At 40.6% G+C, this 144,179-nt stretch overlaps 3 protein-coding genes and 1 long non-coding RNA gene across 4 annotated transcripts in view; 2 read left to right on the top strand and 2 right to left on the bottom strand.

The window, feature by feature from the left end:
• Positions 1-47,776: 47,776 nt before the first annotated feature.
• LOC127534529 (uncharacterized) lies at positions 47,777-49,604 on the top strand. The gene is made up of 2 exons (XR_007942684.1): positions 47,777-47,880; positions 48,120-49,604. It is a non-coding gene; the product is annotated as an uncharacterized LOC127534529 (long non-coding RNA).
• Positions 49,605-71,713: 22,109 nt separating this feature from the next.
• Positions 71,714-95,148, bottom strand: slc9a8 (solute carrier family 9 member 8). The gene is made up of 16 exons (XM_022192083.2): positions 94,792-95,148; positions 93,931-94,115; positions 92,567-92,647; positions 91,348-91,406; positions 84,775-84,858; positions 82,421-82,522; positions 82,170-82,204; positions 81,170-81,313; positions 77,193-77,334; positions 76,989-77,094; positions 76,779-76,895; positions 76,607-76,689; positions 76,380-76,491; positions 75,105-75,325; positions 74,350-74,496; positions 71,714-73,006 (listed from the first exon to the last, which is right to left on the bottom strand). Exons 1-16 carry the CDS (start codon positions 95,028-95,030, stop codon positions 72,893-72,895), a joined length of 1,971 nt encoding a protein of 656 aa, XP_022047775.1. The 5' UTR covers positions 95,031-95,148; the 3' UTR covers positions 71,714-72,892.
• A 1,319-nt stretch (positions 95,149-96,467) lies between these two features.
• On the top strand, positions 96,468-125,352 carry b4galt5 (UDP-Gal:betaGlcNAc beta 1,4- galactosyltransferase, polypeptide 5). Its single transcript, XM_022192082.2, has 9 exons — positions 96,468-97,255; positions 116,814-116,933; positions 117,628-117,741; positions 118,159-118,286; positions 119,769-119,885; positions 120,064-120,251; positions 120,336-120,458; positions 120,946-121,047; positions 121,605-125,352. Exons 1-9 carry the CDS (start codon positions 97,150-97,152, stop codon positions 121,750-121,752), a joined length of 1,146 nt encoding a protein of 381 aa, XP_022047774.1. The 5' UTR covers positions 96,468-97,149; the 3' UTR covers positions 121,753-125,352.
• A 4,960-nt stretch (positions 125,353-130,312) lies between these two features.
• LOC110949796 (EMILIN-3) overlaps positions 130,313-144,179 on the bottom strand; it is a 16,123-nt gene continuing 2,256 nt past the window's right edge. Inside the window, exons 2-6 of the mRNA XM_022192039.2 lie at positions 134,784-134,906; positions 133,533-133,855; positions 133,047-133,393; positions 132,610-132,960; positions 130,313-132,173 (exon numbers count right to left, since the gene is read on the bottom strand). Of these exons, the coding sequence (XP_022047731.2) occupies positions 131,028-132,173; positions 132,610-132,960; positions 133,047-133,393; positions 133,533-133,855; positions 134,784-134,906 (2,290 nt within the window). The 3' untranslated portion in view covers positions 130,313-131,027. The remainder of the gene's footprint in view (positions 132,174-132,609; positions 132,961-133,046; positions 133,394-133,532; positions 133,856-134,783; positions 134,907-144,179) is intronic.

Here is a 144,179-nt window from a genome sequence, read left to right as displayed (position 1 = left end):
CAGGTCATGCAGGAAGTTACTGCTCTCATGTTATTGTAAGTCATAAGTAAACACCAAATTAAGACCTTTTTTAATATTATTGCACTTAAAATTGACACATTGTAATGAATAATGACTAATGGTGCAGGCACGTTATAAAGAGGCATCTCGTACAGAAATAATACAAAGGAATTGCTGTGGGATCGTAATGATTTGGACCACACACAACAAACAAATCTTCCTTTTAAAGCAGTTTCAGCACGTTTACATTAAACAATGCTTAAACACACCTCCCATGAATGGACAAACGTCAATGTGGGATTAAAGTAAAATAGTCCGGGTGCTGGAATATATCCATGAGCCTGAAATATCATCAACAATCAAACCACTGCACCGTGACTGAGTAGCTACTCTGGTGAGTTATCACGCCAGCAGTCTTTTTACCCTTCGTCACCACAAATGTAATTTTAAAAGTAGGACCACAGAAATGTGAGCTTGCATGTATAGGATTGGCCATTGTTGAAAATTTTTGCCTCGCAGCAAGAATGCTGTCACATCAGAAGCCTTGCTGTGCCAACACAGTGATGTCACTGACATTAATGAGAAGGCTGTGTTTTGTGATGCTCTGTTGCTGGCTGCCTGCACAAGGGCAGAGGCAGAAAAAAGAGACTGTGAGAGATAATCAAGCCACAACTTGTCCTTTGAGTGAAGCTGAGATTTCAGGCCCCCACAGCAGAGACAAAAAGACACAGTAATTTACATCTTAAACAAAAAAATACGAGTGACGTCATCATTCGTAGGTTATTTCTCAGCTTCTTCTCTCTCTCGTCTTCAGCATTGTTGTCTTGCAGATGAACTCACTGACAAATTGTTTCTTGGCTTCTAATTCTGATGGGCTTGGCTGTGTTACAGCATTTTGTGGGTTTTTAACTGAGAGTGCGATCATTTATGTGTGAGAGAGGAAAGTATAAAAGTGAAGCACTAAACAATGTACTGAGCCAGCTGACATCATGGTTAGATAATGAATGTGCTTCTCAAACTTTCTGGCCAACTCAGTCAATGGAAAGGTCACAGAACCAGCCTAACCTCCTCTGGGGAGTCACTGGCTACATACTACTGGTGACCAAGCTGCTCTGTCAAACTGGTTGCAAGAATCATTTATTGATCAGTGTTCCCTCATACCAGTGGAATATATTATGCATTGTGTGGTTTCTTCAATAAAATGAGAAACTGCTTAGAATTTGTTTTGTGTGCAGAAAAAGCTTGTTTTACGACAAAAACTGAAAAGACAATGTGATTTCAGCACAATGCAGAGGCTGAGGAGCCACATACTGCTCCCAAACCATAACGAACAAACAAAATTATTTTACTTGTGCTCTTCTACTGCTTACCGCTGCGATTGATTACCTAATTGTCAGCGCTGCTGGGAACCTGTGAAGCCAAATCACACACTATATACTATAAACAACATTTACAAAGCACTCTTTGGTTGACAGTTGTAATTTTCCAGATCCTGGCCATGAGATGACAACAAAGACGCTTAAACTTGAATATCTGCTATCATGTCCTCTTCTTATTTTATAAACTCGTGAAAGTCCAAGTTGACTCGATTATCATATGAGAATACAGCACTCCTATCGGTAACAGAATCATTGCGTTCTGATGGACAGTCTTCAGCTCTGTTGCTATTAGATCTACAAGCTGTTGACACGGTTAACCACCAAGTCCTCCTCTCCACACTCACTGAGCTTGACATCTCATGATCAGTCCTCCACTGGTTTATGTCCTACCTCTCAGGAAGATGCTTCAGATGTCTGAACTACACAGACTATCCACAGGGGTTCCTCAAGGCTCAGTGTTTGATCCCCTCCTTTTCTCAATATGCACAACTTCACTTGGTGCAATAATCCACTCCCATGATTTCTCATACCACTGCTATGCTGATGATACCCAGCTCTTCCTGTCTTTCCCCCCAGTCTCTGTCCGAACCTCATCATGTCTTGTTGATATCTCAGCATGGATGGAAAAAATGCCACCTTCAACTCAACCTCTCTGTTGTGGCATTTTAAAATTGAACAAATGATAAAATTAGATGAATAGGATGTGTGAATCAAATTCGAGCTAACAATGATAAGATAGGAAGACCTAACGCGCCAGCTGAAATTATGAGTACACTAAATAATCCTGTGCAAAGCAGCAACCCTACGGAAGCCTATGGAGCCAATATAAGACATAAGACAGGAAGTTCATGCTCTCTTTTTGTCTACACTCGTGAGCTGAAACCAAGGTCACGCTGAACCAAGCAGAAATAATGCCAACCTAGCAGAAATAAAAAAGAGGAGGTGGCGTAACTTTTGGCAAGATTACATCATTTACATTCTGATTGGGTCTTAAGACGATGGGTTATGGCCTTCCAGAATGGAAGAAGAGTGTTTACGAGAAGGTGTATGAGACGATGTAACACTTTGTGTAGTTAGTTAAAATCTCGAGATTTTGGTCACGTTTGTTCTTACAGCCTCTGTATTGAATAAACATTATTCGCATCAGACTCTGAAGACTGCTTAAAGACTACAACTTTTGATCCAGAATTGATTTTTGACTATATGTTTGACAAAGCTGCCTGATCATCACTGGCCTTTAGCAGGCGGACTGAATGATAACATCTCCAAGACTGAGCTCCTTGTCATACCAGCCAGTCCCTCTATACAACAAGAAATCAGCATCCAGCTTGAATCAACCCAACTCAAACCCACAAAGTCTGCCAGAAACTTGGGTGTCATGATCAGTGACCAAACTAACCTTCAAAGCTCATGTGGCCTCTGTAGCTCAGTCGTGTTTTTGTATTGTTCATGTGGGGAAAATACTTGCCAATTTGGAATTGATACAATTATCGAGAAGTAATTTAATTTTTAATCATTTGACATCTAAGTGATATTTCAAAGACGTGCACTCACTTCAGTTGTTAACTGTCTTTTTCCAGTGTACAAAGTACGAATTGGTCATAGCATACTTTGTCGGCATTTCCAGGATTTAAGATAATAAAGTTGTATTTTATTTTCTGAAATGTTCCTAGAGTATTGATCTGAAAAGAACAAGAATGCCTGCACTAATAAAAAACTAAATATATGATGTTTTTATTCTAGTAACAGGCATGATGTAAGTGTCAAAGCATCACAAAATTAGGATAAGATGACATTTTAATATTCAAGGAGAATATCTGTCATTCAATTAAAGGTCTACCTTTGAGACCAAAGGCTTGCTAGTACTGATTTTGCAAATCAAAACCAAACAATGCAGCTTTAAATAGCTTTAAACACTTTTAGCTTTTTATTGTTCTTTTTCTTCTTTTAGTCTGGTGTAACCAGCAGCTAATTTAACTGTTGCCAAATTCTTTGTCAAAATTACTGGGCTTTTTGAGTAAATAAAATAAGTGAGGTGCAAAAATGAAATGATCCCCTGTAAAACCCCACTGGCTCCAAAATTCAGCTACAATTGTTTTCTCCAGTTCACTGCACTGCTTGCAACTCACTCATGCCACAGGAAGCACTTTTTATGGTCTGTGCATGAGTGAACACCATCCTAACAGCTGTCATTGTGAAGAATAATCAGTCGACACAATTATCCACCATCACTTTGATTATGTTATTTGTCAGTCACCCAGACACTGAAAAAGACCACAGAGTCCTGCCTCATGCTGTTTGTCATCTTCTATTTAATGCCGTCATTATCGTGATCCTTGTGGCAGTGACACATATCAACCTAAATCATGTGATCTGAGCCAACAGGTTCTACGATGCACATGGTCTGTGCTAACGCAGTCACAGCTGATGTATAGTCAGCTGTATGAAAAAAACGTGCAGGGCTGAGATTGAAGGCATCATTATCTCACGGTTAATGTGGCAGATGCAGTGATCCATCCTTCTGTTCTTAAATAAATGATGTAACTTTCATAATCACCGACTAGCGAGACAAAGACTTTTGGCATGAATTAAACAACCAGATTAATCTCAGAGGATTTTTATGGATTCATCTGATGAGGAGATGGAGAGGATTCTGTATTGTATAGCTGGTAAGGATAATTTCCCATATCACTGACTCAGAGTTTATCATTGTGGCAATGTCACTGAGCGGTTAGTCAAGTAGAATGAAGTCATTTTAACAGGTCTTGTGTGTAAAGACTTCAGTTTATGCTGCATAAAATCTAATAAACTGCTGAATTTACTATAATAGGGCAGAAGACTGTGAGTTAGAAAAAAAATCTACAGGAGGACTAAGGTTACCAGATCTCTGTACAGTCCTTGTTTCTGCTTAATGCTCGATGCTGCACTGGTCTACAACCAACATACACCCACATCTACCACACTATTTATTTATTTTTAAATAAATGAATAAATAAATACCACTGACATATACATATAGCCTCATTGGTTACTGTTGTTTATTGCAGCAATGTGTCAACATGGTGGCCATATTGCTCCAATGAAGCTGCGTGTCTTAGTGTGTGTTGGTCTTGGTCTTTTACTAGAACATTTAAAGCACGACTGTCCGGCGTTTTGGACTATTTCAAATGGCCAGAGCTCCTTTGCAATTTGGCAGTGACAGAGACACATCTCACAAGCATTGCACTGTCCATTGTAAATCTGACACTGTGGTAGAAGTGCAATGCTAAAGTGGATAACAATAGGTATTGGTTTAGTATTATGTAAGGGTTAGCATTGTGTCAGTATACTACTGTGTTTTTGTTTTGTTCAGTAGCTATCGACTAACAGATAGCATCTCATGAGAAATTCACAACATCACTTTCTATTCTTATCCATTTTATTCTCAGCCTCAGTGCGGATCACAATGTGACCTGAATTAATGCAATTCAATCAAAGACAGAAACTCCCCTTTCACTCTCTGTCACACTACGATGAACTCTTTGTTGTGGTGGAGTGTATAAGTGAGGTAGTGGACTGGAAGAAGAAAACTGAATGCATAAAGAATGAGCTGTCCAATGCAAAGAAGAATAGCCAGGCAGTAATTACAAGTGTGTGAGTGTATGCAATCGAGCCTAAGGTTGTGACTCTGGCCACTTTAATGGAATATGGTAATTTGATTAAAGTAAACACAACCACATTACTTTTAACCTTAACTCCTAACCTATCCTGAGGTCATTCACCGCTACTCTGTATTCCTTAGGTGTAATGAGCTGCAGATTTAATTACACAAGTGAAGGTGAAACGGCATCTGTAGTCAGTGTGCTGGGACTGGGCCAAGAAGGTGTGATGCAGTTTTTGAAGGGTCTTTACAGAAAGGAGAAACCGAATCAGTCATGCCACCATATAGGTGTCGGTTGGTTACATATTTCATAAGCTTTCTCCTTCTCCATCCCTATTACTTCTTCACACTCAAAACATGCCTACAATACAAAGCATGCATGCTTATCGCACAAATCTCCAAATGAATTCTGTCAGGCAGACGCTGCTTGGTGGCTAATCGCTGTAAGATGCCAGCTGAAAGAGAAATATATAACAAAGCATGCTTGAATTGCACCACAGCCCCCTTGCAGCTGGCAGAATCTTTTCACACAGAACTCGAATTCATTATGGAACATTTTCCAATATAATCCAATCAGCAGCATAATAAAGAAGCCTCTAATAGCATTGCACCAACTCTGTATGTAAGCAGCAGGGGAATACCTGCAAGTGTGTGTCCACGTACTGCTGTATGTAAATATAAATATATAGGTTCTCCTGTGTGTTTATCGCTGATTGAAGTGGCTGATGCAGTGACGATTCAGTGACTCTGAGGATGTGATGACCTTAAATGCCAGAGCAGCCTCGCTATAACCAACAGATGGATTGCGGGACTTTAATCAACATGTAATAGGTTTAAACTGCTCTGGAGAATAAGGTGAAATAAGTGTTGTTTCAGCTGCGCTAATCGCTTACCTGCCACTACACTGAGCTGCTGTTGTAACTGCCCCATTGTCAAATAGTTTAAGACATAGAGGTTAAGTGTTTGTACTCGTGTGTGAAAGAGTGTGCGCTCGTGTTCGTGCCTGCATTTGATTCACTCGTAGATCAGTTTCAGTTGCATCACACAGTACAGTGCAGTGTGTCAATGAGGTCAGTTTTTGTAACAGTTACTTGAATGAATGTGATATAAATAGAAGTGACGGCTGCCTGAGATGGCTTGTGTCTATGCCAGCTTGTAAATTGCTTCTGTTGCTTCTGAAAGAATCCTGCAGCCCTCTTCACATCAACAGTGGAAACATGTAGGTCTGTGAGTGTTTGAGATAGAGAGGTTCTTTGGTTGCGGCCATTAAAATAGACATTTCATTTCGCAGTTAATAAAAAATTGCCCACACCAATCATGATGTAAATGGCCAGGGGTATCACGTTCACGTAGGTGGGTCGACAATCACACGAAGCTCAAACAGAATCCTATTATGCTGGAGATCGAAATCAATTTTTCAGTCAGCGCACATCTATGCATGCTGAACATACAAGCAAAATATGATGTGATCCCATAAGTCTCTTTTTTTGTTTGCTGTTGGCTTTTTTTTTTTAATTTATGATCATGTCATATGGGAGCAAAAGTGGACTAGAACATGAGCATGGTCTCTCTAAAGTTTGTTATTGATTTTAAAGGATCTTGGGTTATGCAGCATACAATTTACAAGGCCGTCCCTCTTTAGTTTACCACTCTCACCCATTCTCGAAGATGCGGGTAATCATGAGGACTCAGTATTAACTCTAGGGGTCAGCACCTCACAGAAGAAAACATGACACCATGATGACAACAAGGGATGCAAAAATCAGATGAGAATCTTTTCACACCAGCATAGACGTGTCATTCTATGGTGAAGTAGGTGTGTCATACAGTACAGTGGGTGTGCTGTGTAGTCAGACAGATTGGAAGTCCCAAATTTGGACCTGTAGAAGATTCACACTAGTGTTCTTAATCAAAATCGCTGCATGACTTTTTCAGGGGGGGTTGACCTCAAGGCTACATTAGTCACTCCTGGAATGACACAAACTACTAACCTAATGAAGCAAAGTGGTTAGGAGCATTGTAAGTAATAAAAACATGATATCTCTAGTTCTGCAGCATCAGTTTATCTCCATTACTGTGAAAACAAATGAGGAGTGCAAGGCTAACCTGATAGAGAATATTTTATCCCCTGACAAAACCTATGTAGTTTTTGCAGTTATAACATTAAGGAAATAACATGACAACTGCATCATGTCAGAATTGAAGTACAAATACAGCAGAAAGCAATTTATGTCTCTAATCATGTAATTTCTCAAAGAGAGGAAATAACTGATGAGTGCTTCGTTTGTGATTGACAGTAATGTGTTTGTAACCTAATCACTTAAATGTGCAAATGACTGTTGAGGCTTTTGAGTCATGCACATAATCTTGTGTTTGATCTTGCTGTCTGCATACACATTCATCATCACCACTCAATGACGGGTGTATTATGCTGGGTGCTTATTTGTGTGTTTGGTCGTGTGTATAAAGTGTGTTTTCTGTGTTACCTTACGACACCCGCTGACCCCCACAGACATCAAACCATCTCATTCTGCCAAGATTTTTGAACTTTATAAGCTTTCTAAACATCACTTTTACCTCTCTGGGTGGGAAACAGATTGAAATATGAAACATGTGGTTAAATATCTATCCTGGAGGCTGCGTGTATGGCTCGGCCCCTGACTGATAACTTAAATCAATAAAGCAACTTAGCAAAAATCCGCATTGACAAACTGTCACCTCTGAAATAAATGTTGACCTATCTGTCTGTCTGAGCCAGCCACAGCTATCCTCTGTCAATGCAGAGGGCACCACTTGTCCAAAGTTGTGCCAAATCAGGACAGTCATAAGTAGTCTGACATGGCACGCCCATAACTTTTTATCAATAGATCCAACACACAACTGTAAACAGAATGACCATTTGTGATGATGTCCAGACTAAAATTTATGGAGAAATGGACTGATCTATAAGCACACTACGCAAGCATGCTGATACCCTGCAGCTCAAAATCCAATGCACTCATTCCATGTGCCTGACAAGCTTATCAAAGTCACTTCTCCAAGATTTCACTCTATGCAGATTACAGTGTAAAGATTTAAAGCACATTGAGGACAAGGGACACAAATGGCAATTCAATACATGGTACAAATACAAAAATCTACATTTTGACCCTTGAGTTTCATTATGTCCTTTAACTGCCCTTGAAACTTGTGACGCTCAGTGAGTCAAAATGCCACAATTGTCGTGACTACTTGAAGAAAGACAGAAAAATCAAAAAATGAAATGCACAAGGTTCAGGAACATAAGGTCAACGTATAGATATAAAAACACGTACTTTTCCATACGTATACACTGATCAGCCACAACACAATGACCAGTGTTCTGCTGGGAAACCTTGAGTCCAATTCATGTGGATGTTCCACCCATCTAAACAGTCCAGGTCAATCAACCTCCCAATCCTCCATGGCAACAGCAGTCCTTGCAGGGCTAATATGTTCACCTGGGTTCCCCACTCCCCAGATCCAAATCTTTTTGAGCATCTGTGAATGTGCCAGGATAAGCCTGATCTAGGTAGGTCCCACCCTGCAACCCACAGGACCCACAGAATTCACTGCCACCATCCCGGTGCCACAGGACATCCCCAGAGATGCTGAGTCCATGCCCAACTGGGTCAGAGGAGTTTTAGCAGCATAAAGGGGACCAAGTCAATATTAGAAAGGTGGTCATAATGTTATGCTTGATCGGTGTATGTAAAAGGTACCCACTCTCACAGATTTACACTCAACTAAACCAAGAATTTAGCAAGGTAAAATGCTTCTCTTTTTTAAAAATGTCACCAACAATTTTCTGTTGTAACAAATGTATGGATGCCACTTGGATTTTGAATGTATCTGTGTGTGAGCATGCACACACACTTCTTTATGTACACATGCAGGGTACAATAGTACATTTTTGCCATATCTGCAGTATATTTTCTGATGTATGCAATGCTGCGCTTATCTCCACAAGATATCCGTGGAATTCTTTAGAAATTAAACAGTTTTTCTTGCAGTAAAAATAAAATGCATATGTATTCCTCACATCAATGGTAACTGCCAAACACTATGTTCTTGCATATAGAATCCTGCATGCCTGTATGTGAGGGTATGTTCGTGTCCTCAGCAGGATGTCTGCACACACCCTGCAGGAGGTCTAAAGTTGAGCTGTGGGTGTGAAAGATCATAAGAGCCAAGATGACTTTTTCACCCTGAAGAGATGAAAAAGATTCAAATAAAGACTTCACAAAGCGCCTGGGTAGTCTTCTGAACGAGTTCATCAACAACAAACATTGATGTCTCATTTAATGTGAGCTTGCCAGCAAGTTGCAAAGAATTTTACACTGTGGTATTTTTAATTTTATTTGATATACTGAAAGATAAGAGAGGAAGTGAGTGGCTGAGAAAATGAGCACGGCTTTCTTTGAAACACTGTATGGAATGAGAGCCCTTCTTGTCTATTTGCCTGTATTTCCTGGCAATAGCACCGTAAATGAAAAATATGAATGAGATTCCATGTGGATAATATGATGTATGCTAGAAATAAGTGCTCATCATGTACAGAATAAATAATTAAAGTTAAATATTTTTTTGATGCGGTCATTCATTGCAATAATAACACAAGAGATCAAGTGCATAAAAAACATCAAGGTCGTAAAAAAAGTCAATTCTCTGTTAATGAAAAGGAGAAGTAGACCTTAGGATTGTAAAGGCAGATATTTGAGGGAACAGAGTGAGTTCAGAACTAAGAAAAAAAGCTTGACGTATAGTCTGGGGAATACTGATACCAGGTAGGTTATGAAATCCACCGTGTTTATATGTGTGGACTTAGAGTGAAGAAAGAAGTGGTAAAGAACACTGTTGGGCAAGTTGCTTTGGTAGTGTGATGTAACTTGTCATAAATAAGTAACATATTGCTCTTTTAAAAAGCAACACCACTCCTTTAAAAAGCAATATTACTTCACCTTTTGCTTGGTGTAAGTAATTAGTTATCATTTAATCACTTCATGTTCTGCTTACCTCTGTTCTGAAAAAGGGACACTCATCCTTTTCAAACTCTAGTGGATCACAGGAAGAGTCGACAGGAAGTCTAACTACAAAGCAGCAAACACGGCCGCCTTTCAATGACCAGATGAGTTTCCAAACAGATAAGATGTCTAGGAATACAGGCATACTTTGACAATGGCATCTGTAAGACCAGTTGTCATTCTTTTCTTATCTTTTCAGATAAGCATCTTTGACAACAACATTTCAAGGGTTGTTAAGGTCGTCCCACAACAACAGTTCAGTAAGGACCACTTTAGTCTAAAAGGATTATTATTACATGTGCAGTAATATGTTTTTTGGCAGTGTGGCTCTCTTCTGGGAATTTGCTGTCCTTCCACCATATTCACGTAGAAAGCCAAGGCGTGGAGAGCGCACCTCTGTGCCCTTCCATGTTCGTACACAGAAAGCCTGAGGCGGGTTGAGCAGCTGCAAAGACCCTCCAGGATACGGAACAGAGGAGGCATCAGTGACAACAGACATGACATTGATTAAGTCAGACACAGTATTAATGGCGGAGCTGAGGTGGTGGCAGGTTGAAGTGGCTTGTAGAGAAAACAGCAAGAGTTGGTAGGATTAAGCAGCTTAGATAGGACCTCCTATAAGGTTTATTGCCAGTTGGATGCATAGATGTCATTGAGTGTAGATGGCAATGAGATCAGCAGTTTTCAGCTAATGTAGCAGGAGTTTACACCAGGTTTGACTTTGTGATTTACCTGAACTAACGCTACGCTCGATTTATCCTCTTGTAAGATGCCCATGTTGATGGATTCATGAGGCCTCAAACAAACTGTACTCCCTGGTGTTGAGGCACTTGATTCCCAGCTTGAAGCATTTCCTATTCAACTCTTTGGCGGGAATTTCTGTGAACAGCTTCTGAAAAGAGCTGTTCTTTTGTGGATGAAGGCACCATAAATATTCTGTGGCTTACCCTCTCCACATGCTCCGATGAAACTATAGACCGACCTCGCTTTGTCCAAAAAGTTGTGTGTTTTGTGATACTATACGCAGCCTTGACGTCTAGACTGGAGGTTAGACCTGTTGTTTTCTAGTTGAATTGGACTGATTCACTTGTTTCTCTCTGAAAAATGTAGTTGACTTAATCTGACTGTTACAAGGTTGTGGGACTTTGTCCACAAGAACATCTGAACACGCAAATTAAATATAGATCATTTTCATTTGATTAATTTCATTGTCTTATCTCACTTTTGTACTCCTGCAATGTTCCGGTTTAAGAATGATTCATCATTAGAAATAAATGGGTGAGACCACAGTTACTGTATAAATCTGAGCTGAGGCAACGCTCATTCATTAGATGATCAATATCTTTTTGCACACCCCAATATGCATGTGTGTTTGAGCACACACGCTTCCACGGCAACTTCCTTGGGAACCTTTGCTCAGTATTATCTTTCCCTGACAGAAACAAAGATCCTACTTCGAATTATTCCCTAAACAATTTGGATGGAAGACACATTTACCAAGAGAATAAGATGGAGGGAGACTGGACAACCTACATGTAAAGAAAACCTTGTAAGGATAGAAGGGAGTTATGTACAGCACGTGATGCCAGGACGACTTAAGCCTGGAATCTGCAGGTTTGCACCAGAATGCTTGCTGACTGACCCATACGGAACCAGGGAAGGCAGGAAAACTTAATGTGACAGTTTCTTCACCTTAACTGCTCCTTGGTCAGGAGTTTCTCCAGAAAATATAAAAATACCATGGAGTGGACTTTCAGAGGAACAAACTTGAGTTGCCTCTTGTTTTACTCACTACCAATGACAGGGATCGTTTTTCATCTAAATTATTCTTCACTGATACTCTGTCGTGCCCTATGGCCTGACAGACAAAGAAGAATGTGCTCCTGATGACAAATTAGACTGTTGTACCTGCACTATAAAAATAAGATGATGTTCTTTGGGGACAAGTTCATTTAATTGTGAACAATTGGGAGTAAATTCTAATCATTTGAACATGGAAATATGTAATAAATTAATATATAAGTAATATATTAATCAAAACAATGCCATGATCCAATTTTCATATTACTATGCAAGACATGAAATATGCTTGCTTGTACTTATTATTTTATTTACTGATTGTTGCAGTTTTGCAGGTTACTAACATGTGCTCTAGGAAGAGGATAATGAGGGCAATAATCTGAGAAGAGCTGTGAAAGCCATGGTGGCTCCTCCTCATTGTGCATAAGAAAACTAAAATGCAACCATGATTGACTGTTTTTTTGTTGTTTTTGTCCCTGTCCTTCTTTTAAGTGTTCAGCCATTAATTCTGAAATGTCGTAAAATGTTCTTGTGTAGTTTTTGATCTATGTCCCTGTTTCATTAATTGAATCATATTAGTGGTTTGAGCAGGAGCATAACAGTATTTTGGGCTACTATTTATAAATATGAAATACTCTGACATGAAGTAGTCTGTGACGAATAGCATCTGAGGATCTGACACAGAAAAAAACAAACACCTCAAAACTCAAACTCCAAAACAAGTTGTTTAAGCTCAGGTTAATAAAGCCTACAGGCCATAAATAGCAAGTTAAAACATTGCAATGTTCTTAAAAACAAGCAAACAAACAAACAAATAAATATATGCACACCTGTAATGTGGGTGAAGAGTAAACCGACCATCATTCTCAGTGGAGACGACCTCTGTGAGATCTGTAGTGACATTTTCATCACAATTTTCTTCAACCTCTAAATCAGATTTCAAATTAACAAGCTGATATGTTTTAAATGCCCTGCTTAAATTAGATACATTGTCTATCACAGTGGCTGCAACTTTCCCAAGTGGTCTACACGATGGATGAATTTGTTCTATTTCTGCACCAGTAACATCTAATGTGTCCCTGCGTCCGATTCCTTTACATGCTATGGCGGCCTTGTTCCACTTCAAAATGGTGCTGCTGACTCAGTTCTGTTACACCCAGAAAAGCTTTTCTTGTTAGCTGTCTAGATGTTGGCTGCAGTGGAAACAGAGTCTACTTCTCCGTGTGTGGCCTTCAGATTAGATTCCATCACTGCATATTCTCTCCCGAGGTAGCCAGCAATCTGGAGCAGCTTGACTTGCTCTTCATAGGTATTTTCTCTATAATGCATCCAGATGAGGGCGAGTCTTTGTCATATTTTGCCCACTTAATGTCTCTGCACCACCGTGTCCTCCTCTGAAATCCTGTTTCTGTTATTTAGGTGGAGTGAAACATCACTGCCCACGTTTGTGTTTTTTATTTAACAGGTTTCACATTGGTACTGTGCTGCTGCATTGAGTGCTTCAGTAAATTAGATGTGTTTTATGCTGTATAAATATTTTCCCACCAGTACACAGTTAACAACAGACGACAACGGACCTAATTCGCCAGCTATTCTAAAGAAAAAAAAACTCCTTACAATCCATTTATGAAGTTGTCAGAAAGATTTTGGCACCTACCACTGCTGTCTCATTTGGGATTTATTCTAAGGTAAAAACAGAATTTACACACACTAAAGAGCACAAAAAAGATTATTTTTGAAATTTTTACTCAGTATTATGGTATTTTAACATAAATAAACACTACACTAACATTTCATTTCGAAGCAAAAAGATGGCACTTTGAGAGAAAACATCAGGACAAGCTGAAAAACCTGCTTGCAGACCAGAAGCTACAGAAAGTAGAAGAGTTAAAGAAGAATCTGACATTTCAGCAGACGTTTTTCACCAGAGCGAAAACACAAAGTGAAGCTGCTATGAAAGCAAGCTTTATTGTGGCAGAAGAGAGAGCCAAATCAGGCCATTTACCGAGGGAGAGTTTCTGAAGAACTGTATGCTGAAGGTGTCCACACAAAAAGCAGATGTTGGCAAATGTAAGCCTGAGTAGAAATACAGCTGCTGATTGGGTTCGTCAGATGGCCACTGATTTAAGAACACGGTTGACTGAAAGAAGCAAAGAGTTTATTGCATACGCTCTGGCTGTTGATGAAAGTACGGACATGACGGACACTGCACAGCTAGCTGTCTTCATCCGTGGAGTGGACTCCGATTTGAGCGTTACAGAGGAAATACTGGACATTAAATCGATGCATGGGACAACGACAGGAAAAGACATTTTTGAAAACGTGTGTCCAAGTGTAACCGACATGAAACTGCCCTGGGACAAACTTGTTGGACTTACAACAGATGGTAAAGATGTTAAAAATGGAACACTTAATGAACACTGTAATGCAAACCGTAAACTTTATCCGAGCTAAAGGTTTGAACCACCGGCAATTTCAGTCTTTTTTTGTGAGAAATAGCCTCAGAATTTGCCCACATTCCTTATCGTACAGAGGTGTGTTGGCTGAGTCGAGGAAAGATTCTCAATAGAGTTCTTGAGCTACACAAGGAATTTTGTGAGTTCGTGCACTGTAAAAAAGATAACTACTGGCTGTTCAGCAGAGTTGGTATTTTGATTTGTTTGATCATGAAAATTAAAATAGCTGTACTACTTGACATGAAAATACACATCAGGCCAATCGTGTGTACCTAAATATGTCTAAATTTGTAATTGTGAATAAGCTGAGAATGTAATTTGTTGTTGGTGCAACAAAGTTTGAAAAAACACAAGGTTTCCCAGAATACACAACAGCGGCAAGTCCTCATGCTTACTTTCCCTTGACCTACAACAGTTACCATCCCCTGAAGCTCAGCAGTTTAAACGGACAACTTATAAACAGGAGCAATATGTAGTGGTTAGAGGTTCAAATCCAGCTCATGGCCTTTTGCTGAAGGTCCTTAAATAAATATTTAAAGTTTAAGTTAATTTTTATAAAATGGCCCAAGAGCAAAGAAAACTGAATGTTTTGATTTGTTTTTTTTACTTTTGTGGACAAGCATCATCTTTATTTCATTTTTTCATGTTTTTTTGCAGCATGTTTATAGTTGTAACTTTTAGAATTTTGACAAGAGACATTTTGATAGAGAACAAAGTATTTCAAGTTATATAAAGTTTAAGTTTATTTATTGTGGAATAATATTCCTGTCTGTTTTATTCCTATTTTTGTTCCAAAAACATTTACTTTTAGTGTGTTCAATAAATGTTTATCCTGTTTGGCCCACGACCTGAAGTGTGCTTTGAGTTTTGACCCCCGGTGCAATTGAGTTTGACACCTCTGCCTTACAATTTCTGCAGCCTTCAGCGTGCAAGTTTTAACGAACTCCCCCTCAGAGTACGGCTTTGATGCTAATGCTGTTTTGCTAGCAATTAGGTAGCTGGCTTTCACTGCAGCATCGCTGACCTCACGGCTCCGGGTGAAAACAGATTGCCGTTTCCTCGAACCCGCCAACAATTCATTTATGTTCTGTCTTCTCAGTTCTCCTTGCAAGCTGTTGTATTTTTTTTGTCATGCCAAGTCTCATAGTGGCGCCGAAGATTAAATTCCTTGATGGCATACACACCAAGCACACAGGTTTGTCATTCACCTCAGTGAACGGAGGCGTTCTAGAGGCGTTCCGGAGCAGGACCAGAAAGACCACGACCAAACAGCCTTGAGATCTTAGGCAGGTGGGTTTCAGCGGTGTTCACGGTCAGGTCTGTGGTAATCCCGTCAAAAAAACAAAACAGAAAAAAATCGAGATTATAAATCAACATGTAACCAAAGCACTCTGTGTATAACGCCATAGTATAAGATGTAGTTCAGAAAATGTCAAAGTATAGTACACTTTTCAAGAATAACAAAGTACGGCCTGTAGTTCATAGTATAGCATGTCGGCAAAAAAAAAAAAAAACAACCCATAGATTATTATGTGGTTCAAAAAGTGCAAAATGATAGGATGTTGCCCAAAATTGTCATGTATGATATGTGGTTCAAAAAATGTCATAGTGCAGTATGTTGTCAAAATAGTATGTCATTCAAGAAAACAGAGTATAATACGTGGTCTAAAAATGTCATCAAATAATAGTTCACTGCACGAGTAAAAGTATAGTAACTTTTAAAACTGTTCAAATTCTTATATGTTGCTAATAAACTAAAACAAACCAAAAAAAACATCATAGTAATATGTCAGTGCATAGCATGTGACTCTAGAAATGTCAGAGTTTAGTCTTTGGTCCACAAAATGTTGTTATGTCCCGGCTGTCTGAAGTAGGTGAGGAGCAACACATAAACAGTCCAAACGCTGGTTTCCAGAGGGTTAGACGAGTCTTTATTTGAAAGAATAAGTTAAAATCAACACAACATGTGAGGGGGTTAAAAACAAATGAGTGATAGTAAAATACAAATAAATAAACAGAACTAAAAGTGAACTTCACGTTGACATTGATGAGCATTCCAACCAGGAACAAAGTAAAAGATCATCAATACAAAAAAAATACTCTTCCTGTTCACCTCTTAAAACCCCAAAACATACCGCAGTAGTACCGTATACTAAAACTATCAATGGTTCCCTGTTTTCCTTTCTGAACAATTCAAAGGTCCCTCTCTATCTCCCCACACAGGCACCAACCACTGGAACACATCTCCAAAGTTCTGCTGAAGCTCAGCTCCCCCTCAGAAGAAGTGCCACCAGATGAAGGAGCCTTTTGAGAGGCAGCTGGCATCGTGACTGGACTGTACTTTGATCTGTTCCAGTCCAGCTTCAGCTCCAGAGACGGCAGGTGGGACGAGTCAGTGGAGGAAGGGTGGATGAAGGCATGCAGCTGAGTACAATCCAGAAAACAACAGAGGAGGAGTGCAGCGGCCCCGGGCCAGAACAAACAGAGTAGCATAATATGTCTCTGAGAAAACATCATAGTATAGCCTTTGGGATGAAAAAACGCCATCATATACATCGTATATTGTAGAAATAACAAGTCAAAGAAAAGAGACAAATTGTAGTAATTGTGGGCTGACTGATTTTACAGCCTGAGGGCTGAAATCTTTAAAGCTTCTCAGTGAACTTTGTGGTTAACAGAAGCCTTAAAACTTGTGACCATGAGTCTTGATTTCACATTTAGACCATCTGAGTTCTTCTCAGACCTTCACCTTTGGGTTCTTTAGAAATCCTTAACAAACTTTGATTCTCTTCACTGAACAGTAAAGTTTGTGGAGATCAGAAGGTAACATTAGTCTGATCGATGCCTTCAACTACTAGTAGACTTTATCTGGAAAGCAGTTTTCTGAAATGAGCTCTTAGTAAATCTGTCCACAGTCAAACCAAGAACACAGAAAGAGGAAATGTTTGAAGAAACAACTTGATGTTTTCATTTCAGACTAGAAAGCACTGTAAGACCTTTATCTGTTTTTGCTCTTTTTGATCGTTTTATTGTCTCTTCTGTTTCATTTGATCTTCCAAAGTCAAACTGGTGTCTTTTCAAATGTTTTGTCTTTATTTTGATTATTTTTAAATGTTTTACTCTTTGCTCACCTTTTATTCTGTTCTGTCTGATTTGATTTTGAAATGTTCTGTCTTTTTAATGTTTAATTGTTGTTCTTATAAATGTTTTATCAGATTTTCTAAGTATTATAAGTTTGAAAAAAATCCTTTTCTTTCTCAATGTTTAATTTTTTGATTAAATCTTTTGTCTTTGAGATTTTTCTTTTTAAATGTTTTATCTTCTTTTAATGTTTAATTTTATTTTTAAATCCTTCATTGTGTTTTTATTGTTTCATTTCCTATTTAATGTTTTTTCTTTTCTCATATTTAATTTATAATGAAATGTTTAATGATCTAATTAAATATTTTTTTCTAATGTTCATCCAATTAAATGTTTTGTCTTTTTTAATTGTTAAATTGTATTTTTCTGTTTAATTTTCTATTTAAATGCTTTATATTTTTAATGTTTAATTATCCAAACGTTTTGTCTTTAATGTTTAATATTCTTTTTCATTGTTTGATTTTACTTTTTTAGTTAAATGTTTTAAATGTTTAATTTTGTAATTAAATGTTTTGTCCTTTTATGGGTTTAATAATCTAATTAAATGTTTTGTATTTTTTTTAATGTTTAATATTCTTCTTGTTTAGTTGTATTTTTTAATATTTAATTCTCTAAAATATTTAATCTTTAATGTTTAATATTTGTTTTAAAAAATGTTTAATTTCACAATTTCATTTTTTGTATCTTCTGTTTAATTATCTAATTCAATATTTTGTCTGTTTATTATAATTTAATTGTATTTAATGTTTAATTTTCTTTTTAAAAGCTTTATTGTATTAAACATTTTTTCCTTTGATTTAATTGATTTTTTTAAATGTAGTTTATTTCTTTAATCTTTTTTTCTGCCATGATTTTAACCATACCCTTAAATCACAATAAAAATGCTTCTGTTGTCACAGGGGGTTAGGCAGCCATTTATTTGAAAGAGTAAGTTTACAACAACACAACATGTGAGCAGAAACATCACAGTCTGTCTTTAGTTCAGCTGAAAATAAAAGTTTTTGTCTTTTTTATTGACCAAACTTTTCAGGAAGTAGATGAAGAATAATTAAAGCTGTCATGTAGAAGTCCAACTTATTTTGGATCCTTGTGGAGAGTTTAGTCTTAGAGTTTGTAAAACTGTTGAGTTTTTAAGAGTCACATGGGTTGTTTTGACATTTAATAGAGAGTTTAGTGTCTGATTGTAATTCTGTTCAGTGAATGGATAATTTATGAAGATATGTTTTGTTTTTGCTTCAGCACTTTTTATTGTTTAGCTGGCTGATGTGGTGAACCTGAAGCTGTTGAGTGTGTGCATTAAAATCCTCCAAGACAAATGTTACAAAGTGGTTGCTGGAGTTATTTCAATTATGCAGGTATTTATGGAAAATACTGAAATGGGGGGACATTCATTTCTTGTGCTGTATTGCACAAGAAATCAAGCAGCAGCAAACCTATGCTGGATCCAAGACCATCAGGTTTGTCAGAGAGGCCACAGAAAAGACCCAAGAACTGCTCTGCTGCTTATCTCACCCAAGACTGGCGACCACGGACCTGGAGATGCATCTGAAAATACACTCAGAAAAACCACAGGACAACCGTTCCTTGGCGGAGCTAACTGTGCGTTAAGAGGAGAAGATGGAAGAAGTACATAAGAATAGGAGGACAAAATACCAAGAGCTGATGGAGGACTGCTGTAGTAACAGGTAGAGTCTGGGGTTTGTAAATCTCTCCCTTAGCAAGGCCTTTGGAACGCTGAGTATAGCTGGAGAAGGCAGGAGAAGAGCCATCAGCAAGAACATGGAGGCAGCAAGGAAAGCATCAACAGAACTCTGGTTAAAAGGGAGGGGGGGGGAGGGGGGGGGCAGCAGACTGCCGCTTGGACATAACCTGCATCAGTTGTATCAGAAGATGTTTGCAAACTGGGTCTTTCTTGGTGTGTTTTGTCTTGTTTATCTCCGTTTTGTTCCTTCCAATAGCCTGAAGGGTTACTACACCGTACAACAAACTGGAATGTGAACAAGCATAAATGCATACTTCAGATTTTGTAAAGTCTGCTGCAGTGTTTTGCAATTTGTTATCAGGTGCGATTATTCGTCGGATGATCAGCCTGTACACGCTGACACAATTAGTACCTGATGAATTCAAGTGTGAAAACTCCCAGTCTTAGCAGTTTCAGTGAAAATTAGTTTGTCTGTGTGTGTCGTGCGCCTGTTGCAGGGACGTTAATAAAAATCTGTTTACACGGTCACTTTGTGGGAAACAAATAGTATGTCAGTGAAAATCATTACAATTCCTAAGAGTTTGGTTTAAGATAAGGGGTAGGTCTCCAAAAAATGAATGTAATGTCCTGTGAAGTGATACAAACACATGCACATGACCATGTATTTGTGTGCGTGTGCTTGCTTGTTTATGTGTGTATGTCAGTTTAAGTCGCATCTATGGCTGTGTGTTCCCATGAACAGAGTTACATAACCAAAACCCCAACAGAGAGAAAGAAAAATAGGGGAAAACGTTCCAGAAGTCGTTATGAGATGATGCTCATTCTCCTCCTGGCTCAGACCCCTAACAAGACTTACTTAAAATAGCCCCCTGTGTTGTTTAGGATCCCACTGTGGATTGAAGACAAAGAGAGGCAGAAACATAAATCAGGAGCCTGATTTGGGAAATTCAGATAAGTTGTAGGCAAAATACCAGACTGTGGAACTGTATACGTGCTTAGATCTGTGTGTGAAAAAAGCTTTATATCACATCTTGAGGCTTTTTGGTATCAGTTTAAACATATCTGCAGCACCACGTACCAAAAACTATCAGTTACTAACATTGGGTAGTAAGTGTCTGTCAGATTTAAACCTAAACTGATTTGTTTTTGATGGTTGGTTTCGGATTTAGATCAACATTTTACAGTATTTTTTTTTTCCTATTTGGAAAAAATAACATTCTTGTATAGCAGCATGTGTTTAAAGAGCATTTAAATCTAAATGAATAGTTCACCATTTACACACGTGGACAAAATTGTTGGTACCCCTCAGTTAAAGAAGGAAAAACCCACAATTCTCACTGAAATCACTTGAAACTCACAAAAGTAACAATAAATAAAAATTTATTGAAAATTAAATAATCAAAATCAGCCATCACTTTTGAATTGTTGATTAACATAATTATTTAAAAAAAACAAACTAATGAAATAGGGCTGGACAAAAATGATGGTACTCATAACTTAATATTTTGTTGCACAACCTTTTGAGGCAATCACTGCAATTAAACGATTTCTGTATTTGTCAATGAGCGTTCTGCAGCTGTCAACAGGTATTTTGGCCCACTCCTCATGAGCAAACAGCTCCAGTTGTCTCAGGTTTGATGGGTGTCTTCTCCAAATGGCATGTTTCAGCTCCTTCCACATATGTTCAATGGGATTCAGATCTGGGCTCATAGAAGGCCACTTTAGAATAGTCCAACGCTTTTCTCTCAGCCATTCTTGGGTGTTTTTGGCTGTGTGTTTTGGATCGTTGTCCTGTTGGAAGACCCATGACCTGCGACTGAGACCAAGCTTTCTGACACTAGGCAGCACATTTCTCTCCAGAATGCCTTGATAGTCTTCAGATTTCATCGTACCTTGCACACTTTCAAGACACCCTGTGCCAGATGCAGCAAAGCAGCCCCAAAACATTACTGAGCCTCCTCCATGTTTCACCGTAGGGACAGTGTTCTTTTCTTCGTATGCTTGGTTTTTGAGTCTATGAACATAGAGTTGATGTGCCTTACCAAAAAGCTCCAGTTTGGTCTCATCTGTCCAAAGGACATTCTCCCAGAAGCTTTGTGGCTTGTCAACATGCATTTTTGCAAATTCCAGTCTGGCTTTTTTATGAGTTTTTTTCAGCAGTGGTGTCCTCCTTGGTCGTCTCCCATGAAGTCCACTTTGGCTCAAACAATGACGAATGGTGCGATCTGACACTGATGTACCTTGGCCTTGGAGTTCACCTTTAATTTCTTTGGAGGTTGCTCTGGGCTCTTTGGATACAATTCCAACGATCCGTCTCTTCAATTTGTCATCAATTTTCCTCTTGCGGCCACGTCCAGGGAGGTTGGCTACTGTCCCGTGGGTCTTGAACTTCTGAATAATATGAGCCACTGTTGTCACAGGAACTTCAAGCTGTTTAGAGATGGTCTTATAGCCTTTACCTTTAAGATGTTTGTCTATAATTTTTTTCCGGATGTCCTGGGACAATTCTCTCCTTCGCTTTCTGTTGTCCATGTTCAGTGTGGTACACACCTTTTCACCAAACAGCAGGGTGACTACTTGTCTCCCTTTAAATAGGCAGACTGACTGATTATGAGTTTGGAAACACCTGTGATGTCAATTAAATGACACACCTGAGTTAATCATGTCACTCTGGTCAAATAGTTTTCAATCTTTTATAGAGGTACCATAATTTTTGTCCAGGCCTGTTTCATTAGTTTGTTTTTTTAAATAATTATGTTAATCAACAATTCAAAAGTAATGGCTGTTTTTGATTATTTAATTTTCAATAAATTTTTATTTATTGTTACTTTTGTGAGTTTCAAGTGATTTCAGTGAGAATTGTGGGTTTTTCCTTCTTTAACTGAGGGGTACCAATAATTTTGTCCACGTGTGTATAGTTCACCTCTAAAAAAACACTGTTTATCAATTTTTCAATTTTTATTTTACAGATATAGTATGTATTTTTAAATACACAAAAGTATCAATAAAATTACAAATAAATAAACAAATGTAACTGTAAATGACTGAAAAAATTACCCCTTTTCAAGAAATGTTCAAATACATTTTTAAATTTATGGTGATTCCACAAGTTTTTCTTTTTTATTCAATTGATCAAACTGTTCAGTTCAATCTTAATACTGTGAATGTATTTCCAAAATTAGATATAAGTAGTGACAATATCCATAAATCTGTTTGTAGCACATACTGTGTATCTCGATATTAGTGAGAGGCTCAGACCCAACAGACGTTTCCCTTTAAAATCGAAATGTAAAAAATAAATTTCCATGCCTGTAAGGAGACCAAAACTTGTGCCCATCGACTGCATATAGCAACCCACACTGGAGCAGAAGATGCTGCTGGGGGAATCGATTTATTTAGATTGTACATGTTTTCTCACAAAGTTACAAATTGTTGTTTTTAAATTTCAGTCCAACAAATGACACATATACATGTACTTCATGTACAGTAATAAAGGCTAGCTTTAGAGCTGTTGGCACTCATATTTCATTATTACTCCGTCAAGGAATATGATGGAGTTATGTGACAATCGGTGTATGTGAATCTGTCTGTCCGTGCACAACATTATTGAAAAACAGAAATTGTCAGGAAAGGTCAGAAATTACAAAAGGACCACCTTCTTAGATTTTGGCAGTGATGCCTCTTATAGTCCGGATCAACAGATTTGTTCAGGATTTCGATATCAGTGCAAGATAGTGGCACGTTGTCATTGTAGCTATGGCAAGTAAACACCAAATCAGCTGCCTGCTAACGATCACATGATTGCCTACTACAAATCCACTGCTGCGAACTTACTGGAAATGATGCAATGAACAAGTGATTCAATTGTGGTGGTGTTTCTGAATCACATTATTTCCGTTACATATTTAGGTCGCACGATTTGGTATCCGTACAAAACGTACACATGCATAGCACATGCCTGGGTTTAGCACAATGTCATTTTGTTTGCAGTTACATCTACAGTCATGGAAAAGGTTATTAGACCGCACTTGTTTTGTTGTTAATTTTGTTCATTTTAATGCCTGTACAACTAAAGGTACATCTGTTTGGACAAATACGATGACAACAACAAAAAATCACATCATCATCAATCATATCGTCTAATTTAAGAGCTGATATCGAGCCATTTCCCACGTTTTCTTGATAATAGCCAAAATCACTTGAGTTCTTACATCAATAGCTATATCATCTTGCTTCCAAAAGCAGTGCTTTTAGGCATTTCATGTTTTCTTTTCTGTCTGTTTGAGTCACATGATACACACAGGAGTTAGCATTGTTTTTGATGACAAGGGTGGTCTAATAATTTTTCCATGACTACATATTAAATGGCCACATTCTATGTTGCCGTGATTTATTAAAAAATGCTGCCTTACTACAAAAATATGCTGCATTTATGACAATGCCATATGGAGAAATGAATGGCCTTGGCAGAGTACTGCACTTTCTGAGTGTTTTTCTTGTATTATTATTGTTTTTACCTTTGTTGTTATTATTTCTATTATTGTTGCTGTTATTTCATTTCCTCACATTCTCTGTATCACTTGTATTAGTGGATCAGTGAGATTCTTCATGTCGTCACAGCAACAATGCTTTTTTACTGCTTTTTAGTCAATAAAAGACATTATTTTATAGATATTTGCTGCATTTTTAAAAAAAAAAGTGTGTTAAATGTATTTTAAATGTTATTGTACAGCTTTATTTCATTACAAAAAAATGTAAGTGTATTAATTTACATGACGACTATAAATATGTAACAACAGTTAAAAAGAATGATTTTATCCACATCAGAAAACTGCAGTTTCACCGACAGTAATTTGTTCTTTTACAGTGTGTGGCCTTAAAATGATGCTGTTCTGCTCTGGTTAAATCAGCTAAAATATACATATATTATAGATAAATAATTGTATCCCCAAAATATTGGATCAGCATTGGTGTGAAATCATTTCAGAAATTTGTTCAGCCTTAAAGATGAATGGATTTAAACATGAATGAAAAATAGCGTGTCAAGTCAGTGGAGTGAATGCTTGCCAGTTCTGGGGCATTGGACTGAAGAGGAGTGGGAAGGGGAAACCACAGAGAGGACAGGAGTCACAGAGCAGAGCAGCCCTTGTTCTGCCTGATATCCTCCTCGGTGACACCTTCTTCCTCAGGGTATTGTGACATCCAGAGGACACGTCCAAGCAACTCTTATCAGCCATTGCAACACACACACACACACACACACACACACACACACACACACACACACACACACACACACACACACACACACACACACACACACACACACACACACACACTCAGAGCGATCCTCACTCAGGTCCCAGCTTAAAGAGAGTGTGCACTGTGTAGGTGTCTGATGACAAAACTGCTCTGGAAGATTTATTTGACGTCTCACCCTTTCAGTACTGATCCATTGCTACTCTGGTCTTTGAAACAAGCTCACTGTCCCTCTTCAATTCCGATAGACAATTAAGTAAGAGCGATAATGACTTTAATGTAAGCTTTATTCAATCTGCGCAGACATGCATATGTGCACTGCATCATTAGGAGGCCTCTCTATCTTCAGACCTCCACTAAGCCAGGCATTGTTCATGGTTCATTTAAAGGCAACCCTGCATTTAAAGCTTGCAGTGTTCATTGGAATTCTTCTTCTTGTTTTCTCTGCAACGTAATGCAAAGTAAAATAGTTTGCCACGAATGAAAATTCAGTGTTGTTTTGCTTTGATTCATTTGGTTCGAATTGCATTCAACCACAGTCTGCTCTCAGATGCAGGCGCACAGCTGTGTTTCGGTCTCCAACACAGCATGTGGACTGTGTGCGCGCTGGTGCAACAGCTGGAGGGAGCAGATGTTACATGGTGTCCCAGGGGTAGCAGAAGGCCACGAACCATCTTACGTTTTCCAGCGCTTACACAGACAGGCTGGTTGAAGGTGAGGGCTAGACAGGCTGAGTGCTGCAGGGGGCCATGTCAGAGAAACCTGCTTATCACTGACGGTAATTAATGCTGAAAGAAGTATTGCTGCATACTGTAACTCCAGCTTAGCTTATTAAAAAATGGCAACTCCCATGTCCCCTCCTGCTCCTTTTATACTTGGTCTCTTTAACATTTTCTCTCCTCTATTATTATTAACTTTTTTCTTTTATCCACTAAATTATATTCAGTGGTGTCCTGCTTCTTTTCTGTATCATAATCAAAGTATTTCAGGAAATGATTCTTCATAGCTGCACGTGTCCCTGTGGCCTGTCAGTTCCAGGAATCTGCTCCAAAGAATATCTTTTGAACATAAGTCTGCTAGTTATTGTGATGTTACTGTGAGATTATCAAGTAATTAAATGCATGTACAGCATGAACAATGAAGCCTTTACCCATTTTGGGTTTAATGGTTCTAGAATTAGACACAGCCTTAAGATTAATATTAAAAGACAAAGATATACTGTGTATTCTGCTGCTGCCGTGACGTTTTCTCTGAATGGATTTCTCAGAACTCTTGGTACTCACTGCCTCTCAAGCTTCAAGAGTCTCTCGCCACTTTTCTCTGCTATCTTCTGCATGATTTTTTAATTCAAAGCCCAGCAGATGAATGAAAAATGTCTCTCTGTGGAAGCAACTGCATGTTTTTAATCACCATTTTTGGGGGGCATTTATTAAGCATATACAGTGGAGAGAGTCAGGAAATGTGGAGACAGAGAGAAGGGGAATGCCATGCAGTAAAAGTGCAGTCAGCCAGGAACTGAACCAGAGACTCACCGCTGAAAGCATTTGTGCTCATGTGTGATGCACATGAGCACAAATGCTATTGGGTCGCCTTGGAAGCAACTGCATGTATCTGTCTTTGTGTCCGTTCTGTGTCCTGCCCACCCATCTGTCCAGACACTGCTGGGCTGGTCCATATGGAACCCAAGAGGAGCATTTTCAACGGACAATTGATTTCCTTCATCCATGTGCTTTATAACAGGTACTTCATGGGCCCAGCAGGACAGGATCTGTGAACACACCACGTGCCTGATCCAACACACGCACAAAAACTAGAGACGGTTTGGCAATTGAATCACGGCTGATGTTCTTGCAACCCAGAATTCATGAGTCTGACAACACCGATCTTTGAACTTTGCCTTTTTTTAAAAAAATTTCAGCTACACATGTACATTTTTGTGAGTAAATCTTGCACAGTTTTGATGAAGTCATGTTGACAATCTGTCACCAGTACTGATGTTATTCCTTTGTTGTTCAATTACTCAAATGGTGTGTGCATGGGGATATTTATTATTGTTTAATAAACTGAAACATTGCATTTCTTTTTTTTGGAAGAACTAACTGACTGAATCCATTGTTATGGGATTGGGAGTCCAGATTACGTGACTACTTGTTACTCGTAGGATAAACCACACCCATCTTTGAACTGAGCCTTCGTTTTGATCTAACACACCTGTAAAGCAAATCTCTGAGTAGATTTACTGAAGTAGCATACCTCCAGTACAATTTCGAAATACTTCTACTTTCACTGCGTATTTCCATTTAATGTGTCTTTATACTTCCCCTCCAAACACATTTCAGATATTGTACTTTCTACTCCAATACATATATTTGACAATTTTAATTACTTTTAACAATATTAGTTCACACAGTGATTAGTATAATAAGCTTTTAAAAGACAACAATTTGTTCAAGATTAAGCTGATGGTTTCCAGCTTTATTTGCTTCGGATGTGTTACAAGGACCTGCTTGTATTCAAGGTCATTTTTAATATGTCTGTGAGTTATGATCTGCTCCAAGAAATATCACCAGTTTCCCCTAAGTTTTTCTCGTGCTTCAATAATTGTACAAATGATCCAATATCATAACAAAAAACCCCAAACAACTCTGAAAACAGACTTGTGTTTCAGAACTTTGTTTTTTGAACTTTTGCCTCTTCCATTAATCATCTTGCAACCCCTTAGTTTTATCTGCTGTCCCTGTAAATAAAACTGTATATAAAAAGTAGACACCCTCCAGCGACAGTGACATGCTGCTGACACACTGATGCCTCGTGATCTAACAATGTCACATACATCACTCTCATCACTCAAACCAGCTTTTACTTTAAGGTCCATCTCTGATTGTTGATTTGTCGTGGTTTCTCTTAGATGTGCCGAGGTTTAGTAACACATCCGGTGACACTCAAAACAGATTCCATTCTACTAACTTATTAAGTAATACATATCTCAGATCAGATGCCACAGATTCAACCCCTAAAAACGCATTTCTGTGTGTCAAACTTACATATTTTTGTGATCAAAAGAATCTCTTCCTGCATTAAAATGGCTGGATGTAACTCATTGCTTCCTCTAGAATGATGAGGCTCTACGTAGCCCCTTCCTCTCTCTCTACTCACTCACAGCAGCTCACTAGCTAACCTATGGCTGTGCTTAAACACTGTAAAATTACAAAATGACAAATTGCCCTCCTGTAGTAATTCAGCCGTACACACAGTGGAAATGCTCAGCTGTGGTATTGACTGCCTATTTCACTCATTATATCATAAAACCACATGGGCATGAAAACAACATAAACATTTGACTGTCACCAGGAGAGGCTTTTTATACCTTTACTACAGTTTGCTGCAAATACTTTTTACACAAGTTGAACTTTTCATAGATTTTATTTTATTTTTTTCCAGCATCTACATCCACAATCAAGTTCCTATGTCTAACATTGAACATAAAATATTCCATATCTATTTACAAAAGTACTAGAAACATATTTTAAACAAAGGTATTTTTAGCGTGCATTGTAATACATTATTTAGCTCAATACATGAAGGATTTGTAAAGCAGTGTTTTGGCATTTTTTAAAGTACAGGATCTGAGTATTTCTACTGCTCGGAAATGTTGTCACTGCATATTGCATGATGCTGTCATGTCAACAAAATCCCTCCACAGACAGACATATAAACACCTCAAACCCGCTTCAGTAGTAGTTCCCACTAACGTCGGTTTCTCCAGAGCCTCATTTTAACACACACACTCTGACACTATGAAAACAACAGCAGTCACCCTTTTGCAACAGGTAAAATATATAATCTTTTGCAATCCATCAGGCAGAAATTATCAGTACCTGACGCTTAAGCAGCCTTACTTAAATTAGCAAGTCCAAACACATAGCAGTAGTGAATCTCAGCAGCCAACTCATTAATACAGGGTAACGTAGAGTGACATGTTGATGCACACAAAATGGGCATTCCATACATTTTCATTATACTAAGTGATTCACACACAAGCTAATGTTGTGATGTGTGAGCAACAGCTCATTTCACACCAGTTGTCCCCAGAGGGTGTATTTCAATTCATGATGGACAAGTGCGTTGTTGGCAAAATGTTTTTTCAAGTTCGTGCATAACACACAACCTTAAAGTATGGAGGTGTAATGCAACCATCTCTGTGCACCTGACTTGGAGCTCATTGTAAGTCACATCACTCCTCATACTGCTTTAGCCAGCCAGCACCCTGCACTCATGGTCCGTTCTGATTCCTCAACTGCTTTATAGGCTCCTGTTTGGTACGAATGCAAGAGGTTTTTTTCTTCTTCTACATTCAAGGGCAAGTCCCTGTAGAGTAAATGCCACCTCCCCTCCTCCCCACTCCACTTGTCCTCCCCTCTTCCCTCATCGTTAATCCACAGCGGAGCCAATAAACAGCCCTACTGAGTTTACTGTGTGAAGTAACAGCTTTCAAATATAATAAATCCTGTGGAAGATAATCTGACTTCGCATTCAAAGGTGAAGCTTTATACTTCATTACCTTGTTACGGAAAACATACCAGCCACAGACTCTTGTATACACTCCTGCTGTGTCAACTGCAACATGTGCTGACAAGAAATTTCAAGATGAAAGAGGCCATGATGGACGTATTATTGTCGCTTTAGTAAAGTGGTGACAAAAGCACAAAGCACTTCACGAGCGCCGCACAAAAGCTGTGATAAATGTTGTTGGTACGCCAACAAATCTGCCCAAATATGAAACATATGCTGGTGTTTTAAGCAATGCTCTATATGCATGAATGCTTTCAGGATACTTCACGTATCATTTGTGTTAATTTTAGCTTGGATTTCTGCAGTGCAGTCTGCAATGACAAACACAGTTATCTCCTTGCTTTAATTCCTGCCAAGACATGAGATCACAACACTTAAATGCTACAGTCCAAATCACAGACATTTATATCACTTTGAGCAAAAAGCTGGTCTTGCTAAACAGAAGAGATTTAACCTCATGCCATCGCCTACCATGTGTTCTGTCAGAGCATCCTTCAACACTCTGTGTCCTTTCCTGCTCAATTACTGGAAGTATGACCATCAATTACATGCCTTCTGATTCAATTTGAATTGATTAACTCGAGAGCCCCTCTCACTTTGATGGACAGGTTTCTATTTACTCTTCCTTGTAAATCAAACACAATGGACAATTTCACAACTGTAACTACAAATACAAAATATATTTTCCTCTCAATTTAACACAGGTCAGTGCTTACACCGTAGAACAATCGATTTCCATTGCTCTGGGGATGCAAGATAAAGAAAAGCAACCCAAGCGTGTAACTGTACAGTACAGTAAGAGCTGTTTGCCGTTACATGCACTCTCAGTTTCATTTAATAGAACATTTTCTGCATTACACTTTTTCTGTTCAGTTAAAGAGAAAATCAGGTTGTCATACAGATGAAGATATTGATTTGTAAAAGAAGTTAACACGTGTTTGAGAGAGCATTTACAGGTCTGGACAGAAGTGAGGAACTATTTATTCCAGCTCTATAATCACTTTGAACTCTGGGTGATGCTGAATAGCTCATTCAGAGAAAATATAACATTGATCCAATTATTGGACACTGTTCAGTTTCAGCATTTAATGGCATGACTTAAGTCTGCGCATCTTTCTCACCTTCACACTGCCTCTTATCCAGGGAAACTTAGTGAGACCTTCAGATATGGGGCAGTTTCAATAAGATTGAGGCAGTGAATTTTGCAAGGTGACAAATCTCTAACCGTGATTATGGCTGGAGCAATATTTCAGGTACCAGTGTACAGCTAATTACACATCAAACAATAGCTAGTGTCTGTCCAGTAACGGTTCCCTGAAGGCAGACAAATAGGTAGCACATATGTCAGATTGGGTCATGATAAAAATCAAACAAAGCCAGAGTGAATTTCTATAATTAAAATCACTGGGGTGAAAAGTCCTTCACGTGACCCACATCCCTCCCCCAAGGGCATGTATGCCACATAATCATGTCTATTGTTGCTGTAACCTGCACATTTTGTGATGGGCATGTATGTGACACAAAATCATGTTTGTAATTCACTGGTATGGCACTAAAGTTGTGGTTTATAATAAAGTCATCTTCTAGTATGGAAACGAGCTGAAGCGAGCTTAAGTGAAGTCACATTTATAGGTTTAAACTTTTGTTGTGTTTACACAAATGTGTATCAATAATCTGTCCTCTCTGCAGTTAAACTATAAATTGCTAAACTCTTATGAGGCCTATAAATGAAGCAATGACAGAATACTTTCCCAAAATACTGATCAAGGCTTGTGGTCAAAAATAAATAAATAAATAAATGAAAGATTGAGCATCTGAGGCAGAGGGAAACCTGTGTTTTCCTCACCTGCTCCTGTTTAGTATTTTTACCACATCACATAGCTCAGACCTTAAGTGGAGAGAGTGGATAAGGATGGAATGTCCTTCTAAAAGGAAAACCCACAAACTCTCATAAAATCTAAACTTGATAGGCAGATAGTGTTTTCATTTGTATTGTTTTCTTCTTGAATTTGTGCTCCCTATTTGTGTGTGTTTTTATGTAAGAAATATTTCTAGATTCTGAGATTATTGCCCTTAATATTTTTGCAGCAGTCACACACGCAAAGTATTCGATTACTACAAACGCTCAAAGTTAAATTGTACTGACTTATGTTGACTTATTGTCTCTTGTGTGCCCAATAAACTAACAAGAACAGTCTGTGATTCACTAAGCAGATAAATGATCACATATGCTCAATGTCCTGCTGTGGGATAAGCAGGATTTGAAAAGTCTCTGCGAACATGGCCTTGGACGCAAAGTCAGATCAGCACCCTGGACAGCAGCCAGCCGAGCCCCTTGGCATAGAGTAGACACATGAGTGTGGGTGCCAGAAAAAGTTTGTTGTCACATCTGTGCACCGAAGTTCAAGGAGAAGTGGCAATTGGTAATTGGGTAAATTTGTCGTCTTGACCAGGTCACCGGTGCACCATTATTCATGCTAATATCACGAGGCATATATAAACAGCTATTACCAAAAAAAAAAAAAAAACACCCCATTTTGAGTTTCTGTGCCACACTTTGAGGCATCAAACAGATAACGGAGTAAATCAAGATGAAGAGCTGTTTTTCATTTAAAACAATTTGCTGTTTATAATGGAGATGATGACAGTTCACACAGTTTTAGTGGAACCTCTGGTCCATTTAAAACACAGGGCGATGTAGTGCTTAGGAGGTCAGACAGATCACTGTAACTCTTAAAAATGAGGTTGTAAAATAGAAAAATGCAGCATTACAAGTTAATAACTCAACCTGTACTCCCTTATTGTAACCCTTAACATCCATTATTTTTGAAGATGTTGTGTTTGGTGCTATTTAATTGTGTCACACTGAATAGAGAAGTGCTTCTGTTGTTTTTCCTGCATTCACTGACATAGAACAACACAAGATAATAGAAACATGTCTCTATTCAGTCTCTGTCCAAAGATGCTAACTAATTAGCCTAACAAATGCACATTGTCTAATATGATTAGCAAGGCTGGACAAACTCTCCTGGATGTCATGTTCATTTAGACGATATTACGGGATGACTATTTAACTCCATAGTTATCTCTTCCATACTTGCATTTGTATAGCTTTCCAGTGACGCTAAAGTGATTGCATCTGATTGGTATTTTCTTAGTATTCAAAGTGTCCAGCAAAATATAACATCCACAACTGAGCACAGTCATTTCATTTCTTTCTTTCTTTCCAGCAGGGGGTGTTTTGTGACGTCCATGGCAAAAAACAATACAACACTTGAGTGAATTATGAAAGACGCAGGTCCATGACCTCAATTCAGCCTCCAATGCCTTTTTTTAGTAGCAGGATGATGGGCTTATAATTTATTACTGATACACGCTTCAGTGTATTCCACATGACAGTAAAAGAATACACTAACTGCAGGGGCAGATCTGTGATTTATTGTTCTGAGAAAGAACAGCTTCATCTCAATGATGTCAGCTATGAATATGACCATGAGGGTATGTGACACTGTGGCCTTCAGAGGGAGAACAAATCTCTTGCACTTAGTTCCTCTCCCGTACTCTCATTGTGTTTTTCTTCATTCCTCATTCTGTCACTCTTTCTATTCCTCTCCTCACCACCTCTGCCTCCTACTGACTCACATAGCGCTGCTGTGATGTACACTCTAGCACTTTGTCATCATGTTAGGTAAGGGCAATTTGTTAATGATGCAATTTCCAAGGTTACTTTACCCTTCCTGATGCTTGTCAGAGGACATTTAAAAATTTGGCTGGGGCACTCTTCTGGGGGAAAAAGAGATGTTATAGATGCACATATCTCTTAATTTATTTACATTCCAGTACTGCTTCTTGTTTACACACAGCCTGTATTATGCACAGAATGTGAAGGTCGACATGCAATCCCCAGCATTGTGAAATCCTACCTTAAGGGTAATGAAAATTTAACATGTATTGTGAATGTGTGTGTGTGTGTTTGTGTGAGTGTGTGTATGCGTGATTATAAGTCCGTGCTTCACCACATACACAGAACTAGTGAAATTGTTCTGCTTTATTTATGTGCAACATTGTAAGCCCTGCAGCTCATAGCCACAGATAGGGGGCCACTGACCCCAGGAATGCCCATGCATGCCAATCACGGATAAAACTGCCACGTAATCAATGCCTTACACATCATGTTCTGTGCTGACTGGAAAACACAATAAAGGGAATACAGTCGCGCCAGAGATTATAGGAGCTGATTTTCAAAGTAGGAAAAGTGATGCAGGTTTTGTGCGCTTGCATTGTTAATATGTGCGTATGCGTACAATGCCGCCCACAACACTTAGCATCCTATACTGCTGACGGGAAGTTTGTATCTGGGATTTTTCTTAGACTGGAAATTGCAAATATATCTACAACATTTACAGTGGACGAGGATGCTTGCTACAGTCTGTTATAAAATGTTCATCAGCTAAGGCTTGTTGTACATGTTCCAGCTGACAGTGCCAGTTAAGTCTGTCCAAAGCAGAAAAAGCACACTGGAGGTGACACATTTCACACTGTGTTTGTGTTTCCATGCATGAAAAGCCAGAAATTTGTAAGCCTGAGATTCTCCACTTAAGATTCACAAGCGCATAAAGAAGTTATCTGATACGCAGTGACAGGAACTGTACTGTATATTTATTACATACAAACCAAATCATTAAGACCACCCTAATATTCTGTTGGTCAGCTATATGTCACAAAAGTAACTCCAATCCAGTATGGGGCATGGGCTCTACAAAATCTTTTATGGTCCTATCGGGCACAAAGATCTTAGCAATGGGTAACTCTGTTGGTATTTCCCACCTATCTCCATTTGTTAAGTGAAGCTTAAGATCCTGTGTCAGATTTTTTCCTTTGACTTTAAAAAGAAACACCTGCAGCATCACATAGCAGCAGAAACTAAGTCTTTAAATTAAGAGTGATGTGTACATTTACACATCTGACACAGCAACAGTAACTTCATTAACACAGAATGACAATAAATCATGTTCTCGGTTTTTCTTTACATCCAACAGATTAGCTCATCCATACAGATTATAGGTTTAAACAGAGCAGATAATTGGGTCCCCTAATTATAAGCACTTTTGCTTTCCTGGGTTCCCTTTCATGTACATCTGCTGTAATTACTTTGGTAGAATATATTTGTCTTTCTCTGTGCATGTGCATGAATAAAAAAATCTATCTAAAAGAAGAAGAAGAAGAAGAAGAAGAAATTTGTACTAAAGCTTCTCTGGATGAGTTTCTATCTGTCAGGACATATTTAACTAGAAAAGTACTCAGAGAGCGCAGTACTACGACAAGGCTGTTCAGTTAACATATCATTTCCAACGGATGAAATATTTAATTAAAAAAAGACCTTTCGCTGAGCACAGGCATGTGTTATGCATGTGCATGCTATGTATGGATATCAAATCACGTGTAAATTACCATTATAAAGGTCTGTTGATCAGTTCATCACTTTTGCCAAGTCTTTGTTTTGCTAGTGTTAAAATAACCATTCCCTCCTTGCTTTTATTTTGAAGGCGTATTTTTAATGTTACTGGCTTTTATCTTGTTACCATGCCAGCGGCACAGCAAGTGTTTATCTAAGAAGCAGTTTCTTGACGTGATGAAGACGCTGCCGAAAAGTCCAAAAATTCACGTTTAACATGAAAGAAAAAGGTTTCGCACTGTTGTTGTCTAGCAAAGGATGTGTCTAAACTTAGAAGGAGCTAGCTTCAATGGGGACAAGCTCTTACGGTGTTTCCCGAAGAAAGGAGACAAGGGCAGAAGGCGAATTTGTGTTCAAAATAAGGCTGATGGCTGAATGCAAAGGCTTTGTGAAACATCAGGAGCCTCACCACTGTCTGGCTGGGGTTTGCTACATTGGCTGATCTAAAAATGTAGTGGGCGGCAGGAATTGATGGGACTCAGAAACACCCCACAGTTTAATCATTTGTTCCTTGTATGATTTCCAGCTGATAAATCACAGTCAATTTGTAGTGGGATGGCATGGTCCTAAGCAAGTTACTGACACAGTGTTCAGTTGTCATGGTTACAGCAACGTTGTGACTGCAGCTAGAATTTGGTGAAAATATGCTTTTCTAGTTTAACATGACATGGTTGGTAGATTTGCGGTACAAAATGCTAATTTACTATTGAATGAATCATATTCGGACATATCTGTCAGTGGCTTAAAAAGTTAATTTCACATCCTGGCACACGCGTTCACACACACATGCTCACGGCTTGTCACGTCAACTAACAAGAACAGCACTGAGAGAGCGCAGTCCTCCACCAAGATAGGTGTGTGTTCTGCATGTATACATACCGAATCATGTGACCTAAATATGTAGCTGGCAACTGGAATTGATGGGACTCAGAAACACCCCCACAATTTAATCAACTGTTCCTTGTATCATTTCCGATACGTCCCCAGTGGTGGATTTGTTGTAGGATCACAATCATGTGATCGTCAGCAGGCCGCTAAGGTAGCTTGTTGCCATGGTTACCGTGCTGCTATCAGACGCCATGCCGCTACCTCAATGGGAGATCCCTAACGAATCCGTGGATCCAAACTTTAAGCCGAATCACTGCTGAAGTCTAATCATTTGGTCCTTGTGTCATTTCTGACCGACCCTGAAAATTTCATTCAAATCCCTGAGTCCGTTTTTATGTTGCTAACAGAGGAAGGATTCACACACATTGATCGTCACATAACTCCGCTGTGTTCTTTGGTGGAATAATTAATCTAACTTACCTCATTCTGTCAGTGTTCTAGCGGATCTGGATGCAACAGTTTCCATCTTGGTGATGTATGTGGTCTGTTGTCTGATCATTTCAGCCGTTCTAATATGTTTTGTGATTTTTTAAAAAAAAGTCTATCAATCAACGATTTTTTCTTTTTTTGTATTCGCGCGATCGCAACATCGCGAATTCCTGGAGGGACTGAATAATGCTTAACACTGAAAGACAGAAAGATGGACAGACGGATTCACAGACAGACAAACATCAATCATCGCAGAACTTCGCCACGATACTTGTCAGAGCAACTATGACGTTTTTGGTCATATTTTGGACGACATACAAAACTATGACATTTTTTACACGTTTTGGATGACGGACGGATTCACAGACAGACAAACATCAATCATTGCAGAACTTCGCCACGATACTTGTCTGAGTAAGTATGACATTTTTGGTCATATTTTGGACGACATACTAAACTATGACGTTGTTGTCCACATTTTGGACGACATACTTTTTTTGTCACATTTTGGACGACATACTAAACTATGACATTTTTGTCCCTTTTCAGACAAAAAATTAAGTATTTGTCCATTTTCGGACGACATACTACACAATGACGTTTTTTGTCCATATGTGGATGACAGACTCAGCTTTGACGTTTCTTGTCCATTTTCGGATGATGTTTTTTGTCCATTTTCGGACGACATACTAAACTATGACGTTTTTTGTCCATTTTTGGACGACATACTACACAGTGACGTTTTTTGTCCATATTTGGACGACAGACTCAGCTATGACGTTTTTTGTCCATTTTCGGACGACATACTAAACTGTGACGTTTTTTTGTCCGTTTTCGGACAACAAACTAAACTGTGATGTTTTTTTGTCAATTTTCGGATGACATACTAAACTATGACTTTTTTGTCTATTTTCAGAAAAAAATGACTTTTTTTATGTCCATTTTCGGAAATATACTAAACTATTACTTTTTTGTCCATTTTTGAACGACATACTAAACTACGACGTTTCTTGTCCATTTTTGGGTGACATACTCACCTTTGACGTTTTTTGTCCATTTTCGGACGACATACTAAACTAGCAAGTTTTTTTGTCCATTTTCAGACGTCATACTAAACTATAAAGTTTTTTTGTGTTTTCGGACGACATACTAAACTATGACGTTTTTTGTCTTTTTTCGAACGACATACTAAACTACAATGTTTTTTGTCCATTTTTGGACGATATACTAAACTCAGGCTTTTGTTCCATAATTTTCGGATGACATACTAAACTATGACGTTTTTTTGTCCATTTTCGGGCAACATACACAGCCTTGACATTTTTTGTCCATTTTCGGACAACATACTAAACTGTGACGTTTTTTGTCCGTTTTCGGACAACAAACTAAACTATGATTTTTTTGTCAATTTTCGGATGACATACTAAACTATGACTTTTTTGTCTATTTTCAGAAAAAAATGACTTTTTTTTATGTCCATTTTCGGAAATATACTAAACTATTACTTTTTTGTCCATTTTTGAACGACATACTAAACTACGACGTTTCTTGTCCATTTTTGGGTGACATACTCACCTTTGACGTTTTTTGTCCATTTTCGGACGACATACTAAACTAGCAAGTTTTTTTGTCCATTTTCAGACGTCATACTAAACTATAAAGTTTTTTTGTGTTTTCGGACGACATACTAAACTATGACGTTTTTTGTCTTTTTTCGAACGACATACTAAACTACAATGTTTTTTGTCCATTTTTGGACGATATACTAAACTCAGGCTTTTGTTCCATAATTTTCGGATGACATACTAAACTATGACGTTTTTTGTCCATTTTCGGGCAACATACACAGCCTTGACATTTTTTGTCCATTTTCGGACAACATACTAAACTATGACGTTTTTTGTTCATTTTCGGACGACAGAAAAATAGTGGGGGGACAACATGCAACAAAGAGCCACAAGGAGGAATCGAACCCACACAGCTGCATCAGAGACCAGCGACTGTACTTGGGTTGCCCGCTTAACCCGTTGAGCTAAATGTGGACCGGATCACTCCAAAAACTGGACTGGAGTGGAGTTGAGGAAAACATGGACCGGATCACTCCAAATAGTGGACCGGACTGGAGTTGAGGAAAACGTGGACGGGATCACTCCAAATAGTGGATCGGACTGGAGTTGAGGAAATTGTGGACGGGATCATTCCAAAAAGTAGACCGGATCGGAGATGAGGAAAACCTGCACCGGATCACTCCAAAAAGTGGACCGGAGTTGAGGAAAACGTGGACCGGATCGCTCCAAAAAATGGACCGGACTGGAGTTGAGGAAAATGTGGGCCGGATCGCTCCAAAAAGTGGACCGGACTGGAGTTGAGGAAAACGTGGACCGGATCGCTCCGAAAAGTGGACCGGACTGGAGTTGAGGAAAACGTGGACCGGATCGCTCCAAAACGTGGACTGGAGTTGAAGAAAACGTGGACCGGATCGCTCCAAAAAATGGACCGGACTGGAGTTGAGGAAAATGTGGGCCGGATCGCTCCAAAAAGTGGACCGGACTGGAGTTGAGGAAAACGTGGACCGGATCACTCCAAAAAATGGACCGGACTGGAGTTGAGGAAAATGTGGGCCGGATCGCTCCAAAAAGTGGACCGGACTGGAGTTGAGGAAAACGTGGACCGGATCACTCCAAAAAGTGGACCGGACTCTAGTTGAGGAAAACGTGGACCTGATCGCTCCAAATAGTGGATCGGACTGGAGTTGAGGAAAACGTGGACGGGATCACTCCAAAAAGTAGACCGGATCGGAGATGAGGAAAACCTGCACCGGATCACTCCAAAAAGTGGACTGGAGTTGAGGAAAACGTGGACCGGATTACTCCAAAGAGTGGACCAGAAGGCATCCTATGCTATGACATTTTGTTCATTTTTGGATGACATAGTAAACTATGATGCTTTTGGTCAAATTTTGGATAACATACTAAATTCTAATGTTTTTTGTCCATTTGCAGACAACATACCAAACCATGACGTTTTTTGTCAGATTTTGGGAGACATACTAAACTATCATGTTTTTGGTCATATTTCTGGCGACATACTAAACCATTACGTTTTTGGTCAGATTTTGGACAACATACTAAATTCTGGCATCAGTTATCATATTTTGGACCACATACTAAACAATCACGTTTTTTGTCATATTTTGGATGACATGCTAAACTATGACGTTTTTTGTCACATTTTGGGCGACATACTAACCGATGGTGTTTTTTGTCACATTTTGAACAACATACTAAATTCTCACGTTTGTTGTCATATTTTGGACGACATATTAAACTATGATGTTGTTGGTCATATTTTGGACGACATACTAAACTATGACGTTTTTTGTCCATTTGCGGACAACATACTAAACCATGACGTTTTTTGTCCTGTTTTGGACGACATACTAAACCATGACGTTTTTTTGTCCATTTTCGGATGACATACTAAACAATGACTTTTTTTGTCCATTTTTGGACTACGTACTAAACCATGACGATTTTCGTCCATTTTCGGACGACAGAAAAATAGTGGGGGGACAACATGCAACAAAGGGCCACAAGGAGGAATCGAACCCACGCAGCTGCGCCAGAGACCAGCGCCTGTACGTGGGTTGCCCGCTTAACCCGTTGAACTAAACATGGACCGGATCACTCCAAAAAGTGGACTGGAGTGGAGTTGAGGAAAACATGGACCGGATCACTCCAAAAAGTGGACCGGACTGGATTTGAGGAAAACATGGACCGGATTGCTCCAAAAAGTGGACCGGACTGGAGTTGAGGAAAACGTGGACTGGATCGCTCCGAGAACTGGACTGGACTGGAGTTGAGGAAAACGTGGACCGGATCGCTCCAAAAAGTGGACCGGACTGGAGTTGAGGAAAACGTGGACCGGATCGCTCCAAATAGTGGACCGGACTGGAGTTGAGGAAAACGTGGACCGGATCACTCCAAAATGTGGATCGGATCAGAGTTGAGGAAAACATGGACTGGATCACTCCAAAAAGTGGACCGGAGTTGAGGAAAACGTGGACCGGATCATTCCAAAGAGTGGACCGGAAGGCATACTATGCTATGACATTTTGTCCATTTTTGGATGACATAGTAAACTATGATGTTCTTGTCCATTTACTTTTGGGAAAGACATGCAGCAAAAGGGCCGTGAGCAGGAATCAAACCTTGGCTGCCGCGTCGGAGACCAGGCCTTATACGCGAGTCACCTGCTTAACCCACTGAGCTATACAGGTGCCTTTTTTTTCCTGTGTTCAAATGACATATGAAACTATGACCTTTTTTGTCCATTTTTGGACGACAGACTAAACTATCACGTTTTTTGTCAGATTTTGGGAGACAAACTATGACTTTTTCTGTCAGAATTTGGACGACATACTAAACTGTGACGGTTTTGTCCATTTACTTTTGGGAAAGACATGCAGCAAAAGGGCCGTGAGCGGGAATCGAACCTGGGCTGCTGCGTTGGAGCCCAAGCCCTATATGAGAGTCACCTGCTTAACCTGCTGAGCTATACAGGTGCCTTTTTTTTATCTCTGTTCAAATGACATATGAAACTATGACTTTTTTTTGTCCATTTTTGGACAACATGCTAAACTATGGCGTTTGTTGTCATATTTTGGACGACATACTAAACTATGACATTTTAGGCACATTTTGGAAGACAGACTAAACTATGATGTTTTTGTCACATTTCGGACGACATACTAAACTATGACGTTTTTTGTCCATTTGCGGACAACATACTAAACTATGACGTTTTTTGTCACATTTTTGACGACATACTAAACTATGATGTTTTTTGTCACATTTTGGACAACATACTAAATTCTAACATTTCTTGTCATATTTATGACAACAGACTAAACTATCACGTTTTTTGTCAGATTTTGGGAGACATACTAAATTATGATGTTTGTGTTACATTTTGTATGACATACTAAACTATGACGTTTTTTGTCACATTTTTGTCGACATACTAAACTATGATGTTTTTGGTCACATTTTGGACAACATACTAAATTCTAACATTTCTTGTCATATTTTGGACGACAGACTAAACTATCACGTTTTTTGTCACATTTTGGGAGACATACTAAACTATGATGTTTTGGTCACATTTTTGGCGACATACTAAACCATTACGTTTTTGGTCAGATTTTGGACAACATACTAAATTCTGACGTCTGTTGTCATATTTTGGACGACATACTAAACAATCACTTTTTTGGCACATTTTGGGCAACATACTAAACTATGATGTTTTTTTGTCATATTTTGGATACATGCTAAACTATGATGTTTTTTGTCACATTTTGGGTGACATACTAACCGATGGTGTTTTTTGTCACATTTTGAACAACATACTAAATTCTGACATTTGTTGTCATATTTTGGACGACATACTAAACTATGACGTTTTTTGTCCATTTGCGGACAACATACTAAACCATGACGTTTTTCGTCCATTTTCGGACGACATACTAAACTATGATGTTTTTTGTCCATTTTCGGACGACAGAAAAATAGTGGGGGGACAACATGCAACAAAGGTCCACAAGGAGGAATCGAACCCACGCAGCTGCGTCAGAGACCAGCGCCTGTACTTGGGTTGCCCGCTTAACCCGTTGAACTAAATGTGGACCGGATCACTCCAAAAAGTGGACTGGATCACTCCAAAAAGTGGACTGGAGTGGAGTTGAGGAAAACACGGACCGGATCACTCCAAAAAGTGGACCGGACTGGAGTTGAGGAAAACGTGGACCGGATCACTCCAAAAAGTGGACTGGACTGGAGTTGAGGAAAACGTGGATCGGATCGCTCCAAAAAGTGGACCGGTGTTGAGGAAAATGTGGACCGGATCACTCCAAAGAGTGGACCGGAAGGCATACTATGCTATGACATTTTGTTCATTTTTGGACGACATAGTAAACTATGACGTTTTTGTCCATTTACTTTTGGGAAAGACATGCAGCAAAAGGACCGTGTGCAGGAATCGAACCGTGGTTGCCGTGTCGGAGACCAGGCCCTATACCTATACGCGAGTCACCTGCTTAACCCATTGAGCTATACAGTCGCCCTTTTACTCTGTGTTCAAACGACATCTAAAACTATGACGTAATTTTGTCCATTTTTGGACAACATAGTAAACTATGACGTTTTTGTCCATTTACTTTTGGGAAAGACATGCAGCAAAAGGGACATGAGCAGGAATCGAACCTGGGCCGCTGCGTCGGAGAACAAGCCCTATACGTGAGTTACCTGCTTAACCCATTGAGCTATACAGGGACCCTTTTTTTCTGTGTTCAAATGACATATGAAACTATGACCTTTTTTTGTCCATCTTCGTGGACAAAAAAACATGCTAAACTATGGCGTTTTTTGTCACATTTTGAACGACGTACTAAATTATGACGGTTTTGTCCATTTACTTTTGGGAAAGACATGCAGCAAAAGGGCCGTGAGCAGGAACTGAACCTGGGCTGCTGCGTTGGAGTCCAAGCCCTATACCTATACAAGAGTCACCTGCTTAACCCGTTGAGCTATACAGGTGCCCTTTCTTTCCGAGTTCAAACGACATATGAAACTATGACCTTTTTTTTGTCCATTTTCAGACAACATGCTAAACTATGGCGTTTTTTGTCACATTTTGAACGACATACTAAACTATGACGGTTTTGTCCATTTACTTTTGGGAAAGACATGCAGCAAAAGGGCTGTGAGCGGGAATTGAACCTGGGCCACTGCGTCAGAGACCAGGCCCTATATGAGAGTCACCTGCTAAACCTGCTGAGCTATACAGGTGCCTTTTTTTTTTCCTGTGTTCAAATGACATATGAAACTATGACCTTTTTTTGTCCATTTTTGGACGACAGACTAAACTATCACGTTTTTTGTCAGATTTTGGGAGACATACTAAACTATGACTTTTTCTGTCAGAATTTGGACGACATACTAAACTGTGACTTTTTTGTCCATTTTCGGGCGACATACTCAGCTTTGACATTTTTTTGTCCATTTTCGGACGACATACTAAACTATGATGTTTTTTTGTCATATTTTGGATACATGCTAAACTATGATGTTTTTTGTCACATTTTGGGTGACATACTAACCGATGGTGTTTTTTGTCACATTTTGAACAACATACTAAATTCTGACATTTGTTGTCATATTTTGGACGACATACTAAACTATGACGTTTTTTGTCCATTTGCGGACAACATACTAAACCATGACGTTTTTCGTCCATTTTCGGACGACATACTAAACTATGATGTTTTTTGTCCATTTTCGGACGACAGAAAAATAGTGGGGGGACAACATGCAACAAAGGTCCACAAGGAGGAATCGAACCCACGCAGCTGCGTCAGAGACCAGCGCCTGTACTTGGGTTGCCCGCTTAACCCGTTGAACTAAATGTGGACCGGATCACTCCAAAAAGTGGACTGGATCACTCCAAGAAGTGGACTGGAGTGGAGTTGAGGAAAACACGGACCGGATCACTCCAAAAAGTGGACCGGACTGGAGTTGAGGAAAACGTGGACCGGATCACTCCAAAAGGTGGACTGGACTGGAGTTGAGGAAAACGTGGACTGGATCGCTCCAAAAAGTGGACCGGTGTTGAGGAAAATGTGGACCGGATCACTCCAAAGAGTGGACCGGAAGGCATACTATGCTATGACATTTTGTTCATTTTTGGACGACATAGTAAACTATGACGTTTTTGTCCATTTACTTTTGGGAAAGACATGCAGCAAAAGGACCGTGTGCAGGAATCGAACCGTGGTTGCCGTGTCGGAGACCAGGCCCTATACCTATACGCGAGTCACCTGCTTAACCCATTGAGCTATACAGTCGCCTTTTTACTCTGTGTTCAAACGACATCTAAAACTATGACGTAATTTTGTCCATTTTTGGACAACATAGTAAACTATGACGTTTTTGTCCATTTACTTTTGGGAAAGACATGCAGCAAAAGGGACATGAGCAGGAATCGAACCTGGGCCGCTGCGTCGGAGAACAAGCCCTATACGTGAGTTACCTGCTTAACCCATTGAGCTATACAGGGACCCTTTTTTTCTGTGTTCAAATGACATATGAAACTATGACCTTTTTTTGTCCATCTTCGTGGACAAAAAAACATGCTAAACTATGGCGTTTTTTGTCACATTTTGAACGACGTACTAAATTATGACGGTTTTGTCCATTTACTTTTGGGAAAGACATGCAGCAAAAGGGCCGTGAGCAGGAACTGAACCTGGGCTGCTGCGTTGGAGTCCAAGCCCTATACCTATACAAGAGTCACCTGCTTAACCCGTTGAGCTATACAGGTGCCCTTTCTTTCCGAGTTCAAACGACATATGAAACTATGACCTTTTTTTTGTCCATTTTCAGACAACATGCTAAACTATGGCGTTTTTTGTCACATTTTGAACGACATACTAAACTATGACGGTTTTGTCCATTTACTTTTGGGAAAGACATGCAGCAAAAGGGCTGTGAGCGGGAATTGAACCTGGGCCACTGCGTCAGAGACCAGGCCCTATATGAGAGTCACCTGCTAAACCTGCTGAGCTATACAGGTGCCTTTTTTTTTTCCTGTGTTCAAATGACATATGAAACTATGACCTTTTTTTGTCCATTTTTGGACGACAGACTAAACTATCACGTTTTTTGTCAGATTTTGGGAGACATACTAAACTATGACTTTTTCTGTCAGAATTTGGACGACATACTAAACTGTGACTTTTTTGTCCATTTTCGGGCGACATACTCAGCTTTGACGTTTTTTTGTCCATTTTCGGACGACATACTAAACTATGACATTTTTGTCCATTTTCGGACAAAAAAATGATGGTTTTTTGTCCATTGTCAGACAACATACTAAACCATGACGTTTTTTTTCCTGTTTTGGACAACATACTAAACCATGACGTTTTTTGTCCTGTTTTGAATGACATACTAAAGCATGACGTTTTCTGTCCATTTTCGGACGACATACTGAACTATGACATTTTTTGTCCATTTTTGAACTACGTACTAAACCATGACGATTTTCAACCATTTTTGGACGACGTACTAAACTATGATGTTTTTTCAGAAAAAAAGTGGGGGGACAACATGCAACAAAGGTCCACAAGGAGGAATCGAACCCACGCAGCTGCGTCAGAGACCAGCACCTGTACTTGGGTTGCCCGCTTAACCCGTTGAGCTAAATGTGGACCGGACCACTCCAAAAACTGGACCGGACTGGAGTTGAGGAAAACGTGGACCGGATCGCTCCAAAAACTGGCCCGGACTGGAGTTGAGGAAAACGTGGACCGGATCGCTCCAAATAGTGGATCGGACTGGAGTTGAGGAAAACGTGGACCGGATCACTCCAAATAGTGGACCGGATCGGAGTTGAGGAAAACATGGACCGGATCACTCCAAGAAGTGGACCGGAGTTGAGGAAAATGTGGACCTGATCACTCCAAAGAGTGGACCGGAAGGCATACTATGCTATGACATTTTGTTCATTTTTGGACGACATAGTAAACTATGACGTTTTTGTCCATTTACTTTTGGGAAAGACATGCAGCAAAAGGGCCGTGAGCAGGAATCGAACCTGGGTCACTGCGTCGGAGACCAGGCCCTATACACAAGTCACCTGCTTAACCCATTGAGCTATACAGTCACCCTTTTTGGTGGGTTCAAACGACATCTAAAACTATGACATAATTTTGTCCATTTTCGGACAACATAGTAAAAGATGACGGTTTTCTCCATTTACTTTTGGGAGACATGCAGCAAAAGGGCCGTGAGCGGGAATCGAACCTGAGCCGCTGCATCAGAGACCATGCCCAATACGAGAGTCACCTGCTTAACCCATTGAGCTATACAGGTGCCTTTTTTTTCTGTGTTCAAACAACATATGAAACTATGACCTTTTTTTGTCCATTTTCAGACAACATGCTAAACTATGGCGGTTTTTGTCACATTTTGAACAACATACTAAACTCTGATGTTTGTCGTCATATTTTGGATGACATACTAAACTATGACATTTTAGGCACATTTTGGAAGACAGACTAAACTACGATGTTTTTGTCACATTTCGGACGACATACTAAACTATGAAGTTTTTTGTCCATTTGCGGACAACATACTAAACTATGACGTTTTTTGTCACATTTTTGATGACATACTAAAACTATGATGTTTTTGGTCACATTTTGGACAACATACTAAATTCTAACGTTTCTTGTCACATTTCGGACGACATACTAAACTATGAAGTTTTTTGTCCATTTGCGGACAACATACTAAACTATGACTTTTTTGTCCATTTTCGGGCGACATACTCAGCTTTGACGTTTTTTGTCCATTTTCGGACGACATACTAAACTATGACATTTTTGTCCATTTTTGGACAAAAAAATGATGTTTTTTTTGTCCATTGTCAGACAACATACTAAACCATGATGCTTTTTGTCCTGTTTTGGACAACATACTAAACCATGACGTTTTTTTTGTCCTGTTTTAGATGACATACTAAAGCATAACGTTTTTTGTCTCTTTTCAGACGACATACTAATCCATGACGTTTCTCAATTTTCGGACAGCCTACTAAACTATGACGTTTTTTGTCCATTTTTGGACGACATACTCAACTATGACATTTTTTGTCCATTTTTGGACTACGTACTCAGCTTTGACATTTTTGTCCATATTCAGACGACATGCTAAACTATGGCGTTTTTTGTCACATTTTGAACAACATACTAAACTCTGATGTTTGTTGTCATATTTTGGATGACATACTAAACTATGATGTTTTTGTAACATTTCGGACGACATACTAAACTATGAAGTTTTTTGTCCATTTGCGGACAACATACTAAACTATGACGTTTTTTTGTCACATTTTTGATGACATACTAAAACTATGATGTTTTTGGTCACATTTTGGACAACATACTAAATTCTAACGTTTCTTGTCATATTTTGGACGACAGACTAAACTATCACGTTTTTTGTCAGATTTTGGGAGACATACTAAACTATGACTTTTTCTGTCACAATTTGGACGACATACTAAACTGTGACTTTTTTGTCCATTTTCGGACAAAAAAAATGATGGTTTTTTGTCCATTTTCGGACAAAAAAATGATGGTTTTTTTGTCCATTGTCGGACAACATACTAAACCATGACGTTTTTTGTCCTGTTTTAGATGACATACTAAAGCATGACGTTTTTATCTATTTTCAGACGACATACTAATCCATGACGTTTCTCAATTTTCGGACAGCCTACTAAACTATGACATTTTTGTCCATATTCAGACGACATACTAAACTGTGACCTTTTTTCCTTTTTCAGATGACATAATAAACTGATGTTTTTTTCCTTTTTCTGACAAAAAAAAAATCACGTTTTTTTGTACGTTTTCGGACGACATCAAATCAAATTTATTCATTAAGCACCTTTAAAACAACCACAATTGACCAAGGTGCTTTACATAAGCATAAACAACAAGATTAAAAATTAAAATAAAAAACTAAGATAAAAACATTAACTCGGATAAAAACAATAAAAAGTAAAAGCAGACTGCATAATAAAAACAAAAGCAATAAATAGAACTACTAAAACTGGACTATCTCTCCCAGATATATAAACACATGCACATGAAAACAACAAACCTACGTGGTGTGAAATGCCAACGAGAAAAGCTGCATACTAAGCTATGACTTTTTTGTCCATTTTCGGACGACATACTAAACTATTACATTTTTTTCTCTTTTTCAGACGACATACTGAACTATGACTTTTTTTTTCCTTTTTCTGACAAAAAAATGACGGTTGTCATGACACATTGTGTTTTTGTATTTGTTCCTTTTGCTCCACCTTGTGGCAGGTTAAGGTGTTACACAGCATCGACTGTTAGTGTTCTCTGAGTGGTCATTTGAGATCACATGACTCAGATCAACCAGGAAGAATGAAGCTGGAAGCTTAGTCTTCTCCATGCGGTCAGCTAGAAAGCTTCTCTCCTTTTTCTTTTCTCGTTTGTGCCTTGGAAACGCATTGCTTGTAAGTTCATTCATTCTTTCGTGTGTTTGAGTAGGTGTGCATATAAATAATTTGAAATTCATATGCTTAAGTTAAAATGACTAGTTGGTGACTATTCCATCTGCTAAGCCTGTCGAGGTTAAAAAGAGTAAGCAAAGCTGAATGTAGCTTCCTGTCAAGACATGTACATAAGCAATGTAAATTCATTCATGCTGTGTATGTTTGTGACTAAGAGCTCTGTAAATTTGTGTTTGTTGCAGTTTTACATAAAGAATGGAAAGAAGAGAAACTGCCTGGAACTTTCTCTGAATCCTGTCTGTTAGCTATCTGTCAGTGGTTTGTAGATGGTACGGGTATCAGGGACAGAATAACGATTTTTGTACATTTTCGAACGAAATACTAAACTTTGACATTTTTTGTCCATTTTAAGACAAAAAGTTACGTTTTTTGTACATTTTCGACGACATACTAAACTATGACGTTTTTGTCACATTTTGGGCGGTATACTAAACCATGTCATTTTTGTGACATTTTGAACGTCATACTACACTATGATGTCTTTGTGACATTTTAAACGACATACTCAACTATCACGTTTTTGTCGTATAATGGCTGACATCCTAAACTCTGACATTTCGGACTACATACTAAGCTATGATATTTTTTGTGACATTTTGGATGCAATACCAAACTATAACCTTTTTACACATTTTGGACGACATACTAAACTACGACATTTTTTGTGACATTTTGGACAACATACTACAATATAACATTTTTGTGACATTGTGGACGACATACTAAACTGTGAGGTTTTTGTCATATTTCGGACGACATACTCAACTGTGACATTCTGGACGACATACTAAACTATGAAGTTTCTGTGACATTTTGAATGAAATTCTAAACTGTGATGTCTACGTAGCATTTTGGACAACATACTAAACTATGACACTTTTGTGACATTTCAGACGACATACTATGACATTTATGTGACATATTGGACGACATACTAAACTATGACATTTATGTGACATATTGGACGAAATACTAAACTATGACGTTTTCGTGAGATTTTGGACGCCGTACTAAATTAAGACGTTTTAGTGACATTTTGGACCACATACTCAACTATGACATTTGTGTCAAATTTCGGACGACATACTAAAATATGACATTTTTATGACATTTTGGACAACATACTAAACTATGACGTTTCAGTGATATTTTAGACAACATACTAAAAGATCACATTTTTGTGACATTTTGGACTAGCAGCCTGGAGACACATTTGAAGAGCCGAAATTTTGTAAGTTCCTTTTTAACTCCACAACCTTATTTGCCTTTGGTTTTTTTTTCCATGTTCGAAGTTGCAATCTTAACGTCATTCATAATCTGCACCAAGACTGTAATTTGTAATTGATGGCATTAATTCTGCATTAAACATACACATGGTGCAAGACCATGTACGAATGAATCATGGTCACAGTGATTACGTACATGATCTAATTAGTATTGTTGTGACAGAAGTTTTGGGTGATTGGAGATGTCTGTTGATTGAGGCCAAATTCATATTAGTTTCTGCATTGATACATGATAAACAGGTTGTGTGGAGTGTTCACAGATGAGCCTTGTCTTATGAAGATGGAGCAGTTGTGTGGTTTAAGCATTTAACCAATACAGCAAAAATGCATGTTTCTCCCAACCCACAGTTTTATTTTTATTAAAGTTTAATGATACAGATCCTACGCTTCGCATTTTCTTCTTTTTCTTCTACTACTGATTGTCTGTCTTCTCTTTCCCACTCACCTGGTTGTCAGTCTTGACTCACATATTTCTCGCAACTGTCTTTTTATCTAATCAATCAACTCTTCTCTCTGATTTGATTCCTTTTCAGACCATGTACTGTGCATCCTCTGCCACCTACAGCATTATCATTATTTATAGATTGCCTCTGCAGTTTTAATCAAGGAGGTTCCATCATCCATGTGGTGCCTCTTCATCACGAACAGCAAATATGCTCATGCTGTGAGCAGAGAACGTGCCCTGATCCTCATGTTTGTGGCTCTGCATTCACCAAATCATCTCTCTGTATCTTAACTGATAATGAATATTATTATCAATTCATTCTTTATTTTAATTGTGTAATTTGTGATACCACACTGGGACTAATTTCTAATTATCAGTGCCCATAATAATAATATTTAGAGGTGAAATAATATTTCACCAGCTAGGAAAATAATACAGACAAGTCATAAAACTGTCAGAATTTAAAAGACACATTAAAAACACACAACACAGGGTTAGAACAGGGAGAAACATCATTGAAAGAAATTAAAGACAGTAAAAAGAAAGTTAAAACAAATTAATTGCTAGAGTAAATTAAATTGGCTTGCCTGTTACGAGGGGAGCTGGAGAACTCAGAGCAGACACGGAGAAACTGGCAAACTGGTGAAATCAGGAAAGGATTTTATTTAACCAGAAAGCTAAAATAATACATAAAGGGAGAACTGAAATGGGGGAAATCAAACTAAACCAGGCAACTACTCAAACACTATGAACTCAAAATGGAAGATCACAAAACTAAACTGAATTAACAGAACTAAGCTAAGGAAAGGAACTCACAAACCAGGGGAAAACTAGGCGGAAGAGACAGGGAAGCAAGCTCAGGGAATCCGGGTGGAGAGGAGTACAGTCCAAATAAATCCAGGAGGCAGGGGGGAAACGAAGCCCAAAAGTGAGCAGAGTCTCTGAAGGGATGCGAAATAATGAGCCGGTGAGGTGTAACTGAACGCAGAGAGCTTAAATAGCTGGAGGTAAGGTGGAGAACAGGTGAGTTGAGTTCAGCTAATTACGGGAGCTGAAACTTCCTGCAGTAATCAGCAGGTAAAGTGCAGGCTGGTGAAGCAGGGAGAGCAGGAGGGCGAGTGACAGGGAGAGAGACATGAGGGAGAGAAGACAGACCGAGGAAGCCAAAAAAGAGATCAAAACAGAAACACATCAGGAAACAAGAAAGGAGGAAGGAAAGACAGGGGCCAGAGCAAGATCCTAACATTGCCGGTAAAAGTAAGTTTTAATACATAGTGGGAGGCGGTGGAACAAAACTAAAACAGGAGTGATGTTCTTGCACTTCTTGGTTCTGGTTAACAGCCAGACAGTTGAGTTCTGTACATTAGATCTCTTTCTCTCGCTCTCTCCTATACTGTAATTCCTGTTGACTATGTCAGAGGGATAATTTGATATCGATCATTTGGATAATTTAAATCAGTCTACTCAAAGTCGTGTAAAAACAGTTACGTTTCGTTATTTAATATGACACTTTTGGAAACGATGCAATGGTTCTGAGAAATGACTACCTAACTACATACATTATTTTTGTTATAATTCATGATGCTACTTATGCATGTAAATGAGACATTTTTCAATATAATGCAATAAAACACTTAAAAATGAGTTTATACCATAGAATTAGAAGATCTCTGGCTTGCTTTCATAACGTCACAAAGACATGGTTTGTCAGATAATTACTTTATTTCACCAGATGTAGTTTCTTTTCACTGTTGAACGTCTTAAATGCACCATTGGTTTTAAATCTGGGATTGATATAAAAGGGAGAGAGGTGCTTGAGTGAATACGGCAACTTCACTCATTTTAATACAGATTTTCTCTTTTTTTACCACAAGCTAAAGAGCAGGAAAGGCAAAGAAAAATAGCTTTGTATGCTTTTTCATTTAACTGGTCCCAAGAGGATATAGGTGTCTTTTGGTTTTTGATGCTTAATTAATTATGCGGCCCTCACTGCAGAGGATCCGAGTTGCACAGTGGAGTCTATTCGTATATCCTACGGAGTAAATTACCTTACACTTTAATACCGCTGCCCACTGCTCTGTAGGTCCTTAGGAATGAGCAGCACCATAGTAGGCAAAAGGCAAAGTGTTGGCTCCATTTTGAGAGCTAACATGGTTTAAAGAGCAACTTGCAGGTTGCATCTCTGCAAAATGACCGTCTGAAAGGTTGCTGAATGATTTTGTGCTTTACAAGCCACTGAGGCAAGAATCTGAACAATGCTTTTAAAAACACTTTTCACAATGAAGCAAATTCCTTCATACAAGCAAGTTGAGCAGTTTTTGCAGTCATTGTCACATTTGTTAGTTTAGTGTTTTGCACATTGCACAGTGGATAATTCTAAAACTATCTAACATAACCTTGATGTGTCATAGTTTTCTTTCAGAGTGAACAATAGGTTAAAAAAAGTAAGATTTTTTTTTTTAACAGACTTTAGATAGAATAAAGGTAAGGATGCGATTGAGGTAAATGAGCAGTAAAGTCACTTGAATTCAAATTACCCAGGTGTTCAACCTCTGATGTCCTTCACTTCTCCATTTATTGACTACTGAACCAGAAAGCCAACCACCCAATACAAACAGGACTTCACAAACAAGTGTGATTACTCAGCTTATATTAAACTTGTCCGTGTGATAGTTTATCAAATACTGACCTTCTCTCTTGAGATACTGGTCACTTTTTATTGACTTCTCTAGAGACACCTACGAATGCCAATCACTTCATGAACTCTTTGTTAAGCTTCCCTGATGGCCTCAATAAGCGGTGTTGTAGTCAATTGTTGTGAGTCTTTTTTTCTCCAATTGTTCATTATATATTTTTCATCATGGTGAATTATTGGATTTGTGTAGACTGCACTCATTTTATTTTTGCCCGTTTCTTGAGAGGAAGAAAAACAGCGCCAACGTTCCAGTCTGCTGGGGAAAAGACGGGACTAAACTGCTGCATCGGTTATGAAAAAAAAAAAAACGACTGCACGCGACAGGACAGGAGGCTTGTGTTCCCAGTGATATGATGGAATTCAGAAAGGAATATTGATGCTGGGACCATGTGAGACTGACAGCTGGTGTTCCTTCACTGCACACAGCTGCTTCATCAGTTCCTCTGTCAGCCCGTGGTAGCAGATGGTTTCCAGCCTTAAAACAGTCTACAAAGCCCCAAAACATAAAAATGGCCAAAATATTTGATCAATATTTAATTGAGTACAAGCCAATGCAAAACCCGGCTGCTTTGTGTTTTGTTCAGCTCTCTGTATCAGCTGCTGCTCTGTGAAGAGAGGACAGATTCTGCATTGTCTTGCTCTTGTTAATTAGCAGTTGGTAATCTGTTTTAAGTGCATTTTTGCAACCATTGGGAATAAAGTATGAATGAGAAAGTGTTTAGTGCTGAGGCCCCGCTGAGTGAATGTGGTGCCCGAGTCAGAAAGTATCATTGCTGACATGACAGCTGAGGTTCTGAGAAACTGAAAAGCTATCCGACTGTAAACACTTGTAGACAGCATTTATCTCCAGCAGTGCAGGATGAAAAAAAATGCAGTGTAAGGCTGTCGGTCTTGTCTCCGGACTTTTTACTGAGAAGCCAGACTGCAGAGTGGTGTTCAGAGCTTGCTGCCAGACTGAAATACAAAGTGAGGGCATTGTCTCGATTGAGCTCTCCGTGATTGTAATTTGCTGTAATTAACCAGCATGTGAGATGCTGTTAATTTTCTCCTAAAGATTTAGCAGTCACTCTGGCGCTGAGCTGAATAGACAAACCTGTGGGCTCCCTGATCACATATTCAATATTGCTGGGAAACCGCTGCATTGCTTTCTGAATTGCAGTGTCCAGGGAAAGGCAGACACATCTAATTCCTCAGAGCAGCATATACATAGAATCATGCCTCCCCTCATGATGCCTGCTCCATATCTATATCATGCACATTAGCTGGCAGCAAGCCAATGGTTTGCATCCACACACATCCAGAAGTTTTGCCGGTCCTGGGTAAACTGTGTTTCCTTGAAAGATACTCTATGCATATGCGAAGTAACGTGTTGACAGCTTGGCCGAAGTAAAGGAGGTGAGGTGAATTATTGATGTCCTGTAATAACCAGAACTGACTTTATGACGGTTGTAGATTTGGTTTAGTGCATCTGATATCCTCTTTTCTGAAAATCCCCCAACTGTTTTTTCACTAACAATGCTCAAAAAGCCTTAACATGCACTACATCTAGTGTTTCTTCAGATCCTTTCAGCGATTTCTCTGTGATGCACAATTTGCACTGACCTTTGCTATCATCGTGCTATACTTTGAACTATCCACAGATTTAGATTCAGAACTTTCGCATCTTGATGAGACTTCATGTAGCTATCTGGTATATATATATAGAGAGAGAATAACTGATTAGAACTAATGGCTATGCAAGTGGGTATGGCTATATATTAGGTAAGCTTTAGTTTTGTGTATTTTTTTTGGGGAAAAAAAGCCAAACCAATCCCAACCTGCCCAAATTTTGTAGTGAATGAGCTTCATTCAGGTAGAGTTTACTGCAGGGTCTGTCTTATTAAATTTCATTAGGCTGTGATCAGAATGAAGAATCATATTTCTTATTGAGGTCAAAGATTCAGTTATTATTATAATTCAGCTATGGTGTCTGACTCTTTAGGGGAATGCAGGCAGTGGACAAAAGAGCAACACTGCATTGTCCTCCACTGCACCGGGCTCTCTTTCCAGATCATGCTGTAGGATGAGCAAAACTGAAGTGGTTGCCCACAATCTTGCACACGTTCATGATTTAACACAGGACATCAAGTGATACCAGCGCAGAATTTATAGTGCAGGCGTAGACCAATTCAACAGTTCATACTGATATTAACCTAGAACAAAGAAATGACAAATTCCCTCTCATTTGTTAATGATAAATCTGGTGATAAACAATTAGGTTGTTGCCACATTGTGAAATGAGGTAATACCACATGGGGACATGTTCACTATAAATGACCTACACAAAGACTATCAATTTGCACTGTTGAGAAAAAATAGCCAATCTCCGATCTTGCAGGGATCATGCAAGAAAAACAGATGTTATGGATGGTGCCTGTGAGTCAGGGTCAGAGGGGCTAAGATATAGGTGTTACAACACTGTACACAATACACAGGGTGCAACTATTGATGTTTCATCTCAATGGATGCCCAATAAGGTGTCAGTATGGTTAGCCACCACAAGCCTCTTAATCCAATTATCTAATTACCGCCAAAATGTTAACCATCAGTCTGTAGCCTTATTGATTGGTCTCATTGCCACCATTGACTTTATGTCTCTTTCTGCTGAGCGTTCAGTTCAAGCCGTGAACATACACTACATGTTCTCTCTCGCCGGTGTATAGTGAGCACATTCTCACTTTCACAGAAATGTGTGCAAACATGCTCACAGTTACTCACATTACAGACTGCAAGATGTATTGAAAAAGCAGCCAGCTTATACAGCAAACACATTCACACGTCACAAACGTAAAACCTCCAATGCCATGACAACTACAGGATCTCTGAGCAGTCTTTTGAAACTTCTTTTTTATTAAAAAAAAGAATTTGCTACTTAGCTCTTATAATATGGCAAATAAATCATTTTTGTTGAGTTTTTTCTATTAAAAAACAACAATGACATCATAAACTGACATTTAAAGAGTTAAAACCCTGAAAAGGAATGGATATTTGGTAATTATGATAAGGATTGATGTAGCTCAAAGGAGATAAATCACTGAAAGTGAAAAATAATATAATACGTTATGTTTTTTGGCATTGTTTTTTATGTGGACGTTTTTGTCCTTCAGCACCTCAGTATAACTTTTCTAAACAGATGTCAAAGGGTTAAAATAAAAATCTGCAAAATGCCCCAAAATTATCATGCTTCAGAAGTAAAATTCACCAACTGGTCTCATTGAATCTTTTTTAAACAAAGTTGTAAAGTGCTTCAGTACCAGAAGTTTCCATCAGTACGTTCTTTCTTAGTGGAGAATTGAATAGCTTAACAACCAGTTACTTTCCTCACAGTTAAACATTCAGTTCAGTTGCTAAATGAAACTGTCAAACAAGTTAAGTATGGCTTTAACTGAACTCATTTACCTAATTTGCTTATATTGTCTCATAAACTCTCCTTTCTGTACTTCCTAATGGACCTGAAAGCACAATGGCTTGTTTCACTCTTGGACTGATAAACATTACATAATTAATAGACCTGGACACCGTCAGTCTTCACATTCCTTGTAAACAGGGCCCCTTAGTGCTGCACAACATCTACCCATAGGCTCATGTCTCTGTGTTTAAAATCAAATCTCCAGCTCCAAATCCTCTGGGGCTCCACTGCCAACACAGAGGTTCTGCTCAGGTCGTCCCAGTTCCCGGACTGTCAGGACATTCACACAGCATTTCTCTGTAGCAAACACTCTGCCTCCACCACTGTGATTATGCTGTGTACTGATTGCTTGCATTAGAACTTTCATTTGGGAAGATGTTAGACAACACTGTGGCTTAGCCCCACGGTGTCTGGTGCATGTTCGATCAGTGTTTTGTAATATTGTAATATTCTCCTGGTGTGAAATAATCACACTTCCACTGGCTTGGCCTTCACGTTTATTTACTAAAGCACAGTTAACAGAATGGGCTGCTGTTCAGTCCGTAAGCCACGCCAGCTCAGTGTTAATAAAATATAGCCTTAGTTCCAACCGAAAAGAGGCAGAACAGACACATTAACTTTCCTAAACATACCTAAAAGTCTCTTGTGACCAACAGCTGCCAATCAGCATGCACTCCGTATTAAAGGCTCAGAACATTACAATATACATGGCTGTAAAAAGAAACTTCAGAATAGCTTGAAATAACATTCATCCCAGTTTCATGAGTGCTTGTTTTGGATGTTTATTGCTGCACTCTCATTGTGCCAACAGGTTTAACTGTCATTGTCTAAGTTTTCTTAAAGCTGCTGTCCGGAGTTTCTGTTTGTTTTCAATTTATGTATCATTTTTTAACAAAGCTTAAATGTGTTAGTCTAGTTCGATACTATAATATAAAGTTAGTATAACGCAATATGAAAATTTATTCCTGAGCTCCGCCTTCCTCTCATAGACCCCCATGTTATTCCAAAAAGCGCCGGTTGCTGCTGACCAATCAAGTTCGAGCTTCAGCTTTGTCATGCTGTCAATCAACGGTTATGCGCACAGCAAGCAAGCCCATGCAGAGGTGGGCGAGCTACGCACTACGCAACCGCGCGCACATTTGTTTTGCTTGTGGAGGAGAGAGCATCAGGGCTCAGCAACTTCCAGAAAAGTTACCAATCCCACGGCTTGTCAGGCCAAGAGACTGCAGGACGTTTTTTGGCTCGGGGTGCTCGCGTCGCTCCCCGACCACGGCCTCCATAGCCCGGCTGACGCCTTCGTTTAGATGCCGTGGTCGGGGTGCTCGCCTCGCTCCCCGACCACGGCCTCCATAGCCCGCCTGACGGCTTCGTTTACACACATGGACAAAATTGTTGGTACCCCTCAGTTAAAGAAGGAAAAACCCACAATTCTCACTGAAATCACTTGAAACTCACAAAAGTAACAATAAATAAAAATTTATTGAAAATTAAATAATCAAAATCAGCCATCACTTTTGAATTGTTGATTAACATAATTATTTCAAAAAAACAAACTAATGAAATAGGGCTGGACAAAAATGATGGTACCCATAACTTAATATTTTGTTGCACAACCTTTTGAGGCAATCACTGCAATTAAACGATTTCTGTATTTGTCAATGAGCGTTCTGCAGCTGTCAACAGGTATTTTGGCCCACTCCTCATGAGCAAACAGCTCCAGTTGTCTCAGGTTTGATGGGTGTCTTCTCCAAATGGCATGTTTCAGCTCCTTCCACATATGTTCAATGGGATTCAGATCTGGGCTCATACACACGTGGACAAAATTGTTGGTACCCCTCAGTTAAAGAAGGAAAAACCCACAATTCTCACTGAAATCACTTGAAACTCACAAAAGTAACAATAAATAAAAATTTATTGAAAATTAAATAATCAAAAACAGCCATTACTTTTGAATTGTTGATTAACATAATTATTTAAAAAAACAAACTAATGAAACAGGCCTGGACAAAAATGATGGTACCTCTATAAAAGATTGAAAACTATTTGACCAGAGTGACATGATTAACTCAGGTGTGTCATTTAATTGACATCACAGGTGTTTCCAAACTCATAATCAGTCAGTCTGCCTATTTAAAGGGAGACAAGTAGTCACCCTGCTGTTTGGTGAAAAGGTGTGTATCACACTGAACATGGACAACAGAAAGCGAAGGAGAGAATTGTCCCAGGACATCCGAAAAAAAATTATAGACAAACATCTTAAAGGTAAAGGCTATAAGACCATCTCTAAACAGCTTGAAGTTCCTGTGACAACAGTGGCTCATATTATTCAGAAGTTCAAGACCCACGGGACAGTAGCCAACCTCCCTGGACGTGGCCGCAAGAGGAAAATTGATGACAAATTGAAGAGACGGATCGTTGGAATTGTATCCAAAGAGCCCAGAGCAACCTCCAAAGAAATTAAAGGTGAACTCCAAGGCCAAGGTACATCAGTGTCAGATCGCACCATTCGTCGTTGTTTGAGCCAAAGTGGACTTCATGGGAGACGACCAAGGAGGACACCACTGCTGAAAAAAACTCATAAAAAAGCCAGACTGGAATTTGCAAAAATGCATGTTGACAAGCCACAAAGCTTCTGGGAGAATGTCCTTTGGACAGATGAGACCAAACTGGAGCTTTTTGGTAAGGCACATCAACTCTATGTTCATAGACTCAAAAACCAAGCATACGAAGAAAAGAACACTGTCCCTACGGTGAAACATGGAGGAGGCTCAGTAATGTTTTGGGGCTGCTTTGCTGCATCTGGCACAGGGTGTCTTGAAAGTGTGCAAGGTACGATGAAATCTGAAGACTATCAAGGCATTCTGGAGAGAAATGTGCTGCCTAGTGTCAGAAAGCTTGGTCTCAGTCGCAGGTCATGGGTCTTCCAACAGGACAACCATCCAAAACACACAGCCAAAAACACCCAAGAATGGCTGAGAGAAAAGCGTTGGACTATTCTAAAGTGGCCTTCTATGAGCCCAGATCTGAATCCCATTGAATATATGTGGAAGGAGCTGAAACATGCCATTTGGAGAAGACACCCATCAAACCTGAGACAACTGGAGCTGTTTGCTCATGAGGAGTGGGCCAAAATACCTGTTGACAGCTGCAGAACGCTCATTGACAAATACAGAAATCGTTTAATTGCAGTGATTGCCTCAAAAGGTTGTGCAACAAAATATTAAGTTATGGGTACCATCATTTTTGTCCAGCCCTATTTCATTAGTTTGTTTTTTAAAATAATTATGTTAATCAACAATTCAAAAGTGATGGCTGATTTTGATTATTTAATTTTCAATAAATTTTTATGTATTGTTACTTTTGTGAGTTTCAAGTGATTTCAGTGAGAATTGTGGGTTTTTCCTTCTTTAACTGAGGGGTACCAACAATTTTGTCCACGTGTGTAGAAGGCCACTTTAGAATAGTCCAACGCTTTTCTCTCAGCCATTCTTGGGTGTTTTTGGCTGTGTGTTTTGGATGGTTGTCCTGTTGGAAGACCCATGACCTGCGACTGAGACCAAGCTTTCTGACACTAGGCAGCACATTTCTCTCCAGAATGCCTTGATAGTCTTCAGATTTCATCGTACCTTGCACACTTTCAAGACACCCTGTGCCAGATGCAGCAAAGCAGCCCCAAAACATTACTGAGCCTCCTCCATGTTTCACCGTAGGGACAGTGTTCTTTTCTTCGTATGCTTGGTTTTTGAGTCTATGAACATAGAGTTGATGTGCCTTACCAAAAAGCTCCAGTTTGGTCTCATCTGTCCAAAGGACATTCTCCCAGAAGCTTTGTGGCTTGTCAACATGCATTTTTGCAAATTCCAGTCTGGCTTTTTTATGAGTTTTTTTCAGCAGTGGTGTCCTCCTTGGTCGTCTCCCATGAAGTCCACTTTGGCTCAAACAACAACGAATGGTGCGATCTGACACTGATGTACCTTGGCCTTGGAGTTCACCTTTAATTTCTTTGGAGGTTGCTCTGGGCTCTTTGGATACAATTCCAACGATCCGTCTCTTCAATTTGTCATCAATTTTCCTCTTGCGGCCACGTCCAGGGAGGTTGGCTACTGTCCCGTGAGTCTTGAACTTCTGAATAATATGAGCCACTGTTGTCACAGGAACTTCAAGCTGTTTAGAGATGGTCTTATAGCCTTTACCTTTAAGATGTTTGTCTATAATTTTTTTTCGGATGTCCTGGGACAATTCTCTCCTTCGCTTTCTGTTGTCCATGTTCAGTGTGGTACACACCTTTTCACCAAACAGCAGGGTGACTACTTGTCTCCCTTTAAATAGGCAGACTGACTGATTATGAGTTTGGAAACACCTGTGATGTCAATTAAATGACACACCTGAGTTAATCATGTCACTCTGGTCAAATAGTTTTCAATCTTTTATAGAGGTACCATCATTTTTGTGAGTTTCAAGTGATTTCAGTGAGAATTGTGGGTTTTTCCTTCTTTAACTGAGGGGTACCAACAATTTTGTCCACGTGTGTAGATGCCCGACCTCTGGAGGAAGATGTTGGGGCGTCTGGGACATACTCTTCGTCAGAGGAGTCATGCAATTCTGAACTCTAGATAGAAATAAATAAACAATGTAACACATATACACGTGTAAATGCACTAAGTTTGATAAACAACGTCATCGAGAGGGATACACGAGTGTAATCACATATTGAAACTTTACTCGTTCGTCCTAGCAGATTCATGTTATTTTGGTATTAGGACAAGTTAGACTCAATACAGCATTCTAACGTAATTCCTTTATTATTTACTAAATGTAGAAGAGGGGAAAACAGCAAAACAGGCGAGATACTGCAGCACTCCGGGCACTTCTCTCATGTACTGCGCGCGTGCACAAATAAAGGGGCGAAATCAGAGGGAGGGAGGGTGGGACCACCAGTGTTTTGGGAGACGCTGCGATTCAAACTCCGGACAGCAGCTTTAAGGTCAAATAATGAACTTAATATTTGTAACTAATGTTCATATATCATATTTGGTAAATGATCTGCATTTAGACAACATGTTTCTGCCTTGGCGGTACTCAAAGCGCTTTTTAGTGTTACTCATTCACCTATTTACACACAAATTTGTGCACCAATTGTGGACATACATGCAGAGATTCTGATTCACAATCAAAAGTCTTGTGTGAGTTGTAGAGAACGGTGAAAAGAATAAATCTCATGTTTGGATTCAGTGTTCTCAAACTAGGTTCAACTGACTCCGTGTTGCTGTTAGTTTGTTATTCTCCTGGGTGCCTTGCGTCACTCTGTTGACTTGCCTCATGAGCCTCTTGACTCAGGTTGGAATTAATGGCATGTGTCCTGTGTGCCAAATTAAATGTGGAAACTACTTTGTGTGACTCGTCTAAGTCTGCTTTTGAGTGTGGGCAGTAATGAGACCGTTGCTGCCTGCTGAGCACACCAGAATGAGGCAGGGAAGAAATCCATCCATCCATTCTCTATACACCGCTTTATCCTCACTAGGGTCGCGGGAGGTGCTGGAGCCTATCCCAGCTGACTCGGGCGAAGGCAGGGGACACCCCGGACAGGCCGCCAGCCCGTCCCAGGACCACATATACAGACAAACAATCATACCCATTCACACCTACGGGCAATCTAGAACAATCATTTAACCTTTGCATATTTTTGGACTGTGGGAGGAAGCCAGAGTGCCCGGAGAAAACCCATGCATGCACAGGGAGAACATGCAAACTCCATGCACCAGGGATCTTCTTGCTGCAAGGCGAAAGTGCTAACCACTACTCCACTGTGCAGCCCTGCAGGGAAGAAATCCCACTCAGAAACACGACTCAAAGATGAGGGCCAGTGGCACACTAGTGTTTGGGGAGCAAAAGCCAAAACTGAAAATGGTGAAATCAGTAATGCAGGAACAGAGCACTGGAAGTAATTTTCAAAAGGCATTTGATATACCTTTGCATCATCAGGAGGGTTTGCTGACATATCAGTGCTTAGCTCAGTTCAACACTTAAGTCATCAGGTCAACCCCCCACCATTCATCCATCCATTAGCTTTAGCCACCTTATCCTGCAGAAGGATGTAGGGGGTGTAAAGATACAGCGCTAACCCTTGTGCACACATGAAGACATTTTTGTCTTTGAGGACATCTGTGTAACTTTTCTAAAGTGACATCTAAGGGTTAATAGTGGCTGTAGATGCTGCCAATGAAGTGGGAGTGTCTGACGTGCACGGGGGAAACTCAACCATTCAGAGAGCAGTGTCAGGTCACCTGCTTATCAGGAACTACATTCTCCAATGGCTCATCTCATTTCTCTATTTTAAGCCACCTCGTCAGCGCTGTCCTCCGTCCTCCTGCCCGCAACCTGAAAACTGATCTTCGTGTGACATTTTGAAGGATGTTTCAGTTCCTAAAATGCATCTCTAGGAGACAATGAGCTTGCCAGAGGAGCAACAAGTTAGGATGCACAGGCGTATCATTGCCGTATCCTTTGCAGAACAGTTTTTCAGCATGTGTGACATACTAAAGGAGCAGGGCTGAGAAATGTATACGCCTAATATGAGCTGCATCTTTCACTTGGCATGCCCTCAGAGCAAAAGTTTCAGTAAATATAATGCGAAGCCTTTTTTCACAACATATATGTCAGTAAATTGCAATAAAAAAAAAGTATACTGTAAACGTATATGTTTTTGTGTGTCGTGCTTTTGTGTTTTAAATAAAAGAAAACTTATGACATTTGTGCATTCTTGCAACATAATGCTCCACTGTAAATTTAAAGTGAATATGAATACAGTTCTGCTCATCAGACAGACATCCTAAAATACATCATAAAAATGATGCGGCTGTCCCACAAATCATACTTACACAAGTCGCTTTGAAACAAAGGCTCTGAGGCTAGGATGTCTGATTTCGATGAAGGCAGTTGCTAGAGGTACGGATCCGTACTTTCCATTTGCCAATCAGATACGCGAGATCTGGTCACGTGACTCCCGGTAGACGCTAGCGGTACAGACCCGTAGCATCGGTACTACAGGTACGGACCCTAAACCTGACCCTAACACTAACCCTAGCTTACCTTTCAACAGTTTGCAGTGGTTAGCAGCTTCCTGACTCGTGAGACTCGCGTCCAGGTCAGTATCTGTCTGGCAAATGGAAAGTGCCGTATCCGTAGGCCACAGGCTACGGGTACGGGTCCGTATCTGTAGACACTACCTTCGCTGAACGCACGTGGCCTCGACTCCTTGTGACTCTTCAGCTCCTCTGCTCACTGCTCTGATGGGAGGGACTGAGATGTGAGGAGGATGTAAAAACTGAGAAATGAGAGAAGGGCTATAAGCAGCTTGTAACTCAGAACACGCCTACGACATGCCACGCCCACTTTGCGTTAATCATTGCATTTTAAGGGGATGACTCATTTCAAAGGTTACACTAAAGGAGTGTGCTGTGGTTTCATGCTATAAAATGGGCATATCGTGTAGTCTATCAGGCTGCAGACAGAACCACATTCACATTCATGTGGCTGGTGCCCTTCACACAGGATGAATGAATGGACTTGCTCTTATATAGCACTTTACTACTCGTCAGAGTACTCAAAGCACTTATGCAACTATTGCTTCCATTCAACCATACGCTCACACATTCTCACTCTGGGGCGGACGGAAGCGTGGCTGCCAATCCGCGCCTACGGCCCCTCCGACCACCACCAACATTCACACGCATTCATACACCAGTGAAGAGCACTGGAGGCAAGGTGGGTTAAGTGTCTTGCCCAAGGACACAACAGCACGTGACTAGGCGAGAGCGGGAATCGAACTGCCGACCCTTCGATCATTGGACGCTCTACCACCTGAGCCACAGCCGCCCCAGGAAGCATATTGACACCATGCATGTTTCAAGACTGCTGGATATAATGCTGACAATCAACTTTTCTGCCAGTTTGTTTACAGTAAGAAAAAAAAAACAGTTTAATAGCACTTGTGTGATTTTTGAAGAATAAAAAAAGGCATGAAACTGCTCAGTCTGAGCCCTAAGGAGCTTCTGGTGTGTCCTCACACTGGAATTCTGCAGTTAGTCAATTAAAGAAAGTTTCTCATTTAACCATTTGATGCTCAGTATGGGTCAGGATTTGAATTTGGGACCGATGTTGTGCATCAAAGGGTGATAAATGATTTACATTTAAATTTGCACCTAGTCCTGATTAAATTATAAAAGGAAGGACAACAGAAATGAAGCATCCCTCCTGTATGTGAAACAGCTTGTTTAAATGAGTATAATAATTTCAGATCCCACACAGTCAGTGACAGCTTAGCAGCGGTAGAGGAAATTGTGAGCACGATGCAGACTGACCATGCAGTCATTGAGAATGATATCTCTGGGGCGCCCGTATTGCTCATCGGGATTAGCGGGCGACCCATGTACAGGGTTGGTCTCTGACGCAGCAGCCCGGGTTTGATTCCTGCCTGCGACCCTTTGCTGCATGTCTTCCCCCGTTTCCTGTCACCCTTCACTGCAACTATTAGAAAAAAGAAAATACTACAAAAGGAATGATATCTCTGGTCAAACTCCAAAGCCTTGGAAACTAACCTGTTGTGGTACGTTGTTAATTTCGCTACATTTTATTGAAATACAACTTTATTTTTATTAAACAAGTCAAACCATTTGATTTTGCTTCTTTTTCAGCTGTAGGTCAAGTATTAGTATTTTACTGTATATCATTTGGCTGTCAGGGAACAGGGAAGGTTGAACCCAAAAGGCAGGCACCACAGGAAGCAGACTGGTGCTCGAAACAAGAATTTTTTTAAACAAAAGACAACTCGACTTACAAATGTGAGTCCGAGCAAGGGGAGAAGCAGACCAGAGCCAAGCCAGGGTGGCTGAACGGGAGTCAGCAGCAACAATGAACCGGCAGGGAGTCAGGCTTTATCTGTCCCTGATTGTTTATCTGGCCCAGCTGTGCACCCACTGCAGCTGGTGTCAATAAGTCTTGATCACCAGCACAGCCAGAGGGGCAGCACAGAGGGGGCGGAGCTTAGAGACAGGGCAGGAGACGGGAGAAAGAGAGCAAGGCAAAGAAGATGAAGAAGAGGGAGGTGAGGAGAAAAGGAGGGAGAGAGAGGACACGAGGGGAAAAAGGAAGGCAGACAGGGAACCAGGGCAGGACTGTGACATTGCCTTCAATTCTTAAACTATTTGTATTCTGCAACACTTCTAGTCCTGCTCCATTCTTCTAATAATGGAAAATAAACCTTTTCCTCGTAAAATAAACTTTCACTCACACACACCTGGTTGTTCGCTCCTGAGATTGAAAGTGTGAACTTTCCAATGCTGCCATTTGTCTTCTCATGTTTGGGCAGGAATGATGTTTTTCTCATTTAGAGAAAATACAAAAGCTAGTGAAGTACAAAAAGATTGCGATGCTGAGGACCACTGGGGGCAGGTGGAAGCATTGGGACAATTTGGTTTGAAGTTGACTTCACAAGTTCTCCGACAAAAAGCTCTGTAAAACAGCAAAACTTCTGCTCTTTCACTGTGGGTTTGGTACAAACAAGATTAATCTGTGAGTTTCAGAGGTGCTGATAGGTGGATTTTGTTAACTTTGAACTGGATTGGTCTTGCAGTATGTGTGCTGAACTAACTTGCTGTGCAGAGAAGCTTTCAAAGATTTGAAGTCATTCTTTTCCAACACATAAAATGTGAACAAGAAAACTTACCAAAATGTCAAACTACTCACTTAAATTACTGAGCTGTCTTTATTCAGTGTGACCTTTTTGACAGAATCCACAGGTCCGACTAAAGTGTAAATAATTTGTCACAATTCTCCGCTGACGTGCTCATCTCTCCTGTTTGCTCTTCTCCTCAGTCTACATGCTGCTATTTGAATATGGATTTCACAGCATTGAGCGACTTCACTTAGTACCTAGAACTCACGTATGATGACACACACTAAGTCAAATTAATTCTCACCCTTGGGGATGAGGACTCATGTGCCACAGAGGGAGAGTCCACAGGTGTTCATTTTGATCTGTGATTTCAAAGAGGAGTTTCATATCTCAGAAGCTGGGCATGTTAATCAGTGAAATTCCCTGCTGTCGTCCTCAGGCTTAGTGTTAAAGATGAAATTCATCACACACACGTGTTTACATGCACATCGCGCATGCACATGTGTGCAATCAAAAGCTCTCAGCGTGCCAGTGTGAGGTATTCATTCATCACCTGTGCAAACTCAGATGGTAATTATATTTGCTCTTTGGCAGGGAATCTGGTTCGATTCACTCACTGAGTGTATGTTAATGCTGTGAGCTGTTTAAGAAAACAGATCCTGAGTGGCAATATTTGTTCAATCTCAGACAGAACAGTGTGCTCAAGGGATGAATAGGTGGCTGGGTCACAGTTTAGGAATCTGGAGAGTGGAAGAATCATAAGAACACAACAAATCAAAACTAATGAGAGCCACTTGGCACTGCTTAGTCTGTGTTTAAACAGAAGAAAAACTTATGTAAACACTGTGCTACTGATGCACAGGGAAGATGATGAAGCAAACTCACTGTGAATCCCAACCTTGTATTATGTTATGTACCGTACACTGTAAAGTAAATGGTTGCTGTAAATTTGACAATACCTTACTGACAGCTGGATACCAGTAACTCATGTGTACTAAAGTGTCTGTTTGGGCACAGGGTTAACAACCCTGTCCCGTAAAAAATGCAATGTTACGGAAACAGCAACAGAGAACACTTCTACATCGGTGTGTGGGGGGCCTTCTGAGTCTCTTGAGACTTGTATGAGTGCTGGTGGCCAAAGCCGAAAGGACGCTACCAGCAGGATAAGGGAGGACCTAAACACCACCAAGATTAAGATCAGACTAGGACACTGGAATGTAAGAACAATGTATGAAACGGGCAAACTGACACAGGTAACATCGGAGATGAACCGTTTCAACCTCCATGTCCTAGGAGTGAGTGAGAGCAGATGGACTGGATCTGGGAAGTTGAAAACAACCACCGGAGAAACCGTCCTCTACTCTGGTAGAAATGATGACCTACACCACGAGGGAGTTGCCATTATTCTCAGGAAAGGTGTAGAGCGAAGCTTGATGGAATGGAAGCCAGTAAACAACAGACTGATGAGCATAAGATTGAAAGGAAAGCACATCGACATCAGCATCATCCAGTGCTACGCACCTACCAACGACAGTAGCGAAGAAGACAAGGATGATTTTTACAGACAGCTGCAAACAGAATTGGAGATGACCCCAAGACACGACCAGATTATCATAATGGGAGATCTCAACGCAAAGGTCGGGAAAGACAACACCGACTACGAGAGTGTAATGGGAAAGCATGGGGTTGGAACCAGGAATGACAATGGTCAGAGACTGGTGGAGTTTTGTGCCATGAACAACTTGGTGATAGGAGGGACCCTTTTCACACACCGTGACATCCACAAGCTGACCTGGAACTCGCCAAATGGAAGAGACAGGAATCAGATTGACCATTTGATGATCAACGGTATGTGGCGACGCTCCCTGCTAGACGTGAAGATCAAGCGTAGTGCAGACGTCGGCAGTGACCATCATCTGGTGACGGCACTCATCAAGACTAAGCTTAAGAAAACCGAATCCAGGCAAGCCACCCAGGCGCGATTTGACACCCAGCGTCTGAAAAATAACAACGTGAAGGCCGCCTTTGTCAGTGATCTTCGGAATCGATTTCAGATCCTGCAGAACATCCAAGATCAGCAAGAATACACCAATGTGGATACATCCTGGAAGCAAGTTGCTGCACTGTACACCGAAAGTAGCAAGAAAGAGATAGGACATCGAAAGACTAAAATCAAGAAGGATTGGATACAACAGGAAACCCGGGATGCTATTGAAGAAAGAAGAGAGATCAAGAAAAGATGCTGCAGACTAAGTCCCCTAGACTGAAAGAGAGAGACGAACAGATCTACAGAGACGCCAACAAGAAAGTGAAGATACTTGCACGCCGTGACAAGAGAGAGGCTATGGAACATCTGGCAGCTGAGGCGCAAGAGGCAGCAGCCCGAGGAGAACAAGGGAGGCTATACAAAATCACCAAGCAAGTGTGTGGAAAGTTCAAAGGGAGTGCAGGGGGCCCAATCAAGGACAAGCAAGGAAAACTGCTAACAAAAGAGAAAGAACAAGAAGACAGATGGGCTGAACACTTCCAGGAAGTTTTTAACCGACCATCACCTGAGGAAACAGCTGACATCCTGGAAACTGAAGAAGACTTGAACATAAGCATCGAGCCGCCAACAAAAGAGGAGATAGTGACTGCCATAAAGACCCTCAAGAGTGGAAAGTCACCAGGTCAGGACAATCTTGATGTTGAACTGTTCAAGGCAGACCCTGAGCTTGCAGCCACCATCTTGCAGCCCCTTTTCACAGCAATATGGGCAGGTGAGAAAGTGCCTGAAGACTGGACTAAAGGAGTTATTGTCAAGATCCCCAAGAAAGGAGCCCTCAGTGACTGCAACAACTGGAGAGGGATCACCCTTTTGTCCGTGCCAAGCAAGATTCTGGCCAAGATCATCATTCACAGAATATCAAATGCTTTGGATGACAAGCTGAGAAAAGAACAGGCAGGGTTCAGGAAGCACCGAGGATGTGCAGATCAGATCTTTGCACTCCGCAACATCATAGAGCAGTGCATCGAGTGGCAGCGACAACTGTATGTGAACTTCGTAGATTTCGAAAAGGCCTTTGACAGCATTCATAGAGAAAGCCTTTGGAAGATTCTTCGAAACTATGGCATCCCATGCAAGTTAGTACACCTGATCAAGAGCTTCTACGACAACTTTAGATGCTCGGTTGGACACAGTGACACCTTTTTTGACGTTAAAACCGGCGTCCGGCAGGGATGTGTGATGTCAGCAGTTCTCTTTAACTTAGCCATTGACTGGGTCATGAGAAAGACAACCGAGGACTCCCCTCGGGGAATCCGCTGGAGCCTGTTCTCCACTCTCGAAGATCTGGATTTTGCTGATGACTTGGCACTGCTGTCCCATACACACCAACACATGCAGGAGAAGACCACCAGACTGCAGACATATGGGCAGCAAATAGGGCTCCGCATCAGCATCAAGAAGACGGAGACAATGACACTGAATGTGAACAGACCAGCCCCCGTTCAGGTAAACGGAGAAGATCTACGACAAACGGATAGCTTTACATACTTGGGAAGCGTCATCAAACCCGAGGGCGGCACAAAAGAAGACATCCATAGTAGACTAAGCAAAGCAAGGAGTGTGTTTAGGGGAATGAATAATGTCTGGAGATCAACACAGTACAACACAAACACCAAGCTGAAACTATACCAGAGCTGTGTTGTATCAACACTGCTGTATGGAGCAGAATGCTGGAGAATGACGGAAGCAGATCTTTTCAAGCTTCGATCCTTCCACACCACATGTCTCCGGCGAATTCAAAGAATATTTTGGCCCGAAAAGATTTCCAATGAAGAACTGCTAAGGAAATGCCAACAACAAGACATGGGCACCATCATCACAAGGCGGCGATGGAAATGGATTGGACACACACTCCGTAAAGACCCACAGTCAATCACAAGAACAGCACTGCACTGGACCCCAGATGGCAAAAGAAAGAGAGGAAGACCTAGAACAACATGGAGAAGAACAGTAGAGGGTGAGATGGAGGCCATGCAGCACTCTTGGAGTTCATTGACAAGGCTGGCCCAGGACAAGCAGAAGTGGAGGAACTTTGTTGCTGCCCTACACACCACTTGGTGTAAAGGATGATGATGACTAAAGTGTCTACAGTAATATTCTCATTTGCAGTATTGTCTGTGATATTACTGAATTTTACTTTTACAGTATTATTGCTGTATTTCATTTTACTTTATTTATTTTATAAGTGTCTGAGTTTTATTACATAAAATAATAGAAATAATATATTGACCTTTTGTGATGGATCAGCTTTTTGTTTGTCCATTTACTTTGAGTACCACAAAACCATTTGTAGCCGTAATTTAAACTCTCTCTTGCCATTTGACAGTTTTTTTCCCCCCCAGGCAGGATCATTACTGTCGAGAACATATACAGCAGTGACCTTATATTTTCCCACAATTCTTTGCTATTTGCAGCAGGATACTGTAGAAACATTGAACAGTATTTTGCTGTAAATATTAAAATACCGTTGAAATTAAAAAATAATTAACACTGTATGCACTGTTGTATAAACGTCTCTACTCCATTTAACTACTGTCAGCCTACCTCGTGTATATACAGTATGGTGCTAGTAACTCTAATAACTGCACTGATTGGACTTCAAACACGCTCCTGTAATTGTACATAGCCCTTTTAATGGATGCATGATAGTTTTTGTACTTTGACAGCTAAGTTATTCCTTGAATGAGTTCACTAATACAGCCAATATAACCGATTCTGATTCAAAGAAATGGGGGTGACACTGAAAATGGTGTTTAACTCATGTCACCTAGTGCAGTAAAATGAAAGGATATTACAATTTGGCAAATGCAGGGAAATACTGGAAGACTGTGGAAATACAGCATGCCCGTGCTTTGTGATAGATCAATTACTGCTGTAGAGGTCTTATATTTAATACTACTGGCTCATCTTACTATGCTGTAAAATGCAATTTATAAAGGTAACTCAGCCCTTTCTCCTTGATATGGTATCACTGTGAGTTATTGGGTGTCACTGGATAATGAACAGAAAATGATGTGGCGGGATCATCCAGTGTTATCTGGCATTGTTAATTTTTCATGGACCCACATGGTGGATTTAAACCCCCCTACTGGTTGCAAATTTCTATTACAAAAATCTATTTAGCAAAGGAATGCAATTTTTGATGAGATCTTACGTAATCTACACACAATACTGCACATAATTACAATTTAGTACCAAGTGAATTAAACAAAAATTGAAAACAAAACAACATGTAATGCATTCAAACAGTAGGTTGCAAACTATGCTGCTAGAAATACTAAATCCATTCCACACAGGCTGGTGTACGTGTGGCAAAATGGCCTTTTCTCTTGTGGCAGCTAACAAGGTGTGTAAAAGTTCATAAAAATTCCAATCATTCCCTCTAAATACTCCCATTTTACACATACAGGCTCTGCCCTGTGATATATGCGGACCCACTGTCAGCATTAATTACAGTACAGTCTTGGAGATTGCGATATGATTTCTTCCTCTAGTTTAACACTGTTGCCACCTCATCGATATGCCTAATGAGATCTCATGGGGCATTTTCAAGGGTATGGCAGTCTGGTGATCCTCAGGGCTGGACATGAGTGCTTTGACCGTAAGTTACGTGATATTTTCCCCAGCAGGACCATGCATTAACCTTTTTATGTATTCTAATTACTCTGAGGACTGGTGGGGCTCCCTGTATTAGCCAGACACAGTATAACCTCCCACTTAGTACAATCTATGAACTAATTAGCTCATGCAGCTTATGAAATGGAAAGTGGAAAAAAACCCACTAATGATCACTGAGTCATTTTCATTGAAAGCCATATTGAAATACAACAAAAATCTTAAGTATTATCTTTAGTTATCAAAGTTATATTTAGGGTATGTGAGATCTCAGATGGGGCTTTATTCCAGCTGTGATTATTTTGTTTAAGAGGTTTAATAAGAGTAAACAGGAAACTGTCTATTTTAATCCATATTTGACAGTAATAACTGTAGCCTTACTGTACTATACACTAATAGCAGATTTCAGTTCTGTTTTTATACAACCCAGCACACATCAGTAGGAGTAGCATTTATAAAGAAAAACAATTACTGATGCATGCACGGCTTTAATTCCCCTTCAGCAGCTACTGCTTTTCTCTGGAGGTGCAGCTCCTCTTTCATTAACGCAAGCATTCAAAGCCGAAAGGATGTCAATATGATTTATTATAGATTCTGTGGTACTCACAGAGCTTGTATAAAAGCCATTATCCCGCAAACAGCACATAAACATTTCATACATTAATAGAAAAAAACGACACATTAATAGAACATTCCCAGTCATCCCACATTCATTGGTGCCGATCTTAAAGAGAAATCCATAGTGAACGTTTCAAAGTACGCTTTCTACACAGTACCCTCAACAAAGAATGAAAATAAATATGGAAAAGTCATTTTAGCTGAACCAAACCGGAGCCATAATTGGAAATGACAGCAATCTTCTGGAACATAATTATTCCCCTGTAACCTAGCTCTTCCGTGTTTTGAAAATTAATAGTTTTGCCAGACATGTTTTCACTACTTTTAACTCTCTTTCTGCATTTCTCATTGCTGCTAAGTTGCTGGGGGGTGTAGTAGCAGCTCTTTCATCACTTGTATTTTATCTTCATTACATAAGTATCACTGTATGTGTTTTCTTGTAAATTAACTCTGAGCCATTAATGCACACAAATGTGGAAACACGGAGAATTAAATCAACACCACACAACGCTGTGCAAACTTGGTGTTAAACCCGTTTCAACAATTGAGGCAGTAGCATCTTTGTGTTGTATCCTTCCCATGACACAAAATAAAACTTCCCGCAGACCTCAAATAAGACAGCATCACATAGCAATGGGCAATACAAATGTGACGAGAAAAGGTGCTCTTGTATTGCTTTAAATAGAACATTTTTGTCCCAGCTTCCCCACTGATTTTCATTCAGGCCTAATCCTTCATAAAAGGCTGGAAAAGATTCTCAGGATCAGCAAAACCCCCTGTGCTGCTCAGCGTGTTGGTGGAGCACACAATCCAATATCCTGTCGGCTTCTTCACAAGTAACAATACGGCATTCGAAACAAATATAATCTTTCACAGATATTTTTCTTCATCCAGTGTTAGAATTTTTGAATCCAGTTTAACCGGGATTATGATTTGACCCATTCCAGTGCAGTGCGCAGGAATACACAGTTGTAACTGACTAATACGCTTGGTGGCGGTGAACAACAAAGAAGTCCATGTTACTGACACCGAAGAGAGTGCTCGTCTCCACAGACAGACCGACCGACACACACCCATGGCTCAGGACACGCGATGTCCATTCCTTGTTTTCAAATGAATCAAAAGTGTTCACAGAAGTTCTGCTTCATCATCATCATCCTCGGAGCCTGATGGTCCCTGGCGAACTTCTTCATACCACTTGTTGGTCAGGGTCTTCATCTGAATCCGCCCATGTAACAGGTCCTGACGAATACACATTAAACGTGAAAAAAAAGTGGGCATATCAGCCGGAATGAGCATGCAGAACGACAATGAACACACAGAACAGTAGAAGAAATAGCAGATCTTGGAATACGGTTGCCCTGCAGTGAGATCCAATTTGTCTCCTAATGTTTTGTTTTCGTCAATACTGTGAGGGGTTTCCACTTTTACAGAAAAAGCTCTGTTGAGTTTGGCCGAGCTTAAAACATCTTTCTTTGCCAGACAACATAACTTGTTTATGATTTGTGCACCAGCAGTTAAGGCAGAAATATTAACTACCAAGGCACGTAGACAAGGAAGAGGCAACTAAGAGGCAGCATATATTGTGTCCAGTTTGGTAAAAGTTTGAAAATCCCCAGTTTACAAGTACATTTTTTGACAATAGAACAATGAAAGCTAAAAGATTTCCTCAATTTGCAAAACGACTAAATACGAGGCACATTTTCTTAATGTAAGTTTTGGGGGCTTTATGTAAAGCGTCCTTGTAGAAATCTGCTGCAAGGGGGTGGCCTGTATGTGATTAAAACAGCCAGATGTTATTAACTCAGTGGATGAATGAGGAATAGAGGGAACATTTGCTAAAGCTTTCAAACCCCATGAACTATTGCACAAGTAGAGGAGGTAGACCACACACGACAATGTAGAGATTTAATTGGTTGCAGTCAGAACATACTGGACAATAAACAGCTGCAAGTCCACGTTTGTTTTTTGTTGTTTTTGGTTTTTTTGCCTTGTGCTGCGATACTAAATGGTGAAGCCTCTTTTGTTGCAATATTCATCAGTGTTGCTACTGACCTAGATGTTCCATTTGCGTAAGCTATTAGATTTTTGTTTGACTGCTTTTCATTTTTCTGTCCGTTTTGAGCAGCCATAGGTATTCTCTCTCCGTACTGGCATACGCAGTAAAACACCTGCTGCTCCCAGACATTAAATCTCAGACAGTGTCTTCTGTGCAAGTGGTCAATCAGCAAGGATAAATTAGGTGCACCAGACATTTTTATTGAATTCCATTCCCTCCCTTCTGAACAAGAAGGCCTTAGAATACATATTGCATGAGCCCAAACAGGGAATATTCTGCAAAGCTACTTTTCTTTTAAGTAAAAAAAAAAAAAAAAAAAAAAGTAAAATTTTTGAGAGCCAAAGAAAGGCATCAGATGCTCAATAAATTTCCCGATATGCCTCTAGAAATCTCAAATGCAGTCACACTCACAGTTACATGACAACTAAATCCTCAAGAAAAATGTTAATAATTCCACCAAATAAAATAGCATTCACCGTGCGGTTGTTAGATAGTTATTGCAGGATTTCTTTCTTCCCACTCTTACCTCTTGGGTGAGCCTGCGAGTGAAGAAGGGGTTAAGGTACTTAGCATCAAGCCACATGAAGCCCTTCAGATCTTGCCTCTGGTAGATCTGAGCTTCATACTCTTCCTCTGTCAGTTCCGATAGGTGCTCGGACTCAATGGTATTGCCCTGGAGAGAAAAGATGAGTAGAGAGAAGGGAGTCAAAGAAAATGAAAGGAAAGGGGTCCAGCAAATGAAGCGGTGGAGGGCATGGATGAGATGGAGGTGAATACAGGGAAAAGTCAAAATGACAGGACAGCAATGAGGCTGATGGAGTCGAGATCACATACAGAAGGAACAAAGATGAGGGAGAACGTGCAAAGGGACCAAAGAAAGGGAATTACATCAAAGAGGGCATGTTGCCAGAAGGAAAAAAGGGGGTTTGATAGATGTAGCTGCTGCTACCTTGGGGACTAACATTTAGCTTCGGAAGACATCAAACATGCAAACACTTTATATACAAGACATACAAAATATTCAACACAATATCAGTGCAAGTTGTCGGGGTTTATTTGAGCTTGTCCGAATTTTGGAGTTTCCAAGTGTGCATCTATGAAATGAGAGTGTTTTGCTCCCTGCTGATTCAGTGTCCTTCACACAAACCACAATCAGGCCTTTGATGTTTCTCCCTCTGAAGAGAACAGCCTGATGGCACATGAGAGAATGGCACAGCCAGCATCAATGCAGACAGCAAACTGTCTGTGTGAGTAGGGAAGTCAGAGTGCTTCATCAATTACCATTTTCTCTGTCTTGCTGAGATTGATGTCTTTCTTGTTCTTACGCCGCGACTGGCTGTCCTCGATGTCCATGATGCGGATGAGCGGCATTGTCCCGCCCCCGAGGAGGAGGATGGTAAAGAGCACAATGATGATGGTTGTGGTGCCGATTAGCTGTCGCTTTTCAATGGGCTCCAGGCCCAAATGAAGGCTCAAAGCGTAGGGAATAGCACCTCGCAAGCCTAGCAAAACAAACAGAGGAATTCAATAGTAAAATGACAAAACGCAAATCTAAAACAGACATTGCAGATATTATCATTATAAATGTTTAATCACAAGAAATGTACATTGTGCAAACTGAAATCTGGACACTTGTATGCTTGATTTGCTAAAATGTTTTGTTTTGGATATATGCAGGGCAGCAATGATCGACTCTTTTTATCATTAATTAATCCGTAAATTCTTCTTAACTAATTGATCAGTTTTAGAACAAAATGCCACAAAATATAATAAAAAGGCACATTTTTCAGTCCCAAACTCAAACTGAGTTGAGAGTTAAACAGCTTATTTAATGAGGGAACAGTCATGTGATCAGGAACATTTGAGTAGCCAGGACCAGAATAATTTTGACATTTTCACTCAAAAAAATTATCAAAATAGTTTCAGAACAATTGTTTTAATGTACCTGAAAAACGGTATTCAGTGGTCATCTTGCTTAAACAAAGTAAATTCAATTATAATCAAAACAATGACTCGAACTCTTAACAAAAGATCAGAGATGCCACAGATTCTTTTCCTATTCAAATTATTTTAACATTGATGTTTGCTAGTAATCTCATGACATTTCTGCATGTACTAGCACTGTGGGACAATGTATGTTAAACTGCATTTGGTTGCTGGTATCTCCTTTGTAAGATATCTGAAAATAATCAAAAATGCCCTTTAAAGTTTCCAGAGCCAAGAAATGGCATCTTTAAAGTACTTGCTTTGTCTGATCAAAACATAATTAATTTCTAAGATTATAAAGAAGGGGCAACAGCAAATTCTTTCTTTTGAGAAGCTGAAATTAACAGTTACAAAAACTGAATTCGAAATAATTAGAAATTAATTGCCAAAAACCTGTAGAATAATTTCCAACTGATCAACAGACTACTTGTTTATGCTGTTTTTGTTGCCATTTTGTACCCGCAGATGTGCACACTGTGTTACAGAAATGATCGCTACTAAAACACTCGACAACAATCTGACTGTCATCTCATTAAAAAAAGATCCAGAAGGTTTATTGTGCCATCTCACCACTAAACCACATGATGAACATCATTTTGGGTGTGATCTTGTGGTCTCGGAAAAAATTCAGCAGGAACGACAGAGGGAAGATGTTCACTGCTCGGCCGAGAAGAACCAAAACCTACAGCGAGAACAACAGCTGTCACAACTCAAGATCACCGGAATGAACAGAGCGTTGGTCATCAGACAAAGCTGACATCAAAACTGAGATCACATCTAAATAAAAGAGCACTTACTATGCACCAGATTACAAAAGATATTTCAAAGTTATGAGGGAAGCTGAAGATGGAGAGACCAAGGAAGGCAAACACGCACGTTTCTGGAGAGAGAATGCAAGAATTAGCGTTGAAAACTTCATGTAAAATGAAAACAAATGGGGAATTGGAGGCTAAGTGGGAATTCACTGACCACACATGAAGGCCACTGTGCGAAGAGTCTGCTGCATAAGGATTTGGGTGACAGGAGACAGATTGTGATGGGTGTAGTGAGACATCGCAATTCCCGCAAACAGGATAGACATTATTCCTGTAAATGGAGAGAAACAGGTGGGAGAGTCAAACGTATACAATTCTAGTTAATCCTGAACAAGTGTGTGTGCTTGCTTGTCTATGCACTCACCAGACAGTTTGATTCCCTCCGCCAGGCCATAGGGAAGGTATGCAAAAATTATCATCATGCCAAACTCCAGAGACGGCGTCTTCCTCAAGTCAAAGTGTTTCAGAAACTAATCAGTGAGTCAGGGAATTCAAACAAGCTAAACCGGTAAAAACACACATAAATATTCAGAACATACAAACGTGCATTGACAATGATTTTGGATACAAGAGCTGAGATGAGTCCAGTGAGAGTTCCCAGAGCAGCAGAACCAAAAAACATTTTAAGAAAATAACCTAGAGCTTGCATAAATGTTTCCCAGCCCGTTACCATGGAGTTGTCTGAGCGGGAAAAGAAACCCTCTGCAGTGCTGGAAGACACAAAAAACAGGCAGGGTATCACTTCACATTCTGTCTAGTAATACCAGAAACTGACACTAGAGGGCATAACCACTCCATCATTGATAGTATAAAGCAGAGAAAAGGAGTGTGTGTGTTGCAGGGTGTGTGTGTGTGTGTGTGTGTGTGTGTGTGTGTGTGTGTGTGTGTGTGTGTGTGTGTGTGTGTGTGTGTGTGTGTGTGTGTGTGTGTGTGTGTGTGTGTGTGGATTAGGGTGTGTGCAGTTTGTAATCCCACCATTAGAATGCTGTGGGCTAAACTGGGATTGGTTGTATCACAACACCATTTCAGTGACTTAATGGAGCTGATAATAACTAGAAATACAAAAGAAACAATACCACATGTGGTATGTTTAGATATTATCAGAATCACATTATTGTATTAAGGTGTTTTTGATTGTTAAATGTCCACCTTATGACACATAAAGGGGCAGCATGTATTTTAAGGATATCTAGAAGTTAAAAGAAGGCAATAACAAACTATAATGGAGTATAAATTCCCAAGCATTAATAGTAACATCTAAAATTTGCAATTTTTTTTTTTATAAATGTTTACAATGAACGACTAAATTCCCCAACCTGATTTACTATTTCATCTTTGATTTGGATAAAAATCATTTATCATCATGGTTGCACCAAAACTATATCAATGTGAATGTTTTTATAATTAGTTACATTAGAGAAACACAGTCTATCTTCAATCTAAATCCTATTTATAATTACAAACGTCCAAGTAAACAGCCAGACAACACAGTAACATTAATAATCAGATTTCCCTGCTTATTTACAAGCTCCCAGGCAGAAGTATTAGCTGTGTGACTGGTGTAAAAGATTGGGTCAAATTGTAAAGTAGGTTTCTAAGAAAGCCCCTCTGTGACGTGCTTACCACAAGCAAACTGCCAGAGCTGTTCAGTCTATCTATTATTCATGCATTCATTTACTCTACGGGGGCATGCAGACACTTGAGATCACTTTGCGCATTTAGCTGGTTGTGAGTAGGAGAGATAAGGCAGCAATGAAGTGAGTACAGGAGACAGAATGGCAATGACGCGTCCAAACAAGGGAGTCCTGCGAACTGTTTCTGTCAAACTTGTCTGTCAGGTTTCTGTCTGTGTTTTGGTGCGAGAGGATGCTGATACAATACAAACTTGATAAATAATTCTGTGGCGGGAAACACTCTGAACAGGCTGTACCTTACGTCAACAGAAAGTTCAGTGATACCAGTATGGACACACAGATGTCAGAGCGACTTTTTTTCTTCAAATTACTGAAAAAGTTTCAATAAGATACAGACACTGTGAATGTCATGAATGCCATCCATAATGATAAGGTCACCATTCCTTTCCATTTGGCAAACTCTGATGACAATATACCCACATCCCACGCTTATAGAAACATTGACTGGAAGACGGACAAACACTCCATGACGTCAGAACAGCAGTTTCAAAGATCCGGTTGTTGCCATATCTTCGCGGTGCTTGAGAGTGCCTAACACCCAGCTAATCCAAAAATAAGCAAACAGGTGGAGCATGAGTGGAGCTGAGAAAGGCCGTGCAAACTTCTCTGGGCGTTTGACTGTACTATGATTGCACCCAACTCACAATCTAAGCAGGTCAGTTAAAAAATGTCAAAGCCCTACAGGGGTCATCAACGTAGAAATCAGCTCAAGGGACCAAAACATTTTTTTTCTAGGCTATGAACATGATTATTTTGCTACACAGCTGAGCACAACATAAACATAGCAGACGATGGGGAGTGGCTTGCTTTTCGGTTCCTCAAATAGCTATTTATTTAGCTATTTAAGCTAAACTTTCTAAATCATTCTCTCCAAATTCACCAAGTGAGTGTGTGTTTGAGTGTTTTATCATTTAATTTTGTTTAATTTCCTTTATTTTTTTCAATAAGAAAAAGCTTTTTGAGGAACCTATGGTTCCTCACAAAGCTATTTTTGAGGAACCATAGGTTTTAGAGCTCAAGTGGTGGCTTGATGTAGGTGGTTGCATGATATCAAACCATGGCTTGGCCACAAAATGCATGATAATGGTAATATTTTACTGTCTAAGAAGTTAAAATAGGGTACTGAATGTATTCTCCTCCTTTCATCCTGCCACACTGTAGCGACATGGCAGCTAATATTTACAATCAGCACCCTTCTCATTTCAGTTCTAGTAGTTACCATCTATGCACATCCAAGTGGTTACTTTTGAATGTTCCCCGGATTCTAACAGACTTTGGCAAAACAATATTCTCCTATCATGACTCATGGTCATGGAATAATCTTCAAACAACTGTTAAGATAAAAACATTTATATCCATTAATGAGTTTAAGACCATCATAAAGACTACAGTGAAGGAGGAGTGTCAATGCGTGTCTTAAGAGGTCACTGTCTTTGAACAGCTGTCAGTCTGATTATTTTTTTTGTTTTAGTGTTCATTGATTGTGTATCATGCATCTGTTCTGTCTAACCTTTAAGCTTTGCATGGCTGCTACCTTGGCCAGGTCTCCCTTGTAAAAGCGATCTACAATCTCAATGGCACTTCCTGGTTAGATAAAGGTAACTAAAAATAAATAATAAATAACTTAGAATCTAAGAATGCCTAAAAACCTTGGACTTAAACCATTTACATTACTGCCAGTAATGCAAAGAGAATGTGTTAGGTTAGTCTTGCGATTCAGAGAGGTGAACTGAACTTGAAAAACTACTGTTCTCTAATTACACTGGGATTCTCTGCATTGTTCAATGAGCATTAGCCTGGCTAACTGATTTGAGCTAATGCATGCAAAAGAGTATGTCGCTAATCATCGAGATTACTCTCACACTTCCTTCACCAATAGACAGCTAAAGCCTCTTATGAACATGTTTTATTTCTCATAAAGTGAAGGAGTATTTTTATATTACCTGCCCCGCTCAGTGATTGCTTTCCAATCCTGAACGCAAATATGAGTAATTTTCCAGCCCTGTTCAAGTAATAATAATACCTACTCGTCTTCAAGGAACTTACTGGTCCTCCTGTGATTTCAATTCCATCTGGAGTTATTTCTGTGTATTTTCACGTTATCTTCTCTCCTTCTCTTGCACTTTTTCACCTCAGTGTGAAATTGAGCTTCTGTGTCAAAACTGAGAAAAATTAAAATGTTTTTCCAATCTGATGGAAACACATATGGGCCTACCTGAGAACCAGTAACATGACAAAAAGAAGTTAAAGCCATTAGGAGAGATTTAGTCCTACGAACTCGGTAATAGGCTTCTGCTTCAGTTAAGTACTGCTATCCTCTTTTGAGGCCTTTTTTTTTTACTGCTATTAGCAGTTAATGTGTGTAATATGTCCAATAGTGCACAGATCACAAACAATGGATTACTTTGATACTTAAAAATAAATAAATACATTTGATCATTTTTAAGCATGTTTGTAATTGTCCAACTTTACCAAGGAGAGAGAATTGACTTTTATTTCTGCTTATTTGCTTTCTTCTTTGGGTTGTCCTGCTTTTAACAGACCACACAAAGTTCAAAATCTCATTTGAAACAATAAATTCAATTTACAGGCACTGATTAATCCGATCCAAACGGACCTGAAAAGGGACTGAACAGACAGAGTGAACATGTACCTATGACTTCAAAATGTGTCTGTGTGTGTGTGCGGTATTATGACAGCAGTTGTTAAGTATATGTGATCCTTTAATAGCATGTGCAGATTCTTTGCATGTCACCCATCGGGATGCTTGTGGTAAAAGGCTGTGTCAACATCATGTATGGCCTGGAGAGTACACAAGCCATGAGGGAGTGGATAGAAACTCGAGTCTTACTTGGTAAGGACAATGGAGACAGCGTCGTTGAGGATGCTCTCCCCAAACACCAGCATGTTGAGGACCGGGTCCACATTGAGTGCATTGAATATAGCGATGGTAGCTACAGGGTCCACAGCAGAGATCAGCGAGCCAAAGGCAAAGCTACAGAAAATCAGAAGGAAATGAGAAATAGAAGAAGACAACAGTTTAACAGTGATTAAAAAAAGACACTTTTGCTGGAGTCAAAATACAAAGTCAACAAAGACAGGAAATGTGCAAACAAGTTTGGTAACTAGAAAATACTGAGAGCACAAATCAATGAAGTGCAGACCTTTTATTTGTTATATTAATAATAATAAGATACAGTTACTGTAGGAGAAGGATGGATTAAAACACTTTTTTTTTTAAAGAGTACTCCTATGTGGACAGAGATGGGTGCATAGAAACAATACGTTTGAGCTGATTTGAGGCTTTTCCTTTAAAAATCTAACCAGTTCCCCTTTCTCAGCTCATGCCCTGAATTTCCCCGTAATATCATGAAAATCTGTTAAGTACTTTCTGAGAAATCCTTCCAACATACAAATAGGCAGACAAATTGGACTGAAAACACATCCTTGTTGGTGGATGTGAACAGGCAAAAGTCCTGCTCTAACAAAGACGCACACTCATACTCATGTTGATGGTGAACAAGGATAACATATAATAACCCCAAGTCACTCATTAAAAAAAACACATGGGTGTGGAGTAACACACTGCAGTTGTGTCAGCTATCTCTGGCAGCCGGATCATCCTGCTGTCTGGAACTTGTGAAAAGATAAACTGTTAAATTACAGAGGGCTTAGTTCTTTCAAACCTTACAGTAGACAGTGGGTGTCAGTGGGTGACGCGACTATGGAATACCACTAACCAATTTCCCTTGCAGCAATTTTGGACAGAAAGGAACATTTTATACAATAATCAATAAATCTAAATCTCTAGAGGTTTAGGGAAAATGTTAGAGTGGAAGACCAACACTCACCTATCAGTCATGGTCATCTTATGGATCACATCAGCCTGAGAAAAAAAGATAGCAAAGCACAAAGACACAACTTGTTATGACTTGCAACAACAAAATCTGATTGTGGCAACATGTGTAGAGCAGCTATTTAAAGAAGCCAAAGCAGAACAGAAAACTATGTTATCAACTATGTTATCACATGAACAGGTTCACACACTTTCTCTGAAAAAAGCCCTCATGATACCAGCGGTTGTGGCAGCTACAATGCTCACCTGGCCAAGGAAATAGATCCCCCCTCCGACTATGAAGGCAGAGATAGCTGTCCCAATCACAGCAAAGAGGGTAATGGAGCCAATGTTCTGGAAGAAGTTCCCCTGAAAATAAACGGACACACAGCTTAAGTACTCCTGGGCTTCGTAGTATGCCATTTGAAATAACACAGTGTTACATAACACCGTGCCAGAATTAAAGTGAAAAGTAGGGCACAGTGTAGGTATATGGAAAAATCAGACGTCTGCTGTGTGAGTAATGTAAAAGACAGATAAAGACTATTGCCATTTCAATCATGTTGGAAAGATTGCTTTACAAAAACAAACAAAAACCCATTAGGATAATCTGAAAACAAGTAATAAAATTCACAAGTCACATTTTTGCATTGGATTCATTTGAAATTTTAGAATAATGTAGTGCATTTCAGTAACACAGGACACAAACATAACAAAAATTACAGGAAACACAAAACTAACAGAGCAGCTGCTTCTGCTTTTGTCATAATTTACTATTAAATGTAAAGGTTTGCTCATTCACTTAAAAGATTTCCACACATATTAAAACGTTTTTATTTCTTTTGATGGCAATACCTGTGTCTGACTCTTGTTTCAGCACATTTGTATCATGTCAGTTCTGCTAGACTTACATATGCAGTGATATGTATTGTTACCTCTAAGTACACACGTGGACAAAATTGTTGGTACCCCTCAGTTAAAGAAGGAAAAACCCACAATTCTCACTGAAATCACTTGAAACTCACAAAAGTAACAATAAATAAAAATTTATTGAAAATTAAATAATCAAAAACAGCCATTACTTTTGAATTGTTGATTAACATAATTATTAAAAAAAAAAAACTAATGAAACAGGCCTGGACAAAAATGATGGTACCTCTATAAAAGATTGAAAACTATTTGACCAGAGTGACATGATTAACTCAGGTGTGTCATTTAATTGACATCACAGGTGTTTCCAAACTCATAATCAGTCAGTCTGCCTATTTAAAGGGAGACAAGTAGTCACCCTGCTGTTTGGTGAAAAGGTGTGTACCACACTGAACATGGACAACAGAAAGCGAAGGAGAGAATTGTCCCAGGACATCCGGAAAAAAATTATAGACAAACATCTTAAAGGTAAAGGCTATAAGACCATCTCTAAACAGCTTGAAGTTCCTGTGACAACAGTGGCTCATATTATTCAGAAGTTCAAGACCCACGGGACAGTAGCCAACCTCCCTGGACGTGGCCGCAAGAGGAAAATTGATGACAAATTGAAGAGACGGATCGTTGGAATTGTATCCAAAGAGCCCAGAGCAACCTCCAAAGAAATTAAAGGTGAACTCCAAGGCCAAGGTACATCAGTGTCAGATCGCACCATTCGTCGTCGTTTGAGCCAAAGTGGACTTCATGGGAGACGACCAAGGAGGACACCACTGCTGAAAAAAACTCATAAAAAAGCCAGACTGGAATTTGCAAAAATGCATGTTGACAAGCCACAAAGCTTCTGGGAGAATGTCCTTTGGACAGATGAGACCAAACTGGAGCTTTTTGGTAAGGCACATCAACTCTATGTTCATAGGCTCAAAAACCAAGCATACGAAGAAAAGAACACTGTCCCTACGGTGAAACATGGAGGAGGCTCAGTAATGTTTTGGGGCTGCTTTGCTGCATCTGGCACAGGGTGTCTTGAAAGTGTGCAAGGTACGATGAAATCTGAAGACTATCAAGGCATTCTGGAGAGAAATGTGCTGCCTAGTGTCAGAAAGCTTGGTCTCAGTCGCAGGTCATGGGTCTTCCAACAGGACAACGATCCAAAACACACAGCCAAAAACACCCAAGAATGGCTGAGAGAAAAGCGTTGGACTATTCTAAAGTGGCCTTCTATGAGCCCAGATCTGAATCCCATTGAACATATGTGGAAGGAGCTGAAACATGCCATTTGGAGAAGACACCCATCAAACCTGAGACAACTGGAGCTGTTTGCTCATGAGGAGTGGGCCAAAATACCTGTTGACAGCTGCAGAACACTCATTGACAAATACAGAAATCGTTTAATTGCAGTGATTGCCTCAAAAGGTTGTGCAACAAAATATTAAGTTATGGGTACCATCATTTTTGTCCAGCCCTATTTCATTAGTTTGTTTTTTTAAATAATTATGTTAATCAACAATTCAAAAGTAATGGCTGTTTTTGATTATTTAATTTTCAATAAATTTTTATTTATTGTTACTTTTGTGAGTTTCAAGTGATTTCAGTGAGAATTGTGGGTTTTTCCTTCTTTAACTGAGGGGTACCAACAATTTTGTCCACGTGTGTATATCAAATGAAGCTATCTTCATGCACATATTCTGCTGTACCTTATGTAAAGAGTATCCGGATTCAAAGATGATGGGTGGCAGAAGCAAAAGGAAGAACATGTTGGGTCGGAACATTTCCTCCTCCTTTTAGAAAAGGACAAAGACACATATAACACATTAAAAAAAAACACATTTCAAGAATAGATAAAGTGTGACTGACAACTGCCTCTAATCTCAGTTAGGAGTTGCAGATTGGCTAACAAACTGATGAGGCACAAGAAAATTCAAAATCCCTCCATTGTGAAGCTGGTTGGAGCATTTAGAAATCCTTTCAGACTACAACTTGAACTGGGTTGTTTTACGCCTACAAATGGCCTTTAATCTAAACACAATCCTGGGGAAGTGCTCCACATTATTCATCTGACTGATGGAAGTCAGCTCAGTGCTCATCAGCTGACCTAATACACAGAAGAAGGCAAAGGGTGACGGTGGGGCGGGCACATGCCTCAGCTGTTAATAGCAGTCCTTCATCTAACAAAACAAATTCGGATGTTGGCTCGTGTGTGAGTCTTTTTTTAATTTCTGAATCTCTCATACATTCACACGCGCACACACACGCACACACACACACACCATCCCAGTGACCTTAGCTCTCTGATTATTTCAGCAATATAATGAAATCATTGTTGCTTCTCAGCTAAATGGGACAGCCTCCCAGATCAGGCATAGGCATCATGTGCCCATGCATTACGCTCTGGCTGCTGATGCGGCTCTGCATGATGCACCATGTGCTTTTTGTGATGAGCCAGTGTGTGTGTGTGAGTGTGTGTGCTCTGTGCATAATCTACATTAGCAACATAAATTTCAATACACAGTATGCATGAGTGAATGATGGAAGTTTCATTTCTGGGCCTTGGCTGGCACTGCAGTTTTTTCTGTCAGAAAGAAGGAAGAAGGCAGGGCTATATCTAATCCACTAAGTCAACAGTCTCAGCCATTGTAATATAAAAGCCAATATTGACAGCTGGTAGAGCCTGGATCTCCACACCAACAACCCCACAAGCAGATGGACATGAAGACAATTATTTCTCCATTTGATACAGGTTTCCTAAAAGTATTGCAGCATTATCAATTGACCTTTTTCTCACAAGCAAAGCTTAAATCTACAAGAATCTGTTAACAGTGTTACTGGTGAAATAAAGGCTCAAAAATGTGACATGACTAGCTTCAGAATTTATCATTTATTTTTCTATCAAACTAATTACTGAGAGCTTAGACCAAAAAGAGTACGACATGATCAAAGAAGAAGGTATTGGCTCTAATGATGAATTTATCAATACCAGCCAACATTATTATGTCTACAAGCTCTTAAAAATAGGTTAAGCAATGAGGACAGTCTTTAAATAATGCATGTTGGAGTAAAAACCTATGCTCTTGCTAATTTTGTCTTTTATTGCATTCAAATTTCAGGAAAAGCAAAAGCCAACTGTCCCTTCCAGGTGCTCAGGATCAAGTAATAACACCTGACAGCATTTTCATACACACATCTACACTGATTTAAATTAGCAGCTATACTGTACATGCACTAAGTTTTCTGCACTTTGTTGTTTCAAACTCATCTCTTGAGGTTTTCTTCTCATCAGTCTAAACACAGTTCTCCAAAATTGAATAGTAACACTGCTATTTTTGAATGTTTCATTTAAAAAATATAAAATAAACGACTAAAATATTCCATTTACACAAGTTTTCAGATCCTTTGTTATGACACTAGCAGTTGAGCTCTGATGTATTCTATCAATGGTCCTTCAGATGCTTGTACAATTTTCCTGGAGTCCATCTGTGCCTAACCAGTTTCGGTGGGTGTAATTTAGAAAGCCACAGGTCTGTCTACTTAAGGTCTTCCAGCTGATGGTGTATGTCAGGATGAAAACCAAGTCATGAGGTTGAAAGAATTTTCTGTGGACCTGCGAGACAAGATTGTGTCAAGGCATTAATGCAGCATTGAAAGAGCCCAGAAGCAGAGTGGCTTTCATAATGCTCAAGTGGAAGAAAATTGGAATCACTAACAGTCTTCCTATCAGCCAACCTGATTAACCAGGGACAAGGGGCCTTGGTAATCAAGAACCAAATGGTAACTATGAAAGACATCCAGAGTTCCAGTCATTGCTACAAAGTCTTTGCCGAGTACAGTAGTCAGAGGGAAACCATTCATTAATACAAAATCACATGACAAACCACTACAGGTTTGCTGTAAGGCATCTAAAGTCCTCTCAGACCACAACAAGCAAAATCGTCTAGTCGGCTCAAATAAAGATCGAACTATTTTGCCACAATTCCCAATTCCATGTGAGAAGGAAACCAGACACTGAACATCACCTCATCAAGAACATCCCTACAGTCAAACACGGTGGTGGCAGCATCATGCTGTAAGGATATTTTTCTTTGACATGGACTGGAAGAGGGCTGCACAGTGGAGTAGTGGTTAGCACTTTTGCCTTGCAGCAAGAAGATCCCCGGTCCAAATCCCGGCCTGGGACTGGGATCTTTCTGCATGAAGTTTGTATGTTCTCCCTGTGCATGTGTGGGTTTTCTCTGGGGACTCTGGCTTCCTCCCACAGTCCAAAAACATGCTGAGGTCAATTGGTTACTCTAAATTGCCCGTAGGTGTGAATGTGAGTGTGATTTCTTGTCTGTATATGTAGCCCTGAGATAGACTGGTGACCTGTCCAGAGTGTCCCCTGCCTTCGCCCGAGTCAGCTGAGATAGGCTCCAGCACCCCCTGCGACCCTAGTGAGGATAAAGCGGTGTATAGAGGATGGATGATGGACTGGAAGAATAGTCAGGACAGAACAAAAGATGGGTGCAGAAAAATATACTGACAGTCAATAGAAACTTTGAGGCAGAAATGTACGCAGAATTCTACTTGTAGGGGGGTTGTAATTATTCAGTGTGGATTTACTGATGATCTAGTGCCCTGGTAGTTGAGATAATGATGAGTTGTCATTTTGTCATGATTCATTGCACATGGGTTGGTCACTCTGCAAAAGTGAACCAAATACACACCAAGCAATACTCAGTGAGTATCTGCACAATTTGAGAATGGGTTTTGAAGGCCTATATAAAGGCCCAAAAAAGGCCACCATTGTTAGTCCAGTGAACAACATATCACATGAACAACGTCTCTGGGCACTGGGTATGGTGGAGGCCGGTTTGAGCTACAGTGATGTAGCCAGGCGTATGGGCTGTTCCCAACCCACAATCAGAAGCCTGGTCCAAAGCATGCGCCGACGGATTGCTGCCTGCATCGAAGCAAATGGAGGCCATACTCGGTATTGATTGTTGTAACTTTGTGTTTGGCAGGTGCCGTTTTCCTTTGTGAAATTCTTTATTTTGAAATCATTCTTGAATCTTTAGATTTTTGTTTCTGTATGCCAATATGCTAAACAAATGATTCATATGAAGAAAATCCAGTTTCGGGCTTCAAAATAAAAATTATGTTGAAAAATATGGTCTCAAAGTTTTTAATGACTGTCAGTGTACGTACTATCAGAAGCTTCAGGAAAAACTCTGTCAAAACTTGTGAATAGCCAAGCCAATGTCCGGACCTGAACTAGAGCACCTCTGGAAATGGATGTGCACTGGCACACCTGATCGACTTTGAGTAATTCTACCCAGAAGAATAGGAGAATAGTGTGAGGCTTGTAGCATTATTCTTGAGAAGATTTGAGGCGGCCATGAATTTCTGAGCACTGTGTGACAACAAATAACCGAATCTCTTCTAAGATTAGTCTACAACATAACAGAATGTGGTAAATAATCCATAGTACGTATTTGTTGATAGGAGTGTGGTTTTAGATTGGCTGTCACTATGTGCTGATCAATTATCAATTCAACAATCAAGTACTTAATGTTAGAAATCAATTCACATCATTTGCCAGGGCCTGTGAGAAGGTCTTTCGTTTGTTTTTTTGTCATAGGCTAAGTTAGTATTTTCAAACATAAATGCAAAAAAAAACCAATATGAAGCAGAAAATATAATCTTTGAGAAGTCAAAAAGACAGAACAAATGTAAATGGTAAATGCTCTGCACTTACATAATGTTTTCTACCTTCGTAGTATGCAGAGTGCTTTACAGTACATTTCTCATTCCGCTATTCACATACACATCTACACACCAATAGGGACAAAGCTTCCATGCAAGGTGCTTGCCTGCCATCGGGAGAAATTTGTGTCTTGCCCAAGGAGACTTCAACATGTGGAGGTGCAAAATGTTAAGTCATTTTGCAGTTAATCAAATATTCAAACTGTTGATTACATTCTTGTCGACTGACCAAGCACTAGACATTGTGCCAGAAAGCACCAGATTGACCTCCAGAAACTATGAGGTAAGTTGTGAACTGATTAGAGATAATGAGATTTTAGAAACACTGATATTGATAGACAGCAGAGAAATATATGTTGTATGAGAAGGAAAGATGAAATGGATAAAACCAGAGAGCAGCAGATGGGGATACTCTGGAGAAGAGCTGAGATGGAGTTTGAACTAAATGAGAAAAGATGAATGCCAAAGATGAAGGGAGTGCAGTTAAAAGAGGGTTCAGAAATAACTGAAAACACGAGCGTGAACACTGGTGAGAGCTTCATTCAGAGTGTAGGCTCCCTGGAGGCTCGACTTTGACAACCACTGACATCACCACATGGGAAAAAGGCCCCTGCAACCACAATTAAAACTTTTCTCCCTGTGTCGCTCTCTCTCTTTCCGTGGCATGTGAGGCATCTATTAAAAGAGGCTTAAAACACACCAATGCAGCCACTGAGGAAAAATGATGAGCCCGGATAATACAGTATAGACTAGAACACTTAAGCAGAGAGAAAACATGATTATTATCTGGAGTGTAAACACATTCACCGGCTATCTCTCTCTGTGCTTTGTCAAGGAGACAAATTGCCGCTAGCGTGATACTTCATACCAGCATGCCATTTCTTCTTCAATCTGTGTCAGAGCACAGGGGAGAGATGGGCGATTGAGAGAAAGAGAAAAGCAGCGAAGAGTACCAGAAAAGCACGAGGGAAAAGCTTCTCTTCATATGCTAGATTGCAGGGAGAAGACGAGAGCTAGAGAGGTTGGTAGCCAAAAGCAAAGGGAGCAGATTGGTAGTGGAAAGGAGCAGGCAATGACAGGATGCTGCTGCCTGAAGGGTTTGTATGCCCTTGGTGGTTTGTAGGCCAGTCCCAAAGGCTTGCTAGATTAGCCAAGTGTGACAGCTTTAGAAACATTCTAGTTGGAGAAGATGGCCCCATCTCTAAAGGTTGCCACAAATGCGATACTGTCAACAGTTTTTCGCTAACTACTGAAATGAAAGACTGGGACTAAATATGATTTCCACTTGACCAGGAAGGAAGGGTGTCTTCCATTCACCGTGATAGTACAACACGGTAAGTCTATGCACAATTTTAAAAGACTGCACCGACAGAATCACAGTTTTGCCACTGGCTGTGTTACTCACTGAACAGGTTGCATGATGCATCCTACTCGTGAAGGCTTTCTCGAAAACAAATAGGTCAGATATAATGGATTTGCATCATGGCCTGGGTCTTTTGAAGTCTTCAGTGAACTATAAACCACTTAGCACTTCCCTGTTACTGTAAATGACCTACTGGATGCCACTGATTAACCTCATAGCCCTCTACACAGTGTTTATGAAGCTGCATATAACTGGTCATAAAACCCGTTTCTCACAAGTTAAAGTGTAAAACAGAGATAACCATCTAGAGATTCACAGGACAGGGGCATCGGGGGGGAAAGGGGCTCCAGGGGCTCTGGTTACCAGTGTCGATGACTCAGCAACATGCTGGGGCCCCCAAGCTAATAAACAATGGGCCCCTGTGTGCAAGAAACATTGACACAACCTGTCCTTTTTTCCTCCCCCCCCCCCCCAACTCTTCCTCTCTCTCTCTCTCTCTCTCTTGTTCATTTGTTCTCTCACTCCCTGGCAGAGAACAAGGAATGTTAATTAAAGGCTGTGAGAACCAAGAGGAAAGAAAGGAGGGCTCATAGGGACACAGAGGGAAAGATAGCGAGCATAGAATGGTTTGTGTCACTATGAGCTGATAACAAAGTGCAGATAGTGAGATGAGATTTGCAACAAAAAAAAACAGCAAGCAGGAAATGAATGACTGAGCAGAGAGACAGACCCCGAAGTCGAATTGAAAAACTAAAGCACAGGCATGACAGATGTTTATTGGGCAGGGGTGGGTGGGGGATTCCCGGGGAATGCGCACTGGGATGAAATGCATCACACCACAGCTAGGAAACGTGGTTATATATTCAAGGCTCGAGCTACACTATCCCTGCTCTTGAAATTACAGTGAATATCAGGAATGTGGGTGCAGCTCTTTTGTACAGTTTTGAAACAGATGTGGTCTACAATTAAAAGAGTTACAAGAAATGGGACACATTATCGACACAGTGCAGACCTGTGCAAGTTGTTTATGAAGTGCATATGTGTTTGCATATTTGCTTCTGTGTTTGGTTTGTTGAGGAATGTGCTGATTTTTGTTCATACAAAACAAGTCAAACCAAACAATGCTCTTGTGCAGAGTGGAAACAAGAAAAAGAGCTGTGGATCAGACCTTCCAGTTGGCTAGTTCCTGGAACTCAATGATTTTAATGAAGCCTCCCATTAGAATTCCTGTAAAGAAAGAAGACACAGAATAACTCCACTGATTAAATATTGACACAAAAAAAAACACAGACTGAGTGCAAACTTGCAGCAAAGTGATATTTTAGTCGTTAGAATAAATGGATTCCTGGTAAATGACCACTATAGTTCAAGGATAAATTAGATACAAAGAGTATAAAAGAGCAATTGTCTTAGTTTTGTCTTTGAGAAAGTCCCATTGGGCCTTCAGCTCTCTCACTACAGAGCCCAGCAGAACATTAATTAAAACGGTGAAGAAAACACAAAGCTGTGTAAAGGGCAAAGAAAGTGAGTGAGATGAGATAGAAAAGGAAATTAAATGAGCCTCAAAGCACTGTCCAATGCCTAGATATATTGTCAGATAGAGTGGGATAGTGCAGAGGAAGACATACAATGAGCAGATAGTGGAGAGGAAGTGATGAGGAAGGAAAAGCAGCCCTTCCTGATTTGTAAGCAGAGTATTATCTCTCCTCAGCAGAGTCCCCCTGCTCTGTCTCACAAGCAGCCTGCAGACCATGCAAGAGGAAAACACCTTCAGGGTCAAGACAGATGTGTGTCACTGAGTTTGAGCGAGTATAACTACGCAAACATGAAAAGAGGGGGGAAGTGGGTGGGAGTTACGGGAAAGAGAATTAACCTGACGCGACCTCACACAAGAAGTAAAGCTGTATGTCAGGAAAAAATATAAATCCCTTTTTTATAACAAAGCATTTCTTACATTTTGAGTACAGCTGCCAACGGACACCACTGGGTTAGCATTAGCTCAGATTAAAAAGTCTGATTTAGATGAAAACCAATTTAGAACTGTAATCTTGCAAAGGTTCAGACATTTAATGACACTTACAGAAATACAGTGATGCTAGAATTTTAATATGACACACAATGCATTTAAAATAGAACACACAAGAAAGAGAGGCCAATGAAAAAGATGTAACTCATGAGAACAGGCATCAGCTTCATTGTTTATACATGCTGTACAAAAGCCTAAGTGTAGTATTCTGGCCAACTTCCAAATCAGTCTGAGCATTTGTTTGTTGTGCTAAAACCAGCCCTGCCTTTAAAACTTCCTAGAGCGCTCTTAAGTACAGAAACACTGTACATTCCAGGATTCAGTCGTGTTCAGAGCAACGTGTTATATAAGAAGCACTCACCGAGGGACACAACAGCCACACTCTCTGGAAGGAAATGCAGCTTGAACTTGATAAGCAGGTGCACCAATATGATGCAGATACCTGGGGGGAGTGGGGAGGCCAAAGACCACTGAATGAATATTTAGGACAAACACATCCATGTTCAGAAAATCACGTCACACTGACTCAGATCAACCCAGAAATAGCCCCTCACATCATACAGTATTTAGATCTATTCCTTCAGGACTGTAGACAGAATCCAAAAGTCTGTGACAGATACATCTTCTAGCTTCAATTTTCTCTCATTGTAAGGGTAATACAATTCAAACTTGATTTCACATTGGTGTAACTACAAAAATGTTTGATGCAAAAGAATTCAAATACACTTGAGTCACATAAATGACCACAAATCAGTTGCTCTGACATAAAGTTGTAGTTTATTAGATCATACAGTAAGATACTTCTTCCCAATTAAACATAAAAGTAGCTTGAGTATCAACTACGTCAACCAGTGTGATAAATGAACTTGGATGTATATCAGCATAATTATGGTAAAACGGGCCAAGGCCACCATGAAGTAAACAGCAATTCATGCTTAGGTAAAGAAAACTGTATACTCATGAGATACAGTGAAGCCTGGTGGGCTCATCAAAATGTTTGTCTTAATGGAGCTGCTAGACTCCGGCCAACTTAAAGCATCCACAACTGTGGACGGAAAAACTACATAACTGGATTCCAGGAAGTGCTGTTTAGTCCTGATGTGTGGTTTGGACGGCACTCTGAGATGGTTTCTCATTTATTTATCTTGTCATGTCCCTGATGAGTGGTATTAACTTCAGAAAACAAATACTTGTGTTTTATTTGCATGCATGCTTTATGAAGCCAACCAAACATATACTTTAATGTTGGTTTTCTGAAAAAAAGCAAAAAAGAATAATATTTTCAATATTAGAAGCCGTATGCACCGTGGTCTATGATCTTACAGTGGTGTCGTAAACTAATGTGCATAATGGCCACTTTATATATCAGAAGAAGCACTGTATGACCTGATGTGTGCGACCACATCCTGTCCTTTATCCAGAACCATCATCCTAAATCACCACTGGCAAATTTGATTTAATGGAAAACTAAAGTGGTTGTACATTTGCCCTCCATTATTACCAGTATGCGATTTAAGTTATGCATACTGTGTGAACCACAATGAACATATTCCCAGTGGTGGATTCACAGACTTCTATTCTGTACGTACAGAAGGACATTGACTAGATTCCTCTTGGAAAACAATATTTAAGGAGTTTATGTTGACAGTAACATCGCAATAGAAAATACAAAAAAAGAGAGAAAGGATTCAGACAAATATTCAGCGATGGTGAATAACCACCTACCAATAACGAGCAGACTGAAGAATATGGTCAACCCGCTGGACTGTTCTTCCTCTTGAGCCTTGACCCCCGTCTGTACGGGCAAAATGGGCTTGGGGGTTGGGGGTGCCGGGGTTGTTGGCTTGGCAGCAGTTGTTGTAGAGTGGAGAGTCTCATTGCTATAGTTATCCACGGTGTCATTGGACTTACTGCAAGGAGACAGTCAGAAGAAAAAGGCATGTACATGTGAAGCACATTTAAGACTAACTATGGGAGCTATATCAAGATGGTTTTAAGGCATCCTGTTCTAAAATGTATGCTATTACAAGTTTAAGATTTAGATTAGGCAAAACTAATCAACAGTCAATGGGAATTTATTTATTTAAAAATAAATAAATAAATAAATAAATAAATGGGAGAAGAGAAGAAACTGATGGCACATAGAATGATCATACTTTAAATGTGCTACAGACTATTCATGATCTAAATCAGCATGAAGATTATGTTTTCACTGGGTTGTGTTTGTTTGAATACTACGCCTATACCTGTTTATTTATTTGATTCCCATTGTTGGATAACTTCTGGAAAACGGATAAACACAACAATTAATAATAACAACTGGTCATGTTCTCCTTTCATTCAATAAAGTATTAAAAGCAGTCAGAGGAAGAAAGAAATGAAGGAATCAGAAAACATTTTTCAGACATATATATTGTTATATTGAATATGACGATTTGTGGTTAAGTATTTTAGCAACGTGTACTTAAGCTGTTCATTGTGTACTTCAGGCAATGCATAGGAAACCCGTTTCACAATATTATAATAAAACTATTGCTAGCTAGCTACATTGGGCAAAAAGGGTACATAGCATTTGTTAGTTCAAACCTGGCAGGCTGTACATCCTTCAATGGTTCGTTTGAATCGACTTCATCCACTTTTCCATGTTTTATTAATGTTTGCTTGCTTTCAAGTGGAGTGTTTCCCTCATGTTTCACAATCTCTCCGTCGTCGTGTCGCTCAAGCAGCTCCAACGACTTTTCTCTGTCATCTCGCTCTGACACGCACGGATTTACGAAAAACAGCAAAAAACACAGCAACAAAACTTTAAGACTAACGCCTCTCATTCTCAACTCACCGACTTTAAACCCAAAAGCAACGTTTTGTAATTAAAAACAGTGGCAGATTCATGTCGACATCTCCATGTATCTGTTGACATCACGGCTGCACTTCCTGGTAAGGCTTTGGTCGGGAGTTGTAGTCTTTAGCTGCGTTGCATCAATATCATTGAAGACGAGAAAAGAAACAAACAGACGATGTCGATGAAAATTTCGGTACCAAAATATGCAAAGGCTTTAATAACAGTGTACAATTTGATTTTCAATACTGCATATAAAATGTCGACCTCTAAAGTACTTCTTGTATACTTTATTTCCCATGAGCCCTTGCAGCCCCGCGTCAACCTTTGGCTTGATATGTAGTGGATATTGTAGTTTTATTGTACCTTAGCAAATACTTGTAGGAAACACTAAAGACACCTTCCACCTTGTAATGGGTCATATTAGATTAAGGCTAAGATTTATGAATATGTCATAGTAAATTAAAACGAAAATTGGCAAATATGAGTGTTTATGGATATATGTAAGATCTGTATTCCTTATTTTCATGGACGCTTCACATCAATACTGCAAAATTACACATTTATTGTACCTTATAGGGCCTCTGTGGGTTACACCAACCATAATCTCAGGGGTTTTTTTTAATACTAAGGTAAACATAAGGTTTACAACTGTCTAAAGTCTCATACAATAGACCAGCACTTGATAATATGCGGTATGCATCAACTATCCTCAGGGTTGTATTTGAGTTCTAGCAGTCGACCCTCTTTGATACATAGGATCTACAAAATACTGGAAATATCCTTTAGTTTAAATAAATGGAGATCAGCAGATTTTAATAAATATATTAAAATACAAAAAACTAGACAGACAGACATAGATAGATAGATAGATAGATAGATAGATAGATAGATAGATAGATAGATAGATAGATAGATAGATATGTTGTAGGGTTTACAGATGGGTTTTAAAATTCTGTTTCAGACTAATGTTGGAGATAAACTAGCGAGCAACATTAAGTAGTTAAATTGGTGCTATGGCGATTGTTGTGATCATAAATTAAAGTGACTTCATTGCTTCTGTAATGTCAAAGAAAATACTTGCACTTGACAATATACACTACAAAGAATGTCAAGGGTTATACTTGAGCTCTAACAGTAAACCTCCACTGACACATGGGATGATCAAAATACTACAAACACCCCTCAATATAAGAAAATTGTTTATATGTATGTCTATATTAATTTGATTGGTGCCACGGTCATTGCTGTGATCATAAATGAAGCCAAATGAATCTCTTTGCTTTTTAAATATCAAACTAAATACTTCCCACCACTCACAGGCTCCTCTCCCCACCCTATTTTCTTTCTTTTTATGGAATCAGTTTCAGACTAACATTGCTGGAAAATTAGCTAGCAACATGCAGTAGTTGAGGTGGTGCAATGATCCTTGCTGTGATCATAAATTAGCCCCACAGTAATGTCAGTGCAGGTAGGCTAAGTGGCTAGCTTGTGATCGTGCTATATGCCATAACGTTATGACGACGCTGCGACGGTGGTCCAAGTGGTTACGTTCCATGAATGTGGTCGCCAGGTTACGTGCTCTAACGTTGGGCTCGTACATGTTAGCTGGACAGGACCCGCGCTGTTACCGCCCACTTTAGGTATTGCTCTTTTTTTTTGCGTATGGGACAGCTCCATTCATAGGGCTGGGCTGGCTGGCAGGCGAAGCGCAGGAGCGGCCAAACACCATCCGCGACGTATTGTGGAGCCCAAATGATGGTATCAGACTGAGAACAACCAGGCCAGTTTTAACCGCGCTGTCACCGTCAGCCGCTTCGACACCGGACTATAGCCTCAGCTAACACCGAAATCATCCGCTCGGGAATGGAATTTGAGTGTCTCCACTGAATACTGGAGGTTTCATCCAATCTCTCGACCTGCCGCGGAAATAGACTGACTTCCTAGTCGCCCGGCTCACCGCTGCCGCAGACCGACTCTCGCTCGCCTCATTTAACCCGGACCGTGAGCGGGACTGGCTGGCTCTGGCATCTGGACACATCGGAACTGGTCTGTCGTCGGTGTAGATAACACGAAACGTGCCTGTGTGTGCTTTTGCTGCCTGTATAATGCCGACACATTTGCGGTTCCGGAGAAGGTCATTCCTTGGGCTTATATTCCTTTTTTCACTGTCCACCTCGGCATTGTATTTCATCTACTCCGCCCCCGGAATCGGTAAGTTCTCGTCAAACGGATGGATTTATGCGAAATTCTCAGTCGGAAGGGTGAAGGTAGCGTGTTTGCATGTGCTGTTAGGTCATGTGTGACAGCTCGGCTGCGAAGAGAAGGGGCCATGCGCCTCTGCTCAGCCTTGATCTCTCCCAGTCGATGATGAGACTCAGCTGGATGCTAGAACTCAATCCTATAATATCCATGTACCTGGCCGCGATAATAATAGTACCACTGATGAGCATGGCTATTATAATCATGCTGATGTTTGTAGGCCTGAAGGCTTTGATTACACTGCTTCCACTAATGGGGCCACAGGCAGAATGTGCAGTTTTGGCCTTGGATTTTTGGGCACTCTTACAATAGCCAAAGTTGACTCATGTGTATCACAAGTCATATCCTGTCTGACTGTTTTTTGGCAGGCCATTGGTCACTAAATTACATTTGTGATGCCAAGCAGAGCACTGACATCACTTACAAACATTTCTTGCATCTTTTGCTGCCTGGAAGTGCCATGCAGTTGTGTAATATCATATGTTCTGAATTCCTCCTATCATTATTCATTAATGTGCCTCATCATCCCCTCCCTTCCCCTTGTTCTGTCACTCTTTGTTTCTCTCATTGAATGTGTGTGGACATGCGTGTCATCTCAGTCTTCTTGAGTGTCTCAGCCATCCTTCTTTGGTGGCCTTGTAGCAAAGGACATTGTCCACTCATCTTATCAGTCTTGATACCTGAGGCAATGTGTGTTTACTACTTCAGTCATTACCACTCATGTGATGTCCAAACACCAGTTACTTTTTGGTGCCTTTAATATACCTTGAGCAGAGCTTATCTTGATGCATGGCCCTTGTAAACATGAGACTTTCGCCTGACTGTTCTTGACTGTGTGCCAGTCCGATCTGTTATAACTTTCCACTGACTGGATTTAAGAGCAGCGATAGATGTGAAAATAAGCAGCCCCAACATGGTTGCATATAGTGTTCTATTTTGAGAACCAGAAGAGGAAGGTTAAAACTGAAGTGATTTTGAGGAAACACAAGAGGTAAAAGTAAGGTAAAAGTAGGGTTTTATTACCTTTTTGTATTTACTGTTTCATCCACCATTTGTTGGATATCCTGTTGTGCTTGCTGAACATGATTTTTGAGGTTGGGCCTCTTTGAAACATTAAGTTGTCTTTGCTCCTCTGAAAACAGTCCACACTGAAAGGGCACGAATCATCGATCTGTGCTGAAAGACCATTGTCAAGTTGTACAGTGAACAGATTTTAAAAAGAGCAAGCAAACGAAGCTTTTCACTGCCAAAGAGAGAGAGCCTGATATTGTTGGCCGAGGGGAGTGACTGTATGAGAGAAATAATGCTCATGTCGTGCAGTTGTAGCCTTTCTAAAACCTCAAACAGAAAGTCAGTCCCTCTTACTCATCAAAATGGGTATTGATCCATTCACGCTTTTTACCAGCTGTGGACAACTTAATCAATAATTGAATCAATTCTCATATGGAGGACACATTACTGACAGGAATAGAGTGTGTAAGTCCCGGTAACTGAGTGCAATGACTCCTCTAAATGTGAACAAATAAACAAGTAAATCGTTGAGTAACTGGGATAAAAATAATTCTTCATTCAGTTGTTCACTATTTTTTCCATCTCAAGTGTTGATGATGGTGGAGCTGCACTTGGCCATATTCATCCTCTTGGGTCTTGACTATTGTAGAGCTGTAATGGCCACGTGGCTTACTGGGGGTTAGTTTAGAAACAGAACAAGGACCAGCAGCACCAGTCCATTAATTATTGATGGTAACCAGGAACAAGGCAGCTTTTGCTGCTGTTACTAAAAGCTTCAGTTTAGTCTTTTACAGCAGGCCTGCACTGGGAAACCATGTGGGGGTTTGAGGATGGAGCTTAAAAGAAATGGATCCAATTTTTTGTCATGAGGTGGTATGATTTACTCACTGGTAGCAATATCGATTGATGGACATTAGCTGAGGTTTCAGAGCCTGTGGTTGGAGATGCACCAGTCAACCGGCAGCTTGTCAAACAAAGACAAACAGTAGCAGATGGGGCGGATTAACAAAAACACTGTATTAGCATTTGATTTAACTATCCCCAACAGAATAAAACACTGCACATGTCTTCATGATGCTTGAATCTCAATGTCATGCACCTATTCAAAATTAGTTCATGATACAAATGGTCTGTATAGTGCTTTATTATACCTGAAACAATACCCAAAGCGCTTTACATTATACATCACGTTCACCCATTCTCACACAGTGATGACAGAAGCTGCTATGCGCTAACCACAGCCCATCAGGAGCAGTTAGGGGTTCGGTGTCTTGCTCAGGGATACCTCGAAATGAGCTCTCCAAGCCATGATCGAACCGGCAACCCTCCGGTTACAAGACGGCCGCTCTACCCACTGAGCCATGCCGCCCCCACAAAGAGTTTTAGGTGTTCGGCCAAATGTCAAGATTTTTAAAATGCTGTTTCTAGTTGTGAATGCTTGACGGTATTGGGAACTGTGTTGGTTTGATTCCATTTATTGGCTACAGTTTTTTTTATTTTTATCTAGCAAAATGCAGAAGTGCTGCGACATCCTCCACACTGTACCAGCAAGTAACATGAACCAGCCTGCCTTAGGTAGTTGTCATAGTGGGCTTCAGGGATGCAAATGATTTGTTTCCAACTTTTCACTCCACTGCTGTTACATTCTCCAAATATAATCGAGAAACATGTGCTCATTCTAGCTTTCTTACTGCTTTTATTTTCTCTCAGTATACAATCTCAGTTTGATAAATCAACAACAAAATCCTACTACATGGCTTTATCAAGTGGACAGTTTTGGCCTTACATGCGTTGAATATGTGAGTAGACAGCCACATTATTCATGTGAACAGATGTGCTGAAAAAGATCATATAGGAGGGTACAGTGCATAGAATTAGCGGAATAAATCAGAGTAAAGGGAAAAAATAGAAAAATGGAAAAGGGCAAGAGGAGGAGGAGTAGGAGGGGGAAATGTAGAGAAAAGGATGAAAGAGATGAGCGGAGTGCCTTTCCTTCTGCTGGTTTGCACATTGGGGAAACCATCCAGAACACCTGAACAGGGCTTCCTATGATACCCAGGTGGCTTCAGTGCCGAATGCCCCAATTTCACTGCTTAGTCCATTTCTCTCTCTGACTCTCTCTCTCTCTCTCATATCTTGTCTTTATGCACTGACACCCCAGCTTTTATGTCGCTCCTGAGCATGGATGCTGACTGATGCAGGCTGGGGATGCAGGGCACAGCTGGGCCTGATTGCAGCAGTTTATTTAATTAAAACATGAGAGGATCCCACTGGAGCAAATGCTAGGAAAGACACAGCCACTATTTATAGATTTGAGCACAGATACACACACACACACCTCCACATCCAGGGGAGAGCAAGGAAGACAAGAAACCAGGTGCTTCCCTTTGTCTCTGGAGACCAGGTACATCCTCCAGACTATATGGCTGTACGTGAGAGTGTATCCGTCTGCTGTCATGTGTATATCTTATCATGTATCTGCTTCATTCCGAGGTGTGGCTTGTCAACCGCCCAAATTCTTAACGGTATGTTTCATTGCCTCACTCCAGATGAGGCAACGGAGACACCTTGCAAGCCATGTAGAAATCCCCCAGGGTTTCAAGATTAGCTTTGGCGAATTGTCCTTAATTTGTCAAACAGCACAAGGGTTAGAAAAGGAAACACCCAGGGTGGTCACCTTGACTCGACATGTAACAACAATGTTTGCCAACAGAAGTACAGGCTTTGTTTTTATATTCCTAGTAATTATTTGTTTGGCTTAGAAGCAACCTTATGGCTTATTTACAGCTCTTCTTTAGTTTATTGAAACATGTGTATTGAAATCTTAAATATGTGTATTGAAATCATAAAAAGAAGTTATGAATTATGTAATGGGCAAATAATTTATACTGCATCCTATCTTAATGTATCGTTTGCGGTTTGTTATCATTGCTGATATTTCCTTCGTGATAAGGAGACAAAGGTATAGCCTTGATTTTTCTGAAGGCATTTCTGCTTTGAACCTGTTCTGCTTTCTGTCACTTTAACATTTTGACTGTTTATGGACCAATGCATAAATTATGCCTTGCTTGTTCATGTTCTTGGTTTGTGTATACATACACACAAAAAATATCTCCCAATCCAGTATATGACTGATGCTATCATAAAAATGGGGGCATTTCAGGGCTACTGTTTACAGCTTACTGGTTGTGCTTTACAGCTATACTGCTATTTCCATGTATTGTAATTGACTTTCTTGCAATATGTCACCAGTTGCAGTTAAATGTCTCATTCTTCCCACCCCGTCTGAAAGAATTAATTTGTGGAGACGAGCAGAAGGACTATGTTTTTGATTTGTGCTCGCCTTGGCCTTGTGCCCTCCCATCGCTTTAATGGGAGACGTCTCAGTGGGCAGTTCTGTGCCATCATGCTGCTTTCTCCCCAGTGTGTTTCTGAGAGAGCTGTTTTCCCAGACTGGGTTTTACATTTCCTCTGGTCACACCCACAAAGCCATGCGAGTGTGCACATATATTTTACTCCATTCACATCAGTGTCTTGTTTGTGCAGCTACTCCTGGACAAACAACTCTGCAGCGTAGCAATGAGTGGCTGCTTTACCTCTGAAGCATTTGAATCCTAATTTGGGTAAAATATGACTTTTGAGGTGAGGAGGCATGAAAGAAGGAAGGCGTTTATAAAGAACAGACAGATAATGTTTGATGCTGTTCAGTATGGTGCTTTGAAGGGAAATGGAAAAAGTCAGAATGAGCCAGGCCTAATGTAGATTAGAATGTGTTTTTGACACCATTGTTGAGTCTTGGACTGGCTTAATGGGAGTAAATCTTTAACTTTTGAGGAGGAAGACACAGTGTTCAATGCTAGGTGGATTGGTTAAATGTGTAACGTCTGATTAAAGGACAACAGTTGATCTCTACATTTTACACCACAAGTAGCACTAAATTCCAAATGGCTGTAGTTAAACTGCCTTTCTTAAGTCTTGTAAAGTTAGCGTGTTTTACAAGTCTGTAGGCATAAAAATTTATAGCATTGTTGGTGGTTACCATAGATCTCAGCACTGGGAAGGCTCCAACCCAGATCGACTTGTTGTGGTAGTAGTTTTGTGAGTCTTTGTGCACCGCAGTGATGAGTGAATATGTTTGAATTTATGTATCAGTAAGTAAGGATGTGTCTGTGGAAAATACAGCTTGGTGCCAATGCTTGGTGGACATGCAGTTTCTCTGCTGATGTCGCGTTTGTGTTAATGCCTGGCTCTATTCCTGGTCATAAAGGTTCAGTGTAGTATTACCCTCACCTCCCCTCCCAACCTAGTACTGAGGAAATGTTTTCTTGATCCATTCATCAATTTAGCTCAGTCCAGCTTAATTTTTGTAATTCTTCATAATTTATTATTCTTGAATTGAAAACTGTATAAAATCAAAACAAAAGTGAAAACATAGAATGTTGGATGTTCCACAGTGTAGTCTTTAAAACTCCTTTGGCTTTAGCACTTAAGATCAGGCATTTGACATTTTCGTTGCAGTTACCATGGTACCCTGAGGACTTGTTCCCATCCAGAACTCACTCCATTTTATTGTCGCGGCAACCACAGAAACATGCCATCTTTGTTCCCATGATGATCTGGGTGACAACAAATCCCAAAGGATACAGTCCTTACAGTCATTTGGGATGTCTCCATGTCTGGAATATCTCTAGCTTAAGATTGGACCATTCGACAAAAGTCATTACGGCTAGTATAAATAATTATAAACACTGCTGGATCTGTCCTGCTTTTTACCACTGACAGCATTTGCCTCATGATTTAAATAAACATGTCTAAGTTGTATTATCTGCTTCTGTCTAGACGTTTTCTGTTTGTTGTGACAGTCTGTTATGTCCGTGTATTGTAAATGCTTGCGCACAAGCCAAAGACATGTGATTCTAAATATGTAATTCACAAAGAATAAAGTAAAACATCAGAACAGTTATTGCATCTTGTGAGTAAGCCACAGCCATTAGCTTCCTCTTAAAGCTTTCCGTTGACCTTATGATGCCCCATGCTCTATCCTCCATGGTGCACACCCAGATGCACACATGCATAGACAAGCACCTCTACAGTACACTCCAAATGTGGTTTACTAGAATACACAAGAACACTGAGCGTCACCCTGAAAGGGCATGGATTACATAACTGTTTTAACTGTGACACTATAACATCTAAAGCATTCTTTTCTGTAGTATTGGCGCGCACTGGAGACACTAAGTTTTTGTTTATGTCTGTTCATCCAACCTATGATTTGTGGATTTTTATAAGTCTGCAGTTGCCAATAGCCGAAAACAACAGATCACTTTGACTTCAATTTTAATAATATGCTATTGACAGTTGCGCTGAGAACAACTGGGTATAAACAAAGGGTATAAACAAGCCAAGTTTATATGAATCTTCTGTTCAAAGCGAACAGAACATGCACATAGTTGCATGACAAAGAATAGAGCTTCTTGGTTTCATAGCTTTGTAAAATCGCTTTCCCACACAGCTATTGATGTTTCAAGGATAGACTTTAGGAACTTGAATATGGGTATGTCATTCATTAAGCCACTCCTGTTTGGGGATAAAAGTCTTCATGTTTGGTGAAGGTGTTTCTGTTGTAGACCTGCATTCCAGTTCGAACAGTTAGAGAAATTCTATTTCAGTCTTCATATATGGCGAACTGGTACAATCCAGGCACAGTGCTACATGAATTCTCGACTCAACAAAGGTGATAACTCTCAGGCATGGATATATGCAACGTGATGAACAGCTAATCCACATTTTCAGTCAGTTGTGAAAAGCAGAAATATACCTTTTCTGTAGAGTTAACCGTCCTATTGTAAGTTCCTTTTCATTCACCGCACTGCTGCAGCACTACTTGATTTCTCTTTTTCTTTGCATTTGGCTGCATTTTCTTCGCGTTTTCCTTCATGATACAACACGGTTCCCTCAATTTTTAGATTGTATCTTCCACTTATAACCACTACTTCACCCACTCTTAGTTTCTGTTCCTGCTGTAGATAATATAACTGTCGTCTGTTAGGCATGATGAGACAGGTGAACTCTGAATACGTGGAGCTCATACTCTTAGTCTTAAACTGTTGTCTGTAAGATGACCCCATCCAGCCTGTGGATATCTGACCACAGACAGATGGTGGAGCTGAGTATGGTAGAAGTAAGGGGGGTGGATGTGTACCAGTGCTTGGATGCAGAGCTGTGAGACATTTTAAAGCCGACTGAGGGTCTTGTGTTGAGTCACTAATCATTTATGTAACCTAATCACCCTGTGGAGAATCCCAGTCTTTGTTGACCTGGTCTGAGCGTCCCTTTGTTACCGAGACGGTTACCGTGGTTACTTTGGTCATGTGTTTGAGGGCAGTACAACTGTATGTAACTTTTGACGAGTCGGAGTACAGCAGTGATGTTGCCAGTAAGGCATAATCCAAACACATACACACACAATGTTGATGATGGGTGGAGTGCTGCTGAAGGCGGAGGATTATCATTGTGAGAACCACAATAAGCATTTACTGAAGGAAAGTACACTCTGTCAAACCTTTACCTTTGAGCAGGCACAAGAAACCAGTTCTTTTCCTCCCGTTCACACGTTATACACTTTTCCACATCTACCATTATTTGCTTAAAATATGCAGGATATTCCTTTAGAAGTGTTTATTGATCACCGTTAAATAAGGATGTGTGTGTTAGCAGCTGCCCATCCTGAGTAGATAATTGTTTCATCAATCACCGTCATGTCCAGTGACAAGTTTTGTACTGTATTTACTAGTGGTGGAAAGAATCATTGATTGTCCTGTTTTTCTCAAATAGGGTCGACTATGAGACCATTTAATTGCTACAGTAATGAATTATGTAATTACATATGACTCACTTTCTCTTCCATCAATTCCGTACTGGCATCATATTGTATTGTCGATTCTGACCTTTAGAATTTACGTATTTGGCTGCATATGGGAATATTTCTTGGCTCAGTGATGCTGGAATAAAGTAATACAATTTTTTACTTGGAATGGTTGAGGACTGTTGAGGTATCTCAGCAGACCTGAAAAATCTGAATTCATCCTTCAAGGTAAAACCTGGTATTCCCACCCAATGGTAAAAGACTAAAATGTTTGTCTGACAGCTGATATGTGAGCTTTCACCTTAAACAGTAACATGTTGCCAAATGACGTTTCACTGTGCAACAGCAAAGGTTTAACCTGGATCTACCTTTTCGCTGTGTGTTTTGGCTTTAGTTGTGACTCAGCAGGTGAGATAATTTGATCTGCTGGTTTCGGCTTTGTAAACACAAGCAAACTGATCAGACACACCTGCCGGATTCTCTGGTGTCCAGAGTAACACCTTAGATTGGCCATTTGATACTGGTGTCATGTTTTAAAGTTGATTGTGACCTTTGGAAAGATAGACAGGTGACTGCACATGGAAAGTTTCCGCAGTGCTAGAATTAAGTAATAGAGTTTTTTTTTAAATTTCCAGCAACTGTTTAGGGTTGATTGCAACGATGTGTAACTTTTTCGATGTGGGCATCACGGTAGACCTGAAAAACATGAATACATCCTGTGGAGTGGATATGACGAAGGTACCTTCTAAACACCTTCTTGACTGTCTGGTTTTCAGAGCAGCTCCTCAGGTTGGCCATGGCAGCACATATAAACAATCAACACAGAAAGCGCGTTTGTTGGAGCTTCATTAGAAGGCTCCTCTAATAAAACCTCAGGAGGGCAACTAGTTGGTTAACAAAGAGTAGCTGTGGCCCCAGCTGATTCAGAGCCACTGCGCTGGGTGATAACCGCACAAATTCAATGAGTGCTAATTACCAGCTGCCTAATTTTTTGCTTCGGTGTAGCCATGAAGAAATGTGGTACAGCAACCAGATGACATCTTCAGTTAGAGATAGTGTGAAATGTCAACTCTTACCGGGGAAGACCTTCTTGCTGTCTCTAGTCTAACTCAACTGCATGACACCAGCAAATACTGCATATAATGATCTTACACCACGCATCACCTTTATTTTTGTACTAAAAGCAAATTTAATTTCAACAGAGACCAGCTCCTCCTATAATATGTGTTTTTTCTTTAGAGTATCAACACAATCTGTGTCATGACCTGGATTCATGTTGACAGAAAGGGATTGGTTTGTAGATTAATTTGAAATTCATTAATCAATTAACTACCATTTTGGGTTGATTATATAACCCTCAGTGCATTAAAGCAGAATTAAAAATCTAAATCTGATCTTTCTCATGAAATATTAAATGCCTCGATTATAACTAAGCCTGAACAACCCTTTAATGTTATTCAATACACACAAATAGTTTAATACAAAGACAAATACACTAATTATCCCGTGCTATACATGTTCCATGCTTTCCAATGAATTGTCCCTTTTAAGATGTACATTTTAATTAAGCAGAATGAGATTTTAATTTAGTAACGATGTGATTAGCCACTCAGACCTCAGTGTTTTGCACAATGCATGTATTTCGCAGCGTACCAGAAGCATAGGTGTAGCAGCTGTACAAGTCCTTGCAGAGTGTTAAATTTGGTAAACCATAGGGAAGGGCCTGTGTGGCTTATCTGCATCCTGCTCCACTGTGTGTAGCTACTGTGGCAGTGTGGTATACTAGCTGCCTGCTCTGTTCCATTTGTTCAGTCAACAGGAGTAACCTCCAGCTGTGAAGAGACCTCCTCTTTCTGCTGGGAGAAATAAGAAAATAGAGCAAGCAGGAGAAAATAGGCGGCGTGGTATGAGGGTGCGCGTGCAAGTGTGTGTCTGTACACATGTGTACCTGTCTGTGTAATGTCCTCTCTGTACACTCTGTATGCTGAGCCACAGCAATAACACAAGAATGTTCTGGACAGCTGCCAGATTTAAAAGCAAGCGGAAACGGACAGACGGGAGCAGCGTGGGCACTGCAGGAATGAACCAGTACTCGCCGCCCTGGTCTGCCCAACATCACAACTGTCTTGCCCCACTGTAAGTCCTGTAGTTCATGGGGAAGGCTTTTGCAACATTTTTTTTTTTTTTTTTTTTTTTTTTACAATTAGGGAGATTAACCAGCTCCCACAAGACCATACATGTACAAACTGGGTAATAAACACTTCCACTGAAATCAGATATTTTGGAAGGAAATGATGGGAAGGGATGGCACAGGCTGTGTTGACAGATGAAGAGAAAGACTGAAAAGCGAGACGAGAAGCGGAATTAATCTTGAGCTGATATAATGACCTGCAGTGTAGTTGTATTTGGCAGGAGCCGCTCAGAGGTAGTGCATGCCACAGTTGCAGACCGTCTCCCCACACGGCTCTAGTTAAAGAAAATGCAATCAAATGGGCATAGAGAGCAGCAGTGGACAGACAGGGAAGCAGGGGAGACTTACCACAGCAGCCAAGAGCTACTGGAAAACCACCCAACATGCCAAGTTTTAAAACTCTCATCAGCATTCTACTGCACATCCGTGTCTGTCTGCTCTGTAAAATTTGAATGTTGAAGATTTGAATTTTTGCTTATACTACTCTGCTCCAACGGCTGGGAATTATGCAAAATTAAACCTAAAAGCTGTGACCAACACCAGAGTTGCGTGACTTCGACACATCTTATCAGCTGCTTATTTCCACATCCAGCAGATACTAAGCAACATTATCGTTTATTTGGAATCACGTTTGTGTGCAAATAGCAGAACAAGAAACAGTCATTGTCCTTTTAGCTCTGTTTTTGATCTCCACCAACTCCTGAGAGTGTATAGTTTGGTGCTGAGTGGGAAGCGTACAATGGGTTTTCAGGGCAGTTTTCTTGGAAACAAACATTGTCATAAGAGCAGTGGCATTGAACCAAAATGGTAAAGTTGTAGGCCCATCAGATAAAAAGGAATTTGCCATAAAGCTCAGTAAAGCTTGCAGATTCAAGTGATAAATCACCTAATACGCTCGTCTTGCTGCTTGAATCTTGAAAAATGACATTTTATTTAGCAGTTGCAAGAGTTCAACAGAGTGTCAAGTACTGTGGTCGATCATGCTCTGATATCACTTCAGTCGCACGTTATCGCCAAAATGATCATGTGATTTTTCTAAACCATTTGACACACAGTATAATGCTCTCTTTTTTTAAACTCGGTGCAGAAAGAACATTGGTTTCCCACAACTTCTCACTCTTAATCATGTCTTCCTTTTTCTCATGTTGCCTCCCCGCGATCACGCACCGCACAGCAATCACTCCTTATTATGCTTCCCATCTGTAGTGTTTTTTTAAACCAAAGCAGGGACTGTTATAAACTAGCATTTACCGTTGCAGTGAATGAGTGGACATTACCCGAAATGACTGCTGTTTTTCTGCTTGCTTTCCCTTATCCTCCCAGAACACATGCAGCTGTAGAATAGAGAGAAAGATAAGAGGGAGTCGGAGAGTGGAACTCACACACACACACACACACACACACACACACACACACACACACACACACACACACACACACACACACACATATATATATATACACAGTCTGTCTCCCTCTCTTCATCTTTTACTTTCTTGTCTCTCAGATCTGTTTTCCAGTATTTGCTTGCAGCAGATTGAAAACAAGGGGTGCTGGCACCACTGGGTCGTTTATGTAATTCTGCTCATCGCGTCTGCTCCCTGTGTTTCTCTGCCATGTAGTGGCTCAGCAGACATAGTGACTCAGGGAGGGGTCACACACACACACACACACTTGGGACGGCAGAGCAGATGGAGGGGCAGAGTGACTAGTGCAAGACCAATAATGAACTCAAACTAGACCTCATGCTGTCCCTGCTGCCATGTGTTAGTGTATACTGTATCGGAATGCGATGTTATTTGCGAGAGTTTTATCTCCTGCGATACGTTTTCCGTTACGCATAGTTTCCAGTTACATCACAAGCGCAGTACATCATGACATGTCTGCTAATTGTATGTTATCAGCTCCACTCCTGTATTTCCTCCTTTGGTGTTAGCGATTATCAGTGGAAAAGTTCAACATTCCTTTCACTGACAGGTGCAACGTTACGTCTAAAGGCCAAGAAAGCACCACCGTTTTCTCAGTGTGGAAATGAATGAGTCAATTAGCGTCACTGATTAACCACAGCAAACCACCTTACAGCTAAAAAGGTAAAGAACAGGTTGAATTGAAAACAGTTGTGTATTCAAGCTCTCTTTCTTTCTTGAAACTGTAGCTGGTCTGCCTGTAGCCAAAAATTCTTAAGTAGAGTCAAGTATACGTCTGCTTAGAATTACTGTTAATGTGTCATAGCAGTGACGGAGGTAAGAAACATTTTTAACTGTCTGCACTAAGAGCAATTTCATACTTGACTCATACTTTTCTTCTGAGAATTAGCATCATCATTACAGTCCAAGTACTTGTTTTCACTTCTCCTTTTAGATCTTCGTCTTTATTTAGGGTTAGATCTAATGTCTGTCAGTATTCCAAGGATCTCTTTTACCACGGAATTGTGAACAACACTGAGTTCAGTTATTCAGAATTGGAAACTGTTTTTTCATTAACCAACGCCTACCCATGAAATAGTCCATGCCAATCCTGCTGCTATCCCACATCTGCCGTCTGCAGTGCTCAGTTTTGTTTTTAGTCAAAGTTCCTTTTTTTGTGGTGCAGTTTAGTGCTGTTATACAGTGGCGGTAAAAGGAACCCAGTGTTTAGGGTAGTGCTAATTTTAGGATCAATTTTTCTTTTAATCTAAATGTGACTCATGGCCAATATATAATTGCCACATGATTTTTCTTACCATTGAAGAAACTGTGGAATGAATCCTCTGTGATAATTAACAAAACTAGTATCTTATCTAATATTTAAGCTTTTTAACACAGTTTTCTCAATATTAACAAAGAACTTTTTGCAATCCATTGACTTTTTTTTTTTGTTCTGCGTACAGAGGAAAAAAAAATCAAACACCTGCAGGCCCATATGCTGAACTTTGACAGGGCAATGGTTGAAGTGTGTGAGTCTCGCTTATGTAAGCACAGTGTCTGAAGCCTCACCCTTGCATGTGGATGAAATTTGAAGTAGTGGACAAAACATATTCAAGCAGTATGGTTGTGTTTTCTTGTGCAACTGTATGCATTACTGTGTTTGTTTAGATCTCTTTAGTTTGTGGATGGACGCAACACAAAGCGGCTTACAGTGTGTAACAAATCTAGTTGAGGGAAGCTCCTACGTTTCTCAAGGTCGGCAGCCGTTTTTTTGTATCGACATGTGGCGATTTCACCTAAAGTGCACTTACTTTCATCTACATTTCATCTACAGATGGCTCCTCAGGTGGTGTTTCCTCCTCTGGTTCATCTGTACCCAGCCCTATGTCAACTATTTTAATGTCTGTTGCTCCACTGCATGTTTGCGGGGTGGGCTGGGGGCGGGCGTGGGTAGTGGGGAGGTGTGAATGTTCCTGTACTGTGTGGGATCAGAGGTGGGGGGGTTCAGTGGTCGGATGGTGAGGCATTGTTTTTAACCTGTAAAGCACTTTGAGTTGCAATTTTCTTGCATGAAAAGTGCTATACAAATAAAGTTTGATTTGATTTGATGATACATTGCAAATGGCAATTTTAGCGCAAAATTATTAAAAAGTTGACATGAAGTGCTTAGAGTAGAAGTTTTCTGTCACCTGGATGATTTTCTTCTTTCAGAAACGACAATATGAATCAAAGAAACTAGGAGAGGTCATTAGCGCCACTAAAGCCCCGATGTTTTTACGGAAGGTGATTTAAACTGAGAGAATCTTTATCTTTTACTCAGTTTTTCTTCATGGGCCGACGTTTAGCACCAATACGGGGTGGAGACAAATCAAAGAAGAGCGATGCTGGAGGGGGGAATGGAGAACAATGATTGAATGAACGAAATTGTCTGCATAAGAGGAAGTGGGCAGCATTGAAAGGAGGACGGGAGTGCAAGTGGTTTCGATGCTCTCAGGATGTGGGCAGCCAGCCAGGAACTGTGATAAGTGCTGACGTCATTTCTATTGCACTAAACCAACAGCACTGGGCTTGTCTTAAAGACAGCTGCTTTGAGAAACTTGTCTGTCGTGCTTTTAAAAAAAAAAAGATTATTTTTACTGTTGTGGACTTTTGTTGTCTGTATGTCCTGTCATGTCCATTTGAGCGATGGTGCTCATGGGAACATTTTTGAATTCTTGTGCACATGATGATGTTTCTGGTCAATGCAGTCCAGATTGTGTGCGTGCCTGTGTGCCTGTGCCTGTGCGTGCAGTGCAGCTGTGGGTTTGGAGGAAACCTCATGATCCACTTATGACTGAGTGTCATGTGACCATAACTAGCACTGGAGTAATAGTTGTCCTCATTATCAGCTGCAACTGATTGTGCTCATTCTGGTATGTTTCAAAAGACAGATTCAGCGAGTCAAATCACATTTTCATTCGCACAGATGGTCTTTGTAACGGCTGATGAAAATCCCAAACCTCTCTTGACCAGTTGCAGCACCCCCACCCATCCTCCCTGTTTTCCTGCCGTCCTGTTGTGAACTACGTAGTACGTGCAGGTTTCAGCAGCCACAAGTGTTTCTTTAACAAACAGGAGCATGATTTTCCCATTTGAAATGTCAATATCACTAAACAGAAAGTATAGACAGGCTTAAGAGGCTAGGGTTTGTGTTAATGTAACAAGACATAAAAAAAATCCACTGATAGCGTAATACTCCTGCTTCTACTACCACTGCTAATCACAGAGAGAATCTTTATATTTGTCTGCATTTTGTAACGGTAAATCTTAATTCTCATTAGCACTGAAGTGATTACAGATCAGAAAAATATTTGATGGTTGAGTAAAACACTTCCGGAATTATTCTACACACATAAATAAGAAACATTAGAGTTTATCAATGTATGCATTTGGTTGTTTTTTGTCATTATGCACTTGTGTACTATTGGTATTTTATAGGCTAAATGAATAACTCAAAGAACAGCTGATATTTGAATATGCAATAAAGTTATAGATAGTTGTCATCCTCTTGCAGTACTGCACATACAGAGGAGAAGGGTGGGATTGGTCTTTATCTCTCTTCCCCAATGACTAAAACCGGAAATACAACACAATAAATTTGATTTCTATGAACATTTACAAGTGTTAACATTTGCAAAGTCAGCCCATTATGACAGTAAGTGAGCTTTGTGTATGTTGACCTTCCAGCGCTCAGATCAAGCCCAGTTGCCGCACCTTTGTTCTCTTATTTTTGGGTGCTCGTGTGTGTGTGTGTGTGTAGCCGAAGGAGATGCGTCAACTTCGTACTATTGCATATATGTGTTTTTTTTCATAGTGAGCACAGAATAGCCCCCTTGGGAAAGTTCTGCACATTGCTGCTTTCGCAACCTGAATGTATCCACAACAGCTTGAATGCTAGTGTTAACAAAAGTACAGTGAAGATGGTATCTCTTCAGGAAGTCAAGCATTTACAAATACTGGAGCTATGCAGGCTTCCTGATATGGTGCACCATTTCCAGTGTCACAACATCAGAGGAATCTCCTTGCAGTAGTGGGGATTTCCACAAAACTGTAGTCTGTCAAAATGCTCAACCAAGACATTCCTCAGAGTGGGATGATGTTCTCCTCCCAGAGGTGTGGCTTAGTTTAGGAGTATTTTTGCACAAATTGAGATCACTCAAATGATCTTATCCACAATGGAGAGCTTTGTGCGACTTTCTATGTTTCTTCAGTAATAATCCACACTGTATAGGATCCTGTGACAGTAAAATGACTCATACAAACTGTGCGTGTGACGGGACAAGTGCGATTTTGACAGACTGACGGGGTCAGACTAACAGGATGTAAGTTTAGTTATCTGTCACAGGAAACCACAGCAGATTAAAACCACCCATGTTTCTGCCGAAAATCACAAGGAAATACTTTTTACAGTTGTTTATCAGAGTGAAATTCCCACGGCAGACGAGACTGAGAAGGTGTTTCCTTAAATGAGATTAAACTGGTTCTTTCTTTCAGTTCTCAATGTTGTGACAGGGTTAGGGAGACAGCCCTGTATAATGTCCCTATAGGGCAACACACAGCTTTGTCCATGGTGCGTGCGTGTGTTTGTGCTTTGTCAGGGAGGCAACTGCATGTGAGTATTGATTGGCTGTAGTCTCTGGATTTCTCGGCATCACTTACACAGGGTCGAAAGAGGTAATAACATGCTAGTCCCTTCAGTTGAGAACCAATAGTCGTTCAAAAAGGGAACACATATTTTATGTCTGTAAAAGAAGTCGGCTAGCATCACCAATCTTGAGCAATCCTACACGTCCTCAATAGATCAATACACTCAAATTACAGTGGTTGTTCCAGTTAATTGTGAGGGATTTAGTGTTAATGTGTAGCGTAATCGCCTGTTTACTTTCCAGGAAGCTATTGAAATGGACCTGCTAAGTGATGTGTAGGCAATTTAATGCGCTACATTACTGATAGTGTAATTAATTCAACTGACATAGCACACATTCAGCAGGGTTCTGATGAATTTTGCACCCATAGTGATCTCCTCTCCATGTGTCTTTATAAATGTATGGGTCTGTGGGTGTCGCTGATATGCAGTGCAGTGGCATTAAAATGACCCTTTCTGAGTGTGACAGCTTTAAACCCTGAGAGCTATGAGTGTAAGTATGGTGTGTGTGTGTGCACACAGACACCATTTCTGTTGGAAGAAAAAACTGCCTTTCAGCTCTTATCAGGGAGCTAGCAGAACGGGACCGATCACCTCCCACTGCTGAGCTATCAATGTGGAGTTAATTGCCTTTCAGAGGAAAAGCAGGGGGGTTGTGCGTTTGTGCGTGTGCGCTTCCTTTTTTCCGCTTGTTTGTTGGCTTTTTCTTTTTCGATTAACCTCCGTTTCATTAAAATATGGTGCAGGGCCTGTGCCTGGAATTGTCCCCATAAGCCTGCAATCCATCATTCAGATTATTTACTTAAATGATAGGAACAAGTGGACTTGACAGAAAGTGATACAAACTACATTACACAGGAAGAGAAGCACAGAGAGATGAAGGGGAAGATGGAGAGAAGGGCAGATAAGAAGAAAGAGGGAGCAGTGTGGAAAGAGAGACAAGGGTAGGTGGGCTGGGCTTGGCATGCGGACAGCATGTTCTGTGAGAGCTATAGAAAACAAGGTCGTTCAAGGTCTCCTGTCATGCTTGATGGGTGACGGTGGGTGCTTCTGATAGGACGGGGAGCTGCAGGGGTTGGCTTGTAGAGAGGCTCTGTCCAATCTATCGGCCTGCCATGTAGTTGTATATGAATGCAATTATGCTTAAGAGTGTCTGTGTGTGTAAATACATCCCTCTGAACTTTTATACCCAGCGCTAATGGCCTTCTGTTGTAGCCTGCTGTGTTAGTAAGGTTCAGCCTAAGATCTTAAGATCAGTTCCATATACAGTAAAAACAATACGTTACCTTATTTGACAGAAATAATATATTTTTCTGTTATCTCTGACAATTTTACAAAATTTTAAGAATTACTTGACAGAAAAGACTAGACTGCAATTCTGCTTTGCTCTGCTCCCCAGGTGTTTAGATGGTTTAGTGAGGTACTGCAGGGAAACATACAGTACATTTATAGCTTGGACTTTTCCCAGTTGGGCAATACATCGCTTAAAAAAATATCTCCATACTTGTATGCTTGGCAGGCATAAGGATGGGACATGTCAAAATATGTTGGTGCCTGCACTGACTCACACTCCAGAAGCCTCTTAGCATTTTTCCATCATATGGCGCCTCAGAAGGACATCAGCGAGTGTGTGCATGCATTTGTGCATGCGTGTGTGTGTGTGTGTGAGTCGATGCTCTTCTAAATGTGTTGCAGTGCAAGTCGACTGGATCTGGTCTGTGTTCTTTTCCTCTTTCTGTTATGATTATCTTTTGTCGACTTCCTCCATCTTCACAGCAGGGTTTGCGTGTTGCAGAAGTAAAATGAGATCATTGATTTCAGTTACCGCTTAGCCACTAGTCTCTTGTCCTGCAAGCCTGGCAGTTTGTACAAAATAAGATGAACGTGATGGAAACTGTAATACAATTACTAATGACAAATCGCATCCCGTGGATTTCTAACTCAGCAGTATTAGACACACGCACACCATGTGCACAGACACACATCTCCACAAGGATCATATTGGGGTTGCTTTAAGATAAATGCTGATTGGATTAATGGCCAGTGATTGTGCAGTTGGACACAGATTTACTAACGAAGATCCATCACTGTGGCAGCACTGTGTTGGAGTGCTGCTCTGAATAAAGAATTCAGGAGTAGCAGTCGGTGATCCTGCAAATTATTCAAGGAATTTAGTTTTTCCTCTGTTGCTTACTGGCCTCAGAAATATGTGTGATTCACTCTTCTAGCAAATCAGTGACGTACGTTTTTACCGTGCATGCACATTCTCATGCAAGCAAGTACTGGAATGCAGGTGTGTGTGGCCTTTTGGGTGACTCACAGTTAGACCACAACCCCCCCCTTTTTGTTCCATTGCATTGCTCCTCTTTGGCGCATTAGCCTCTGTTGTGGTATTATTTAGGCCAACACACATGGAGCGGAACTTTCACTAAGCTTCTCTAGTGAATTTTCCATTACTAACGGTTCTCTCAATCTACTGAACAGTTGTAAAAACAAAATGTCCTCCTCAAAATGTTAGAAATTCATCACGTTGATGAGTTGCCACTTGTTGTCGTTTGAAATGCACGTACAGCATGGCACATTCTTACTATATCACATGTGGTTACTGTGCTGTTTTTTCACATACTGATATAAAAAAACACTCTACTTCCTCTGTCTGTGCTGTCAGTTAAACCCTCTTTTCAAGTTTCTTTTTCCCATGACAAACAGATGAGTCATGCTGTGTTTAATCCATTATCAACAGGACTGGAAATAGTACAACATAATAAGACAAAACATTGCAATTATCCCACACAGAAGGCAGTAACCAATCCAATTTCAAATTCATTGTCATTCATTCGTTGTTGGGTTATTTTTTCCTCCATGTTACTATGTTTGAGTTCTCTTTCCTCCTCCCCATCACCATAGATTAAGATTCCAGTAGTTGGCTTCTATGGACCGAAAGCCCCTTGATGTGTGGTTGGGAAATCCCTCCTATTAAGTCATCAATGCAGATAATTAGTTTGTGCCAGATCAGGTGGAAGAGTGTGGTTACACTACAGCAGACATGAACATGCTTACTTAAACATGCGTGCTGTTATGCATTGTTTCTCGACAAGCGGGAGAAATAAAGGGAGGGAGGTTTTGGTCACGAGATAAGGAAGTGAGAAGGATTTATGTTTGGGTTTGTTTATTTTGCCAGTAGCTGTTTGCACTCATGAATGATTACAGGTTGTTACCACTAAGCATGTATGGTGATAAGATGCCGTGCTCTTTGACCACATCACAGTTAATTTCTTTAAATCAGTTTCCGTGTGTCTGGGCATCATAATACAATGACTTGAACCTTGCTTTGTTCTTTCCTCTGTCCCCAGTGAATGAGTATGTGTTCATGGTCCAAGCCAGAGGGATCCAGATCAGAGAGAACGTAAAGAACATCGGAGCTCAGGTTCTGGAGCAAGTAGTGAGAGGGGCCTACAGCGTCAATGGCACAGGTAAAAACCTGTGCACAGACGTGCCGGGGGGGTTTGCAGGCATGAATACTGTTTCAAAATGTGTTAGTGTTGTGTATAGTTTAAGTACCCATTAATTACCTCCGCCAAGGAGGTTATGTGACACCCGGTGTTTGTGTGTCTGTCTGTCTCTCTGTCTGTCTGTCCATCTGTCTGTCTGTCTATCTGTCTGTCTGTCTGTCCGTCTGTCTGTCTGTTAGCAAGATAACTCAAAAACGCCTGGGCAGATTCAGATGAAATTTTGAGGGGATGTAGACTATGGTAAGAGGAAGAGCTGATTTAATTTTGGTGGCAATCCGGAAAGGATCCTGGATTCTGGATCACTTTGAATTTTTTATTATGTTTTAGTATGTGGTCCAAAATATGACAAAAACATCATAGGTTAGTATGTCGTCCGACAAATTGGAGCAAGGTGTCCAGATAGCTCAACTGGTTAAGAAGGTGATTCATAAACAGAACAGACGCAGGTTTGATTCCAGCTCATGATCCTTTACTGCATGGGTTTCCTGTTTTCCTCTCTATCCTTGGCAGAGGTCTGCGCTCTCTGAGTGCTTTTCTAGTTTATATAGATACAAAACAATAAAGCATGCAGCTAATCTCTACAGATGGGGAATATTAGGAGACTATTAGGCTCCTGCTAATGGTTGTGTTGATAGATAAATATGTTTGATTTCAGATTATTCCTATGACCTCAACTTCAATGAGAGCGACTCTCCGCCCACTACATACCTCCCTGAGGGCTTCACCTACCTCCCTTCACAGGTTTGCCCCGAGAGGCTGCCCTCCATGAGTAAGTGCACTGTTAAAGTTTTGATTTATTACTCGGTTTATGTTTTAGCTCATGATACGCAGCATATTGAGCATCAAATGAGAAAATGTTCGTCATTTGAAATTTTCATTGTGCCTCTGTACATATTTGTTGTAGTAATGAGTAGTGAAATGGTTCAGAGCACACATTTTATTTCAGCTTTGATTGATGATGCATACAAATATGCTGTAATAGCACAGCCCAGTAATTTATGTCCCGGATTGCTCAACTGTTACGTTTTCTTAATCATGCACTTTTTGAGCTTTTTTCCTGTCTTTCTGTCTTCATCTTTTTAACATGCACACTATGATTCTTTCTCACTTTCTTTGTCACTCTCTTCTGCCCCGTATGATCCCTTACTCTTTTGTCTCTGCCTCTGTTTTTCTCCCGTAAACACAGAGGGCAGGTTGGAGGTGAATATGAGTGAGATATCTCTGGAGGAAGTGGAAAGGCTCTTGCTGAAAGGAGAGCCTAGCATGTCCTCGGGAGGCTACTGGAAGCCCAGCGACTGTTTACCTCGCTGGAAGGTAAATGTGGACGTGATATTGGCCAGATTTACAAACTGTTCTGTGGAGAAACAAATGCACGACTCCTCCATACTCGGCTCAAGAGGTTACTGTATCGCTGTAATGTAGATCTTATCCCAAATAGAGGGTTTTAGAACAGTGTGTTAAACAGCACTCTCTGCTAGGATCCCAACACCAAAGGGAAGAATTTTGGACGAATAATGTCCAGAGAGAATTTCTGCAAGAGGGCTTTGGGGTTTCCCTTTAATTTGTCACTGATTTGCACATGGCTTGATGCCTATGTACACGTCTGTGTGATTTGCTGTGTTTTGTAGACATAAGTGGTCATTCACCCCAAGACATTTCTGTTAGCGGTGTTTGCTTTGTGGTGCCCAGCCTGCAAATATGTACACTTAGTTGTCAGCTACACCTCACTAAATGTAATGTTGTCAAATACAATACTTCTACAAGATTTCTGATTTAAAGGATTCAATTTGTTCAGTGCTTTCGAGGGATGTTGGTTGCAGATTATGGTGCTGCTTTCACTGCATCCCCAGGTGTTCGCACTGTTTTTGGTCACTCTGTTTATATCTGTGACATGAGGTTAAACCTTTAATAAAATGCAATGCACAGTGCATGAGACAGTGTTTTGGAATGAGGTATCCCTTTACCGTCACACTGGAAAAGAACTTCTCATACACATGCTTCTGCACTACTGTCCTCCTTAATCTGTTAGTCACTGCAAATCAGAATGACGCCACAATTGCTTCCAAAATTGCAAAAGCATATAAAAGTGTACAATAAACTGGCAAAGTATGAATTACCCTCTTCTTTGTGCTTTGCAGTACTGTGTCGGTTTTTTGTCCAGTTCCTCTACTGTAACTCTTTTTTTGTTGCCCTCTGTTTTTTTTCTTGTGTTGCACAACAATCTTGCTGGCCATCTGTCTGTCTGTTCCTCACATTCTTTTAGCTCAAGGGACTGTGTGTTTTCTGACAACCATTTTTTTTCTGTCTCATTAGCCAGCAGTCTCTCTTTCAGACATTATCCATTTCCTTTGCCTTTTGTTCATTCCTGTGACACTGCCACCGTTTTTCATTGAGCTTCAAAAGAAACTTAAAAACGGGCGCTGTCATAGCTACTGCTCCGTGGGGAAACATAAACACCTCTCACCAACATTTAGAGGCTCAGTGCTTCTTTGATTGATGCATGTCAGACCTCATTGTGGAAAAGAGATTTTAAAGACCTGACACTCTTTTTTTTTTTCTTTTGTCTTGAAGAAAATTAATAGATTTTGATGTTGTCTTCCTGTTTACCTACCCATGAGAGATCGCAAGTCTCAGAAATAGTCAATACTTTATACAAATAGTAAAATTTCCTGCACTCATCTAAGGGCTCTGTGACTTTGTGTGTCCCTGCATACCTATGTACAAAGCATGCACTTCTGTATGTCTGCATGTGCATTTTATCTCATCTCTGTTGTGCTCTCCATTTTGTGTCTCTAGGTGGCAATCCTAGTTCCATTCCGGAACCGACATGAGCATTTGCCCATCCTCCTGAGACACCTGGTGCCGGTGCTGCAGAAACAGAGACTCCAGTTTGCCTTTTATGTCATCGAGCAGGTAGGCGCACACATTTGCAGCGATTAACAGCGTGTGAATCCCGATCCTCTGAGAAATTGGGTGCCCTTCTTTGGAGGATGCACTGTCACTGTTTGACAGTAGGTAATGGTTGGATAAAGAACCCTTAAAAAAAATAACAACTGTCATAATATCAAATATCGTGTTTTTTTTTCTTTAGGCGGGCACAGAGCCGTTTAACCGAGCCATGCTGTTCAACGTGGGCTACAAAGAGGCTATGAAGGACATGGACTGGGACTGTCTGGTTTTCCATGATGTCGACCACCTCATGGAGAACGACAGGAACTATTATGGCTGCACAGAAATGCCCCGACACTTTGCGGTCAAACTCGACAAGTACTCCTATATGTAAGTCTCCAAGTCTCCATGGGAATATACTGTGAATGTATTCGTACTTAAAATGAATCTAATATGTGTAATTGTCTCTCCCAGGCTTCCGTATAATGAGTTCTTCGGTGGTGTCAGTGGCCTGACGGTGAAGCAGTTCAAAAAGATTAATGGATTTCCTAATGCATTCTGGGGCTGGGGAGGAGAGGACGATGACCTCTGGAACAGGTAAGGGGGACACACACAGAGAGAGCCGACACTGGGCTATCTGACAGCCCTGCAGCGCGAGGCTGGCAGTGTTGTTTACTTTTTCAGGAGATGAGTTAGGCCGGTAGGCACATAGCAGGCTTTTGTGTTATTGTTTTTCCTCCACTTGCCTTTGCCTCACAGCATTCCCCCCCACCTACACAGCTCACCGGCAGCTGTACACACACAGAGCCCTCAACATACACGACCAGCTCCTACTGATTGACAAGTATTTGTTTCCACCTGTAATCCGGAATCCCTTTTGCGAGCAGTTACTGTAAAATCGTTTCGTCTTGCATTTGTATGTCTCTATTATGTTACTGATGGTTTGGAATACTATCGCCTGTTTATCAGAGCAATAAATAGTATGCTTTCTATGAAAATATGACAATGAGACTTAATGCCACAATGCTTGTTCTGCTAAACTGTGTACTCTATGGAATAAAAATCATTAAACGTGTTTGTGCAGGGTGCGGTTTGCCAATTACACAGTAAGTAGACCGCACGGAGAGCAGGGACGCTACATGTCAATTCCACATCACCATCGCGGAGAAGTGCAGTTCCTGGGAAGGTTAGTGTCTCTGTGTGCACAGCTCATTCACACACACAAAACACACACACAACACTCTTTGGTTAAAAGTGGGAGCTGATAATTGCAATGAGGCTTAGGCTCATGTGATATAAGCCAGTCACATGAAAAGCCAGAGCAGTGACTTTGAGAGAATTTCAACTCTTTTAAAGACTTTGCATGTGATGTGCTTGTATGCTTCAGGGCTGAATTCTTAAGTTACTTAAAAGAGCCAAGGGAATAAATGTTTCTTTCATTTGTTAATCAGAAACTGCAGGAAGTATATAATAAGTAGAAAAACACACAAAAAAAACCTACTATAAATTGACATCTTAAAAGTCAATTGGTAAATCTTCCATCTAGTCTAGCAGTAGTTATGAATCCTGGAAAAAAATCTGTATGTTTTTGTCTAAACCACAGATAAACGGTACAAATCAGTGCGGGATTGTACTATCTTGCAACCCAGTATCCTGTTTATTAATGCTCAGGTGCAATTCATTCCCATTTATGTATTTGTACTTCTCTCCTCTCCTCTTCTGATTCACTGTGTATACTTGCAGGTATAGTCTACTACGCCACTCAAAGGAGAGACAGAAAGTGGATGGTCTTAACAACCTTAACTACTCCCCCCTAGTGTCCAGGAGGCTCCTCTACACCAACATCACAGTCGGCTTGAGCAGAAAACTTGCCCCCGTAGCTGACTACTGATGTAGGCAGACCTGGACTGCAAAACACCTGGGAATCAAAGTCCTCTGGGACATCAGCCATATCTCACCAGTTGCAGCACTGCTTTGGATTTTTTGGTTGACAGATTTATTGCTTTGTTTCTTTTGTTTGTATGCAAAAAAAAAAAAGGAGACTCAAATAAGTATGTTTGATAAATCGTACAAGAAAATAGGGATAATTGCTGCACTTGTTTGTGCCACAGTCCATCACTCCTCTCATCTGGGCTTATCTAGACTTCAGTCTCCACATGCCTTTTGCACCATTTTGGCCTTCAGCATCCATTCATTAATTCATTTTCTTATTCTGTTAACAATTAGCTTCACCCTGCACTATTGTGCTTTATTCAAATAGGCTATGATACACGTGAACATTGGAGTGCACGCACACACCACACATGCACGCACAGTAGAGTCTGACTTACATGTGCTGACATGGTCCTGAGGCTTTGATTTTTACTTTTCTCTTGCACTTCTTATCTCATAAATGCAGTAAACCTGTGAAAACATTTGCATGCACACACAGACACACACACACCAACACACAGCAACTTAAAGTGGACTCTTGCAGCTGGTTCTGCACAAGGTATGCCAAATCTACAAGTGAAGAGAGCAAGAGAAGATGATATAAAGAGTGAGTGTTTTCAGTCATAAATATTGTATTTGAAATAGTTTATTCTAAGTTCAGAGAATATTAATTCCTCAATCATCTCTTACTGACTATATTTTGTCCTTTGAATATACCATTTAAAGACTGTGATGTTTGTGTTTGCATAGTTGCATTGAATGTTCTGGCTGCCTGCAAGTGGCTGTATGTAGGAGTGCAATGCTCATCCTGTTAGCAATAAGCTGTAATGTCAGACAGCAGAACTTAGCCCTGACTTCCTCACTATACAGATGCAATAGCGCAGGTGCTAGCATACCCTTATTGGACTACAGAGAAGGAGTGACTGCGTATGCAAACTTCACATTCAACTCAACTTTGCCTAAGCAAACATGCCACCCCTTTTCCCAACTCGTGTATCCGCGTGCGTGTCTGTGTGTTAGTGAGGGAGAGCTATGCAAATGGCCTGTATGTATCTTGTCGTCAGTGCAAGGTTATCGAGGCGACTTCCAGGAGACTTCGCCTGTAAAACGCTGGCAGACTGACCTTAGACCTCACTTTGAGTGCGGTGTGTAAATCCAGGCCAGAGAGAGATAAACAGTTGCCATTTTATTTTTAGATCCCGCATTTATTATTTTTATTTACTCACCTTCATCTTAACAGAAGAGAGCTGGAGGTAGAGAATACTTGATTGCTGTCACTGTCACTGGTGTTTACAGAAGCTTTTGCTTTGTTATTTTTCAGATTGTCTAGTGTTTGTAATACTGTTAGCCAGCCCTCTTCTTTCCACCTCGGGTGCTGTGAAAATTGTATCTCTTCAACAACCAATCTATGGCTGCCTTTATTTTTTTAACTGACACTTCTTTATCTAGACTTGGATAAGGAAAAGCAGATCTGAATGCTTATCTAAGAACATCAGGTGATAACCACTGTTTAGCTTTGTTAACTTGTGGCCAGGCATTGGCTTGTGAATTTCTTTGCGTAAATCAGACTCCGGGGTGTTGATCTGAGTAGAGTTTGCGTTCAGTGGCATGCAGCCTGACACAGACTGACAGCCCTCTGGCAATACACAGCAGTGTAATGCTCCTCTCTGATTTGTGTGTTTGACAGTGTTGATTTTGAGTAAAATATCCCAATACTGTAAATGTAGTTCCTTTTTAAAATATCATACAGAGATACTCTCCTCACTGTCTGTCCTCTAGTCATGCAGCTACTTCATTTCACACAAATCGCCTTGTATGCGTCTCTTAAGATGTATCTTTTGGGGGAAAATGTGGCTGGGTGACAAACTGTTGTTTTCCCACGATAAAATAGGAAGTACAGAGGCTGGACCTCGTTTTATTTATTTGATGGATTTTTTTCCTTAACTCTTCCGTTTTTATTTTTCTTGCGGTTGACGTAATGATCTAGTAGGTGACATACGGCAGACTGTGTTAGATGCACTGAAACGTAGTTACATGTATTTGTGTGCGATTGTGAGCTTCAGGTCTACGCAAATGAGGCGGTTTCATTTCAGTCAGAGTTTCTCTTCAGAAATGACTAGCTGGTTCTGATGAAATGGAACGGGACTTGTATGCCTGACGTTGTTAATCTTGTAAACAGATGTGCTGGAGGAAGCCATTTTGTGTGACAACCACAGGAAGAGCAAGACACAGAATCAGAAAATGCTAGTGGTCACTGTATTTCACTGATAACCTCCATTATACTAATTGATAATCAATGGTGCTGACCTTCCAGAGCTCCCATTGAGGGACTCTCACTACGTGCTTACTGGAACCAATCCTAACATCCTAGAGGCTGGTATCGACAAGCGAAAAGCATCCTTCAGTTTTTTTTATGGCTCTTTTATGTAGTTCCATCTTGCATCTAGGTGGAGTAGATATTCAGTGTGTTTACATTCATACGTGTGTAAGCCGGCTGCCTTTTCGTCCTGCCGGGTTAAGCTAATCCGTTCTGGTTCATTGCCACAGCAGAAGCACGTGTTTACCTCCCAAGCCAATCACTCAGGAGGTGCCCAGTGAAATTCATGGACGGCAGCAGCATTTGTGTTATGTTTTCTTTTCCGCGTGTGTTTGAGTGAAATGGCTAAACCTTTCTGAGGGTTTAACTGTCCTCCATCTAGATTTTGAAAGTTTTCATTTCATTTTTCAGCACTGATAAGAATATGATTTGTAGTGACCTGGTTGTGAACAACTTGCAGGTTCTCTTTCTAGTTCTTGACACTTAAATGATACACTGTATATTCTCCTTTTTTAAGTACTTCATTGCTTTAAATTAAAAGATAGACAGACTTATAGCAAAAGCTAAATGGTTTTAGTGTGAGTGTTCAGGTGAAGATTTGGACCGTGAGGGACCCTTTCAATGGAAAGGCCCTCTGGATGATTTATATACTCTTAGAGTCGGTATTAGGCTCGATACTCCACAATGTAGAACGAGCAGTTTCATCAGTCAACATCATATTTACAAAGATATTCTTTTCGTGACTACGAGACAGCTTCGTCCACAAGATGACTCAGTACCAAGGTCAAAGTCGGTCAGCACTCTCTTTTGCTTTTATCTAAAATGGGAAATAGATTGAGCTCAGTTGGGGATAAGAGCATGCTGGATAGTCTTGTTCCTGTTTATATATAATGTACATGGTCTCTGTCCAGACAAAGACCAAGACTGCTGCTCACTTAAGAGGCTTCATTGTACCATAATCTCACCTGTTCTGATTCATTCTATGCCAGTTTAAATGAAGAGACCATTCTTTGGCCATCTGACAAGACTGGCAGCCTTAACGCTTCTTAATTTATTGCAGTGTTTCTTTTTTTTTTCACTCAAGTTTTTATTTTTTTTATAAGCAAAAAATATTTAAATTGAAAAAAGTGCATATCAAGGTAATGATCATTGTAAATATTGTTGTGTGTAGTGTTTTAGAAATTCTATAAGGTCTTAAATCACTACAGATGCTACCATTAAGAACAAGGCTTCGGTGGGGGGAGGGGGTTTGGCGGGGGTGGGTGGGTGGGGGGGGGTGTATCTGGTGCCATTTAAGTGCTAGTGAAGCTTACACAGTGTCATCAGTGTTTTTACATCACTGCTTCCCAGCACAGATGTGTTTTTTTTTGTTTTTTTTTGTTTTTTACATTTTTTTGTTGTTAATGAAAAATATTCTTATCCCATGAAATTTAGATTCCTCTCACAATCTCAGAGGTGTTCCGCATTCTACTTAACATGCTGTAGCAGGAGGAGAGAGGCATCACGGCAGACACGGGCATCAATCTTCAGATGAAGTTGTGCGTCTTGTTTCTGCATGTGATGTCTCTTTGATAGTGACAGCAGCTGGGGTAAGGTGTAGGTCACAGGAAAGCGCTGCGGGATAACAATGTGTCAGCCAAAAACACCTTATGTTTTACACCGGCACCCGAACCAGCGACACAATCCACTCCAAAATCTGCAGAAATTATTTTTTTGTATGAAAGCTAACTATTAAAAAAATGCAAAAAAAAAAATAAAGGATACAGATCGCTAAATTTAAAATATATCTTCTCTGATTGTAAGGAGAGGAATTCTCCTTGAATTGAAGCCATTTGAAGCCACTTGTCAAAACTTGATGTCAGCCTTATGTGGATCTGTTTGTGTATTGGCATATTATCTTTTGATTATTGAAATTTGTATGATGGAGATTTTCTTTTATACCATCATTGTTATTGTCAGAGTACACCAATAAAACGAAACTTGTAAAGATAAATGTCTGCCTGATTGTGTGTTCTGTGTCTGCTTATATTTACCTTTGCCTCCTCACAGTGTGGCCAGTGATTATTTTAGATGTTGTGAATGATAATCTGATTCCACTGCATACTACCACTGAGTGTAAACATGCACACACAGGCAGGCTTCCCGTTAAGAGACATTTAGTTTACGCTTCATTACTTGATCAAGACACAGAGCACAAACTGGCCACAGTTACGAGCTGCAAGTGATGGAGCTGAACAATGGGGAGTATTTTACTGTGGTTCAAACGGCTGCTGTCACTTCCTGCAGCCTGCCTGGACAATAATAGGTGATGATAGAGAGGGAAAAAAGGACTGTTTGAGATCCTTCTAAAAATATCCACATGAGGGCTCTTAATTGATTTTACTTAGCTTGACTAAATGCTTGCATGCGCACACAGGAACTCTATAAGCTCTGTGAGCAGGGATATAGGCAGCATCAAGCCCCCTCGTAAACACTCTTCACTGAACAGTGGTTTGTTGTCTGTGCTTTTGGCTCAGAAACCAGGCCTGCCGCTCTTGTGATCCACAGTTAGCAGCAAAATTCAAGCATCTCTACTCCAGGTTTACTAGTTTTCTTTGTAATTGTCCCATTTTCCATTCTTGTCACTCTTAAGTGCTCTGCTGACGGCTTGTACTGTACACAGCTGGACCCTGAGACAAAGACGCCGCTTGTTCAGATACTCTAGGATGTCACCACGAGAAGAAAATAGAACACAGAATGAGATGCTTTTACGATAGGTCACTTAAGATTCATTGAATCAGAGCAGCTCCAGCCCTGTGGCATTTAGCACATTAGCTGCGCATCTCCGCTGGTTAACAGAAGTGACAGCTGATAATTTAATTATGCTTGTGGAGAAGGAAATACTAAGTGGCAGGGATGGGATATCTGCATAATTCCCCAAAATCTGAGCGCCATTTCCCCACACTGGCTTAAATATAAAGAAGAGGTGGACACTGCTTAAAATGATGTGCTGCATTAGAAAACTTGCAAAAACATCTATGAGTGCTTCTCTCTTGCTGTGTAGCAGTCGTTGCAACGTGTGTGTAAGAAAGAGCAGTTTGGCAGCAGAACAGAAGCCCGGCTGGAGCAGCCACATCTTAATGGAGTCTGGGAAACACAAGGCCTTGGTATGCTAACACCAGTGCCACTTTTCTGTCAGACACACACAGAGGGCAACTCTTAAGAACTCAAGAGCTGTCTTGGCATGTGTATACAACACATGCCAGCACACACGCACGCGCTCACACACACCCATTGTTAATTCGTCCACATGCACCCTCCCAAGTGTTGTGCTACTCGAAGGCTTTGATGTCATCTGTGGTGCCTTTGCCTTTGTATGCAGCTTGTGTGTCTGTTTCAGCGCACTTCTCCCCACAGAGCGTCTTAAACTGGAATCTGCATCAGGAAATAGCAGAATAACTGAATTTGTAGCTTTCAGCGATGCAGAATGGTGTCACATTCTTCATCCCCACTTCCTCTGCGAACGCGTGTGCCTCTTCAAAACGTGGTCTCGACAAAGAGAAGCAACTACAGAGACATGCCCTTTAGCTTTCCGCAATTTTTAAGCTTTCTGCGTACCTTCTATATGATATATGTGTTGATATCATGCATTCAAGGGCCTGTGCTCTCATATCTGGTTAAATCAAATGTTTGAGTAATAGAGAACAACAGTGCCTTACGGGATGCGGCCAGTGTGTGTGCGCAAAAACAAGACACAGAGGAGGAGGGAAAGCAATGCTGCCCATGTGTCAGTGTCACATGAATTTGTAGCATATTAGGTATTACATAACTATTTGTCATGGTTTCAGGTATGAGCATTACAAAAGCCCACTCCCCTTCCCCTTTGATGTGCTTTTCTCTCACCATCCTCCACCCCTTCTCCTGTGTCTTCCCCAGGTCACCAATAGGACAGTACTTTGTGTAACGCTGCTTCCCAAGGGATGGCAGAGCATCCAGCTGCTGTCAGGCCCTGGGGTTTAAACTTACACTGCTGCTGTTTGCCCTATTTTAGCTCACTGTTTGCATTGTGTGCTTGTGCATAGGTTAGGGTTCAGGGTTACTTCCCCGAGCAGGAATGTATTTTCTCCAGCTCCTGTTGTGACTTCCCTGTCAGGATACGAGGCATACAGCCGAGGGACAAGAAGGCAGTAAATACATCTGCTTCCACTTCTCACGTTATTCATCCTCCTTGACACTGTTGTGCTTTCTGTCTCAGCGTCCATCCTTTGCACTCGTGCCTGCCCTGCCCTTGTCACATCCCTGTCTATCAGCTCGAGGATTCCTCTTCAGCAGGCTTGGCTCATTCTCCCAGCTTCCCCCTTCTCTCCAAACTGTCTGTTGTAACCACTACAATGCTCACATTTGCCTTCAAACTCTATCTCTGTTGACTCTTTCTGCTGTATTTCTCCTGACTCATGCTCATAATCATTCCTCTTATTCCATTCTCACCCCTCAGCCAGTTCTATCTCCCCATACAGCCATATCTGCCTTTGCATGTGACCTCCACCCTTTTCCATCCGCCCTGTATTGCCCCTCCAGCATTTTTATTTTTATGTCTAGCCTCTGGGTTTCATTATGCCGTGATTGCTTCATCCTGTTCTGGTTGCTGGGAGATGTTGTCTTTTAAAACTATGTGCTGATGCTGTACAGGAGACCTGCTGACAGCGCTTCAGTGGTGCAAGGTCAACTAATTTTTACAGCTCATTTCGCTCAGCTTCATCCATTGTCATTACATCTCACCTAACCCTTGACTCTATAAACACATTAATATCCTCCACACTTTGACCCAACATCCTCACTTTATCATCTGACTACTTCATGTGATCATCTTGTGAGCCAGTGTGATTTGCAGCTTTGCCGAGATCTACTCACGCTGTTTCAGTTACACTTTTATCAAATGAGCACAGTTTTCTTTCTGCATTATTTTGGCGAGGTCAGGCGGTTTGAGCGAAAAATGGATTCCTGTAATAAGACAGCTTACTCTATGCAGTCACACCTCCAATTCCTGCAGCCTATATGCTGCACGGCATATAATAATGATACATTTCTGGTTCCCATTGCATGCTGACAGCCAGTTAATCAGTGAGAGATGTTGCTGTCTTGAACTTTGTGCTGATATTCTGCAAAACTTGCAGTGTGTGCAACTTGACAACTGGCTTAGTCTTAGGTTTCCTGTCTTAATTCAGTGGTAACAGATACTCAGTAAAATGAAAGTGATGTCGGTTTTTTTTTCTTCCTTCCTTTTCACTGGTTGAGTATTTTCAGTGTAACACTGTGACTTCTCGTTTGTAATGTGGGCATCGAGATGGAAACACTAACATGATTCGTCATCTACTTGTAGACGCCTGCAGAGTTTTCGATCTGCGCTGCTGCTCTTGTTCACTTCTATTAACCTCTGTTACTTATCTATCCACTATCTTTTAATTGTTGGTCCCACACCCCTTCCGAGAAGGGCAAAAACAACCTGAGCAGTAAAGTATATTGCATTATGATCTGTCCAAAGATCACTGGTATAAAACAGATAGTTTTTTTTTTCTTGCTGTCATCTACACCTTGACATGCTCTATCTGCCGGTGTTAAAAAAAATCCTGATTGTTCAAGTGTTGCATAGCATTTCACCACCCTTCAGATTCTGCCAACTTCTGAGGAATTCCAGCTTTTATTGCAGGATTCTTATTTTTATTGTAAGTTTATTTTTATAGGAAAGATGACTACATTTAGGAATAAGAACATGAAAAGGGCCAAAAGGCTGACAAGATATAGATCTGTGAGGTGAAAATACTGCAGGTTCTGCTGCCAAAGTTCACTGCAAATCAGTGCAGTCAATTCAGTTTGATTCGAAACGTGTCATATACTGTTGTATAAGGATCAGATAATCCTTGTTATCTTACTAATATGCAGGGGTTTTTTTTGCATGGTTTGACATCTATTCATTAGAATTTTATTGCCAAAGCCACAGAGCTTGAAAACTTACAGCGTTTTTTCCTCCTCTTTTATGATGGGTATTTTATGACTAAATTCCATATTAAGTCTATAAACTAGATAATGTGTTCAGTTCCTTTTACCAGGACAAATAAGGTTCTAATTATATTTAATTGAATGAAATATCTTTTTCACAATGTAAATGTTCACACAGATTCTGAATATAACTGTGTCTAGAAAAAAAGAAACACACACACTCCCATTCTAACACAGCGCTCGGGTGTTTCTGATTTTATTGCTCTTCCACCTACCATGCTATGTAATGGGTTCTCACTGTCCCCCAATGGTGAATCAAGGAACTTCTCTGCAACTTGGAGCAATGCGGCAGGAGATAAACACAACCGTCGAAGCAGAAATACATGAGGCTTTCTTACACATGTGGAAAACAAAAGTTTACAAAATGTAAATAGCACCAAGTTGACATACAGTATTCTTCAAACAGACAAGTGTCCACACAGAGGATGTCGAGTGTGCTTGTCAGCAGAAACCCGTAGCAGCGTTTTGTTATCATTTCTCTAGTACAAACAGTTTAACATCATAACAATGCAGTCACTTCATATAAGTTAAAAAAAGATAAAATGTCTAAACAAAACAATCATGATCAGAGAGAAAAAAACAAACAAATGCCCTATAGAATAATTCTCGAGGGAAATATTGCCCAGCTATACAACCATAGGCACGTCTTTGTATTTTGTGTCTGCTTCTCCTCGCATCACTAATGGACTGAACACCCAGGACATCTGGAGGTACTGGGGTGAAGAGCTTATGGGAAAAGACTTTTACCAGTTCAGTTAATTTGCAGCTGTGCAGATGGGATCTGAAAGAGAGAGGACTGAAGCGATGGACGTCACTTGAGAAATGAGGAGCACACATAAAGTCTCTCTTTTTATAAAAAAAAAAAAATCTGTAGCTCAGTGCTACTGGTCTCCTTTTTGGTTTGCTGCTTCTCTAGCCACGCAGTCTTTGACCTCATTCTTTAGCTCAGCTAGCTGTTCTGAATGGATGGTCAGGGTGCCGTTCACCTCGGACAAGTAGGAGTCAGAGTGTTTCTCAAGTTCTGCCCTGATCCTCTCCAGGTGCTCTGCCAGCTCTCCCAAACTGTTGCACTGGCCCTCTACCTGGCTCACCCTGCTGTCAACGTCCTTCACCTCCTTCTGCACCTCTATTGCTGTGGTGCGGCAGCCTCTCAGCTCCCCGGCCAACTGTCTCTTCAAGGCCACCAGCTCTCCCTTCAGCTGGGCAAGTCGCCTCTCTCCAGCTCCGAGGAGGGAGGCTTGGTGGCCCATTAGTTTGGTGATTCCCTGCACCTGGTTGACTAGCTGGTGCTCCCTCTGCTCCCATGTGGCATTAGCGTGGCCCACTTCACCTGCAATGAAGCTAATGGAGTCCTTTAGGCCCTTCAGAGTGCGGTTCACAGAGTTGATGTTGACCTTTAGCAGTGTGATCTCTCCTTGCACGGTGCCCTCTGTCTCCTCCTGGGCGATCCGGAAGAGTAGGTTCTGCAGGGTGTTGTTTAGTCGGTCCAGCTGGTCAGAATGAGAGTCCAGACGGTCTGTCATCTTCTTATCCATCCCCTCACACTCCTCTACTATTTCAGTACCAGTGACGCCCCCTGCTGGTGGTGCAGAAGGTGCGCAAGAAGAGGTGCAGAGGAGCTCCAGGTCTATGAGCTGCTTCTGAATTCCACTCAGGTCTCCCTCAACTCGTCTCCTGACAGACTCTATCTCCGTCTCCAGCGCCGGGACTACCTGACCTTCCAACAGAGCCGGCGCAGTGGCATTACTCAGCTCCTCCACGGCCACAAACACTCTCTCCTCCAGGGTCTTCAGCTTGTCTTCCAGCATTGTCTTGAAGCCATCGAGATCACCAGGAAGCCCTTCCACCCCATCAGGTCCTCCACTGGTGGCATTGAGTCGGCCCTCTATGTCCACCAAGCGGGTCTCGATTAGGGTCTCTATGTGGATGCTCTGATCAGTGAGGGCCGTCTGGAGCTGCCTCTGAGATTCTGTCAAACCTTTGACTGAGTCCTCCAGCAGCAGCACACGTTGAGATAAACTGTTCACCTGCAAAAACAAATCATTCACAAGTCATTGTTTACTCAGCTCCTTAGTAAACCAACAATAATAGTGAAGCTACAGTTAGAACATATAGCTTAATATGGAGAATAGTAAACATTAGGAAGCAACATGTCTATTAAACCAATAAACCCATGTGTAAAAGCACAATATTCATTTATGTTTGACACCCCCGCTCTAGCTCATATTCTCTGCTCTGCTTCCAGTTTTTATAGTCAGCTAAGTTAGCATCCCTTGACTCTGTGTTTGTTGTACAGACTTAATGGGTATTGATCTTTTCACATGGCCTTTAGCAAGAAAGTAAATTAGCTTATTGTCCAAAATGTCAAACTACTTTAAAACCTAAATCTTTGCCATTTGGCCCGAAGTAGTTTCCTCTATGTTGAAATCACAATAATTTGATGATATCACCCCCGTGCCATACCTGTCCACAGCAACTCTCAGTCAGAGTTAGACCCTGAATCTGAGCTTGCAAAGAACCCAATTCCTCCCTGAGCCCGGTTTCTCTGCCATCCAGAGATTGCTGCATCTGCTCCTGGCCGTCCATATGATCCCTGTGGCACTGCCTCTGCACTTCTCCGATCTTCTGATCACAGTGGTTCTCCAAGCCAGTCAGACGGCGCTCGAAGCCATCCAGGATCTCAGCCCTCACCCCAGCCAGCTTGGCATCTAAGATTTCATCCAGATGAGAAGTACTGCCAGGGCCAGGGATGGGCCTGCCTATGGCTCCCTCCAACAGCCTCTTCAGCTGGCCATCATGACCCAGGACCATCCCCTTAAAAGGCGAAGAGACAAGGCTAGCATTTATTGAAGAAAATCAAGACTTGATTTGAAACTGTATAATGCATTAAGGCACAGTACCTGAATCTCCTCAATCATGTGAGTCTTGGCTCGCAGCTCATCCCTCACTTCCGTCACTCTTCCAGCTAAATCTCCAAATCCAGTGAATCTTTCCCCTCCTTCCAGCCCATCAGGAGTCCCATCTGGGATCACCCCAAATCCTACAGTGGAGTCAGACCCACGGGGAGCATTGGGCAGCAAGGACACCAGGAGTTTATTGGTGTCTTCCCGGAGGGATGTACGCAATCGCTCCTCAAGACCAGCCACCACCCCGTTGAGAGTGTCGAGGCCCTGGGTGAGGCGACGCAAGTCCTCCTCCATACGGTCTAAACGTTCGCCAGTCACTCCTGAAATTCCAAATTTGGTTCCTGTATTTTCAGGTAAAATGGCAGAAAGGGTAATGTTTTATACAGGCTAGATAAGTTGTTCTAATGCACACACAAAAATACAACACAGCAGCAGTGGATGTTGATACTCCAGGACTTTACAACTGGAGTCTGCTCTCACCATAGTTTGGTTTTCCATTCCCAGCAGGCAGTTGTCCCGTGGGTATCGGTCTGTGGTCAGGCACACCGGGGAAGGGTTTGCCTGGCTCCAGTTGGCCTCCTCCAGGTTTCTGATCCACTGGGGGTCTAGGGCCATGGGGGAAGCCCTTCATTCCTGGGCGATGGGGAAGACCTGCACCCTTAAACGGTGGCATCATGACATCAGGCAGTGAAGTAGGTCCATCATGGCAGTTTTCTCCAGAGTTGCCAGGGCAACATCTCCACTCGAGCTCAGTCACCGTTTTAAAACCCACTTTGTACTTTGGCTTGTAGAATGTCCTGTACCTGAAGGAAACAGTACGAGTCTATGTCAGGGTCTATCCTAAATGCTTTTGTTTTCACTAATTGACAGCACAGAGCCTGGATGATGGGAGGACAGCACAGAGCACAGATAGAGGGATGAAATTGTTCTCGATGGGATTAAACATAGATTAGAGGAAGATTATGAGATCAAAATGTAGTGTGGTGTAAATGATGTGGAATTAGAGGATTTGACTGGGGTCAGCACCCAATTTCAGTTTCATCCTGTTTAAGCGGAACTTCCTTTCAGTTGTGAGTCAAACTCTGTCTCTCCCCACAAACACACACACTGATTCATTTTGTCTTTCGTGTAGAGAAAATCCACTCAAATTTCCCCTGGATAGGATTTTTTTGAAAGGCACATTGATGACCATCAGAAAACACATACAGCTTTAGAAGCAGCTGACATAGACTTAGATCTATGACAGAGAAAGTTCAATTCAGACCTCTATTTTCAAAGTTGATTGAATGATATGTAGATTTTACTATTCTAAATATTTTTTCTTTATGTTTATCTTTGAATTTCACAACAGTTGGTGGACAAGTAAGTAGCAAGTTGGACCACACTTAAACCTGAAAAAGCAATAAATACAGAAGACCTCATCATCATTTTTTTTAAGCATACTGACATAAGCGGTACCTCTACTGTCCCCTGACAATATAATTTCCAACTGAATAAACAAGCTGTCTCTTTATAGAAGAACTGCACAGATGTACAGCAGAGGACCTATATGAGGTTATGAACAGCAAGTCATCAGAGCACTAGAGGGCAGCATTGATGCAGAGTGTTTTACTGTGTGCTCTGAGCTGCAGTTTGCTGAATATGAAGTAATAATTTCAAAAGGACTGAATTGTAACGAATGCACAGGACTTTGCAATGGTTGTGTTTTGTCATTTTGTTTGATTAACTTACATGACAACAGGACATTTCTGACCCCAGATGCATTTGGTGGTATACTCAGCCTTCACATAGGTCGCCACTCCGTCCTGCATGGTGCATGTGATGTTCTTCTGGACCACGTAGGCACAGAAATTTCTGTGGATACAAATAATAGTTAAGCAAGTTAAAGTACTGAATGACTATAATACACATCCTATCCAGCCCCTGTTTTGCTTTGTGTCTGCCAAACTCGACTTATTACAGAGAGGCTACATAGATTCTGCTGAACTGCAACCACTATGGAAACTTCCACAGTGATAATAATATGGCAAGTTTTAAAACGAGGTGCACAAGCAGAGTAAGTAAACAAGTCTTGTCATATTGATGGGCCCAGCAACGAAACTTTCAAAACATCAGTCTCCTCACTCTGTCGGCCATATTAGACCAAATAAAGTTGTATCTACAAATCCCTGTTCAGTCTATCATTTAAACTTTTGCTACTGTGGTGTTTCTTCTTCCCAAAAAATACATTCTAGGAAAGCACTTTATTGCTAGAGGGGGAAAAAAATCTAAATCAGGATGATCTCCCTCCAAATTATTGCTGCTACTCCACCTACAATTGGGTGATGATATTATTTCTTCCTGACAAATATGCTGTTCAAATATGAAGTCTCCCTTGAGCCTTGAGTTCAGTCTGTGCTAGAGCTTCACTGCATTATTTAACAGGTGGTTTATTCGGTATTCTGATTTTAATCCTGTGCCTGTATTTTTTATTGTGCCTGTGTTGGTGTTTTTGTCTTTCTTTTTCACAAGGGTCATTGTAACTCCAGTTTTATTAAATATTAGTCTATTCATTCCTTCTGAGATAACATTTAGTTTTAAAGGACTTCTCACAGAAGAGCTTTATGTTGTGTATAGATGAATTATATTAGGTAATGATTCTCTGTTCAATCTAAACCACAAATGTATGGATATTGTTGGCATTAGTCACTGTAATGTGTGTTTGCTGAAAGCTTCCTGATTTGTCATTTTCCTCCTTTTCGTTAAATACAGTCACAAGAAAAATCTCAGATTGTTTTAAATCCTGAAGGTGTTCGCATTTGTCTCCAACATATAAAACCTTCACTGTAACTATTTGTTGCATCATGCTGGAGCTGGACTCTCTCCCTCTCTGTCTCTTCATTGCCAGTGCAGCTATAGCAACTGCTAAATGTTCCCCTGGCCTCTGTGCAACACAGGAAACGATGATCTGCGCTCTTTAGGCTCACATGTGAAGCATTTCTTAAATTCAGAGGGGAGCATTTAGCAGCACATGCAGTACTTAATGTTGCTCTCCACAGCTGTTTCGGGACAAATAGAAGAGTTTGCAGCAGCAGGGAGGGACACTGGGGCCGAGGAGGGTCCACATGCCAAGTTAACAGGTTCAGAGGGCTAACAGACAGGACAGCCTGTTAGAATCTGTGAGAAACCACTGCACTGCTGTGGCTTTCTGCAAATCTCTGCCCGTGTTGACAGCATTTGTGTGGATGTGTGTGTGTGTCACCACTCTCCCCGTGTTGACACATGTTAATAGTGGTAGAAGGAAAAGGCCAGGAGTCAGAATGACAGAGCTCTTTTCATACCAGCCTGACAGCCTGCTGCCAGGTCATGCGTTGTTAAGGAAGTGGCAGTTATGAACTCATGTGGTATGATGGCAGTTCTTGAAGCACTTTAAACTCACACATGCAATTTACTGGTTACTCCAGATGATTTCCTTCGCGGAACATAAACAAGGAAATCTGGCAGGAAGGATGTATCACGTGTTGCTTAGGTAAATGGAATGAAGCTTTGTCTGACAGCACAAATGGTGCTGCATCATTATTTCTGGCACATCTTCCATCTCATGAAAACCTTTGACAAAATGTTTGACTCATGCAATGTCACGGCGCTGCAAATAACTTGCTTTCATACTGTTTGCTTCCATGCTGTATTTCTTCTACCATCCCACCTGCAGGCTCTTTTCTTTACCATCCCTGAGGGAGTTTAACACGGATCACTCCCTATGCTGTCATGTGCGTGTAAGGCGTTTGGCACAAACATTTTTGTACAAGATCACATGGTGATAGAACATCAGCACTACAGTGAGTGGTTCAAGTATTACATTCTACAATCTAAATCAGATTTAGTTTCCACCTCGTAAAAATGCATACTTTTGTGACCGGATCAAGGAGTTTTATTACTTGTGTTTTGTGTATGTGAGAGAAAAAAACCTCTTAAAGGCATACAAGGATTAGTGACAGCTGACAGACAGCAGCAACGGTGCATTTGTGCACAGAGCACAGTAAGCGTGGGAGCCTTCTTCGCACGCACTTAGATGCAGGGTTGATCAGTGCGGTGAAAAGTGACCATGTTCACCGATTTGTTTGTCAGGTGCACATCTGAGAGGGGGAATGACCTTCAAACACATTGGCTGAAAAGTGCAGGAATCCAGATGTACATGAGAAGAAGAAAAAGGACTTTTCTCCTGTGCATAGGTTTCTGTTTCTGCCTCTCCCCGGTCTGCTCTTTGCCTGTTTTCACAGATCTGTCAATGCCATTTGGGTCTATGAGTGATATTTTATCCTCAGTGTCTTGCAGACAGAAGGGGGGTTCTGGCTTTGTGAGACTTGAAGTCAAGTGCTGAGATAAATCCCGTCCCTCTGCGCGGTAGTGTCTGTCAGGGCAACGGCAGGTCAGCGCCTCGGCTGTGTAAAAGCAGATTTTTATAAGACGAATGTTGAGTTTTAAGTTGAAAGACACAGTGTGAATATGTGTAAGTTGTACACACAATGACACACACACTCGCACATTTTATGGACGCATAATCGAGTAATGAGGCTCTTGGCGCTTTTATCTCACATCCACAGAGACCACATTGCTCTGCGGGGAGAGTGCTATGCAGGCTTACCGCCAAAAATATGAGCCTGTGATACGCAAGTTGTCGTATGTGAGAAGAAAAGTGCTGTCTTCAGTATTTGTTATTGTCTCACCCACGACCAGCAGCTGCAGGTTGGGCGAGAACTTTGTTTGAGCTGCTTGTGTGCATGGGAAGATCTCCAGCTGGGAAAAGGCAGTACAATGCTGGACAGTGGACAACAAATGAGAAGCCCTGATTCAGTATCATCTGAGATGAGAGAAATCTGGAGAGTGGAAGGAGAAAGGGGGGGGCTGATATCCTATTCTGAGCTCTTTACACACCTCGTGTCTCAACCAATGTGGCACAAGGAGACTGGTGTTAAACAGTATAAATACTTTGTAGTGTTTGTTTTAGCACTCGTGGATGACCGATGGGAAGGCTCTGGCCACGCAGGATAACCCTCTAAGTGCCAAATAGTAAAAGTCACCGAGATCAAGTTAATTTTATTTATGACTCACATTTAAAAACAACCACCAACAAACATGACAAACATGGGTTATTATAATTAGCAGAAGCAGCACTACATATCACACATCTTCCACTTTTAAATTAGACATGATGTCTTGATATTTGATAGCTTGATATGATTCAGTGATCAAAGAGAAATTTTTCAAACAACAATGAAAGATTTCATATGGATAGAGCAAATGAACTATTCTGTTTCTTTTGAGAAATAACAGAAGCTTTGCCCCCTGGGAAATGTAAAAGCAGCTGGTCAGACAACACGGTCTCACGGGGATTCGTGAAACTGTCACGTCAGTTTTTGTTTCGGTTTCGTGCGCACCAACACGATGTCGTCATGTTTTTCGTGCCGCTCACCACGAGCGAAACCCGCTGTTGAAAGTGGTTTATACCGGCGGATTCATGACGATCTAAGCTGCCCATCGGCGTTTGCGGCCACCGCTTCGGCCGCCGGACATTCTTTAAATTCCTATGCAAATTCGGCGGATTCATGACGATCTAAGCTGCCCATCGGCGTTTGCGGCCGCCGCTGCGGCCGCCGCTTTGGCTGGATGTCTGGCGGCCGCAATGGTGGCTGCAATGGCGGCTGCGGCGGCGGCCGCAAACGCCGATGGACAGCTTAGATCGTCATGAATCCGCCGAATTTGCATAGGAATTTAAAGAATGTCCGGCGGCCGAAGTGGCGGCCGCAGTGGCGGCCGCAAACGCCAATGGGCAGCTTAGATCGTCATGAATCCGCCGGTATAAACCACTTTCAACAGCGGGTTTCGCTCGTGGTGAGCAGCACGAAAAACATGATGACATCGTGTTGGTGCGCACGAAACCGAAACAAAAACTGACGTGACAGTTTCACGAATCCCCGTGAGACCGGGCTGGGTCAGAGGACCTGAGTGACCTGGAAATAGACAAGTCAACAAGGTCAAACTAACACAAAGTTTGCCTGCAAACCTAATACATTTTAATAAGGATTTACAGTCTGGTTTGCTGCTTTGTGAAGCTGCACTTAGGCAGAGTAATGCTTTTCATAGATATATACTCATATTGGTGCAGGAAAGCTGCACCTCCGAATGCACTTATGTCTATCAGGACCCGAGATCTATCTATTGTTAAATAATTACACTAACTGAATTTTGAAGTTATTTTCAAGCTGTTTACTTTGTTGCAGTGAAAGATTTGCATGAATGATACAGGTCACACTAGCATAGTATGGAAAGGCCCTTTAATTTGTCCATGTTTGCTTGACAGAAGGATTACTTACTGTTATATATCAAAAGATATGCTCTCAGCTGTGAAATCTTGCTTCGGATTACTTGGTTTTGATCAGGGCCGGACTGGGAAAGAAATTCAGGCCGGGAGATTTCCAATCAGTCAGGCCACTTCCGCCACAGCAAGGGTTGTGTCACATGGGATAATGCACCAAAATTTTGTTGTTTTCTTTTCCTTCCAAAAATATGCCTTTTACAGTTATGTTATAGCAATTACAACACTACTAAACAGACAGTAAGTCTATTAAACACAACCATAACGACAGCTCCATACAGTAGGGTGCTCCATAATCTTCACTCCTTCCACTCTCTCCCCTCACTCTCATATCACCGCTCTGCAGCGCATGCTTCCCCGTTCTCGCTATGAAGGGGCGGGCCATAAAGCAACTAACCAATCATGGCACGTTTCTTCTAAAAAATGTCACTTTGACCAATCCCTATCCTTCTGATTGAGAGCTCAGAGCGCTTGCTTTGTGTGAGTGACAGGAGGGTGGGCGTGTACTCTGTAAGGCTTCTAGCGCTGCTGTCTTGCTGTCTCTGGCCTGTCTGCCAAAAAGCCGATCAACTTTTTTTCATTGGCCTGCCAGTCCGTGGCTGGCCTGTCCAGGCAGGCCAATAAGGAGGCAGGCCACCGGAAAAAGTCCCGCTTCTCCCGATTGACAGTCCGGGCCTGGTTTTGATAGTGTCTTCATTAGAACACACAAAAAAAGCAGACAATCCTGGCTGTTTATACCATTTAAACTTGCAAGAATGTGGCTATACAGATGCATCTCACAAGCCCAATGAGGCATGTAAACTGTATATCTATGGGTACTTTTAGCTTAAAGCAAATTTTAACACACCATCATGGTCACAATGGAAATGCTAACCCATTGTTGTTCAGCAGGAATACTGTTCACCAAGTTTAGTCTGCTTTTATGCTAATATTAGTGCACAGGGAAATGGAAATGACAGTTTTGGTCAGATGAATACCTTCCTGCACAACGTACCACATATGCTATAAACTGTATTTTACATGTTTCACTGTAAAGCTTTCTGTTTACGAGTTACAAGAAACTTACAATTCGTGTCCCAAAAAATCTAATAAATAAATCAAGATAACTCCCAAAATATGAAACAATGTCTCCAGTTGATCCACACCCTCTGTGAACCACCCAATCCCAACAGATCCGACAGATTCTTGATGTTTGTATCACACTCTGCTGTGCGCCTCCCAGCCTCACCTGACTCTGATCCTTTCCAAATCAACATCAAAATAGTCTTCACCTCTTTTTGCCATGACAGCAAAGCCACACTTACCATTTCCCTCGCTCTACTACCTCTAAAATATTGTCTTTTTTCTGTCACTGGAGCATGGCATTTTTTGACTGCTAGCCCGGTCCCACAGTAAATATTTCCAGTATAGCATTACAGTTCCTAAATCACTTCACAGCCTCCCAGGGGGAAAGCAGAATTCCCATCTCAGATTCTCATGTGGAAGGTTTTCAGCAAATGTTATTGCTGCTACACCTCCACCCTCTGCTGGACCCAAAACAACTCACCTTTCAATGCCCTTTCTTCTCATAAGCTTTCCTTTCATTTTTTTTCTTTAAAATATGAAAACTGCAGGTAATCTCTGTTTAATTATCTAAGCATACCAGTCTAGCTCTTGTCTGTGTTTCTAATATTGTCTTTTTTCTTTGTTTTTTTCTTTCCATTTTCCATGAAGCCCCTCTGTGTTGCCTCATCATTCCCCTGACATGTCTGGCCCCCTACTCAGCCACTTTTTCCTCCACTGACTCGCTTGTTTTGACACTGTGGCACCGAAGGGCTCACCTTCCTCATTACTAACCACACTCTCACCTGCAGGGGTTCCTGACTGTTTGAACCCAGCCCACTGCTGTCGGCTCTGACAGATTTATGACTCGAGCAGGCCAGATAGAAAACCATGCAATCTTTAATAGGAGTTTTAACTACCGTGTCTATAGGCTAACAAGTCTCCTCCAGGGCCCATCTCTTTTCATACATAGCTTTTAATGATGCCTATTTCTAGCCAGCTGGCAGGTCTTGAGGGCCCCGTGGATCAGGGTTGACTGAGGCTGCTCTTGTGGCTAATGATTTGGGTTAAAAGAAAGATGTGATACTCCCAGCTCTAATACCGAGGGGATCACTCTGTCATTCAGAGACAAGGTCAGCTCCAAGCCAGCTCTGGTTATTAGAGCTCCAAGAAAGACGTGTGTGCTTAATTTTTGGTTAAGAACTTTAATTGCTGTTCTGGCTTTGATATCACGTGGGTATAGGCAGCTTTAGTTGTCTCCTATTATTTACAGATAACCTTCAGTTGTTCAAATTTTAAAGCAACATGAACTCACACGAGTTGCTATATTGCACTGTTATATTTTTGTTGTGCTTGTCTGTAGTGTAAGCACTTTACTTGTCCTCAGGCATTTCCCAAAGCACATAATCTTTGAATAAACTCTCTGTGCTTTTCAAATATAAGAGTTTTCATGCAAATTTAGTGTTGGACTCACTGCACCATATGGGCAGACAGCGCTGAATGCAACTCAGAGTGCAAAAAATAAAGATGGATGATTTAAAACTTTATTGGAAATGACATCAACGTGGTGTTTTGCATGAGACAAATTTTCAAATGTGCAAACTGAATTGCAAAGGAGACATTTTGTAAAGTACACTTACATTTTTCCAGATTTTGATTAGAAGATTGATACCATGCTCATCTGTACATAAGATGCAGCTTCACTTAGCACAGCATAAAACTTTGATTTGCTTAGCACAGCATAAAGACTGCAAATAGATAAGACAGGACTGTTAACTTTGTCCCATGACATTTAAAGCAAATCTGGCTAACAACCTTTCCAGAGCTCATTATATGTAATTTTAATGCTAGTGGTGACCCAGTGGCTAAATGATTAAGGCACATACCGCTTGGTCGAAAATGCTCCCAGCATCCAAGTCCGCAGCACGACTCCCAGCCGACCAGACCTGCATTCCTTTGCTCTCTTTCCCACATTTTTTGTCTATCTGTGCTGCAATTGTCCAATAAATGCAAAATGTCCCTCTCCAAAAAAAATGCAAAGCTAATCAATTTCTGACTGGCCTATTCAACGGACAGATATGACTGTGGTCTTAATCTTACAGCAAACTCTCTGCAAGAAAGCAACTATCAGACACTGAAGAATTCCTTTAACAATCTTTGCCAAGAGTCATTCATTTGGACATTTGGACCAAACACTCTGTTACTTCATGATGCTCTTAACAATACCCATAAAAAATAATTATTACCCTACCTTACTTGTAATATTGCATTACAATAGCTTATCAAAGGGATAAATTCTGGCTCTCTGTGTGGTACATTAAGCCATTTTTGCAGGAAGCAGTGGGTCTGATAAAGAGCTCAATGTAGTTAGGGAGTTTGGGAGTTTACCGCCTGTGACCCTTAGCAGGAGACCGGCTCCATTCTTGTCCTTCACTGGACACTCAATGCAAACTTACAACAGCAACCCATAACCTTTAACCTCTGCCAAGTCGCTGACCTTTCCCCCCTGATCTCTGTCTCATACATCACAGAAAAGCCCTTAAATATGTCTCTAATCTGATCCGTGAAGATATGTGGCATCTGAATCCTAATTGATTTATGTAGCACCCATTTCCCGGCAAAGAGTATATTTTGAATTATGATTTTTCTATTTTGAGAGATGCTGGGAGACGCAATGGAGGTAGCATGAAAATGTTTTCCTGTAGAATCATTGGACAAATGAGTGTGGCTTCTTGAATCATTTCAACCAGTTTAGTCTTGAAGAATATGTGTAATCAAAGATGTAAGTATTCTGAAATTTTGAAATCCAAATACCTAGAACTATTTGTCAAAGCCCTGAACAAAACTTCAAGGAATGTGAAACCCCAAAGCCACATTTTCACCCATGACAGAAATGAGCTTCTATGCAATTAAGCTGTGACAGGTACAGTATTGTAACTGTCTAAGATGTCACAGTCAGTGACTAAAGGCCCATATATTTTCTCACAGCAGCGAGTCATTTCATTGAAAGAGCGGAATGGCTGTGAAATCAAATCATTTGCTTTGCTGCCAAAACATAGATTATAATTTAACGTGAAGAAAAAAAGTCTGTGGTGCTCCAACAGCTGAGAATTTTTTAAAATATCTCCCTAAAAACCAACACGTTTTGTGACGGCGGAGTCGGTAAGAAACAAAGGTTAGCATTTACAAGCTGTAAAAGCACAGGAGTGAAATTCCTCACAAAACGCATAAACTGTAAATAGACACACACCCATTCATGTGTGCGTACACTGGGGCACACACTTTCATGCATACGTCACATCACATGTGTTATTTTTAAGTGTCTTATTTCCACTGACCAGTCGGGCTGACAACAACTGAGCTCATGTATCTGTGGTGGTGGTCTGACTCTGACACGTCCCCTGGGCCTGCTGTGTCCAAGATGGGTCAGCAGCTCTTGCGTAAACACTACAGTTGGCCTCACAGACACAGATGGAGGAATATCACCAGCTACCAGCAACAAGCAATTACCCAACATTACAGATCAGCGACTATAAACAGAGCAGTTTTTAACATCTGGTTAATTCAGTCCTGGAAAAGTGTGAAAAAGTAAATGGCTGCCATGGTCATATGGCGCCAGGATTCTGTGGCATTGAAAGTATGCCAGGGAAATAAGATGCATTGTACACAGAAAAGTACTGAGCAGACTTTCACTGGCCTTATTCAGCGTTGAGTAGCGCTAGAATGGAATT

This window comes from Acanthochromis polyacanthus, chromosome 6 (assembly GCF_021347895.1).
Source record: "Acanthochromis polyacanthus isolate Apoly-LR-REF ecotype Palm Island chromosome 6, KAUST_Apoly_ChrSc, whole genome shotgun sequence".
NCBI lineage: Eukaryota > Metazoa > Chordata > Actinopteri > Pomacentridae > Acanthochromis > Acanthochromis polyacanthus.
The sequence above is the reverse complement of the archived record's forward strand: the minus strand, read 5'-3'. Positions and strand labels throughout refer to the sequence as shown.

Coding starts and splice junctions, on each gene's coding strand:
- slc9a8 (XM_022192083.2), bottom strand. CDS start 95,030: ATGAGAGGCGTTAGTCTTAAAGTTTTGTTGCTGTGTTTTTTGCTGTTT. Junction 92,648..93,930: donor CTTCAGTCTGCTCGTTATTG/GTAGGTGGTTAT, acceptor CACTCCCCCCAG/GTATCTGCATCATATTGGTG. Junction 91,407..92,566: donor TGTGGCTGTTGTGTCCCTCG/GTGAGTGCTTCT, acceptor CTTTCTTTACAG/GAATTCTAATGGGAGGCTTC.
- b4galt5 (XM_022192082.2), top strand. CDS start 97,150: ATGCCGACACATTTGCGGTTCCGGAGAAGGTCATTCCTTGGGCTTATA. Junction 97,256..116,813: donor CTACTCCGCCCCCGGAATCG/GTAAGTTCTCGT, acceptor CTCTGTCCCCAG/TGAATGAGTATGTGTTCATG. Junction 120,252..120,335: donor CTCGACAAGTACTCCTATAT/GTAAGTCTCCAA, acceptor TGTCTCTCCCAG/GCTTCCGTATAATGAGTTCT.